The sequence below is a fragment of the Callithrix jacchus genome, chromosome X (assembly GCF_049354715.1).
Source record: "Callithrix jacchus isolate 240 chromosome X, calJac240_pri, whole genome shotgun sequence".
Classification (NCBI taxonomy): domain Eukaryota; kingdom Metazoa; phylum Chordata; class Mammalia; order Primates; family Cebidae; genus Callithrix; species Callithrix jacchus.
Genome location: NC_133524.1, coordinates 126996038 through 127140216, shown reverse-complemented (window position 1 = coordinate 127140216; position 144179 = coordinate 126996038). Strand labels below are relative to the sequence as shown.

Below are 144179 nucleotides of genomic sequence, written 5' to 3'. Positions count from 1 at the left end.
CATCCCTTTATTTTGAGCCTTTGTGTATCCTTGCATGTGAGATGGGTTTCCTGGATACAGCACACCAATGGGTTTTGGCTTTTTATCCAATTTGCCAGTCTGTGTCTTTTGATTGGTGCATTTAGCCCATTTACATTTAGGGTTAATATTGTTATGTGTGAATTTGATACTGCCATTTTGATGCTAGCTGGCTGTTTTGCCCATTAGTTGATGCAGATTCTTCATTTTGTTGATGCTTTTTAGCATTTGGTATGTTTTTGGAATGGCTGGTACTGGTTGTTCCTTTCTATGTGTAGTGCCTCTTTCAGGAGCTCTTGTAAAGCAGGCCTGGTGGTGACAAAAATCTCTGAGTACTTGCTTGTTCACAAAGGATTTTATTTTTCCTTCACTTATGAAGCCTAGTTTGGCTGGATATGAAATTCTGGGTTGAAAGTTCTTTTCTTTAAGGATGTTGAATATTGGCCACCACTCTCTTCTGGCTTGTAGGGTTTTTGCCGAAAGATCTACTGTGAGTCTGATGGGCTTCCCTTTGTGGGTGACCCGACCTTTCTCTCTGGCTGCCCTTAGTATTTTCTCCTTTATTTCAACCCTGGTGAATCTGACAATTATGTGACTTGGGGTTGCTCTTCTTGAGGAATATCTTTGTGATGTTCTCTGTATTTCCTGGACTTGAATATTGGCTTGCCTTGCTAGGTTGGGGAAATTTTCCTGGATAATATCCTGAAGAGTATTTTCCAGCTTGAATTCATTCTCTTCGTCACATTCAGGTACACCTATCAAACGTAGATTAGGTCTCTTCACATAGTCCCACATTTCTTGGAGACTTTGTTCATTCCTTTTTGCACTTTTTTCTCTAATCTTGGCTTCTCGTTTTATTTCATTGTGTTGATCTTCGACTTCTGATATCCTTTCTTCTGCTTGGTCAATTCGGCTGTTGAACTTGTGCATGCCTTGCAATGTTCTCGTGTTGTGTTTTTTAGCTCCTTCAATTCACTCATATTCCTCTCTAAGTTGTCCATTCTTGTTATCATTTCCTCAAATCTTTTTTCAACGTTCTTAGTTTCTTTGCATTGAGCTAGAACATGTTCTTTTAGCTCATGGAAGTTTCTCATTACCCACCTTCTGAAGTCTGATTCTGTCATTTCATCACACTCATTCTCCATCCAGCTTTGTTCCCTTGCTGGTGAGGAGTTGTGGTCCCTTGTAGGAGGCGAGGTGTTCTGGTTTCAGCTGTTTTCCTCCTTTCTTTGCTGGTTTCTTCCCATCTTTGTGGATTTATACACCTGTCACCTGAGTAGTTGCTGATTTTCCGATTGGGTCTGAGTGGACATCCAGATTGTTGATGATGAAGTATTTCTGTTTCTTAGTTTTCCTTCTAACAGTCTGGCCACTCTGATGTAGGACTACTGAGGTCCACTCCAGGCCCTGCTTGCCTTGGGTACACCTGCAGCAGCTGTGGAACCATGAGGGTTGTTACCCGTTTCTTCTTCTGCTATCTTTGTCCCTGAATGATGCCTGCCAAATATCAGTCTGATTAGTCCTTTGTGAGGTGACTCTTTGGATATATGGGGATCAGGGAGCTGCTTGAATAGACTGTCTGTAAGGAAAACTTGAGGAGACAGTCTGTACTTTATAGGAGTTCAAGTGATGAGCTGTGAGCTCCGTTGTTCATTCAAGGCTGCTAGGCAAGTACGTTTAAGTCTGCTGCAGCAGAACTCATAAAGGCCCCTTTTTTTTCCTCAGTTGCTCTGTCCCTGGGAATTGGGGCTTTATTTATGAGAATCTGTTGCACTGTCCTGCCCAGCAAGGAGGCAGTCTAATCACTGCCTGCCTGTAGTGGCTATGCTAAGCTGCCGTGGGCTCTGCCCTGTTGCCATGGACTCTGCCTTGCTGCTATGGGCTCCGCCCTGCTGTCCTGGGCTCCGCCCTGCTGCTGTGTGTAATTCCCTGTAGTCCTGTTTATATGGGTGTGGATAGAGCTGCCATGGTGATGATGGCCCACCTCTGTAGTGGCAGACTCTCTCTGTTATGGCGGGTTGCCTCAGCAACGGCAGGCTACCCGCCATAACAGAGAGAGTCTGCCACTCATATGCTGTACAGTGTCAGCAATGGCAGTGTACCTCCATAGGGGTTGAGTGCCTCAGTAATGGCAGACGCCCCTCCCCCTCTGAGCTGCACTGTCCTGGGTTCAGCTGTGCTTGCCGTGAAACTCTCAACTCCAAGTGTTTCCAATTGCTGTTTTGTTTGTTTTTGTGGGGGTGGGACCTGCCGAGTCTGATCAACTGGCTCCCTGCCTCAGAGTCCCCCTTTTTTTTTAAGTTTCATGGTTGACTCTCTCCTAGGTGTTCCATTCGCCTGCTGAAAGGGTGCCGGGTTCTGTGTGATTTCCCCTGAAGCAACACACTGTGCCAGCTGGAATCACGTTACTGCCCAGGAATCTCCTGGCCTGGCTTTCTGTTTAAGTCCTGTTTAATCAGATGAATGTGCTAATCTGCCTTCTGAAATCTGCAATTGCTGGTTTAACAGGGCAACCAAACCAGTGTATTTTGTACAGAGTGTCACTGCGCTGCGGCCCCAGCCCAAACAGCCGCGCCGGCCCAAACAGCCACCCCGGCTGTGCTGGTGGCCCGTGCGGCTCCTACACCTGGGAATCTCCTGGTCTGTGGGCAATAAAGATCCATCTGGAAATGCAGCGTCCACTCACCCTCTGCGGTTTCACTGGGAGCTGCAATCCTGAATGGGCCCTACAGTGCCATCTCGAACTCATCCTTTTTTATGACTGTGTAGTATTCTGTGGTGTATATGGGCTACATTTTCTTTAACTATGTTCTTTTGTATGTGGCTATCTAGTTTTCCCACCATCATTTTTTGAGAAGATTTTTCTTTCCTCATTGAATGGTGTTGGCACCCTTGAAAAATCAGTTGACCATAAATAAATGGATTTATTTTGGGGCTTTTATTCTATTCCAGTTATATATAATGCCTATCTTTGTGTCAGTGATACACTATCTTAATTACTGTTGCTTTATAGTGAGTATTTTTTAAATTGTACTTTAGGTTCTGGGGTACATGTGCAGATTGTGCAGAATTGTTGCATAGGTACACACATGGCAATATGGTTTGCTGCCTCAATACCCACGTCACCTACATGTGGCATTTCTCCCCATATTATATCTCCCTGACCTCCCCACTCCCTACTGTTCCTCCCTTGGCCCCACTGAACAGACCCCAGTACGTGATGTTTCCCTCCCTGTGTACATGTGTTCTCATTGTTCAACACCCGCCTATGAATGAGAACATGCGGTGTTTGATTTTGTGTTCTTGTGTCAGTTTGCTGAGAATGATGGTTTCCAGATTCATCCATGTCTGTAAAAAGGACACGAACTCATCATGTTTTATGACTGCATAGTATTCCATGGTGTATATGTGCCACATTTTCCTTGTCCAGTCTATAGTCAATAGACATTTTCGTTGGTTCCAGGTCTTTGTTATTGTAAACAGTGCTGCTATGAACATACATATGCATGTGTGGTGCTTATCATCACTGGTCATTAGAGAAATGCAAATCAAAACCACATTGAGATACCATCTCACACCAGTTAGAATGGTGATCAATAAAAAATCTGGAGACAACAGATGCTGGAGAGGATGTGGAGAAATAGGAACACTTTTACACTGCTGGTGGGAGTGTAAATTAGTTCAACCATTGTGGAAGACAGTGTGGCGCTTCCTCAAGGATCTAGAAATAGAAATTTCATTTGACCCAGCAATCCCATAACTGGGTATATACCCAAAGGATTATAGATCATTCTATAGTGAGTGTTATCAGCAAACATGAATTCTCCTACTTTGTTCTTTCCAGAATTGTTTTATATATTCTGGGTCCCTTGAAATTCCATATACATTTTAGGATCAGCTCATCAATTTTTATACAAAAGAAAGTTGGGAGTTGTTCTGATAGGAGTTGTGTTGGACATGTAGATTAGTTTGAGGAATATTGCCATTTTAACAATGTTAAGTTTTCTGATTCGTGAACATGGAGTGTTTTGCAACCTTTTTTTTTTTAGATCACTTTAACTTGTTTCAACAGTATTTTCTCATTTTCAGAGTATAAATTCAACATTTTTTTTTTTTTTGAGACGGAGTTTCGCTCTTGTTACCCAGGCTGGAGTGCAATGGTGCAATCTGGGCTCCCCGCAACCTCCGCCCCCTGGGTTCAGGCAATTCTCCTGCCTCAGCCTCCTGAGTAGCTGGGATTACAGGCATGCGCCACCGTGCCCAGCTAATTTTTTTGTATTTTGAGTAGAGACGGGGTTTCACCATGTTGACCAGGATGGTCTCGATTTTTGTTTGAATTTTATTCCTAAGTACCTTATTCTTTTTGATACTATTGTCAATAGAATAGTGTTCTTAATTTCATTTTCATGTTGCTTGGGTCAAATGAATTTTGTATATTGATCTTGTATCCTGCCACCTTGTTAAACTCATTTGTTTGTTTCAATAGTTTTTCTCTCTTTTTCAGTGAATTCCTTAGAATTTTGTATAAATAAGATTGTCATCTGAAAGTAGAGAAAATTTTACCTGTTTCATTACAATCTGGTTGCCTTTTATTTATTTATTTATTTATTTTGAGTAGGAGTTTCGCTGTTGTTACCCAGACTGGAGTGCAATGGCATGATCTTGGCTCACCACAACCTCCGCCTTCTGAGTTCAAGCAATTCTCCTGCCTCAGCCTCCTGAGTAGCTGGGACTACAGGCATGTACCACCATGCCCAGATAATTTATGTATTTTTAGTAGAGATGGGGTTTCACCTTGTTGACCAGGATGGTCTTGATCTCTTGACCTCGTGATCCACCCACCTCGGCCTCCCAAAGTGCTGGGATTATAGGCGTGAGCCACCGCGCCCGACCACCTTTTATTTTTTTATTGCCTAATTGCCCTATCTAGAACCTCCAGTACAATGTTGAATAGAATTGGCAAGGCTTGACATTCCTGTTTTGTTCCTAAATTAGGAGGAAAGCATCTACTTGTTCATGATCAAGTATGATGCTATCTGTGGTTTTTTCACGGACTCCCTTTATCAGATTGAAGAAGTACCATTCCATTTCTAGTTTGTTGATAATTTTGTCATGAAAGGGAAGTCTAAGCTTTTAATAAGGGATTATTAAGGACTTTGAATGAAATTTCTATTATTGTCCTTTGTGCATACACTGGATGAGCACATTTTAAGATTTTTTTTTTTTTTTTACCATATGGGACATTAAGTAACACAATTTTAAAATCTTCTTATAATAAACTTTAGGGACTGTGCCAAAATCCTAATTTTTAAAGAATATTGTGTCAAATACTGCTGAAATCATTTGGGCCTTTGTTGGACATTGGCAAACATTTTGATGTGTAAAGTTTTTCACTGCAATATTTTCTCCAGTGACTTTGGACCAGGCTACATCAGAGCAAAATAAATTCTATCATTATCAAACATTTGTGTGAATATTGTCATCAATTCATCATTATCCATGCTTAACTGGGTGATGGCAGTAAGGACAAATTGGGTTATGAATAGAATACCTTAAATTGATTAAATCTCTCTGTTCCTAGGATTTTGAAGACCTTTTCTTACAGTTTTCTTGACAGCATCACTGAAAAAAAAAGTGAGGAGTCAATATGATCATTCTCAAGGTGCAGATAGAGATGGGCCAAGGAACTTAGTCACCCTGTTTATCATTTTATCACTGAGTACTAATTACTCTGGTTGGAAAAAGAGGAGGCTCTTAAGGTAAATCTTCCAAAAAATTGTTTGAGCTGAAAGTTTTAAAAGGCAAGATATCAGTAATTAATACATTATTTCACTAGAAAAATGTTAGGTTGTATCCAATCTGTGAGAAGAGTTGGGGCAAAGGGATTCTAATTATTCTTAGGTTACTTTTATTCCACTATTGACATCTAAGTAAAAGAATACCAGCAACAAGGACAACATATATTTTCATAACCTTGCTACAATTTACAGAGCACTTTAATATTTATTTTAATGCCTTCCATATCAATGCCATGAAACATCCATTTCAGAATATAATAATAGTATAGGTATGGTTCATAGCAAATCATGAAAGTTACTATACTAAAGGCTGAGATAAATTATTTTTATTTTTTGTAGCATCCTTAGATATTCATAGTAGCCCTGAAGGATTTTGTAAATAGAAAATATACTTAATGTCCAGACACATGTCATTGTTGTTTTAATATCTATATAAATTCTTTACCAACTTGCAGTGAAACAATCAATCTCCATATCATTTAAGGAAGGCATACGTATTAATATCAGTTTTTCTCACGCTTCTATAAAAAAATACCGGAAACTGGGTAATTTACCAAGGAAAAAGGCTTAATTGGCTCCTGATTCTGCAGTTTATATAGGAAGCGTGGCTGGGGAGGCCCCAGGAAACTTGCAATCATGGTGGAAGGCGAAGGGGAAGCCAGCATGCCTTTACATGGCCAGAGCAGGATGAAGAGAGTGAAGGGGAAGGTGTTACGCACTTTTAAACAATCAGATCTCATGAGAACTCACTCGCTCAACTTGCCCCCTTGCTGTTCTCATGAGAACAAGGGGAAAATCCACTCCCATCATCCAGTCACCTCATGCCAGTCTCCTCCTCCAACATTGGGGTTACAATTTGACAGGAAATTTGGGTGAGGAGAGAAATCCAAACCATATCATTATAGACTTGCCTTTTGTCTCAGGACGTAGATCTTTACTTCTATCAAGTTTCTTGGTAAAAGGACTTATCCTTCTTCCTATTGTGTGTCCCTCTGAAGTCCCTCTAGGGTTTATGGGTTTTAATGGACTGGGAGCAAGTCTAATGCAACTGAAACTTCCTTGAAGTGCTGCAACACTGGATGAAAGCCAGCAGGAACACGTTTCTCATTTGAACCAAAAAGATTCGAAGGCTCAGACAGAAGACATAACACAGTTATCAGTTTTTATTTCTTTTTCCTATAATGTACTTTGTCTGAAAGAAAAACCTACTTTTATAAATGTGAATCTACTGGAAGAGAAAATAGATTATATGCACTCTCTGAGGCCAGAAATTAGTATTTCCAAATTGAGATGAAATAATTCCCTCAGGAAAAATACTTTTTTGATCATTTACAGATTTAGACTCTGGCATTTGTACGCTTTTCATTCATGCCCTTACACATTCATTCACTTCACTCACTCATTCATAGTAGCATTTATCGAGTGCCTGCTGATTTCTCAGCCTATCTCTCCCATTATTTCTTTGAACGGCAACCTAATTAGAAGGCTGTTAAAAAGATTGGCAAGTTGATTGATATTTTTAAGTGCAATCTGAGTTCGGGAAATCTGAAGGTGGTTGGAAAGGCCTTTGGAAATAGGCTTATCATTCCTGCTATTTCCTCTGCTGAGAATTTTCAGGGAGCCTTCTGAAAACTAAGGGCCAGGGGAAATGCCACTTGCAAGGCTCTGTATTTTCTCTTGCAAATTGACAAGGCACGCCTAGGAAGGGACTCACACTGCCCCTGCTTACTGATCCACAGGGAGCTTCTTCTTGTTCTTTACTTTCAGCTTTCTTTTCTTATTATTTTTTTCTCATATGATACTTCTTATGAAAGTCAGCTTAAAACAGAGGTTTGAGAGACCAATGAAAGAGACATTTCCACAGCAGGTATCTTGGCTGCCTTGACGTTCTTTCTTTTGGGCAATAGAGAAACCAATTTCTTGGCTAAAAGTAAATCTATAACTTTCCTGAGAAGTTGTACACAGTAAAGTATTCATGTTATATCAATGTGCCTTCCCTGCCTATTAAATAAGCTCTATCTGTGCCTCCACATATGGGTCAATTAGTTAGGCAATACCATTCAGGACATAGGCATAGGCTAGGACTTCATGACTAAAACACCAAAAGCAGTGGCAGCAAAAGCCAAAATAGACAAATGGCATCTAATCAAACTTAAGAGCTTCTGCACAGCAACAGAAACAATCATTAGAGTGAACCAGCAACCAAAAGAATAGGAAAAACTTTTTTGCAAGTTACTTATCTGACAAAGGGCTAATATCCAGAATCTACAAAGAACTAAAACAAATTTACAAGAAAAAAACAAACGACCCCATCAAAAAGTGGGCAAAGTATGTGAACAGACACTTTTCAGAAGAAGACATTTATGTGCCCAAAAAATGATCATCATCACTGGTCATTAGAGAAATGCAAATCAAAATCACATTGAGATACCATGTCACACAATCATTAAAAAATCTGGAGACAACAGATGCTGGAGAGGATGTGGAGAAATAGGAACACTTTTACACTGTTGGTGGGAGTGTAAATTAGTTCAACTATTGTGGAAGGCAGTGTGGAGATTCCTCAAGGATCTAGAAATAGAAATATTACTTGACCCAGCAATCCCATTACTAGGTATATACCCAAAAGATTGTAAATCATTCTATTATAAAGACACATGCACATGTATGTTCTTTGCAGCACTGTTTATAATAGCAAAGGCTTGGAATGAATGGAAATCTCCAACAATAATAGACTGGACAAAGAAAATGTGGCACATATACACCATGGAATACTATGCGGCCATAAAAAGGATGAGTTCATGTCCTTTACAGGGACATGGATGAACCTGGAAACTGTCATTCTCAGCAAACTGACACAAGAATGGAAAACCAAACACCACATGTTCTCACTCATAAGTGTGAGTGTTGAACAATGAGAACACATGGACACAGGGAGGGGAACATCACACACTGGGGTCTGTTGGGGGGTGGGGAGATAGAGGAGGTATAACAGTAGTAGAAATACCTAATGTAGGTGACAAGGGTGTGGATGCAGCAAACCACCATGGCATGTGTATACCTATGTAACAATCATGCAAGATCTGCACATGTACTCCAGAACTTAAAGTGTATTAAAAAAAAGAAAATGTACAAACCCATTGGACACTCTTTTAATTTAAGATGGAAAATTGAGTCCTTGGTGACACTTCACATATTTTTCAAATACCATCAAAATGTCAGAATAACTGTAAAAGCAAGAATAGTACTACAGTAGTAAAGATGAATAGAGAATAAAGCTTTCAGAAGTGAAAACTATTTGGAGAGCAAACAATTTAAGAATAATTTGGGGAAATAGAAATATCTGGACTGGAGTTGATGTTGAAAGTGAAGACAGGCAAGGATCTTGAAGTCTTAGGAAAAAGATTGGGCACTTGGCAATATAATTATTGCTTTCCTTCACTCTGTGAAACCCTGGAGAAACCTAATGCACAGAATCTAAAGGGTGGCTGGTCACAGTGGCTCATGCCTGTAATCCCAGCACTTTGGGAGGCCAAGGCAGGCAGATGACCTGAGGTCAGGGGTTCAAGACCAGCCTGGCCAACTTGGCAAAACCTCACCTCTAGTAAAAATACAAAAATTTGCCAGGCATGGTGGCAGATGCCTATAATTCTAGTTACTCAGGAGGCTGACACAAGAGAAGTGCATGAACTTGGGAGGTGGAGGTTGCAGTGAGCTGAGATCATGCCAGTACTCTCAGACTAGGTGACAGAGGGCGACGCTGTCTCAAAAAAAAAAAAAAAAATCTAAAGGGGTTTGGATTCAGAAACGACCACAGAGCAGTAGATGAATGCGGTGTACATTTTTAATTTTTTTTAAATTTACTTTGTAATTTTTCATCTTGAGCCAACGAAAGAGAAGTGAATATGAAATCAATGTATGTAGAATATATGGCATATGGACATTTATTGCGTCTTCAGAACAGATACATATCCCCAGTATAGAATGTTAGAAAGTTTTCTTAAAACGAAAATCAAGTTTCCAGTTGTCTAAGCTTATTATCCTAGCACCTTTCCTTAGGGCATGTTCTTACCCAAAGATTAATCCTAATTAAAAGATAAGTAACAATAAAAAAATGAACTAGCAGTGGAAATAAGGAAAGAAACATGACAAATGAGAGGCAGTTGAAGCATATACAACAAAAAACATGCCACAAAGCATCAGAATACATTGGACAAAGATCATTCTCTGAAATTAAATAAGAAAAACATAGGATGCCTGAAACAGAACCTCAAAGATATTGTACACAAATTCAAAGAAGAGATAACAAGACAGCAGACATAACAAATGAACTTGCAGAGCTCCAGAAAGTTGTATGTGTTAGTTCGTTTTCATGCTGCTGATAAAGACATATGCAAGACTGGGAAGAAAAAGAGGTTTAATTGGACTTATAGTTCCACATGGCTGAAGAGGCCTCAGAATCATGGTGGGAGGCAAAAGGCACTTCTTATATGGCAGCAGCAAGAGAAAAATGAGGAAGAAACAGAATCGGAAACCCCTGATAAACCCATCAGATCTCATGAGACGTATTTATGATCATGAGAATAGCGTGAGAAAGATTGGCCCCCATGATTCACTTACCTTCCCCTTGGTTCCTTCCACAACAATGTGGGAATTCTTGGAGATACAATTCAAGTTGCGATTTGGGTGGGGACAGAGCCAAACTATATCATTCTGCCCTGGCCCCTCCAAATCTCATGTCCTTACATTTCCAAAACCAATTATGCCTTCCCAACCATCCCTCAAAGTCTTAACTCATTTCAGCATTAACCCAAAAGCTCACAGTCCAAAGTCTCCTTTGAGATAAGTCTCTTCTGCCTATGAGCCTGTAAAATCAAAAGCAAGCTAGTTACTTCCTAGATACAATGGGGGTACAGGTATTGGGTAAACACAACCATTCCAAATGGGAGAAATTAGCCAAAGCAGAGGGATTACAGGACCCATGCAAGTCCAAAATCCAGCAGGTCGGTTAAATCTTAAAGCTCCAAAATGATCTCCTTTGACTCCAGGTCTCATGTCCAGGTCACGCTGATGCAAGAGGTGGGTTCCCATGGTCTTGGGCAGCTCTGCCCCTGTGACTTTGCAGAGTACAGCCTCCCTCCCAGCTGCTTTCACAGGCTGCCATTGAGTGTCTGCAGCTTTTCCAGGCACATGGTGCAAGCTGTTGGTAGATCTACCATTTTGGGGTCTGGAGGATGGTGACCCTTTCTTACAGCTCCACTAGGCAGTATCCCAGTAGGGACTCTTTGTGGGGGCTCCAATCCAACATTTCCCTTCTGCACTACCCTAACTGAGGCTGTCCATGAGGGTCCTGCCCCTGCAGCAAACTTCTACCTGGGCATCCAGGTGCTTCCATACATCTTCTGAAATCTAGGCAGAGGTTCACAACCTCAATTCTTGACTTCTGTGCACTGCAGGCTCAATATTGTGTGGAATCTGCTAAGGCTTGGGGCTTACACCCTCTGAAGCCACAGCCCAAGCCATACATTGGCCCCTTTCAGCAATGCCTGGAGTGGCTGGGACATGGGGCACCAAGTCCCTAGGCTATACCCAGCATGAAGTCCCTAGGTCTGGCCCACAAAACCACTTTTTCCTCCTGGGCCTCTGGGCCTATGATGGGAGGGGCTGCTGTGAAGGTCTCTGTCATGGCCTGGAGACATTTTCCCCATAGTCTTGGGGATTAACATTAGGCTCCTTGCTACTAATTTCTAATTTCTGATTAGAAATTTCTTCCACCAGATACCCTAAATCCTCTCTCTCAAGTTCAAAGTTCCATGAATCTCTAGGGCAGGGGTAAAATGCTGCCGGTCTCTTTGTTAAAACATAACAAGAGTCACCTTTGCTCCACTTCCCAACAAGTTCCTCATCTCCCTCTGAGACCACCTCAACCTGGACCTTATTGTTCACATAATTAACAGCATTTTGTCAAAGCCATTCAACAAATTTCTAGGAGGTTCCAACCCTTCCCACATTTTCTTGTCTCATTTTGAGACCTCCAAACTGTTCCAACCTCTTCCTGTTACTCAGTTACTAGTTGCTTCCACATTTTGGGGTATCTTTTCAGCAACACCCCACTCTACTGTTATGAATTTACTGTATTAGTTAGTTTTCACACTGCTGATAAAGACATACCCGAGATTGGGAAGAAAAAGAGGTTTAATTGGACTTACAGTTCTACATGTCTAGGGAAGTCTCCTAGTCATGGCAGAAGGTAAAAGGCACTTCTTACATGGCAGTGGCAAGAGAAAGATGAGGAAGAAGAAAAAGTAGAGATCCCTGATAAACCTGTCAGATCTCATGAGACTTATTCACTATCATGAGAATAGCATGAGAAAGACTGACCCCATGATTCAATTACCTCCACCTGGGTCCCTCCACAACATGTGGGAATTCTGGGAGATACAATTTGAATTGAGATTTGGGTGGGGGCACAGCCAAACCATGACATTATATAACAGGAAAGAATACTTTGTTTTAGAGAAAAGAAAAGCACAATAAGAATAATAGAAATGAGAGATTAGGTACTGCTCAATATACAATCAGAATCATTGTATGTTCAATGAGGTTAGCTACTGCTGAACATACAATCAAAATTATTGTATACACATCCACATAGGGGCTTGAAAAATGATTAGAGTTGAAATATAAAAGAAAACAGATCTGAAAAACACCTGGGCAAAAATTTAAATATGGAAAATAATAAAGTTGCAACAAATGTACGATTAATATTTCTGAAGAAGGAAACAGAAAATGAAACAAAACAAAAAGTAGTAGTAAAAGATCATAACCTGCATAATTAAAGTCTGTAGCTTGTCTCTGCTGAGAATTTTCAGGAAGTCTCTTAAAAACTAAGGGTCATGGGAAATGCCATCTGCAAACTCTACATTTCCTTTCACAAATTCACAACGTGTGCCTGGGATGGAGTATGCAGTGCCCATACTTGCTTATTCACATAGAGTCTTTTCTTGCCATTTGGTTTAGCCTTTCGTGTCATATTAAAATGTCAATACCATGACATAGTCTGCTAACATTACTCTACTTCTACTTAACATTACTCTACTTCTACTTTTTCTAAATAAAATAATCCTATGGGTGCCCAGACCACCCTTGAACACATCAAATCAATTGTAAGGGCAAAAAAAAAAAAAAATCAGCATGACATCAGACTTCCATACAATGATAGTTAATACTAGAAAACAAACAGTGAATAAGGGCCTGTTAACAAACGTCTTAAGGCGAAGAAAATAAGACCAACCAAAACTTTATACAGTCAAGTTGTCACTAATTATTATGATCACCGACATGTGAAAGAGTTGTAGATGGGACAGTTTTCTATTACTGTTGTCACAAGTTACCACAAATTTCAAGGCTTAAAACAATGTAAGTGTGTTATCTCAGTTTCTGTAGTTCAGAAGTCTGGGTTGCTTTCATAGCTTGGTTGGTTTCCTTGCTTAGAGTCTCACAAGGCTCATGCAATTACACTAGTCCCTCCTTGGAAATCTAGGATAATCTCCTTATCTTAATGTTAGCTGATTAGTAACCTTAATTATATCACCTAAGTTTCTCCTGCAATTTCATATATCATATCATCAGCATTCCAGGACTCCAGGATTAGTGTCTGGACATCTTTAGGGAGTCATTATCTGTCCTATGAGAATAGGTAACAAAATCCCTGAAAAGTGTTCTCTGTGAAAAATTGAACCAATTAAGATACATGTGAAGAAGTTTTAATAGAAGGATTGGTGATAAACATGGAGCACATTTTAAAATAGAATGGGGGATATACGGTTACATACCAGAATAAAAACAATTGTACTATTTAGAAAAATGATTGGTAGTTGCTATAATAAGCAGCGTCAAAATATCAAAGCTTTAACTCACTAAATGGTTATTTTTTGTTCACATCACTGTCTGCTGCTGAAAGTTTAGTGACTTTCTTTAGTAGTTACTCTCCACATGGTGACTTAGGAATCCAAGGCACTTTCCAATGTATGATTCTACTTTCTTGCAGTTCTTTCAATTAAATACACAGGAGAGACGGAAAGAGAAGATTTTCATGTGAAATTCTAGAGGTCAGAACTGGAAGTTGTTTACATCATTTTTGTTGACATTCCTTTAGCAGAATTGGTTACATGAGCCAATCTATCTGCAAAGGAGCCTGGGAAATGTAGACTTTCCATGTTCCTACTAAGAGACCTCTGCCGCACCCGGTGCCGCCGCCACCTCTCGGGAAGAGAGGAAGCGGGAGAGGAGCCCACGTAGCGTGTCATCCAAGACCTCCAGCCGCGTGGTTCCGAGGAGTGTAAGATGTTCGCCTGCGCCAAGCTCGCCTGCACCCCCGCTCTGATCCGAGCTGGATCCAGAGTTGCATACAGACCGATTTCTGCATCAGTGTTATCTCGACCAGAGACTAGGAATGGAGAGGGCTCTACGGTATTTAATGGGGCCCAGAATGGTGTATCTCAGCTAATCCAGAGGGAGTTTCAGACCAGTGCAATCAGCAGAGACATTGATACTGCTGCCAAATTTATTGGTGCAGGTGCTGCAACAGTAGGAGTGGCTGCTATCCTGGGATTTGCCTTGTCTGAAGCTATGGGTCTCTTTTGGTTGATGGTTGCTTTCTTGATTTTGTTTGCCATGTAACAAATTACTGCTTGACATGTTGGCATTCATATTAATTACGGATGTAATTCTGTGTATCTTACTGTGACTCCAAAAACTGTAGTATTGGTGTCATGGAAATGTATATTGTTTCCAAAGTCATTTCATTAAAGATGAAAACTTTAAAAAAAAAAAAAAAAAAAAGAGAACATATTGGTGTATATCCACTTTCTGCCACAATGACCTTTAATGACATGGAAATAATGATGTTACTACTCATTCTGATCTAAATCAGCAATTGTAAACTTGGAGAGAAGTTGGGAGAATATTTACATATATTATTCCTTTACCTTTCATAGTAACTGCTTAAAAAGACAATGAAATAAGATTTTTCATCATCTATGCATGTATATGTGTGTGTGTGTGTGTGTGTGTGTATATATATATATATGCAATTATGAGAAGAGCTAAAAATGTGAACGTAAACAACTGAAATCAGGAGGTGGAGGCAACTTCGGTTTCGGAAGTATTATGTAGTAATTACTGCATCTGTTATAGTGGGTGGTCACTAATGTATTCTCTTCAATTGATAATTAAATAAACCAAAACTTAAATTTATTGTATAAAATTAGAGTTATTGACATAGCATTTGGAGCCAAAAAGTGTATCAACTTCAGAGGACACAATTGAATTAAACAAAGGAAAAGTAGATAATATAGGAAAATACAAAACACAAAAGAACTTATAAATAAAGCATAGCATGAAACAACAAAAGCAAAAAATGGCATATCAATATGTATAAATTAGACAATTTACCCTTTAAGTGAAAGACATTTAGCTAAATATGAATGTATATGTGTGTGTAGAGTTGCAGTAGAAATAAGATGGGGTAGCAGGTTCTACATTTACTCCCCTTTTGGAAATGATCAAATTGGCTGAAGTACATAAAATAATGTTCAAGGCATTGGAACTTAGGCAAGGTCTTAGTGCATTCAGGCTGTTATAACAAAATATTATAAATTGAGTAGCTTATAAACAGCAGAAATTTGTTTCTCACAGCTGTCTGGAGTCTGAAGTTCAAGATCAAGCCACTAGTAGATTTTGTGTTTGGTGAGAGTCTACTTTCTGATTCATAGACAGCTCCTTTTCACTGTGTCCTCACATAGTAGAAGGGACAATGTAGCTCTGTGGAACCTCTTTTATAATGGCACTAATCCCATTCCTGAGGGCTCTGCATTTATAATGTAATCACTTTCCAAAGGCCTAACCTCTTAAGACTATTGGGGATTAGCTTTCAACATGTGAATTTGGGGGAAGGGTACACAAACATTCATACCATGGCAGGCAACAAAGTACAGTGATCTCTAAATGGTGAGAAACAACTGGTTTGAAGTCTTCAGTTGTACCAGTTTACTGACTTGAGGGAAAACTCACTTAGAACCTGGCAGGTGCTTGTGCTGTGGAGATCGAGTTGGCAGTTCTGAGAGACCAAAACAGCTAGAATCAGCAGAACAGAGTATAGAAGAGAGAGCTGCACAGAGAGAACTTCAGGAAACTGCAGAAGATTCTTTTTGAATATTCAGGAGAGAACTGATAAACACCCAGGACTGGGGAAAGAATCATCTGAAAAGGTCAGGGAAAATTATCTCTGGAGTTCACACAGAACTAGGAATAACACTTTTTACCAGTCAAACTGGAAAAGCTCATACTTCAGTAATATTGGGTAGAATACTCCTCAGAATGGACTTGCATCAATCAAGGGGCAAAATTAGTCCTAGAATAAATACTGCTTTTGTCTTTCCCTAACAGAATTCATTAGGAAGACCCCAAAGGGTTAACCTTCTTTCCAAGCAACTTAACTGTGTCAAAGAACAAAGTTAAGAAACTTTAAAGAAATACAAAATTATTTAGCACCCAAACAAAGTAAGATTCATGGCTACTGGTAATGTAAAATTAGATATTAACAACTTTGGGAAAATGTTTGACAGTCTCTTAAAATATATACTTAACATGTGATCCGGCAGTTCACTGCGAACTAATTTCCCAAAAGAAATGAAAATATATGTCTATGCGAATACTCATATACTAATATTCATGGCAGCTTTGTTACTAATGGACAAAACAAACTAAATGTCCGTCAACATTGGAATAGAAACAACAAATGTGGATCAACAAGTGAATAAACAAAATATGCTATGCCTATATAATGGAATACTACTCAGCAATAAAAAGGAATAAAAGGAATGAACTAATGATGCATGCAACAACATGGATAAATCTCAAAATAATTATGCTGAATGAAAGAAGCTAGAAAGCAAAAATTTTCTACTGAATGATTCCATTTATATAAAAATCTAGAGAATGCCACTTAGTCTTTAGTGAAATAAAGCAGAACAGTAATTGCGTGTGACAGGGTGGGAAAGGATTGGACTGGAAGTAGAGATTACCAAGAGGCATGAGAAAATGGTTTCACAGATGTATATGTAATTTAAAATGAGCTAATTATATACTTTAAATATGTTCAGTTTATTTTATGAGTTATATGTCAATAAAACTGATAAAAATGACAAAGAGAAGCTAAAAGGATGGACAAAAACATACTAATAAAATGGGAATGAAAAAGAAGGATATGCTATTAACATCATAGAAGTATGAAATCAAGATAAAAAGCTGTAAACAAGACAATGTGGGTTTAATTCTCATGAATCTTTATGCACAAAATAAACTATCATCAGAATGTATAAAGCAAAAAGTATAGAGAACAAAGGGATGTATAAAGAGGAATGTATAAAATACCAGGAATATTTAATATATATCTATTTAACATATTTCTCTCAGCCTATGATGGATGACAAACAAAAGGTAAGATCATGGGATGGGGGAAGGTAATAAATGGATTCTTCTCAAGATGGCTGATACAAAGCAGCTACTGTACTAGCTCATGGATAGAATAAAAGGTGGTGAGTAAATCCTATCTCCTCAACTGATACATCCAGGTGTACACATTGGGATTCATCAAGGAAACAACTCAACCCACAGAGAATGGAGAGGAGCCACACAGGACAACTGCCCACCCAGGAGGGGCATAGAGCCAGGGGAGACTTCCCCACTACCAGGAAATGGTGAACAAGTTAGAATCCCGTGGGACTCATACTTATACCACAGACCTTTGCAACCCTGGGCTCAGGGTATCCCCTTGTGAGCCCACCCCACAGTCTGTAGCTCTCAGACTGTCATGCAGGGGGTTTCAGGGAGTTTGGGCAAAGCTGCTGCTCAGGCACATATGGAGTCCCAAGAGGCTTGGATCCCTGCACTAGTGGCTGCAGCTCTGGCAATGGGGGATGTCAGGCTCCCTTGCATGCCTCCAGGAAAAGGGCTGAATCTAATTGGCTGAGCAGCTACTGGCTGCAAGCCTCACCTCTACTGCACCTGAGAGGATAAAGCCCACTGGCCTGGGACTATCACTGTGGACTGTGGTGGATACTGAGCTTATAGCAACTCTCCATTTCCCTGGGATGGAACTCCCACAGGCAGAGGTAAGCTGCCATTTTTGCTGTCACACAGGTCTTGTTGCTGTTGCCTTCAGGCTGTGGGGTGTTCACCTCTTAAAAAATCTGAGTGCTACAAAAAGAATAAAATACCTTGGAATACAACTCACAAGGAACGTAAGGGACCTCTTCAAGGAGAACTACAAACCACTGCTCAACGAAATCAGAGAGGACACAAACAGATGGAGAAACATTCCATGTTCATGGTTAGGAAGAATTAATATCGTGAAAATGGCTATACTGCCCAAAGTAATTTACAGAATCAACGCTATCCCCATCAAGCTACCATTGACTTTCTTCACAGAACTGGAAAAAACCACCATGAACTTCATATGGAACCAAAAGAGAGCCCGCATAGCCAAGTCAATTCTAAGCAAAAAGAACACAGCGGGGGGCATCACACTACCGGATTTCAAACTATACTACAAGGCTACAGTAATCAAAACAGCATGGTACTGGTACCAAAACAGAGATATAGACCAATGGAACAAAACAGAGGCACCGGAGGCAACACAACATACATACAACTATACAATCTTTGATAAACCTGACAAAAACAAGCAATGGGGCAAGGATTCCATGTTTAACAAATGGTGTTGGGAAAACTGGCTAGCCATGTGCAGAAAGCAGAAGCTGGACCCCTTCCTGACACCTTACACTAAAATTAACTCCAGATGGATTAAAGACTTAAACATAAGACCTGGCACCATAAAAACCCTAGAAGGAAATCTAGGCAAAACTATCCAGGACATAGGAGTAGGCAAGGACTTCATGAACAAAACACCAAGAGCATTGGCAACAAAAGCCAAAATAGACAAATGGGACCTAATGAAACTCCACAGCTTCTGCACGGCAAAAGAAACAGTCACTAGAGTGGATCGGCAACCAACAGAATGGGAAAAAATTTTCGCAGTCTACCCATCTGACAAAGGGCTGATATCCAGAATTTACAAACAACTCAAGCAGATTTACAGGAAAAAAACAAACAAGCCCATTCAAAAGTGGGCAAAGGATATGAACAGATACTTTACGAAAGAAGACATATATGAGGCCAACAATCATATGAAAAAATGCTCATCGTCACTGGTCATCAGAGAGATGCAAATCAAAACCACATTGAGATACCATCTCACGCCAGTTAGAATGGCGATCATTAAAAAATCTGGAGACAACAGATGCTGGAGAGGATGTGGAGAAAAAGGAACACTTTTACACTGTTGGTGGGAGTGTAAATTAGTTCAACCATTGTGGAAGACAGTGTGGCGATTCCTCAAGGCCTTAGAAATAGAAATTCCATTTGACCCAGCAATCCCATTACTGGGTATATATCCAAAAGACTATAAATCGTTCTACTATAAGGACACATGTACACGAATGTTCATTGCAGCACTGTTTACAATAGCAAAGACCTGGAATCAACCCAAATGCCCATTGATAATAGACTGGATTGGAAAAATGTGGCACATATACACCATGGAATATTATGCAGCAATCAGAAATGATGAGTTTGTGTCGTTTGTAGGGACATGGATGAATCTGGAGAACGTCATCCTCAGCAAACTGACACAAGAACAGAAAATGAAACACCGCATATTCTCACTCATAGGTGGGTGATGAAAAATGAGAACACATGGACACAGAAAGGGGAGTACTAAACACTGGGGTCTATTGGGGGGAAAAGGGGAGGGCCAGTGGGAGGGGGAGGTGGGGAGGGATAGCCTGGGGAGAAATGCCAAATGTGGGTGAAGGGGAGAAGCAAAGCAAAGCACACTGCCATGTGTGTACCTACGCAACTGTCTTGCATGCTCTGCTCATGTACCCCAAAACCTATAATCCAATAAAAAATTAAAAAAAAAAAAATCTGAGTGCTTGTACGAAGGTATCATTTTAAGAAGAGTAACTGCATTGTTATTTACACTGTCCCAAAGCATATTACATTGTTTTTCAAAAAAAGTCTGCTCCTAAATTATCTGATTCAAGAGTACCTGTGGTGCTCAAATTTTCTTTTATAACCCAGAATTGTCAAATTATAGCCTGTGAATGTGAGGTCTGGGAATGTGCATTTTTATGAAGCTTTCCAAGTCTTTCTTATGCACCTGAAAGTTTGAGAACCACTGACACAGATGGAAAAGGAAAGTTTTCAATGTCTTACAAAGCCAAAATGTCACCAATACCAAAACCTGACAAATGTATTATTTTTTTAAAAGCCCACATATCGGTTTTACTCATGAATATTGATGCAAATATCCTAAATAAAATTTTAGCAAATAGAATAAAGCAGCACAGATAGAGCTCATTCCCAGAAAGCAATGATGCAGAATAAAGTCCGAATTCCTCATTATTACTGACAAGATTTTCCAGGAGTTGTTTCTGCACACACCACTTTTACTGCTCGGTGTGTCGCACTTTGAAGTCCAGTGATAATGAATGGCATATCACCCCATATGAAACATACCATATGGTTTCTCACTGTAATGTGTTCTCTCATGCTGTTTCTCCTTCGAACAACCAACACACTAAACTAAGTTTCAGTTTAGACACCACGAACTCAAACATGGCTTCCCTGGTTGCTTTTTCTTTCTGAGCGGGTTAGGTATCCTTTTTGCCCTATTTATTAAAATATACCATGCATATCTCTAGCATTATATATATTGCATATTATGTTGTAATGATGTGGTCATGTGAGTATCTCCTCAATGAAACTGAATTTACCAGCGTATTCAAAGCACAATCTCTGGAATAGAGTCTATTCCTTAAATATATTTAAATATTGAATAAATGAATGTCAATGGGAGGCAAATTTGTTCCACATGGGGTCACATACATGCTCGGGATGAATTTTTCATTTTCCACCTGGTGGTTATGGTACAGTGTTCATTTAACTTGTATGCCTGTTGAGAACTGAACCATTTAAGCACATAAATAAGTGGGAGAAAAATGGGAAAATCACATTTGCACAACAGAAAGGCAACCTGGTTGATCAGAATTTTTAAAATAATGATGTGGGGGTTTGGCGACATTTATCAATTCAGTTCAATGGACATGAACACTTTTATTTTAAATATCTAGTTAAATAGAAAGGTTGGTTGATTATTATTTTTATTATTTTTAATTATTTTTATTATCATTTCAGGAGTCACTGAAATGTGTCTGGTTGTATCTATCTGACCACTCTTAGTAAGCTGTTTGATAATTCTTGACATAAAAGAATCAAGTTTCTTAAAATATAAATTTTATTTTAGTATAAACATAAAAAATGCTCCAATTGTAACTGTGCAGTTTGATGAATGCCACAAAGTGAATACACCCATGTAACCAATGGACTGTTTTATTTTTACCTTGCATTAAGGTTTTTGGTGTCATAGCAATGTAGGTTCTGTCTCTCACTTAAGGAGGAATGGAAACATGACATTTTTAGTGCATTTCATCAAGAATAATAGCATCAACACATCTTTCCTTATAATTATGTGTTCAGGTGCCTGAGGTTATGGTACTTCCAGGTAAAGCAGGCAGTCAAATAACTTTACTGTCTGAGAAAGTAAAAGATTTTGCCCCTGGTAGTTTGGAAAGTTCAGATTGTGTAATTATCATCTCTCTTGCTTTTTGAAATTTATTGATCTGGGCTCACTGCAACAACCTCCACCTCCTGGATTGAAATTTAGTTTTATCACATGTATATGTATATCTAAATAATATATTATTTACTTTTACTCTTTTCTAAGCTTTCTATGATATCACACTGTATACAGTTTTCTGGGAATTTATTTTCTCACTTAACATTGTGTTCTTAAGATTTATCTATATTATTCAACGTTCATTCTCATTTTTGGTGTTGTAATAGTAACTTGTCACATGATTATACAATGTATTTATCCATTTTCTGCTAATAGATGTTGCAATGGTTAATACTGAGTGTCAACTTGATTGGATTGAGGGATGCAAAGGATTGTTCCTGGGTGTGTCTGTGAAGGTATTGCCAAAGGAGATTAACGTTTAAATCAGTGGACTTGGAAAGGCTGACCCACCCTCAATCTATGTGAGCACAATCTAATCAGCTGCCACCATGGCCAGAATAAAAGCAGGCAGAAGAATGTGGAAAGATCAGAATGGCTTAGTCTTCCAGCCTACACCTTCCTTTTGTGCTGGATGCTTTCTGCCCTGGAACATCAGACTCCTGCTTCTTCAGCTTTGGAACTCTTGGATCTCCGACCACAGACTGAAGGCTGCACTATCAGCTTCTCTCCTTTTGAGGTTTTGGGACTCTGACTGGCTTCATTGCTCATCAGCTTGCAGAAAGCCTATTGTGGGACCTCATCTTGTGATCGTGTGAGTCAATACTCCTTAATAAACTCTGCTTTATATACACATACATCCTATTAGTTCTTGTCCCTCTAGAGAACTCTGACTAATGCAGATGTCTGAGTTGCAGACTTTTGATATTATAAACAGTGCCTGTACGTGTTTCCTGGTGCAGATATGCAAGAGTTTCTCTGTGATACACATCTAGATGTGCAATCGCCAAGCTTTAGGGAGAGAAGGACATTTAACTTTAGATTGTAATGCTGAATTCTTTTCCAAAGAGTTTGTACAAATTTATATTCATATTTTACCAACACTTGGTATTCTCAGATTTCTAAAGTTTTGGTTTTAAAGCAATGTCATTATGATCACAATTTTCATTCCCCTAATCACTTTATATATCTAAAATTCGAGCATAATTTTATATTTTTTTGGCAATTTAGTTTTCTTTTTTGTGAAAAATCTCTTAAAATTCTTTATCCATTTATGACAGGTTGAGTATCCCTTATCCACAATTCTTGGGACTAAAAACGTTTGAATTTTGGATTTTTTTGGATTTGGAAATATTTGCGTATACAGAATGTTCTCCTCACAGTGAGTTAGTTCTCATGAGATCTGATGGTTTTATAAGGGCTTTCCCCTTTGCGAGGCACTCATTTTCTCTCCTGTCGCCCTGTGAAGAGGTGCCTTCTGCCATGATTCCTGAGGCCTCCCCAGCCCTGCAGAACCAGGAGTCAATTATTCCTCTTTCCTTTATGAATTACTCAGTCTTGGGCAGTTCTTCATAGCAGCATGAGAACAGACTCATACAATTACTAAGACTGTATATTCTCATATGTTTTGGTAATTTACATGTGACTAGAAATTTGTGCGTCTAGATTTTAATTTTTGAAATAAAGTTCATAGTAGTGTCTTACACTTTAATCTGTGCTGTATCTGTAATGATGATCCACTTTTCATTGCTCGAATTACAGTTTTTGGGCATCCGTCTTGTTTTTAGTAAGTTTTACCAAAGATTTGTCAATTCTATTAATCTTCCCAAAAAAGCAATCTTTGGTTTTGTATATTCTCTCCTTTTGTCTCTTTGTTTTCTGTTTCTCTGATTGTTGTTCTTATCCTTATCTACTGCCTTTTTAAAAAACAACTTTATTGAGGTATGATTGACATATGAAAAGCCGCATCTTCTTCCTTTTGTATATTTTTGGTTGTTCTATATCCAAGTTTCTTAAATTGGATACTTAGCATATTAATATTGAGGCAAATAATATTCTAATAAATATTAGAAGGCAGTAACCTTCCTTCTAAGTACTAATTTATCTACATCTAAGGATTGTAATATAAAACATTAAAAATAATTTATTTATAAGTATTTTAAAAGTTTTATTGTTATTTCTATTTTAATCCATGAGTTACAGTTTTGCTTCTACATTTCCAAATGTATGGGAACTTAAAATTTGACCTTTTCATTATTCACCTCTAACCTAATTATGTTTTAATCAGATTCTGATTCTCTGAAAACTTGACTTCTTTTGTCATTTATTATAATCAATGTTTGTAAATGTTCCATGTATGTATGAGGATGATCAGTGTTTTCTAATTGTTGGGTGCAGAATTCAATTTATATACATTAGAGCTTACTAATTACAGTTTACAAATCATTAATGATTAATTCTTCTCTAAATGACCTGTCAATATTCAAGAAAAGTTGTGTTGAAATCTCACCAGTAAAATATCAGGATTATTAATGTCTTCTGTAAATCTATACATTTTGCTTTATACATTTTGAAGCTAATTTGTTTTGGAAAAGCTCAGCATTGTTTATTGCTCTGGTAGACTGAATGTTTTATTATGTAGCAACCTTTTATTTCTCTAGTGATGATTTTCATTTGTCTTAAACTTTAGTTTTCAAATAGTAATATATTTGCTTAGTATTTGCCTGGTCTATCTTTTCTTACCATTTTACCTTCAACCTCATGCCCTCATGCTTTAGGTTGTGATTTGCAACTACATATATTTGGGTTTTATTGATCTTTGTATCCAATGTGAAAATCTCTATTTATTAGGTGATAATTTGGGTACATGTAAAGTTTTTTTGTAATTATTAATATATTTGGACTTGCTTATATAATCTCACTTTTTAAATTCAATTTGTTTTACTTTTCATATTTTCTTGTTTCTTACTGTTACGTGTGTCTTTATTGAATGTTTCTCTATGTCTTAGTCCATTTGTGTTGCTATAAAAAGAATACCTGAGGATGGGTGATTTATAATGAAAAGAGGTTTATTTGGCTTACAGCTCTGCAGGCTGTGCAAGAAGCACAGCACCAGCATCTGCTTCTGGTGAGGGCTTTAATCTGCTTCCACTCACGCCAGAAGGTGAAGAAGAGCCAGTGTGTGTAGGGATGACATGGTGAGGCAGGAAGCAAGAGAGAGGGGGAGGGAGAGTCCAGGCTCTTTCTGAATGACCATCTCTCCAGGGAAATAATAGAACGAGAACTTATTGCTCCCACCTCTAAGGAAGGCAGTGATCTACTGATGAGACATCCACCCTCATGATTTTAATAAGTCTGTCTTGGCTCTACCTCTAACATGGAGGATCAAATTTCAACATGAGATTCAGAAGGGTCAAACATCTGAAATATCGCACTATGTATTAATGTCTTCCCTTATTCCATTTATATTATTTCCATTTGTTTGGAAGTTATAAGTCTATTCTCATTAACTTACTGTTACTTTGAAATTTTCCCATGCTTATTTACCTTAACAAAATCTTACGTTAAAAATCTTAATTTTTCTCCTAAACAATAAACTAACTCTGCTTACCTATTCTACAACGTATTCACTGTTATTGACCATTACTTTATTTCTGATATTTTTGTAATCGCATGAAATATTAGTACTTATTATCATTTGTAACAATAATGCTTGCTCGTATTTGTACATGCAGCTAACATGTTATTTGCTCACCATTACTTCTTGCATCCCAGACATTCTTTTTAAAATAATTGTTCTTCCTGTAACATATCATTTAGAAGTTCATTTGGGTCTTCTCAGTGGTAAACTCTTATAGTTTTTGTTTATCTATAAATATTCTTATTTTACTTTTGTATTCTTTTAAATAACTGTTGATTATATAATTTGAGATTGGCAATTGTGTTGTCACAACATTTGACATCCTCTGGCTTTCATTACATCTGTTGTAAAGTCTTCTGTTGGTCTGTTTTCAACAGTAGCAAATGTTGGACAATACTTGTAATATCTTCAATCCTTGTGCATTTAAATCCAATGTTTGATGCTTTTACTTATTCTTACTTATTGTGTCCTTTTCTTATACTTAGTGATATTCTATTATAAATTTATCATCTTATTTTGTGAGATTTTTGTGCTCCAAATATTTATTTTCTTATTTGTTTCTGCTACCATCGGTAGCTAGTGAATACCACAGTCCAAGGGTCATGTTAGCCCCACTGTGAGGTTCTCAGTTTAATGATTTAGCTTTAGGCTTATATTTCCTATCACACTACTAGTTCAAAGCTGAGAATTCAAATAACATTAGTGTTAACGTAATCTTTTCACAAAGCCTTCTGCCCTTCTAGGCTGCCCACAGCTTAGGTCACAGTCCATAGTTGCTCCTTGGGGAGGAATTGGTCCTTGGGAACCTACCTTTAAAATTTTGAGACTGATCATGCCTCAAAGTGTTATCAAAAGTATAATTTATATGTACCTGTAGAATGACCCTTTTAGAGCACCTAGGCAGCCATAATAAGGGAAACAGAAGTCATTCCTTAACTGTTAACTTCTGCTTTAATTTTTCGGCTTGCCCAAGATGTGGCGGAGTCTATGGCACATAACACAACCAAAAAGGAAAGAAAACATGTGTCAGCATATGTATAAAAAACAATATCCATGACATACAAAAATGATATCTTAAAAATATAAATTAGGATACATTGTGGTATGCTTATATTATAATAGTGTATTTCCATTGCACTGATGAAGCAATACTAAAGTAAAATCATAGTTAGAAGGTGTGTGAGGCGGTGGCAGGGGGGCTCTTCTTACTCATTTGTTCTGGAGCTCCCTCTTGGGTTGGCAATATGATAGCTCATGATGCCAGATGGTGTCAATGAGTCATCTTCAGAATGTTGACTGAATTTCTGAGGAGGAGATTGTACTGAGACAGGGATATGATGTCACTGGATTCCTCGTAGGAACAGAACAAGAGGACCTGGCTCAGGGGCTGAGACTGTGACTAGCCCAATGATCAGAACAACGTCAGGTGGACCATGTAGGGAGGCAACCTGTCACCTCGAGCAACTTTGCTTGGCAGCCAAACTGGTTGAGAGCTCTACTCAAAGCCAACGAGCTCAGTTTCAGTGCAGGTAGAGTTACAGGTGTCTTTCCTTCCCTGTGGCAGCAGGCAAGTGGAGAAAGACACATAGTTAAGCAGACTCAAGCTGTGAGGTTTCACAAGGGGCAGGAAGACACCAGACTTCCAGGAATAGAGCAGCCAAAAAAGTCTGCAGCAATCTGGCAAAGTGAGCTGTGGCCATTAGCAAAATGGGTGGGCTCTAAACTGAACTGCTCACTTTCTTTCTTGAAAAGTGTCCTCTTCCTGCAACTAGCATGTAAGTGGCAGTGTCACAGCACTCTCTAATTAATTACCTCTGCCCTTGGTGACTCTGAATCCCAAGGGGTGAGGAATCAGAAGCCACTCTCTCACCCCTAGGTCAGAGAAGAGCATTCAGTGGCATCTTTCAAAAGATGAGTCCATTTTAGTAGGGTGCTTCTATCTCTAGGTGAGTGTGGAAACACTGTGTAGGAAGGAAAATAATTGCATTTTCTCCCAAAGCTGCCGGAAATAATTTCTACTTCAATGGTGAAAACAGGACTCCTTGTATTTCTGGATGTTTTACATTGCAGGCTGTAATGAGCGAGAAAATGTCTTTCTTTTAATAGCTAATAATCCTCTGATGCTTCGTGTCTGGGAAGGTAAGTTGATGTGGCAAATTATCATGGTTGAAGAGAGATTGAGCCAGGAGCAGCCCCCTTGCTTTGTCCACTGCGTCACTTAGCTCTTGTGAGCGTAGCAAGAAAATTGGCACTTGTTCTCAACAGCACATTTTTTTTCAGAGATAGACCATCACCAGGCACGGCCCCACTCACATCTAGGAAGAAAGGGGCAGCATCCTGCCCCAACCTCATGTGAACTTCACTAAGAGGCACGCCATCTTCCTGCCCTTCTCCCCTGCTTAGTCCCAGCCACTCCCAGGAGTCCCATGGAGTTGGATGAGTCTTTGTACTGTGGCGAGCATGATCTAGAGGTTTTCCCTTGAAACCAGGATTTCACTAGGGACAGAGCAGGAGCGTGAGAGGGTAGGGAGAGATGTCAGAGGGAAGTGGGCATGGAACTGCAAATAGACAATCCTCAGACCACCTGTCCAGAGTCCTAAATTTCCCTGGGACCAGTGCCGCACACTTGCATCCTCTTGCTTTGGCCCCTTCTTCCAATTCCTTTTCCTTAAGGGCTTTATTTTCTCTTCACGGATACATGTGTTTTTCCACTGTGTGAAGGTAAAGTTGTGTTCTTTAAGCTTAAATGCTCAACTTGTTCTTTTTTCTTATATGAATGGAAGCTGCTATTAACCTTTTTGGTTCACATTTCATACATGTGGGGATGTGTCTACGTTTATCATGAACCATCTGTGATATTTTTTGTTCCTCTTTACTCAGGAAGTTTTATCTCACAACCAGTGTTTCTTTATGCCCTGCATTTCAGGTATTTATCACATTAACAAGTTTAGATCTGCCTTATTTTCAATAGTTTTCAATGGAGTGAAATAATTTTTTCCAGTAATTGCTTTTTATGGTGTTAGTTGCAATGTACTGTCCTCAGTTGTTAACATGAATCATTTTTCAAGAAAGTCATATTAGACCACATTATTATTTTCAGTTTTCTTTCCGAAGTTAGGAATGAAAGCTAATTTTTAAGCACTATTTTATTTTTCATCTTAAAATAGTCTATCAAGATCATTAAAAATAACTATAAAAGAAGACTCCAAGGTCATCTTATAAAACTCCTTATTTTATTTTGAAGAAATTAAAGCTGATTATTTATGGAATTCTACATATTACAGTATAATTTATTGAAAGAGCAAACCCATTGCTCAGTGAAGAAGAATATTGGTATGAAGAATCTAAAAAAATTGAATAAATAGAAACAAAGAATAGAATGATGGTTATCAGGACCAGGGAAGGAGAAGAAATAGGAAGATATACACCAAAGGGCTCAAATTTCAACTTAGATAGGATGGATAAGTCTAGAGATCAAACATACAGCATGAGATGTATACTTAATAACATTATATTGTATTGTATGCTGGACATTTGCTAAGATAATAGATTTTTGGTATTATTTTTCTTCATTTTTAAAAATTTTCATAAGTTTTTGGAGAACAGGTGGTATTTAGTTACATAAGTTTTTTAGCCATAATTTGTGAGATTTTGGTGCACCTACGACCTGCACTGTATACAATGAACTTAGTTGGTAGTCTTTTATCTCTCACTTACCTTCCACTCTTTCCCTCAAGTCCCCAAAGTCCATTGTATCATTCTTATGCCTTTGCATCCTCATAGCTTATCTCCCACTTATGAGTGAGAAGATATGATGTTTTGTTTTCCATTCTTGAGTTATTTCACCTAAAATATTATTCTCCAGTTCTATCTAGGTTGCTGTGAATGCCATTAATTTGTTCCTTTTTATGGCCAAGTAGTATTCATACATATATGTATATGTATGAATTCATATATATATATATGCATACACACACACCACAATTTCTTCATCCACTTGTTGATTGGTGGCCATTTGGGCTGGTTCCATGATTTTGCAATTGCAAATTGTGCTGCTATAAACATGCATGTGCAAGTATCTTTTTGTGTAATGATTCTTTCCCTCTGGGTAGATACCCAATAGTGGAATTGCTGGATCAAATGGTAGTTCTACTTTTAGTTCTTTAAGGAGTCTCCACATTTTTTCCATAGTGGTTGTACTAGTTTACATTCCCACCTGCAGTGTAAAAGTGTTGCCTGTTCACCACATCCACATCAACATCTATTTTTTGATTTTTTGATTATGGCCATTCTTGCAGGACTAAGGTGCTATCGCATTGTGGTTTTGATTTCCATTTCCCTGATCATTAATGATGTTGAGCATTTTTTCATGTTTGTTGGCCATTTGTGTATCTTCTTTTCAGAATTGTCTATTCATGTACTTAGCCCACTTTTCAATGGGATTGTTTCATTTTTCTTGCTAATGTGTTGAAGTTTCTTGTAGATTCTGGATATTAGGTCTTCGTCAGATGTATAGATTGTGAAAATGTTCTCCTACTCTGTGGGTTGTCTGTTTACTTTACTGACTGTTCCTTTTGCCGTGCAGAAGTTCTTTAGTTTATTTAACTACCATCTATCTATCTTTGTTTTTGTTGCATTTGCTTTTGGGTTCTTGATCATGATGTCTTTGCCTAAGCCAGTGTCTAGAAGGGCTTTTTCTGATGTTATCTTCTAGAAGTTTTATAGTTGTAGGGCTTAGATTGAGGTCCTTGATGCACCTTGAGTTGATTTTTGTGTAAGATGGGAGATAAGGATCCAGTTTCATTTTCCTACATGTGGCTTCCCAATTATCCCAGCACCATTTGTTGAATAGGATGTCAATTCCCTACTTTGCGTTTTTGTTTGCTTTGTCAAAGAGCAGTTTTCTGTAGGTATTTGGGTTTATTTCTGGGTACTGTATTCTGCTCTGTTGTTCTTTGTGCCTATATTTATACCAGTACCATGCTGTTTTGGTGACTATGGCCTTATAGTGTAGTTTGAAGTCAGGTAATGTGATGCCTCCAGATTTGTTTTTTTTTTTTTTGCTTTGTCTTACTTTGTCTACGTGGGCTCCTTTTTTTGTATTAATTTTAGGATTTTTTTTCTAGTTCTGTGCAGAATGATGGTGGTATTTTGATGGACATTACATTGAATTTGTAGATTGCTTTTGGCAGGGTGGTCATTTTCACAATATTGGTTCTGCCCATCCATTAGCTTGGGATGTTTTTCCATTTGTTTGTGTCATCTATAATTTCTTTCAGCAGTGTTTTGTAGAGGTCTTTCACCTCCTTTGTTAGGTATATTCCAAAGTATTTTTTTTTGGCAGCTGTTGTAAAAGGGGTTGAGTTTTGGGTTTGATTCTCAGCTTGATTGCTGTTGATGTATAGCAAAGCTACTGATTTGTGTACATTAATTTTGTGTCCTAAAACTTTGCTGAATTCATTGATCAGTTCTAGGAGCGTTTTGGAGGATTCCTTAGGGTTTTCTAGATCTATGATCATATCATCAGCAAACAGCAAAAGTTTGACTTCCTCTTTATCAGTTTCAATGACCTTTATTTCTTTCTCTTGTCTGATTGTTCTGGCTAGGACTCCCACTATTATGTTGAATAGAAGTGGTGAGAGTGGGCATCCTTGTCTTATTCCAGTTCTCAGAGGGAATTTTATCAACTTTTCCCCATTCAGTATTATGTTGGCTGTGGATTTGTCATAGATGGCTTTCATTACATTGAGGTATGTCCCTTGGATGCTGATTTTGCTGGGGTTTTAATCATTTTGTATTTTAAATTTTGTATTTCTGTGCTGTCAGTTTCAATATCTCCCATTTCATTTCTAATTGAGCTTATTTTGATCTGTTTCTTATCTTGACTGTTTCATAAACTTACTGAGGGCTGCTGGATTTCTTTCTTTTTTATTATTCTTTAAGTTCTGGGTTACATGTGCAGATTGTGCAGGTTTGTTACATAGGTATACACATGCCATGGTGGTGGTTTGCTGCATCTATTGCCCCATCGTGCTATCCATCCTGAATCCCCCAACCCACTGCTATTCCTCCCCTAGCCCTCCACCCTCCAGTCCCTGGTGTGTGATGTTCCCTTCCCTGTGTCCATGTGTTTTCATTGTTCGACACCCACTTATGAGTGAGAACATGTGGTGTTTGGTTTTCTGTTCTTTTGTCAGTTTGCTGAGAATGATCCTTTCTAGATTCATCCATATCCTGCAAAGGACATAAAATAATCCTTTTTCATGGCTGCATAGTATTCCATGGTATATATGTGCAGTCTATCATTGATGGGCATTTGGGTTGGTTCCAAGTCTTTGGTATTGAGAACAGTGCCACAATGAACATATGTGTGCATGTGTCTTTATAATAGAATGATATATAATCCTTTGGGTATATTCCCAGTAATGGGATTGCTGAACCAAGTGGTATTTCTATTTCTATATACTTGAGGAATTGCCATGGCTTTTTCTGCATCTATTCAGATGATCATGTGATTTTTAAAAATTCTGTTTTTGTGTGTGTATCACATTTATTGACTTGTGTATGTTAAACCATCCCTGAATCCCTGGTATAAAACTCACTTGATTATGGTGGATTATCTTTTTGATATGCTGTTGGTTTTGGTTAGCTAGTATTTTGTTAAGGATTTTTACATCTATGTTCATCAGAAATTCGTCTGTGGTTTTCTTTTTTTGTTATGTTCTCTCCTGGTTTTTGTATTAGGGTGATACTGGCTTCACAGAATGATTTAGGGAGGATTTCCTCTTTCTATAGCTTGTGGAATAGTGTCAATAGGATTGGCTCCAATTCTTCTTTGAGTATCTGATAGAACTCAACTGTGAATCCATCAGGTCCTGGATTTTTTTGGTTGTTGTTGGTAATTTTTTAATTACCATTTCAATCTCACTGCTCATTATTCACCTATTCAGGGTTTCTAATTTTAACTGATTTAAGCTAGGAGGGTCGTATATTTCCAGGAATTTATCCAGCTCCTCTAGGTTTTCTAGTTTGTGTGCATAAAGGTGTTCATAGCAACCTTGAATGAAATTTTGTATTTCTGTAGTGTCAGTTGGAATATCTTACATTTCATTTCTAATTGAGCTTATATTGATGTGCTCTCTTTTCTTGGTTAATCTTGCTAATGGTCTAACAGTTTTATTTATCTTTTTATAAAACCAGCAGTTCGTTTCATTTATTTTTTGTATCATTTTATTCAATTCCTTTTAATTCTCCTTCGATCTTGGTTATTTCTTTTATTCTGCTGGGTTTCGGTTTGGTTTGTTCTTCTTTCTCTAGTTCCTTGAGGTGTGATTCTAGATGTTTATTTGTGCTCTTTCAGACTTTTTGATGTAGGCATTTAATGCTATGAACTTTCCTCTTTGCACCACCGCAGCTATATCCGAAAGGTTTTCATAGGTTGTATCACTATTATCATTCAGTTCAAATAATTTTTATATTTTCATTTTGATGTCATTGTTGACCCAGTGATCATTCAGGAGCAGGTTATTTAATTTCCATCTATTTGCATGGTTTTAAAGGTTCCTTTTGGAGTTGATTTCCAATTTTATTCCACTATTGGTCTGAGAAAGTACTTGGTCACTGATCATTAGATAGATGCAAATCAAAACCACATTGAGATACCATCTCACGCCAGTTAGAATAGCGATCATTAAAAAATCTGGAGACAACAGATGCCGGAGAGGATGTGGAGAAATAGGAAGGCTTTTACAGTGTTGGTGGGAGTGTAAATTAGTTCAACCATTGTGGAAGACAGTGTGGGGATTCCTTAAGGATCTAGAAATAGAAATAGCATTTGACCCAGTAATCCCATTATTGGGTATATACCCAAAGGATTATAAATCGTTCTATTATAAAGACACATGCACACGTATGTTCATTGTGGCACTGTTTGCAATAGCAAAGACTTGGAACCAACCCAAATGCCCATCAATCATAGACTGCATAACAAAAATGCGGCACATATACACCATGGAATACTATGCAGCCATGAAAAAGGACGAGTTCATGTCTTTTGTAGGAATATGGATGAATCTGCAAGCCACCATTCTCAGCAAACTCATACAAGAACAGAAAACAAAACACTGCATGTTCTCACTCATAAGTGGGTGATGAACAATGAGAACATGTGGGCACAGGAAGGGGAACATCACATACTGGGGTCTGTTGGTGGTTGGGAGACTAGGGGAGAGGCAGTGGGGAGTGGAGAGGTTGGGGAGGTATAACACTGGGAGAAATACCTGATGTAGGTGATGGGGGGATGGAGGCAGCAAACCACTATGACGTTTATGTACATATGAAATAATCCTGCAAGATCAGCACATGTACTCCAGAACTTAAAGTACAATAAAAATAAAAAATAAATAAATTGCACTTCAAAAAAAATTTCAGTTTTCTTAAACTTATTGATACTTGTTTTGTGCCCTAGTGTATGGTCTGTCTTGGAGAAAATTCCATGTGCTGATGAATAGAATGTGTATTCTGTGGTTGTTGGGTAGAATGTTCTGTAAATATCTTTTGTTAACTCCATTTCTTCTGGGGTATATTTTAAATACATTGTTATTTTGTTGACTTTCTGTCTTGATGACCTGTCTAGTGCTGTCAGTGGAGTACTGAAGTCCCCCACTATTATTCTGCTGCTGTCTATCTCAATTCTTAGGTTTATTCGTAATTGTTTTATAAATTTGGACGCTCCAGTGTCAGATGCATATATATATTTAGAATTGTGGTATTTTCCTATTGGACAAGGCCCTTTATAATTATATAATGTCCTTTTTTGTCTTTTTAAACTGCTGTTGCTTTAAAGTTTGTTTTGTCTGTTATAAGAGTAGCTATTCTTGCTCGGTTTTGGTGTTTATTTGCACGGAATGTCTTTTTCTATCACTTTACCTTAAGTTTATGTGAGTCCTTATGAGTTAGGTGAGGCTCTTGAAGGCAGAAGATAGTTGGCTGGTGAATTCTTATCCATACTGTAGTTCTGTATCTTTTAAGTGGAGCATTTAGGCCATTTACATTCAACGTTAGTATTGAGATGTGAGGTACTATTCCATTCATTGTGCTATTTGTTGCCTGAATACCTTGGTTTTTATTTATTTCTCGTATTTTTGTTTTATAGGTTGTATTAGTACATTTTCACACTGCTGATAAAGACATACCTGAGACTGGGCAAGTTACAAAAGAAAGAGGCTTAGTGGACTTATAGTTCCACATGGCTGGGGAGGCCTCCCAATCATGGTGGAAGGTGAAAGGCGAATCTCACCTGGCAGCCAACAGGAGAAGAGAATAGGGCTTGTGCAGGGAAACTCCCAGTTTGTTTGTTTGTGTTTGATGGAATTTCTCTCTTTTTGCCCAGGCTGGAGTGCAGTGGCACGATCTCAGCTCACTGTAACCTCTGCCTCCTGGGTTCAAGTGTTTCTCCTGCCTCAGCCTCTCAAGTAGCTGGGATTACAGGTGTGCACCACCATGCCAGCTATTTTTTTTTTTTTGTATTTTTATTACAGACTGGGTTTCACCTTGTTGTTCAGGCTGATCTCAAGCTCCTGACCTCAGGTGATCCACCTGCCTCAGCCTCTGTAAGTGCTGGGATTACAGGCCTCTGTAAGTGCTGGGCCACCGTGCCTGGCCTGAACTTCCATTTTTAAGGCCATCAGACCTCATGAGACTTATTTGTTATCATGAGAACATCACAGGAAAGAACTGCTCCCATAATTCAATTACCTCCCACCAGGTCCCTCCGAGAACATGTGGGAATTTAAGAGGAGATTTGGGTGGGGATATAGCCAAACTGAATCATTCTGCCCCTGCCCCCATCCCAAATCTCATGTCCTCACATTTCAAACCAATCATACTTTCCCAACAGTCTCCCAAACTCTTAGCTCATTTCAGCATTAACTCAAAAGTCCACAGTTGCATCACACCTATGAACCTGTAATATAAAAAGCCAGTTAGTTACTTCCTAGATACAATGGAGGAACAGGCATTGGGTAAATATAGCTATTCCAAATCAGAGCAATTGGCCAAAACAAAGGGACTACAGGCCCTACACAAGTCCAAAATCCAGCCAGGCAGTCAAATATTAAAGCTACAAAATGATCTCCTTGACTCCATATCTCATAGGCAGGTCATGCTAATGCAAGAGGTGGGCTCCCATGGCCTTGAGCAGCTCTGCCCCTGTGGCTTTGCAAGATATAGCCCACCTCCTGGCTGCTTCCATGGGCTGGTGTTGAGTGTCTGTGGCTTTCTGAGGCCCATGGTGCAAGCTGTCAGTGGATCTACCATTCTGAGGTCTGGAGGATAGTGGCCCTCTTCTCACAGCTCCACTAGCTGGTGCCCCAGTAGGGACTCTGCATGGGGGCTCCAACCCCACATTTCCCTTCCAACCTGGCATAGCAGGGGTTCTCCATGAAGGCTCTGCTCCTGCAGCAAACTTATTCCTGGACATCCAGGCATTTCCATATATCCTCTGAAATCTATACTGCGGTTCCAAACCCCAATTCTTGACTTCTGTGCACATCTATGCTCAAAACAACTTGGAGGCTGCCAAGGCTTGGGGCTTGCACCCTCTGAAACCACAGCCTGAGCTTTACATTGGCCCCCTTCAGCCATGGCTACAGCAACTGGGATTCAGGGCCTCAAGACCCTAGACTGCACACAGCAGAGGGACCCTAAGTATGGCCCATGAAACCATCATTTTCCACCTAAACCTTCAGGCCTGTGATGGGAGGGGCTGTTGCAAAGGTCTCTGACATATCCTGGAGACATCATTTTCTCCTTTGTCTTGGTGATTAACATTCAGCTCCTCGTTATTTTTGAAATTTATGCAGTCAGCTTGAATTTCTCCTTACAAAATGGGATTTTCTTTTCTATTACATTGTCATGCTGCAAATTTTTCAAACTTTTATGCTCTGTTTCCCTTTTGAAGTTGAATGCCTTTAACACCACCCAAGCCACCTCTTGAATGCTTTGCTGCTTAGAAATTTCTTCCCCCAGATACCCTAAATTATCTTTCTCAAGTTCACAGTTCCACAAATTTCTAGGGCAGGGGCAAAATGACACCAGTCTTTTTGCTAAAACATAGCAAGAGTCACCTTTTCTCTAGTTCCCCGCAAGTTCCTCATATCCATCTGAGACCACCTCAGCCTGGATTTTATTATCCATATCAGTATAAGCATTTTTGTCAAAGCCATTTGACAAGTCTCTAGGGAGTTCCAAACTTTCCCACATTTTCCTGTCTTCTTCTGAGCCCTCCAAACTTTTTCAACCTCTGATTGTTACCCAGTTCCAAAGTTACTTTCATATTATCAGGTATCTTTTCAGCAGCACTCCACTCTACTGGTACCGATTGACTGTATTAGTACGTTTTCACACTGTGATAAAAAAATACCTGAGACTGGGGAATTTATAAAAGAAAGGGGCTTAATGGATTTACAATTCCACAAGGCTGGGGAGGCCTCACAATTATGGTGGAAGGTGAAAGGCACATTTCAGATGGAGGTGGACAAGAGAAGAGAGGAGAGCTTGTGCAGGAAAACACCAATTTTTAAAACCATCAGATCTCATGAGACTTATTTGCTATCATGAGAACACCATAGGAAAGACTTGCTCCCATGATTCAATTACCGCTTACCAGGTCTCTCCCACAACACATGGGTATCAAGATGAGATTTGTTTGGGAATACAACCATACCATATCATAGGTCCTGTGAGAATTGTGCTTTAAAAAGGTTCTGTATTGATGTGTTCCCAGGATTTGTTTCAGGATTTAGAGGTCCCTTTAGCAGTTCCAGTAGTGCTGGCCTGTTAGTGGTGAATTCTTTCAGCATTTGTTTGTATGAAAAAGCATGTATCTTCATTGATGAAGCTTAGTTTCACTGGATACAAAATTCTTGGTTGGTAATTGTTTTTATTTAAGGAGGCTGAAGCTAGGGCCCTAATCACTTCTAGCTTGTAGGGTTTCTGCCAAGAAATCTGCTGTTAACCTGATAGGTTTTCCTTTATAGGTTACCTCGTGTTTTCCCCCTACAAAGCTCTTAAGATTTTTTCCTTTCTCTTGACTTTAGATAGCCAATGGCTATGTGCCTAGGTGATGATCCTTTGGTGATGAATTTCCCAAGTGTTCCTTGGGTTTGTATTTGAATATCTAGATCTCTAGCAAGGCTAGGGAAGTTTTCCTTTATTATTCCCCCAAATATGTTTTTCAAACTTTTTGATTTCTATTCTTCCTCAGAGGTTCCAATTATTCTTAGGTTTGGTGTTTTAACATAATCCCAAACTGCTTGGAGACTTTCATTTTTAAAATTCTTTTTTCTTTAAAGACAAAGAAAAACAAAGACGTTGGATTGAGTAATCTTGAAAACCTTGTCTTCAAGCTCTGAAGTTCTTTCTTCTGCTTGTTTGATTCTGTTGCTGAGGCTTTTCAGTACATTTTGCATTTCTCTAAGTGTGTCCTTTATTTCCTGAAGTGGTGATTATTTTTAATTTATGCTCTCTATTTCACTGAAGATTTCTCCTCTCATATCGTGAATCATTTTTTTGTTTTTCCTTAAGTTGGACTTCATCTTTCTCTGGTGCTTCCTTGAGTAGTTAAATAATTGACTTTATGAGTTATTTTTCTGGCAATTCAGAAATTTATTCTTGGTTTGGATTTGTTCCTGGCAAGCTAGTGTAATTTGGCGGAGTGGGGCGGTGTTAAAGAACTTTTTTTTCATATTGCTAGAATTGTTTCTTTGGTTCCTTCTCATTTGGGTAGGCTATGTCAGAAGGAAGATCTGGAACTCAAGGCTGCTGTTCAGATTGTTTTGTCTTATGGGGTGCTCCCTTGATGTTTTACTCTCCCCCCACCTTTTCCTACAGATGTTGCTTGCTGAGAGACTTACTGTAGTGATTGTTATTTCTTTTCTGAATCTAGACACTCAGCAGAGCTACTAGGCTCCAGGTGGGTACTGCGGGGTGTCTGCACAGAGTCCTGTGATATGAACTGTCTTCAGGTCTCTCAGCCATGGATTCCAGCACCTGCTCTGGTGGAGGTGGTAAGGGAGTTAAATGGACTCTGTGAGTGTCCTTAGTTGTATTATTGTTGTTCATTGAACTAGTTTTATGCTGGATGGCCTCTGCCAGGAATTGGTGCTTTCAAGAGAGCATGAGGTGTGGTAATATAGGGAGAATCAGGCAATGGGTGGGACCCTAGAACTCCCAAGAAAATATGACCTTTGTCTTTAGCTACCAGGTTGGGTAGGGAAGAACCATCAGGTGGTGGCAGCATTAGGCATGGCTGAACTCAGACTTTTTGGGTTGGGCTTGCTGCAGTATAGACCTCACCCAGGTCCCATGCAGCTTCAAAAGCTGGTTTTGGCAAGACACGGTGACTCATACCTGTAATCCTCGCACTCTGGGAGGCCAAGGCAGGTGGATCACTTTAGGTCAGGAGTTTGAGACCAGCCTCGCCTACTTGGTGAAACCCCATCTCTACTAAAGATACAAAAAGTAGCTGAGTGTGGTTGCACATACCTGTGATTACAGCTACTTGGAAGGCTGAGGCAGGATAATCACTTGAACCCAGGAGGCAGAGGTTGCCGTGAGCAGATATTGTGCCACTGGACTCCTGCCTGGGCAACAGGAGTGAAACTCCATCTAAAAAAGAAAAAAGCTGGTCTCACTCCCACTGTACATCCCTCTAATAGCATTGAGTTTGTTTGCAGGCAGTGGGCAAGCAGGGATGAGAACTTGTCCCAGGCTACCAGCCTCCAAGCTGAGAGAGCAAGAAGGGCTTTTGTACCTCCCTGTTGAGTCTGCACAACATATTCATGCCCTCTCCCGAGTTCTGGCCAGGAATCTTTGTGTTCACTTGGAATTGTTACACAATTCAGCTGGAGGTTTCTTTCCCCATTTGGTCTTTCCCCAGTTCCTCTGGCAGCCTTTCCCAGGGACCCCTGAGAGATAAATCAGAAATGGCTTCCTTGGGGATCAAGAGCATCTACAGGTCTTTTCCTTCTTTTTCCTTTACCCCTGTATTTCACTCAACTCTTTAAATTATCTCAGCTCCAGGTAAGGTCAAATCCTTCTGTGATCTGGACCTTCAGTGAAGATGTGTGTTTGTGGGTGGATGAACCCCTTTCCCACTTGCACAGTTTGGGCATTCACAGCATTTGGGCTGTCCCCCAGGTTCTGCAAGACCAATCTGCCTCCTTCAAAGGGTCTGTGGATTCTCTTGGCTTTCCTGGTATATTGCTGCAGTAGTTCTTGGAGCAAAAGTTCACAATGTGAGTCTCCATAGGCTGCTCTGTCTGTCCAAGTGGGAGCTGCAATTTAGTCCTGCCTCCTATCTGCCATTTTTTGGATTTTAGGTATTCTTAGCATATTAGTCCATTTTCATACTGCTGATAGTCTGTATACCCAAGACTTGGCAAATAACAAAAGAAAGAGGTTTAATGGCCTCAAGGCTCCAATGGCTGGACAGGCCTCACAATCATGCCTGAAGGCACGTCTCACTTGGTGGCAGACAAGAGAATAGAGATTGTGCAGGGAATCACCCCTTTATCAAACCATCAGATCTCATGAGACTTATTAATGATCATGAGAATAGCATGAGAAAGACCAACCCCCATGATTCAATTACCTCCTCCCACTGGGTCCCTCCCACAATACATGGGAATTGTGGGAACTACAATTCAAGATGAGATTTGGGTGGGGATACAATAGCCAAACCATATCACTAACCACAAAAAAGGGGTAACTGTGAAAGGAGATATATATGAAAATATTTTTGATGGTAGTAATTATTTTACTATAAGTATATATTCAAAAGTCATGTTTTACCCTTTAAATATGGATAATAAAATATAAAGTTCCCTTTAAAAGTTAAAAAAGAAAACAAATTGACTTTGTGTAAATCATACTGACTATGGGAAATGGGTTTGGATAGCAGCAGAGGAGGACTTATTATTCTTCCTATTGTGGTCCCTCGGAAGGCCTCCCAGGGTTTATGGGTTTTAATGGGCTGAGAGCAAGTCTAATGCAACTGAAACTTCCTTGAAGTGCTGCAACACTGGATGAAAGCCAGCAGGAACAGGTTTCTCATTTGAACCAAAGAGATTGGAAGGCTCAGACAGAGGAAATAACATTGCTATCAGTTTTTTTTTCTTTTCCTTGTAATGTGCTTTTTCTGAAAAAAAAAAAAAAAAAAAAAAAAAAACTCTTACTTTTATAAATGCGAGTCAACTGGAAGGGAAAATAGATTATATGCACTCTCTGAGGCCAGAAATTAGTATTTGATGGAATAATTGAGATGAAATAATTCCCTTAGGAAAAATGCTTTTCTGATCATTTACAGATTTAGACTCTGGCATTTGTAGGCTTTTCATTCATGCCCTTACACATTCATTCACTTCACTCACTCATTCATAGTAGCATTTATCAAGTGCCTGCTGTTTTCTCAGCCTGCCTCTCTCATTATTTCTTTGAAGGGAAACCTATTTAGAAGGCTGCTAAAAAGATTGGCAAATTGATTGATATTTTTAAGTGCAGTCTGAAAGCGGGAAATCTGAAGGTGGTTGGAAAGGGCTTTGGAAATAGGGTCATCATTCCTGCTATTTCCTCTGCTGAGAATTTGCAGGGAGCCTTCTGAAAACTAAGGGCCAGGGGAAATGCCACCTGCAAGGCTCTGTATTTCCTTTTGCAAATTCACAAGGCACGTCTAGGATGGACTCATGCTGCCCCGGCTTGCTGATCCACATGGAGCCTCTTCTTGATGGTTTCAGCTTTTTTTTTTTGCCACGTAGGTCATTGGCAGTTAACATCACAGCTTCCCAGGTGACCAAGTAAGGAAAATTAGATACTTCTTATGGAAGTCAGCACAAAATAAAGATTTCAGAGACCAGCGAAAGAGACAATTCCAGAGCAGGTATCTTGGCTGTTTTGATGTTCTTTCTTTTGGACAATAGAGAAACCAGCTTCTTGGTTAAAAGAAAATCCGTAACTACCCTGAGAAGTTACACACAGTCATGTATTCATGTTATATCAATGTACCTTCCCTGCCTATTAAATAAGATCTATCTGTGTCTCCACATATGAATCAGGTTAGCCAAATTCTTTATAGAAGATAGAAATTTAATGAAATACTTAATTTGTATTACATCATGCTAAATATTATATCTGACCAAAATGTTCACTTACTAACTACTTATGAGGCACCATATAGAGGCAATTCACATTTCTGAGAATTAAAAAGATGAAAAAATGATTTGTCCATATGATTAAATGTATTCTGAAATTGTGGGGGATGAAGGAGAAAGAGCAACTTAGAGTCAATTTTGTGTGTCCTTGATGTAAAAATGATATGATAAAAAGAGCATTAATTTCTTAGTTCTCCATCTTAATTTGTCAATGCAGAATTGGCTGCTTATTAGGAGTTTCTATGTGAAATAAAATTATGCAATGAGTAAAAAAAAGTATGTGTTTGTTGTATGTGTAAAGCTGAGGAATGTATATGCATACATACATATGGGTAGTTTGAATAAGTAGCAAAAAGTTAAAAGTCCTTTAAAAATAAATGCATTAATTAAAAAATGTATTTGGCCCAAAGCATGTTTTTTTCCTTTTATATAGATTTTTAAATTCATATTTTGTTCAAACATATTTCTTGGTACTTCTACTGGGCAGGCCTGCCTTATTCTACCAAAATTCTCCCTGACTACTGAGCCTGGCATCCTCTGCAGCCTTGCTGCTTTAAAGTGTGATCTGAGGCCCAGTGATATTGACTTGTCTTGCAAGCTTGTTATAAATGTTGAATCTCAAACCCTGCTCCTCACCTAGTGAATCAATCTTCATTTTAGCAATATCCTCGTGTAATTCTCATGTACCTTAAAGTTTGAGAAGTGCTCCTCTCCACAGCTGTTTTTAAAAATCATCAACACCTTCATACCTTTTCTTCTTCTTGTGTTCCTTGTCTCCATTAATGACCTTGCAATCTTTCCAGTCAGCCAGGCTGAATATGTCAGTCATATTTGTCACTTCCATCTCTCATGTTCTTTACATCCCATACATTGCCAAAGCCTAGCAATTACATCTCTTGACTTTGTCAACATCTCTTGACTGTCATCTACATTCTCTTCCTACTTCTAATCTCCTTGTTCACAGTTTAGTAAGCTTTCATCAGACTGTCGAAATCACAAAATTTGTGTTTTGTTTTTTGTTTTTTTACCTTCAGACTTTCTGGCTCCCGATCCATTCTCTTATTAGTATGTTAGCTTTCCTAAAGCATGTGTCTGGCTGTACTATTTTCTGCTCAGAAATCTTCTCTGGCTACTTGTTGCCTACAAAAACATTTTTAAATCCTTTGTCATGACATTCAGGACCCTCTGGGATGTTTTTAAAAGCAACCTTTGACATGCTACTCAGAGTCTCTTCCCACCTGCCCTTTCAGCTTTATGAGATTATTTTCTTATTTTCCAAACATTTCCTATAATTCACAGCTGCAGTGTTTTTGTTCATATCTAAAGCGCTCCTTTCAAATATTCACAAATGCAAACACTAATTCCCTTCAAGGCTTTCTAAATCTCTTCTTCTTCATTCACCATGTGCTTCGGCAGCATTATTAGAACATCTGCGTTCTCTACTCTGACCTAGTAAGCTGTGCATTCATGTCGTACCTCCCCTTACTAATTCTCAAGTTGTTAAAGGCAGGGTCAATGTCTTTTTCTTCCCATAACCTGCCACAGTGCCTAGCCAAGTGGTTTACAAAAATAAATATTCAATGAATGCATTATAAATGCAAATGAATAGCAACAGGAAAGAGGACTTGCTATATTTCTGCAAAGAGACACCTTCGATATTAACAAACATTTATCAAATTTTTCCTTAAAATCATCTAGTGATATTAACAGCTAGTGGTATGGAGTAACACAGTGGAAGAGTTAACTAGTAGGAGGAGGTATTTGTTATAAGTTCTACAATCTACTATTCCCTCATTGTCTCCTAGTTTCTGTATGCCAGTTATCTATGTCATCCATTGCACTTTGCTGCAGTACACCAAAAGGTGTATGTTTTTTGCCTCTCACTATGACAGTTATTTTTTTTTTAACTTTAGGTTCTGGGGTACATGTGCAGGTCATGCAGGGTTGTTGCATAGGTGCATACTATATCCAGCATTTCTCCTCATGTTATCCCTCCCCACCCCCTGCTGTCCCTCCTCTATCCCCCTCTAACTGCCCCCAGTGTGTGACGCTCCTTTCCCTGAGTCCATGTGTTCTCATTGTTCAACACCTGCCTATGAGTGAGAACATGCGGTCAACATGCAGTGTTTGGCTTTCTGTTCTTGTGTCAGTTTGCTAAGAATGATGGTTTCCAGATTCATCCAAGTCCCTACAGAGGACACGAACTCATCGTTTTTTATGGCTGCATAGTATTCCATGGTGTGTATGAGCCACATTTTCTTTGTCCAGTCTATCTTTGATGGGCATTTGGGTTGGTTCCAGGTCTTTGCTATTGTAAACAGGGCTGCACTGAACATACATGTGCATGTGTCTTTATAGTAGAACGATTTATAGTTCTTTGGGTATATACTCAGTAATGGGATTGCTGGGTCAAATGGAATTTCTATTTCTAGATCCTTAAGAAATCACCACACTGTCACCAAGACAGTTCTATTAGGGCATAAAGATCTAATAATACAAGGTAGTTAACTCCACCTGGAAGCACAGGATAAAGGCATTGCAAAACTCCCTGTGCTGGTAGCCTAGTTTCTTTGAAAAACTGCGTTTGATGGTAATTTCTGATGTCAATCTTCAAAAGGTTCTGTGCATCAATGTGAGAGTGTCTTAACCTAGAACTCTTTGAGGGCAAAAGAGTTCACACCCCTTTTACATGGTCCATTTTTGCTCATTGAGTGCTTCTGTGCCTTTTTTTTTTTTAAGAAAACCATGTTAATAAAATGATGCTGATGAAATTATTTTTCACAGAAACTCACTGGGAACCTACTTTGTTATTAGTATGTTAGCTTTCCAACATACTAACGTGCCAGTCAATATTCAAAGAACATTGCATATATTATCTCATTTAATTTTTACCATAACCTGTCAACCTCATTCTGCAGATGAGATAACTATGGCTTAGAGATAATTTTTAACTTAGTTGCAGACCACACTTAGAAGGTCAAGAAAGCAGAATGTAAATATTCACCTAGCTGATTTAAGTCCCTGCATTCTCATATTATTATTGCTTCTGTCTGACAGAGCATCTTGATATGATAGGACGGACTAACAGAAATTTGGTACTTTCAGGAATTTCTGACACATCCAAGATGTAGAAACTCCTGCTTGTCTCTTCCTGCATGTATTATTCCTCAAGAATTTTCCTAAGGACGACAGTGGACATTCTGTTTCTGCTCAAGGTTACCTCATTGCTTTGTGATGGGTCAAACCTCAGTTTTTTCATTTTCATTGTTACTGCAGAAGTTTAGCTTTTGGCCTCCAAGATCTGCCATTGCTATGTTATTATGTGTAACTCATTCTCTACCCAATTCTCACATCAACTAAACTTTTAACTTCATTTCTGACTGCTCATTGCAATGACAGAGTATGTATTTCAATGACAACATCAAAACTATGTCTTAGCTCTTCTTCTGTAGGTGCATTATGGCGAACAACTTTTCTGATCTTCTCTTGCTCTTAGATTTATCCTGCACATTTGTGAGTATCTGATCTCCATCTCAGCTTCCTGAGAACAGTCCTGGTCGCCATAATTTTATCATTGTGGTCAACCTAAAGATTTAATTAGCTGAAGGGAAGCAAAAAGACTTCTCTACTTGTCCATTATAATTTGCAACTGTCAGCAATTTTTTAATGGCACACTTACATATTTAAGACTCAGTTCTACATATGGCTTATCTCAGGCAAGATGGAATCTGCTATTTACAATGTGAACATCCTCATCATGAGTCCTATTATCCATAGCTCAAGAAATCAGGTGTAATGGTTACTGGACAGGGTCCTATGAACCTGTAATTAATTTTCATCACCTCAAGAATAACTAAATATAGCTGGTTGTTGGTTCATCTAATTTTAGTTCTGTTCTTTCAATCAGTGAGGAGAAAGCCTCTATACAGCATATTTAATTTGCTCTGGTGTATGGCCACAGACTTTCCCTTGATTTTAGATTGTTCAGTTCTCTTAATTTACACTGTATCGGTAGTACTCTTTCATGTGGTACAAAGGATTTTATGGTTCCAATTAAAAAAAGCACCTAAAAAATTTTCTAACTCAAAACTATTTAAATATTATTCTGAATAATGGTCTAAAATACTTGCAATTTGTTGACCCTTATAATTGTACTACTAAAGTCTCATTTTGGAACTCAGAATATAGACTATTAAATTATTTGAAATGGGCAACTTCATTACTCCCCTGAAATGATAGGCCTTATTAACTATCCATCATTAATGTATGCCAGTCTCCTTGATAAAAATGTAAATCTTGGATTCTCAAGCAAATGTTTACAAGATGAGCAGGTAGGATCTCGGAATGGCACTACGCTAATGAAAAAATTTATATTTCTATCACCTTGCTGCATTATCTACTCGGAAAATCATAAGATCATTTGTATCTCTTATTGACCATTATTTGGCATTTGATGTATGGAAATAATTGTAAAAGTTAAAGTACATGAATACGGTATATAATGCTGGTTAGTGATTCTTGTATAGAACGTTTACTGTAGTTACCACCAAGAGTCATTAGTTACACAGTTTTTAAACAGATACATAACAATTTTGAATAAAGTGGTATGTGTTTGGGCCACTCTTTCTTTTAAAATTGTGTTTTGATGACTGAAGACCACTTTGGACGATATGGATTCACGAATTCTGTCATCAAAAAGAAAGATAAACATCCTTCTATATGTAGATAATTTTTTTTTTACTGCAGAAAAGTAAGATTAATTTCAATAGACACTGTCTCTGCTGTCTAAATGCTGTCAGTGGTAATGGCTTCAGATCAGCTCTCCCAATATCCAAACCATTATTTGTAGTAGAAGTCTTCCAGTATTTAAGTGGCTTATGAAAACAGCTTTATACAGCATGACTATGTGTTTGGTTATGATTATATGTTAGTTACATTGGAACCATTGGCATGTATATTTTCTCTCTCTGTAAATTCACCAAAAAATTACATTGTTTTGCTTTTGCTTTAAATGGAATGTTCTATAATTGCTTTGGTGAGTTTTTTTTTTTAAATTACTATAGTGGGTAATTAGTAATACTTGCTTTGGAAATTTTCAACACTAAAATATTTGCTGATATGCTGTAAGAATGCAGTTTTCAAATTATATGTTGTTAAATTAATAGACTACTTTTAAGAACAGTTTTAGGTCTACAGAAACAATCGAACAGAAAGCACAGAGTTCCCATATATTCCCTAGCCCCCGACACAATTTCCCCTGTTAACATTTTGCATTAGTATGGTACCTCTGTTGTAATTGATAAACAAATATGGATGCATTGTTAACTGGAGGTCATAGTTAGCATTAGAGTTACTCTTAGTGTTGTACGTTCTACGGATAATGACAAATGTATACTGATATGTATTCACAATTACAGTAAACACAGAATAGTTTAGTTGCCGTAAAAATCCTTTTTACTCCATCTATTTATCCCTCCATCCCATTTCCTCCAAATCCTGGCAACCAGTGATGTTTTTACTGTTTCCATCCTTTTACCTTTCCAACAATGCTGTATAGTTGAAATCATAATGTATTGCTTTTTCAGATTGACTTCTTTCACTTAACAATATGCACTTAATATTTGTTTACATTCTTTAGTAGCTTGGCAGCTTGTTACTTTTTATTGCTGAATAATATTACATGGTATGCATGTACCACAGTTTTGTTTATTCACTCAACTATTGATATTGGAAGGCATCTTGGTTGCTTTCAAGTTTTGGCAATTATGAATAAACATGCTGTAAAGATTTGTGTGCAGGTTTTTGTGCGAGCAGGTTTCTTCTTTTTTTAAAATTGTATAAATGTAAGGGGAACAAGTTCAACAGCCAATTTTGGTAAATATTCAGGGATACAATTTCTGGATCATATAGTTAAGACTACATTTAGTTTTGTAATAAACTGCCAAGCTGTTTTCCAAAGTGACTATACCATTTTGTATTCCCAATCAGATTTACTGTTGTTCCACATCCTCATCGACATTCAGTGTTATACATTTTAGCTATTTTAATATCTGTATAGTGGTATCTTGTTTTAATTTGCAATCCCCTGATGATATATTATGTTGAGCAACTTTCATATGCTTATGTTATTCATGTATCTTTTTTACTTTCATTTTTTTAATTTTAATTTTTAAATATTTATTTGAAAAACAAAAATTGTATATATTATATACTTGTGGATTACTATGTGATGTTTTCATGTATATTACATCATGGAATGATTAAATCAAGATATTAGTTGACATATTCATCACCTTACATACTTCTCATTTTTTTCATAGTGGAAACATTTACAATTTACTTTTAGTAATTTAAAAATATACAAATGCATTATCATTTATCATTCTGTATGATAGATCACTAAAGCTTATCCCTCCTGACTAACTGCAATTCTGTACCCTTTCATCAACACATATCCTTTCTTCACCTATCTCAAAAGTTATCACCAAATCCAAGGTCACCTAGAATTTCTCCTATGTTATCCTCTGGAAGTTGTTTGGTTTTGAATTTTACATTTATCTCTATAATCTATTTTGAGTTGTTTTTTGAAGTGTCTAGGTTCGTTTTGGGGAGAGGGAAGGTGTTTATCCAGTTGTTCCATCACCATTTCTTGCAAAGGCTGCAGTTTCTCTACTGAATTGGTATTGTTCCTTTATCACAAATTACTTGATTATATTTATGTGAGTCTACTTCATGGCTCTCTATTATGTTTCATTAATAAATTGTTCATTCCTTTGCCAATACCACACTGTCTTAATTACTGTGGCTTTATATTAAGTTTCCAAGTTGGGTAATGTGAGTCCTCTTACTGTTTTTCTCCTTTAATATTGTGTTGACTATTCTGAGTCCTTTGTCTTTCCATATAAACTTTAGAATCATTTTGTTGATATCTACAAAATAACTTTCTAAGATTTTGATTGGTATGGCATTGAATCTCTAGATCAAGGTAGGAAGAACGGAAATCTTGACAATATTGAATTTTCCTATTCATATGCCTGGAATGTCTCCATTTATTTAGATTTCCTTTGATTTGCTTAATCAGTTTTGTAGTTTTCCAAAGACAGATCTAGTATATATTTTGGTAGAATTATACCTAAGTATTTCATTATTTTGTTCTCATGTAAATGGTAATGTGTTTTCAATTTCAAATTCTAATTTGTTATTGTTGGAATATAAGGAAGCAGTTGACTTTTGCATTTTCACCATGTATCCTGCAACCTTGCTATAATACTTCATTATTGCTAAGATTTTTTTTTGGTTGATTCTTTGGGATTTTCTATACAGACAAACATGTCATCTATAAACAAAGACAATTTTATTTCTTCATTCCCAGTCTGTATACCTTTTATTTCCCTTTCTTGTCTTATTACACCAGGTTGGACTTCCAGTAAGATGTTGAATAGTAGTGGTAAGAGGGATGAATCCTTACCTGTTCCTGATAATAGGAAGAATGCAGCTGATTTGTCACCATTAAGTCTGGTGTTAGATGTAGGTTTATTCAAGTTGAAGAAATTCTCTCTATTCCTACTTTTCTGAGAGTTTTTATAATTAATCCATGATGGATTTTGTCAAATGCTTTTTCTACATCTATTAATATGACCATATGATTTTTCTTCTTTTTTTTGCCACAAATGCATGGTATTTATGTTCAGTTACCCCCACAAAGGTAAAAGAAAAGGTAACGAAACCTTATATATACCTTTAGGAAATGATCCTTATACAAAATCAGGTCCTATTTATATCTAACAGATTTATATCTAACAGACAATGAATATCCTCTTGAATGACATACACAAAAACACTTCATATAGAGCAAATAGAACATATGATTCATTGTTCTTCCTAAATGCATCATTTCTCTTTTCTTTATCATATAATCATACTACTTATTTTCAGCTATAATGTTAGGGATATTTCTGTAGTTCCTCTCCATTAATGTAAATAAGTTCCTGACTATTCTTCCTTTTAAATGTCTCTAAAATCCATCCTCTTCTCCCCAACCTTCTTTTCACTGTCCACGATCTCCTGCCAGGACCTATGCAGTAGTCTTTTACTATGTCCCTGCCTCTGATCTTATACTACCTCTAGAAGGATTTTTCCATTGACGGATTATTCTTCTGCTACATGAGACTAATTTCGGCTCTTTTAATGGGTATTGCTATGTCACAAATTTCAGCCTTTATACATCTGAATCCTTCTGCCTGGAATGCTATTTTATTATTTTTTATTGCATTTTAGTTTTTGGAGTACATGTGAAGAACATGCAAGATTGTTGCATAGGTACACACATGGCAGTGTGATTTGCTGCCTTCCTCCCCATCACCTATATCTGGCATTTCTACTCATGCTAGTTCCTCTTTGTGTGTCTGGTAGAATTCAGCTGTGAACCCATCTGGACCCGGGTTTTTTTTGTGTGGTAGGCTCTTATTTGCTGCCTCAACTTCAGACCTTGTTATTGGTCTATTCTGGGTTTCGACTTCTTCCTGGTTTAGGCTTGGGAGGATGCAAATATCCAGGAATCTATCCATTTTTTCCAGGTTTACTAGTTTATGTGCAAAGAGTTGTTTGTAATAATCTCTGATGATGGTTCGTATTTCTTTGGAATCTGTGGTGATATCCCCTTTATTGTATTTTATTGCCTCTATTTGATTCTTCTCTTTTCTTTTTTATTAAGCTGGCTAGTGGTCTGTCTATTTTGTTGATCTTTTCAAAAAACCAGCTCCTGGATTTATTGATTTTTTGAAGGGTTTTTTTGTGTCTCTATCTCCTTCAGTTCTGCTCTGATCTTAGTTATTTCCTGTCTTCTGCTAGATTTTGAGTTTTATTTTTTTTATCTTGCTCCTCTAGCTCTTTCAATTTTGACGATAGGGTGTTGATTTTAGATCTCTCCTTGCTTCTCATGTTGGCATTTATTGCTATATATTTTCCTCTAGAGACTGCTTTAAATGTGTCCCAGAGATTCTGGTATGTTGTGTCTTCATTCTCATTGGTTTTGAAGAACATCTTTATTTCTGCCTTCATTTCATTTTTTATCCAGTCAACATTCAAGAGTCAGTTGTTCAGTTTCCATGAAGCTGTGCGGTTCTGAGTTAGTTTCTGGATTCTGAGTTCTAACTTGCTTGCACTGTGGTCTGAGAGACTGTGTGTTATTCCATTCTTTTGCATTTGCTGAGGAGTGATTTACTTCCAATTATGTGGTCAATTTTAGAGTAGGTGTGAAATGGTGCTGAATAGAATGTATATTCTGTGGATTTGGGGTGGAGAGTTCTGTAAATGTCTATTAGGTTTGCTTGGTCCAGGTCTGAGTTCAAGTCCTGGATATCGTTGTTAATTTTCTGTCTGGTTGATCTGTATAATATTGACAATGGGATGTTAAAGTCTCCCATTATTATTGTGTAAGAGTCTAAGTCTCTTTCTAAGTCATTAAGAACTTGCCTTATCTATCTGGGTGCTCCTGTATTGGGTCCGTATATATTTAGGATCATTAGCTCTTCTTGTTGTATCAATCCTTTTACCATTATGTAATGTCCTTCTTTGTCTCTTTTGATCTTTGTTGCTTTAAAGTCTATTTTATCAGAGATGAGAATTGCAACTCCTGCTTTTTTTCCTCTCAATTTGCTTGGTAAATCTTCCTCCATCACTTTATTTTGAGCCTTTGTGTATCCTTGCATGTGAGATGGGTTTCCTGGATACAGCACACTGATGGGTTTTGGCTTTTTATCCAATTTGCCAGTCCGTGTCTTTTGATTGGGGCATTTAGTACATTTACATTTAGAGTTAATATTGTTATGTGTGAATTTGATCCTGCCATTTTGATGCTAGCTGGCTGTTTTGCCCATTAGTTGATGCATTTTTTTCATTGTATCGATGGTCTTTACCATTTGGTATGTTTTTGGGGTAGCTGGTACTGGTTGTTCCTTTTTATGTTTAGTGCCTCTTTCAGGAGCTCTTATAAAGCAAGCCTGGTGGTGATGAAATCTCTGAGTACTTGCTTGTTCTCAAAAGATTTTATTTTTCCTTCACTTATGAAGCTTAGTTTGGCTGGATATGAAATTCTGGGTTGAAAGTTCTTTTCTTTAAGAATGTTGAATATTGGCCCTCGCTCTCTTCTCGCTTTTAGGGTTTCTGCCAAGAGATCTGCTGTGAGTCTGATGGGCTTCCCTTTGTGGGTAACCTGGCCCTTCTCTCTGGCTGCCCTTAGCATTTTTTCCATCATTTCAACCCTGGTGAATCTGACGATTATATGCCTTGGGGTTGCTGTTCTTGAGGAATATCTTTGTGGTGTTCTTTATATTTCCTGGACTTGAATATTGTCCTGCCTTGCTTGGTTGGGGAAGTTTTCCTGGATAATATCCTGAAAAATGTTTTCCAGCTTGGATTCATTCTCTCCATCACATTCAGGTACACCTATCAAGCGTAGATTAGGTCTTTTCACATAGTCCCATATTTCTTGGAGACTTTGTTCATTCCTTTTTACCCTTTTTTCTCTAATCTTGCCTTCTTGTTCTGTTTCATTGAGTTGATCTTCGATGTCTGATATCTTTTCTTCTGCTTGGTCAGTTCGAGTGTTGAAACTTGTGTATGCTTCCTGAAGTTCTCATGTTGTTTTTCAGCTCCATCAATTCACTTACATTCCTCTCTAAGTTGTTTCTTCCCATTAGCATGTCGTCAAATCTTTTTTCAAGGTTTTTAGTTTCTTTGCATTGGGTTAGAACATGTTCTTTTAGCTCACAGAAGTTTCTTATTACCCACCTTCTGAAGCCTGATTCTGTCAATTCATCACATTCATTCTCCATCCATCCTTGTTCCCTTGCTGGTGAGGAGTTGTGATCCCTTGTAGGAGGAGAGGCATTCTGATTTCGGGTGTTTTCATCCTTTTTGCACTGGTTTCTTCCCATCTTTGTGGATTTATCCACCTGTCATCTTTGTAGTTGTTGATTTGCAGATTGGGTCTCTGAATGGACGTCCAGTTTGTTGGTGATGAAGTTATTTCTTTCTGTTTCTTAGTTTTCCTTCTAACAGTCTGGCCCCTCTGCTATAGGACTGCTGAGGTCTACTCCAGGCCCTGCTTGCCTGGGGATGACCTGCAGTGTGTGCAGAATAGTAAGGGTTGCTTCCAGTTTCTTCTGCTGCTACCTTTGTCCCAGAGGAATACCCACCAGATGTCAGTGTGAGCTCTCCTTTATGAGGTGACTCTTTGGATATACGGGGGTCAGAGACCTGCTTAAGGAGACAGTCTGTCCTTTTTAGGAGCTCAAGTGCTGAGCTGTGAGCTCCTTTGTTCATTCAGAGCTGCTGGGCAGGTACGTTTAAGTCTGCTGCAGCAGAACTCATAAACCATCCCTCTTTTTTTTTTCCCCAGGTGCTCTGTCCCAGGGAGTTAGGGCTTTATTTATGAGTTTCTATTGTGTTGCTACCTTTTTTTCAGGGCTGCCCTGCCCAGCAAGGAGGCAGCCTAGTCACTGTGTGCCTGCAGAGGCTTTGGTGAGCTGCCATGGGCTCTGCCCAGCTGCCGTGTGAACTTCCCTGCAGTCCTGTTTATATGGGTATAGTTAGAACTGCCTCGTCAATGGTGGCCCACCTCTATAATGGCAGACTCTCTCTGTAATGGCAGGCTGTCTCGGTAATGGTGGGCTGCCTCAGCAATGGCAAACCACCTCCGTAGTGGTGGACTGCCTCGGTAATGGCAGACGTCCCTCCCCCACAGAGCTGTAGCATCTTGGTTTCTGCTGTGCTTGCTGTGAAACTCTCAATGCAGAGCATTTCTGATTGCTGTTTTTTTGGGGGGGTTGGGACCAGCTGAGCCTGATCACCTGGCTTCCTGCCTCAGAGCCTTTTTTTTTAGTTGAACGGTTGACTGTCTCCCAGGTATTCCAGTCGCCTGTTGAAAAGGCACCGAGATCTGTGTAATTTCCCATGCAGCAACCCACTGCGCTGGCTGAAGCAGTGGCACTGAGATTCGTGGCACTTTTTTTGCCTGGGAATCTCCTGGCCTGACTCTCTGTTTTAATCCTCTTTTTAATAAGATGAATGGGTGACTCTACCTTCCCGGAGCTCCAATCGTCAGCTAAAATGGCACCCGGACCCGTGTATTTTGTATGGAGAACCATCACACTGGGGTGCCAGTGAAATAGCCGTGGCAGCCAAAACAGCCACGCCAGCCAAACCAGCCACGCTGGTGACCCATGGGGCTCCTTCGCCTGGGAATCTCCTGGTCTGTGGGCAATAAAATTCTGTCTGGAAATATTGCATCCACTCACCCTCCACGCTTTAAATGGGAGGTGCAATCCTGAGCTGCTCCTAATCAGCCATCTTGGATCTCTACCATGATTTTTCTTCTTTAGCCTATTGATATGATCAATTACATTGATTTTTCAGTCTTGAATCAGGCTTGTATATCTGGAATAAATCTCACTTGGTTATGTTGTATAATTGTTTTTATCATTGTTAGGTTCAATTTGCTAGTGATTTTTGAGTATTTTTGCATCTATGTTCATCAGAGATATTGGTCTTTAGTTTTCCTCTTTCTGAAATGTCTTTTTCTGGCTTTGATATTAGGGTAATGCTGGCTTCATACAATGGGTTTGGAAGCATTTCCTCTGCCTCTATATTCTGTTAGATATCATAGAGAAATAGTATAATTTCCTTCTTAAATACTCAGTAGAATTTACTGCTGAACCTATAAGGGCCTATTGCTTTCTGTTCTGAAAGGTTGCTAGTTATTGATTCAGTGTCTTTAGTGGGTTAGGCCTCTTTAGATTATTTTTTTCTCTTCAAATGAGTTTTGGTAGTTTATATCTTTAGGAATTGGTGCATTTCATCAAGGTTATCAACTTTGTGAATATGAGTTGCTCATAATATTTCTGTATTATCCTGGGAATCAGTAGTTGTGGAGTCAGTAGTGATGACTCCTATTTCATTTCTCTCTCTCTCTCTCTCTCTCTGTGTGTGTGTGTGTGTGTGTGTGTGTGTGTGTGTGTGTGTGTTTTGAGACAGACCCTCACTCTGTCACCCAGGCTGGAGTGCAGTGTCACAATCTTGGCTCACTGGATTCAAGTGATTCTGGTGCCTCAGCCTTCTGAGTAGCTGGGATTACAGGCACGTGCCACCATGCCTGGCTAATTTTTGTACTTTTAGTAGAGATGGGGTTTTGCCATGTTGGCCAGGCAGGTCTCACACTCCTAATATCAACCTATCTGCCTGCCTTGGCCTCCCAGAGTGCTGGGATTACAGGCATGAGCCACCACACCCCCGCCATTTTGTTTCTGATATTGGTAATTTTTGTCTCCTTTCTTTTTCCTTAGTTAAGCTGGATGAAGTTTTATCAATATTACTTATCAAATGTGTCGTTCATCAAATTTACCAAATTAATTAATCCTTTTAATAACTGGCTTTTGAGTTCCTTAATTTTCTTAATTGATTCCCTATTTTTAATTTCATTGATTTCTGCTCTAATTTTTATTTTCTTTTGTTCGCTTCTGTTTCTAGTCTCCCAAGATGGCAGCCTAGATTATTGATTTTTAGATGTTTCTTCTTTTCTAATATGTGGATGGATTAAATAGTATAAATTTCCTTCTAAACATTGCTTGTGCTGCATCTCATACCTTTAAATAAGTTGTATGTTCATTTAGTTCTAAATATTTTAAATTTTTTCTTGTAAATTCTTCTTTTCATCCCTGTGTTATTTAGAAATATGCTATGTGATCTCCATGTTTTTCAGGGTTTTCCAAATATCTTTCTGCTATTGATTTGAAGTTTAATCCCATTGTGGTTGAGAAGATCCGTTGTATAACTTCTACTTTTTTAAATTTGGTAAGCTGTATTTTCTGTCTCAGACTGTCATTTAACTTGGTGAATATTCTTTATGAGCTAAAGAAGAACTGTTCGTTGGGTGACGTTTTCTTTAGTTTGCAATTAGATCCAGCTGACTGATTTTGCCATTCAGCTAAACTATGTTCTGATTGAATTTCTCTCTGCTGGATTTGTCAATTACTGATAGAGTTGTGTTGAACTATAATAATAGATTCATCTATTTCTCCTTGTATTTCTATATACTTTCTTTTAACCTCATATATTTTGACACTCTGTTGTTAGGTACATACACATTAAGGATAGTTATGTCTTCTTGAGAAATTGACCCCTTTATCACCATGTAATACCCTTCCTTATCTCTGACATTTTTTTTCTCTGAAGGTAGATTTTTCTGAAACTAATGTAAGTACTTCAGCTTTTCCCGATTAGTGTTTGCATATGTGTGTTAGTCCATTCTTGCATTGCTTTAATGAACAACCCGAGACTGGGTAATTTATAAAGAAGTGAGGTTTAACTGGCTCATGGTTCCACATCCTGTACAGGAAGCATAGTTGAGGAGGCCTCAGGAGACTTACAATCATGTTAGAAGGTAAAGGGGAAGCAGACACATCTTCACATGGCTAAAGGAGGAGGAAAAGTAGGTGAAGCAAGAAGTGCTATACACTTAAAAAAAAAGCCAGATCTCATGAGGACTCATTCACTATCACAAAAATACAAGAACAGCAAGGTGGACATCCACCCCTATGAGTCAATCACTTCTCACCTGGCCCCTCCTCCAACACTGAGGATTGCAATTCTAAATGAGATTTGAGTGGGGACACAGAGCCAAACCACATTAACATGTTTCTTCACTAGTTTACTTTTGTCTGTGCCTTTATGTTTAAAGTGGGTTTCTGTAGACAACATATAGTCAAGTCTTGTTGTTTTTTTTTTTTTTAAATCAACTCTGGTACCTTCTTTTTAAATTGGTATATTTAGACTGTTGACATTTAAAGTAATTATTGATCTAGTTGGATTAGTATCTGTTATATTTGTTACTGTTTTCTGTTGGTCACTCTTGTTCTTTTATCCTTTTTATCTTCCACTGGTTTTCAGTCTTCTCCGGTTTTGTTGAGTTTTTCATATAATTCAATTTTTCTCATCAATTATAATTCTTTGAAAAACTATTTTAGTGATTACCCTTGAATTTGTAATATAAATTTTACAAATGATTTATGTCCTCTTTTAAGTAACCATATACCACTCCACATTAAAAAAAATATTTTCTAACAAAGTAGCTCTGAATTCTTCCTCCCATACCTTATAACATTACCAAATTTCGTTTTGCATTTCATAAGCAACAAACACTGAATACATTATTGCTAGAACTTTTTGAACAAACTGTTATAACTAAAAATAAGAAAAACAACATTATTTTACCTTCATTTATTCCTTTGTAATGTTTTATTTTATTTTTTTATTGCATTTTAGGTTTTGGGGTACATGAGCAGAACATGCAAGATAGTTTCGTTGGTACACACGTGGCAGTGTGATTTCCTGCCTTACTCCCCTTCACGCACATCTGGCATTTCTCCCCATGCTATCCCTCCCCAACTCACCCCCCCCCGCTGTCCCTCCCCTATTCCCCCCAACAGACCCCAGTGTGTAGTGCTCCCCTACCTGTGTCCATGTGTTCTCATTGTTTAATTTCTCTCTATATATGCAAGTTTTTGACTTACATAATTTCTCCTCTTTCTGAAGAATTATTTTAATACTTCTTGCAATGCAGTTCCACTGGCAACAAATTACCTCAATGTTTGTTTGCCTGAGAAAGTCTTTATTTCCCTTAACTTTTGAAGGCAAATTATTCTGGCTACAGAATTTTGGGTTGGTGGTGTTTTTCTCTCAATATGTTAAATATTTTACTGCATTCTCTTCTGGCTGGTATGGTTTCTATGGTTTCTGAAAAGAAGTTCAGTGTAATTTTATCCTTGCTCTTCTGTAGGTGAGGTGGATTATTTTAGCTCTTTCTGGCTTCTTTAAAGATTTTATCTTTGTCATTGATTTTCTTCAGATTAAATGTGATCCATCTAAATGTTTTTGGTATTCATTATGCTTGTTCTCTGAGCTTCCTGAATTTGTGGTTTGGTGTTTACCATTAATTTGGGGGAGATTGTTAGTCAGTATTGTTTCAAATAATTCTTCCGGTTGTTTCTCTCATTTTTCTCAGTCTTGTATTCCTATTATGCATATATTGCACATTTACTAGTTGTCCCAGTGTTTGAATAACGTGTTCTTTTTCTCTTTACCTTTCCATTTTAGAAACTTCTATTATTATTCTTCAAGCACCTCAGTTTTTTCCTTGCCTGGGTCCAACCTAGTGATAAGCCCACCAAAGATGCACTATCAAGAAGAAGTAAAGATTCTTTACTTCTGTTTTAGTGTTTTTGATTTCTAATGTTTTCTTTTGATTCTTTCTTAGAGTTTCTACCTCTCTTTTTACATTACATATTATTGCATTTGTATATTTTCCCTATAAAGCCTTTAGCATGTTAATCATAGTTGTTTTAAATTTGTTGTGTGATTATTGCAATATCTTTGCTATATCTTAGTATTCTCTTCAATCTGTTTTTTGGTCTTGTAATTTTTCATAAATTTTATTTGAAAATATGCCTTGTAATTTTTTGTTGAAAGCTGAATATGATGTGCTTGCTAAAAGGAACTGAGGTAAATTGGCCTTTAGTGTGAGCTTTGATATTTATCTTGATAGGAGTTAGGTTGTATTAACTGTTTTCTAGAGCTGTAAATGTCAGAGGCTCAGATTTCATTTAGTGTCCTTGTTTTTGTGGCTCCTATTATCTTTGGACTTCCCTAGAGACTTCTAAAATAAGGTCTGTTATGTGTAGTTCTTTCTGTTGTAATTCTCTGTTAATATGCAGTAACCCTATTGATGTGGAGATAAAGTGTGAATGGAGGCAAAGTTTGGTATAATCCTGAGGATATTTCTCTCTTAGTCCATTTGGGCTGCAAATACCTTAGTCTGTATAATTTATAAACAACAGAAATGTGTTGCTCACAGTTCTGTAGACTAGGAAGTGCAACATCAACTTGCTAACAGATTCAGTGTATGGTGACGGTGCCCTCATAGAAGGAAACTTCTAGTTGTGTCTTCACATAGCAGAAGGGACAAACAAGCTCCCTTTAACTTTTAAAAATTAAATTATTAATCCCATCCATTAGGCAAGAGCCCTTACGACCTAATCACCTCCCGAAGGCCCTACCTCTTAATACTAGCACCTTGGGGGTTAGGTGTCAACATATGAATCTGGAGGAGACACAAACATTCCAACCATAGTAATCTCAGTGTTTTAGTGAGCAGGTGTCTCTGGAATTTACCCTTCAAAATTAATTTTCAGTTAGTCCCACCTTCTTTAGGTGAAGCAGAGTGTCTAGGTGGGGCTTAAGTTGGATATTTACTTTCCCCCAGTTTGGTTAGTTTCTGGTAAATCTCCAATTGGTTAAACTTTAGAAAAATAGTTTTCTTTGAGGGTTGGCCTTGTTAAAAAGAACAAAATGGTCTGGAAATATTATAAAATGACTTTTCTCCTGTCCCTGGCAGAGGCACAAGTGAATTTCTCTCAGATCTTCACTGTGAGTACCTGGTAGGGCTTGTAGCTATAAAACTTACAAAAGAGTGCCCCCAACCCCTCAACAAGGACTTATCACCGTGGATTTTTCATTCTCAAACTTACCTACACTGATTGCCCAGTAGTTCACCAATTACAGTTTACGATTTTCTGCCCAAGTAGTAGTTCCTATGGAGATTTTTGCTCCAGTAAGCTGGGATTCTCTGTATCTGCTTCCCCAACTCTGTAATTTGGGGATTATTGATTTGCCCTGTGAGATCAATGCTCTGATGGATCTAAGAAGATTACTGCTCATCTGAGGAGTTACCACATGAGGAAAAACAAGAACAAAAGATGGAAGAATATCATTAGGAATAGTAATACTTGTTACATTTAAACTTATTTTGGTCACATTCCCTTTTCTTTAATTTACCAGTAGTCTGGGAAATCAACATTTTCATGATCATGGTAGGTGTAAAAGGCAGCAGCCTAAAAGTATCTGGAGGGCTATAGAAAGGGTTTGGAGTTCTCCAAAAGTTCAGTTCTAGGGGAGATTTCACTATTTGGACTTTCTTGCAGTGCTTTCAAAAGGTCCCCCCACAGGCTTTTTCTTTATTTGACTTGACTCAAAGACACCTCTGTGCGAACAGCACCATACACAAGACAATCGTTGAATTGATCAAAAGTCTTAAAAGGAAAATCTGGGGAGCAAGGCATCCAAAAGCTCCAATATATTCCTAGAATTCTAGAAGATCATATGCATGTGTAGAACCGTGCCCATGCCCAAGGAAGACTGAGAAAGCCCTAAACTTACACCTGAAAGCTCTGCACAAGTAGGAAATCAAAAGATAAATGTTGCAAACTGCCTGCCAGAGCATATCAAGAGTAACCTCCCACACACACATCTTAAATCAAAGACACAAATAAGTTGAAAGTAAAGAGGGGATAAAGACACCCTATGCAAACAATAACAAAACTAGAATGGCTACACTATGAACATGTTTACAGAAAAAGTAGGCTTTAATACAAAGATTGTTACTAAAAATGAAGAAGGACATTTTATAATGATAAAAGGATCACTCCACCAAGAAGACATAGTAATTATAAGTATATGTGCACTTATCAGAGCCCCAAAACAAATGAAGGAAAAACTGACAAAATTGAAGGGAGAAGCAGACAGTTTAAAAATAAAAGTTGGAGACTTCAATATTCTACTTTCAATAATGAATTAAACAACTATACAGAATGTAAAGAAAGAGAAAACTTAAAACATAACGAAACAGCTATTCCTAGCAGACGTCTATGGAACCCTCCACACAACAAGACCAGAAAACAGATTATTTTCAAGTGCATATTGAACAGCATCCAGGATAGATTATATGCTAACCAATAAAAAAAGTTGTACCAAATTAAAAAATACTGCAATAATATGAAGTTTTCTTATCACCATTGAATGAAATTAGAACTCAATAGCAAAAAAGTTTATAAATTAAAAATATGTTGAGATTGAATGAGACCATTTATTTCTAATATGCCAAAGAAAAAAAATCACCAAGGAAATCTGAAAATATTCTGAGATTAATGAAAACAAAAGCACAACCTGCCAAAATTATATGACGAAGTTAAAGTTGTACTTAGAAATTTAAGGTTGTACATCTCCATATTAAAAAAGAAGTACCTCAAATTAATAACCCAAACTTCCACCGTAGAAAAAGTAGAAAAAGAAGAGCAAATTAAACCCATAGCAAGCAGAATAAAGGAAATAATGAAGAACATACAGAAATAAATGAAATACAGAATAGAAAATCAATATTGTGAAACTGGCCATACTGCCTAAAGTAATTTATAGATTCAATGCTATCATCATCAAGCTACCATTGACTTTCTTCACAGAACTGGAGAAAACCACTTTAAACTTCATATGGAACCAAAAAAAAAAAACCCACATAGCCACAACAATCCTAATCAAGAAGAACAAAGCTGGAGGCATCATGTTACCTGACTTCAAACTATACTACAAGGCTACAGTAATCAAAACAGCATGGTACTGGTGCCAAAACAGGGATTATAGATCAATGGAACAGAACAGAGGCCTCAGAAATAACACCCCACATCTACAACCATCTGATCTTTGACAAATGTGACAAAAACAAGATATGGGGAAAGGATTCCCTATTTAATAAATAGTATTAGGAAAATTGGCTAGCCATATGCAGAAAGCTGAAACTGGACCTCTTTCTTACACCTTATACAAATATTAACTCCATATGTATTAAAAATTTAAACATAAGACCTAACAGCATAAAAATCCTAGAAGAAACCTAGGCAATACCATTTAGGACATAGGCATGGGCAAGGACTTCATGACTAAAACACCAAAAGTAATGGTGACAAAAGCCAAAACAGGCAAATGGGATCTAATTAAACTTAAGAGCTTCTGCACAGGAAAAGAAACAAGCATTAGAGTGAATTGGCAACTAACAGATTGGGAAAAAATTTTGCAATCTATCCTTCTAACAAAGGATAGGATCTACAAAGAACTTAACCAAATTTACAAGGAAAAAACAACCCTTTCAAAAAGTGGGCAAAGGATATGAACAGACCCTTTTCAAGAGAAGACATTTATGCAGCCAACAAATATATGAAGAAAAGCTTGTCATCACTGGTCATTAGAGAAATGCTAATCAAAACTACATTGAGATACCATCTCATGCCAGTTAGAATAGCGATCATTAAAAAATCTGGAGACAACAGATGCCGGAGAGGATGTGGAGAAATAGGAAGGCTTTTACAGTGTTGGTGGGAGTGTAAATTAGTTCAACCATTGTGGAAGACAGTGTGGGGATTCCTTAAGGATCTAGAAATAGAAATACCTTTTGACCCAGCAATTCCATTACTGGGTATATACCCAAAGGATTATAAATCATTCTATTATAAAGACACATGCACATGTATTTTCATTGCAGCACTGTTTACAATAGCAAAGGCTTGGAACCAACTCAAATGTCCATCAATGATAGATTGGATAAAGAAAATGTGACACATATACACCATAGAATACTATGCAGCCATAAAAAAGTATGAATTTGAAGATGGCAGAATAGGAACAGCTCTGGATTGCAGTTCCCAGCGAAAATGCAGAGGGTGAGTGATCACCACATTTCCAAACAAGTTTTTACTGCCCACAGACCAGGAGATTCCCTGGTGGAAAAGCACCATGAGTTTCCATCCCTGCTGTTTCAGCTGGCGCAGTGGGTCTCTGCACAAAACAAATCCGGGCCCATTTAAACTGGCAACTGGAATGCCTGGGAGACAGAGTCTCCTGTTCAGCTGAACAAAAGGGGGCTGAAACAGGGAGCCAGGTGATCTGGCTTGGCAGGTCCCACCCCCACAAAGACCAGCAATCTGAAATGCTCTGGATTGAGAATTTCACAGCAAGCACAGCTGGACCCAGGATGGTCCAGCTTGTCGGTGTAAGGGCGTCCACCATTACTGACAGAGTCCACTATTACCAAGGCAGTCTACCATTACTGAAGCAGTCCGCCATTACTGAGGCAATCCACCATTACCAAGGCAGTCCGCCATTACAGAAATGGTCTGCCATTACTGAGGCAGACTGCCATTACAGAAGCAGTTCTAACTACACCTCTATAAACAAAACTGCAAGGAGGTTCACACAGCAGCTGGGCAGAGCCCACGGCAGCTCAGCAATGCCTGTGCTGGCAGACTGTGACTAGGCTACTTCCTCGCTGGGCAAAGCATCTCTGACCAAAGGCAGCAGCTCGTCAGTCCATTTTCACATATTTTGGAGAGTATGCAATTTGTGGCCATCTATTCAGAAATAATTAAGTAATCTGGGTAATTTTCATGACATGATAGCTACTTCAAATCTAGTTAGAAAACAATTAACACTTAAGAGGTGTTCCTTAATTGGCAACCTGGAAAATCTTTAGCTCAATTTATCATCAGAGTACAGTCTTAATTTTTGCTGCTTATATCGTATCTAAGACTGAGGTGTGAGAGGGAAAAGTGATACATATAATATCTTAAATAAAATATATTACATTCATCTCCCCAGATTTATATTTTAGCAATCAAACTGAATCTCAGAAAGATGTATATTTAGACCACATTATTTTGTCTTTTTATAGAATTACTTTAATGAAATTACCCTTTGACATATGCTATCAGACTACATTGAAGTGTATAATTAAAAAGAGTCATAGAAACTAGCTACTTATTGTACTTTACTGACAGAAAGCTTTTGAGGATTTTCTCTGTGATACATTTTCCAATTTTCTAAAGACCCACTACAGACATTTCTCACTGCATTTTATACCAGGAAAACTGTTTCCCATGAACATTTTGTTTCATACTACTTTTGTGAACACGGGGGCTCTTGCCCCTTTGCTTTTGCTACTGTGTAGATCCAAGCTAAATTTGTGGGTCATTTCTTACCATTGTGCAGAGACTGTTATATAAACTTTGCATATTAACCTCACTCATGGTTTCATGTGTATCTTGCATTATGTTTAGTTATGTAATCTGCTTCAAACAACTTCTTCCAGTGATATATAATAATAGATAAATAGACTGATTTCGGAGTAGGAAAGATTGTTGGACAAATCGATCCTGGCCTTAGCATCAGAGCGATTCATTATGCCAACCACAAACTTACTCTTACTCCACAAAAGCTATTTCACGAATTTATGTGGTTGCCCAAAAGAGATGAAAAGAGACTATGATTGACTCCGTACCAAAAAATCTACGTGACAGGAGTTACAACTCACACACGTGTCCTTCAGTCATTATTCTTATACCCTGTTTATCAGTGATAGGAAGCTGTATTCTTATGGGCTGAAAGTCAATCTATGTTATTGTAGGCATGATTTCCATTAGTATTATGAGCTTGAAATATGAAAGCAACTTAAATTGCCCAGAGGTGTCAGGTGATATGGGGATTTCAGAACATGTATCAACTCATTTCAGCAAAATTAACATTTTTGTTTGAACTATCCAGTTAAATGAAAAAGTTGAAGGATAATTGCTTCAGTGATTTGTAACATCTTATGGAAAGTTGATGAAAATGTTCTGGTTGTCCTTTCAAGATATTAAAAAAGGCATATTATTCTGCATATATTGTCTGTTCCTCCTGGAAATGAAAGGATTGACTGATCAATGGATTGATTGAAATTTCTACTTTTTATTAAATTGTTTGGTGTCATGGCAACCTAGGCTTTGTCTCTCTCTTAAGACAGAAGCAGATCATGACATTTTTATTACATGTCTTCAAGAATGACAGCCATGACACATCCTCCCTAGACAGGGAAAAGTGTAATAATGTTCCCACATGCCTAAGGTTCTGGCACTTGCATCACCAGTGAAACAGGTGGTCAAATAATTCTGATCTTTTGCTATATATGAGAGTACCAGGAAGGGACTCTCATACAACATCACCCCACCAAGTAGTCTTTAGAATAACCACGCAATTATTCACTTTTTTTGGTGAGCTCAAGATGTGGTCAACAGGATATGAAATGTCTGGATCAAAAAAGAGAGTCTCAATTGAAAATTTCTGTTCCAGGAGCTGTGGCTCAGGCCTATAATCTCAGCACTTTGGGGTACCAAGGCATGAGAAAGCTTGAGGCCAGGAATTTGAGACCAGCCTGGCCAACATGGCGAAAAACAATCTCTACTAAAAATACGAAAAGTCCAGGGTGTGGTGGTTTGTGCCTGTAATCCCAGGTACTCAGAAGACTGAGGCATGAGAATCACTTGAACCCAGGAGGCAGAAGTTGAAGGGAGCCAAGATTGCACCACTGTACTCCAGCCTGGGCAACAGAGCAAGACCCTGTCAGAAAGAAAGAGAGAAAGAGAGGAAGAGAGGAAGGAAGGAAAGAGAGAAGGAAGGAAGGGAGGGAGGGAGGAAGGAAGGAAGGGAGGGAAGAAGGAAGGAAGGAAGGAAGGAAGGAAGGAAGGTAGGTAGGTAGCAAGGAAAGAAGGAAAGTAGGGATGAAAGGAAGGAAAGAAGGGAGAAAATTTCTGGATGGTAGGTCCAATTTTGCATCAAGTTATTTGTGTTTTTTAAAGCCTTTTATTTTAACTTCAGGGGTACATGTGTGAACTTGTATGAAGAAGGGTTTGTTGTACATATTAATTCATCATGCAGGTATTAAGCCTAGTACCCATTAGTTATTTTCCCTTATCCTCTCCTTCCTTCTACCCTCCACCCTTCCGTAGGCCCCAGTGTCAGTTGTTCCCCTCTATGTGTTTATGTGTTCTCATCATTTAGCTCTCAGTTATAAAAATGAGAACATGAGGTATCTAGTTTTCTGTTCCTGTGTCAGTCTGCAAGGATGATGACCTCCATGTATTTTTCTTCTTGCAGAACTTCCCTGAATATATTTCACAGAGTATTACCGTTGGTGACAAATTATCTTTGTATGTACAAAAATGTCACTATTTTGCCTTTAAAAATATAGTTTTTTAAATGTTCACAAAAAGATATTTGTCATTGTATAAGTATTGCCAGTATGGTGACTGATTGCCTTCACAGTCTATGCTGGATCCACATAAAAATGAGAATACAGAACTACCCTTTGTGAACACTGAGTTGTGCTTGGCTGGACTTAACAAGATAAGGATGATCTGGTAGATTTGATTTCTGAGAGTGGAGGGGAGTGGCCAGAAAGTGATTTGCTCATGAAACTTCCAGATTTAACCCCAAACTCTTTTCTCAAGTTTAGTCTTCCTTATCTCAGTCAAGGAAACTCTCATGAAATAAGTTATTAAAGCAAGAAATTTGGGAGTCATCTTTTTACCGTCCTTTGCCTTTACTTCTTATTTGAAATTCATGACTAAACATTGTGTATTAACACATAAAATTTCTCTTGTATGTCTCACTATGTTCTTCTCTTATTACCTTTCTCACACTATTACATATACCCCAAACACTGATGTGCTAATTTTCCCTTCCCTTACATTTGAATCTATTTTCCACTCCAAAAACAAGAACAATCTTTAAATAACTATAAATCCGAATTAATCAGTGGTATGCTTATATTATAACAGTGTATTTCCATTGCACTGATGAAGCAATACTAAAGTAAAATCATAGTTAGAAGGTGTGTGAGGCGGTGGCAGGGGGGCTCTTCTTACTCATTTGTTCTGGAGCTCCCTCTTGGGTTGGCAATATGATAGCTCATGATGCCAGATGGTGTCAATGAGTCATCTTCAGAATGTTGACTGAATTTCTGAGGAGGAGATTGTACTGAGACAGGGATATGATGTCACTGGATTCCTCGTAGGAACAGAGAACAAGAGGACCTGGCTCGGGCTGAGATTGTGACTAGCCCAGTGATCAGAACAACGTTAGGTGGACCATGTAGGGAGGCAACCTGTCACCTCGAGCAACTTTGCTTGGCAGCATAACTGGTTGAGAGCTCTACTCAAAGCCAACGAGCTCAGTTTCAGTGCAGGTAGAGTTACAGGTGTCTTTCCTTCCCTGTGGCAGCAGGCAAGTGGAGAAAGACACATGGTTAAGCAGACTCAGGCTGTGATGTTTCACAAGGGGCAGGGAGACACCAGACTTCCAGGAATAGAGCAGCCAAAAAAGTCTGCAGCAATCTGGCAAAGTGAGCTGTGGCCATTAGCAAAATGGGTGGGCTCTAATCTGAACTGCTCACTTTCTTTCTTGAAAAGTTTCCTCTTCCTGCAACTAGCATGTAAGTGGCAGTGTCACAGCAGTCTCTAATTACCTCTGCCCTTGGTGACTCTGAATCTGAAGGGGTGAGGACTCAGGGGCCACTCTCTCACCCCCAGGTCAGAGAAGAGCATTCACTGGCATCTTTCAAAAGATGAGTCCATTTTAGTAGGGTGCTCTTATCTCTAGGTGAGTGTGGAAACACTGTGTAGGAAGGAAAATAATTGCATTTTCTCCCAAAGCTGCCGGAAATAATTTCTACTTCAATGGTGAAAACAGGACTCCTTGTATTTCTGGACGTTTTACATTGCAGGCTGTAATGAGCGAGAAAATGTCTTTCTTTTAATAGCTAATCCTCTGATGCTTCGTGTCTGGGAAGGTAAGTTGATGTGGCAAATTATCATCGTCAAAGAGAGATTGAGCCAGGAGCAGCATCCTTGCTTTGTCCACTGCGTCACTTAGCTCTTGTGAGCGTAGCAAGAAAATTGGCACTTGTTCTCAACAGCACATTTTTTTTCAGAGATAGACCATCACCAGGCACGGCCCCACTCACATCTAGGAAGAGAGGGGAGGCATCCTGCAGCAACTTCTTCCAGGGTCACCAAACTACTTTATCCGAACTTACTGGTGTAATCGCCATTAAGAAGCACCCCATCCTTTTTTCCTTCTCCTCTGCTAGTCCCAGCTACTCCCAGTAGTCTCGTGGCACTGGATGAGTCGTTGTACGTGGTGAGCATGATCTAGAGGTTTTCTCCCAAGAGAAGGGTTTCACTAGGGAGAGGGCAGGAGCCTGAGTAGGCAGGGAGAGGTGTCAGAGGTAAATGGATATGGAGCTGCAAATGGGCAATCCTCAGAACACTTGCCAGAGTCCTAACTTTCCCTGGGACCAGTGCCGCACACTTGCATCCTCTTGCCTTGGCCCCTTCTTCCAATTCCTTTTCCTTAGGGGCCTTATTTTCCCTTCATAGATATATTTGTTTTTCAGTTGTGTCAAGATAGAGTTGGGGTGTTATTTAGTCTTAAATGCTTGACTTGTTCTTTTTTCTTATATGAGGGGAAGCGGCCTTTAATCTTTTGGTTCACATTCCATACATGTGGGGGTGTGTCCATGTTTATAATTAACCTTCTGTGATACTTTTGATGTCGTTTTCCTTGGGAAGTCTTATTTCACAACACGTGTTTTTGAATGCCCTGCATTTCAGGTATTTAACATCTTAACAAGTGAGATTTATACCTGTTTACCATATTTCCAACAGTTTTCAGTGGAACACTGTATTTTACTGTTTTTCCACAATGCATTTTTGAGATGTATTCCACGAATTTTTTATTTTGATAGAGTTGTGAGATTTTCTCATCAGTATCAATAAAGTTAAATGTTGTAATACCACTATCATTGAAATGTATTTCTTGCACTGTGACTTAAGCATACACAGGATTTTTTCTTCTGAAGCTGGCCAAATTCTCTAGATGAGACCCTTCTTTTATTCTGAACACCTCTCTCTGAGATGGTTGCCTAATATAGGCATGGTTTTTTGGGTTATATAGACTTTTTTTTTACAAGTGAATTTTGTGACCCAGTGAATTAGTGAATGCTTTAAGAATACCTGTATTAAATTAATCTGGATTTAGGTATAAAGCATTTATTATGTAAGTGGTTCGCTATGCTTCACTGTGGAGAAGAGAGAAAAATGTTCTTGCCTATACATATTCAAAACGTTGAACTAACATTATTTCTGTAGACCTTTCCTTATTTTTTTCATAGTAAGAAGGAAAAGATGTAAAGCCAAGGCAACTGCCTGATGGTACAATTTCTTTAAATAAAGTTGAAGATATGGACATGATGTCACTGGGTTCTTCTTCCAAACAGAGAACAAGAGGACCTGGGTCAGGGACTTTCTTGTTTGGCTTTCTGCCTGACTCCCAAATCAACCCAAATGCCCATTGATAATAGACTGGATTGGAAAAATGTGGCACATATACACCATGGAATATTATGCAGCAATCAGAAATGATGAGTTCGTGTCGTTTGTAGGGACATGGATGAATCTGGAGAACATCATCCTCAGCAAACTGACACAAGAACAGAAAATGAAACACCGCATATTCTCACTCATAGGTGGGTGATGAAAAATGAGAACACATGGACACAGAAAGGGGAGTACTAAACACTGGGGTCTATTGGGGGGAAAAGGGGAGGGCCAGTGGGAGGGGGAGGTGGGGAGGGATAGCCTGGGGAGAAATGCCAAATGTGGGTGAAGGGGAGAAGAAAAGCAAAGCACACTGCCATGTGTGTACCTACGCAACTGTCTCGCATGCTCTGCTCATGTACCCCAAAACCTAAAATCCAATAAAAAATTAAAAAAAAATAAATTAAAAAAAAAAGAATATGAAAAATAATACACTACATAATGTTTAAACACATTTAGCTCTATAAGAAAGAGCACATTTTAAGGTCTGGTCATCCTGGAATATAACCTTCATATGCAAACTCTTCCTATGAGATTTTTGTTACTCTTACAAACATTGTGGACTAATATTAAGCATTGGTGTTAAGTAATATTTTCATCGGCAAATTCACTAAAATAGAACCCGAGAAGGTTGAGGTCAGAAGCCACCTTTAAAAGCATATGGTTTAAGTTCCTTATTTCACAAGTGGAGAATCTTGAGAACAAAGGCGAAGGCAGTCATGGAAATAGCGGCAAAGTCCAGAGCATTGCTCCATAACAAGGGGTCTTTGGCCTTGTGTACTTACTGATTCAGCTCATGCCAGTAAGTCTTATTATGGTATTCATGGCTGAGTTAATTAAAGTGTTTCCTTAACCCCAGATCTCATTCCTCTTTCACACTGTTTGGTATATGGTTAATTTCACTTTGAGGCAAAATTTAAAAGAGAGGGATTTTGGATTTGACAGTGGATCTGAGAGGCAAGTGTTTCACTTAGCCATGTAGCAATAGACATGTAACAGGATTCCAAACTGTACTTTAATATAAATCTCAATCTTCATCCAAAAAAGTTTCATGGTCCTCAGTTTTGAACTACAGGAATTTTGTAAGCATGATTTAAACACGTGCTCTAGAATTTAAGCCATTTGGCTTATATTCAACTCGTGACAGAATCTTTGATTCTGTCCTTTATGGGAGCCTCTATATCAGTGGCTCCAACATTGACTCCCTCAGAATCATTGTGGATACTTTAAAAGATGAAACGTGCTAGGTAGTATATGAATTAATTTGCTGATATGAAATTTTAGGCAAACTAATCTATAGTGGCAGACAACAAATCAGTGGCTGTCTAGGACCAAAAATGGGATGAATTGACTTAAATGGGACAGAAGAGAACTTTCTGGGGTGGCGGAATTATTCTGCATTTAGTTGAGGATGGTAGTTACATAGGTGTATATATTTGTCCCTACTCTTTGAGCTTTCACTTAAGTTGGGTGCAATTTTAGCTGATAATTATACTTCAATAAAGCTAATTACCTCTCAAACAAACAAACAAAAAATGTAATAACTGCCTACATGCAGAGTTTCTGGCTAAGTGTATTTTTCATGAGTGTCCACTATCAACATATGAGATTCAAATGAGAAACCATGGTTAAGAACTTCTCTTGTAGATACTAGAGTCTAAGGTGAGCTTTTTCTAATTGACCTGTGAGATTTCAAATGAAGCATTTTTATCTCCCTCATTTAAAATAACATCATAAAATACCATTTTCAAAGGCAGGTTTAAATTAATTGACCTGCCTTGATAGTGTTAGCAAAGACTTCTTTGAAATGACTGTGAAATGTAAAGTGAACATATACATAAGTTTTCTTTGTTTTGTGCTCCCTTCCAGGAATGTAAACAATTTCTCTGTCCTGAATTATTGGTTCGGCTGCATTGCTTCGTGTTCCTATCACTGTCCCTATTACTCAAAACGCACTCAAGTGAGTGCTGCATGCTTGAGGGACACTTTCTTTGGGTCTGCAAAAACTGCCTAATCTTAAGCAAATATGCATTTTTGGAAAGTGTAAGATGTCAGCCTAAGTAAGTCAGATACTGTGTAGGAAAGCACTGTGAGACAAAATCTTAGAGGGCATTGGGAATTTCAATTCTATGGTATTATTGAATTAGCAGTATCATCCTTTGTCTCAGAATGGTACCTTCCAAAGCACTGAGAATGTCAGTTTGCGATCTTGAGGCGTCTTAAGTCACTGAGTCCCAAGCCCCATCCAGAAACTGTAGATGTAGTCAGTGTATATCTGGACTCAGTACTCAGTTCCCTACACGTACTTCTCACCCTGTATTGAGACTATCTTCACCTCTAACCTGTGGCCTCCTTCAGGGCAGGAATCATATATTTCATACCTGTGTTACCAGTTTACAAAATATTGTGTGGCGTAGGCAAGGTCCTAGGTCATGGAATGAGTTAATGAAATTCAGAAACCAAGCACTTGTAACTACATATTGAAATATACAAAATACAAGTGAATGAGAAAATGCAGTGACCTTCATAATTAACACGTTTGTTCTAAACACTGTTTCCACCTTTTGGGTTATTTTCCTCAATGTTTGATTGCATAACTAAAGAGTATGAAAATGTCTCAAAGCATCTGCTGCATACAAAATATTATGCTGTGTTTTATGTCGGAATAGTGAGAGGCAATGGAGTTAATGTATTGGGACAATGAAATGATCTGGCTGACATCATATAGCAGGTTAATCACTGTTTTCCTGGATGAGAGCTAAAGGAAGGTCTGTGCTCCAGGCTTCTAAAAATGAAGATCTGCATTCTTGTATTTAACAACACTCCATATTCCAAGGTAATATCTCCATATCTCTATTGACTACTGTGTGTGTACAGAAATTCTAACTGTTGTTATTTTTACCAATGAAATATTCTTCTGTTGAGCTAATAAGATGCAGCAGTTGTGGTCAGGGATGCACTAAAGATTGCTTATAAAATTTGATGACAAAATTTGTTTCATCAGGAATTACATACGATCCCCAAATTCAAGTGATCCCCTTTGGGTGCTTGTCTTGGCATATGCAGTTCTTTTTTTGTGGGAGAATCCCTTGAGCTCAAGAGTTCGAGAAAAATTTGGACAACATGGTGTGACTGCATCTCTATTAAAAAAAATCTAAAATATAGCTGGGCATGGTGGTGTGCACCTGTAGTCTCAGATACTCAGGTGGCTGAGGAGAAAGTATCACTTGAGCCCAGGAAGCCAAGGCTGCAGTGAGCTATGATATTTCCACTGTTCTTCAGCCTGGATGACAGAGTGAGACCCTGTCTCAAAAAGAAAAAAGGATAACAATTTTTCATGCCTAGAAACATCAAAATTTACTACTACAGAAATTCAGAACATTTCTGGGTTCTTTAGATATACTCTCTAATGAGTTGTCTTCTTCAATCATTTATTGCCAAAATTTTAATAATTACCCCTCCTGTATAACTGTGCACTAAGGTGACTTTTTCTTTTTAAAAAAACATTTATTGTGCTTGCTTCGGCAGCACATATACTAAAATTGGAATGATACAGAGAAGAATAGCATGGCCAAAATTTAAAAAAATAATTTATTTTAAGTTCTCGGATACATGTGCTGGACATGCATGTTTGTTACATAGGAAAATGTGTGCCTTGGTGGTTTGCTGTCCCTATTAATCCATTGCCTAGGTATTAAGCCCCACATACATTAGCTATTTATCCTGATGATCTCCATCCCACACCTCTGCCCAGATCCCAGTGTACGTTGTTCCGCTCCCGGTGTCCATGTGTTCTCATTGTTTAGCTCCCACTTACAAGTGAGAACATGTGGTGTTTGGTTTTCTCTTCCTGTGTTAGTTTGCTGAGAATAATGGCTTCCAGCTCCATCCTGTCCCTGCAAAGGACATGATACCATTCCTTTTTATGGCTGCATAGTATTCCATGGTGTTTATGTACCACATTTTCTTTATCCAGTCTATCATTGATGGGTATTTGGGTTGATTATATCTCTTTGCTCTTATGAATAGTTATGCAGTCCTTTTTGTACGAAACTGGCTTCCTGATCTTTATCAGCATCAGTCCCATTTCCATACCACCATGTACTTCTTCCTCTAAAGTTTATCCTTCATAGATTTATTTTTTAGTTTTTTGTAATTATATTATGTATCAAAATATATTTTCTATTATGGATTCAAGGAGCTAAGCAATGAGTTCACATGGACATATAAATGGAAATAATACACATTGGTGACTCCAAAATGAGGGAGGCTGTTGAGGGGGTGAGGGCTGAAAAATTATCTTCAGAGATTTCTGTCTGTTCCCAGTCACAGTCTCCAAGGCACTCCTGAAATTTTTGACAGAAACAATTCCCTTCTTCTATTGTGTGATACAAATGCTGGTATTTTTGTTCTTTGTGACTACTGAATGCAAACTTCTATCCTCCCTGGGCAAGGACATTTATATGCCAATCAGACAACCCATGCTCTATTCTGTCACTATGTCCCACATTTTTTTTGTATCCGACTAGTGACTTCATGTTACAGACATGGAGTTATTCATACTATGTTTTTAGGAGGTTCAGTCTTTATATTTGACTTGTGTAAGTCCACATCAGCAGCAGTGTTTTTGGTGACAATTTCCCACTCTTGGTCCTCTCCTGCTCAGACATCTTCACAATGAATTCTTTGTTCTTTTTCATTGCGTGCTTCATCTAGATGCGCTCTCCACTGGTCCCCCTTGTCTCCCACATGTTTGTCATTGTCACTTTCTTGAGGATCCTCTCAGTTGTAGTCAAATCCAAAGACTTTCCTGCTTCTTCTTCACATTTCACTGCTATCATTCTCTTCTATGGAGACATTATATTTATATATGTGACATTCTTCCAACTATTTTCTGGACCAAGGCTAGGCTATATCCATTTTCTACATGGTAAGAATTCTTTTGTTAAGCATCATTATCTATTGTTTAATATAAATAAAATCTATTTATTTTCCTGAAAGTGCTCCTTTATAAAGTTCAAAGCCAGTCTGGGTAAGAACTGCACAAGAAGATGCTTAAGAAATTTCTTATTTTAAAAAATGTTTAATACGTAAGTATATTACTTTGAACTGAAATTTTCATTTGATTCCTCATACTCTTTTAGTTTTTTCCACATCTGTATTTATTTTCAAGTTATTTTCTTTCCTTCTTTTGGACAGCGTTTTCAATCCCTGTCCCTCTTGAGGTAAACTTCCAGATGACTTGCAGTATAGGTAATGTTCTTTTGGACCTTCAGACTCTAAACATGTGAAGAATAAGGAAGGAAGAAAGAGAGCGAAATTCACATGTAATAAGAATATAAGATGTGCCAGGCACTTTATACCCAATATTTTACTTAGTGTATAAAACAAATCATTGATATAATTATTATTAACCTAACTTTTCACATGTAGAAATTGAGGACCAAATAAATGAAATGACTTGCTCACAGTCATACAGCTAAGAACTGGATTGAGAATTATATAATTAAGAATTAAAACCAGCTCTGTTGGATACTATGTCTATGAATTTACCTTACAAAAACTCCTTCACCTTAATTTCCAGTAGCCATTCCATTCTGTTCTCAATCAAAATGCAAAAAAACCGTTCATTTTTCAATGTGTTTTTTTTCCTTTGGTTGCTAAATGGTCTATACAAGACTGTATTAGACTGTAAGGTCCTAGGGACAGGAGCTATCTTCCTTATCTGGTATTGGGAGCATTATGAGCAGATATGTATGTAGCAAAGGCATTGAGTTCCCTCATTTCTTCATACACAATCACATAAGTATGTCACATTGTAAAAATATTTTTGAAGCATCTCACTGTTGACTCAATCTACAAATGAATTTGTTCTGGCCACGAAATATGCGATCAGATCTACTGAGGATCCAAATATTTTGGGATCAAGTGATCGATTTATCTAAAATTCCAGACTCAGGCATAATTCTGCCCAAGATCTTGGACTTATGGCAAATTTTTATTCATTCATTTCATAAGTAGTTTTAGCCCTTACTCTGTGAAAGGGTCCAGGGTGGAGGGTAGGGCCTCAGAAATGAAGAAGACATAGTCTCTGTCTTCTTCAAGCCACATTTTCGGAAATGCTCCCTTCCCTCCAAAATGGCAAAACCAACAGCATAGAGGCAGGGCTTTTTCTTTGGTAGTTACATTTGCAATACAGATACTATGGAAAAAGATTTTGTGTCATCTCACCAATATCTTAGGCTAAACGCAATCTGCTCGGGCCTCTTCTGGCCTTGTGATAGCTCCTGGGAACTGCAATCTTATTTTGTTGGCATGACAACAGTCCATCTCTTTACTTCCTTTTTTGTATATCTTTGCTTTTGCTTGTCTCTCATCAACTTGGTGAGTGTGTTAAGAAACTGCATGTTTTTGTCCTACAACAAGAATCTTGAGTAGTTTAGAAGGGTCTAGGGAAGCGAGGAGACATTCCTCAGGGCATGAACTGTAGTCAGTCACTAGTATAAATTCTTGCATCCTATTAGAGACCAAATTTCTATATATGCCCAAGTTAAGGTGAGGAGTAGACTGAAAGGGCAGGCCCCAGGTCCCTTGCCTCAGCTTTAAACACAACAGCTCTGCTTCTATCTTTTTAATATGCACTAACTTTCCTATTAACTGATCTTTATATAAACACTCTAGATTAAATACACTATCCATTCTCTGTGCAAAACTGTCTGGCCACTGGTAATGCCTCAGTGAATAATTGTAACTAGTTGGCTAGTCTCTCTCTCTCTCTCTTTCTTTCTCTCTCTCTCTTTTCTGAGACAGGGTCTTGCTATGTTGCCCAGGCTAGGGTGCAGTGGCATGATTACAGCTCACTGCGGTCCTGACTTCCTGGGCTCAGGCAATCCTCTCATCTCAGCCTCCCAAGTAGCTGGGAACATGCCTGGCTATTTCTTTAAAATTATTTTATGTAGCTATGGGGTCTCTCCATGTGGCCCAGGCTGGTTTTGAACCTTTGCTTCAAGCAATCATCCCACTTCAGCCTCCCAAACTTCTGGGATTACAGGCATGAACACTGTGCCAGCCAGTTGGCTATTCTCTGATATGCCCACATCATTATGATCCTATGCCACTGATCCTGTCTTACCTTACAAAGTGGCAATTGTGTTTTTCCAAGAACCTGTCTGTGTTACTTGCACTTGTTTATCATAATTGTATTTTTAAAATTTTATTTAATTTTTTTATTATTACACTTTAAGTTCTGAGATACCTGTGCAGAACGTGCAGGTTTGTTACATAGGTATACAAGTGCCATGGTGGTTTGCTACACCCATCAATTTTTCATCTACATTAGGTATTTCTCCTAATACTATCCCTCCCCTAGGCCTCCACCCCCTGACAGACCGTGGAGTGTGATGTTTCCCTCCCTGTGTCCATGTGTTCTCATTGTTCAACTCCCAATTATGAGTGGGAACATGCAGTGTTTGCTTTTCTGTTTTTATGTTAGTTTGCTGAGAATGATGGTTTCCAGCTTCATCCATGTCCCTGCAAAGGACATGAATGCTTTCTTTTTCATGGCTGCATAGTATTCTGTGGTGTATATATGCCACATTTTCTTTATCCAGTCTATCATTGATGGCCATTTGGGTTGGTTCCAAGTTGTTGCTATTGTGAACAGTGCTGCAGTAAATGTATGTGTTAATGTGTCTTTATAGTAGAATGATTTACAATTTAAATTGCCTAACTTAAGTTTAATTAAAATTATATGAACCAATGCAATATGAAGATAAAAGAAAATAGTTTCTATAAAAACTAAGTTGCATGCATTGAAAAGACTCAAAAAAGGCAGGTCACTAAAGATGCTGTATTAAATTAGATGTGAAAGATTGCAGACAAAATTCAAAACTACCTAAGAAGTATTAAACATGTAGCTTGCTTTGTGTTTGTCTTTAAGTTTTTGCTTTCCTTAAAAAAACTGAAACTGGAAGCCAATGCTGATGCATCATGAATGACATATTTTGGGGAGGGGGATTTATGTAGAAATGGTTACACAGAACTCAATCAGTTGACCCATAGTCAAAGAAAATATCCTGGCCCTACATGCAAAGATTAGCTAAGGAATATATTTTTACATGGAGTAAGTCAATATAGCGTATTCTGAAAAAAAAGTATTAAGGGTATGTAAGGAGGTTTAATGACTCCTTGCTTTAATTGACTTTTAAAATTAACTAACCAATATAAAATCCAGATTGAATTGGGTAAAAACTTCTTCATAATACAGACTCCTGCTTAAAATTTTATCTTGAAAAAGACAAAGGAGAAGGATGAGAAGGAGGAATGAAGAAGAGGAGAAGGAAGAGGAGGAGAAGGAGGAAGAGGAGAATAAATAGAAGAATCATCCAGTGCTTCTCTAATTGTATGGGATGAGTAGTTTTTTTTTTTTTTAATTTCCAAGTTGTCCTAGACGAATGCTTTTATAAAAGAAAAATTTCAGGGAATGTGAAATTTCTCCATGTTTCTAAATACTTGGTCTCAGTTTCTAAACTTATCTCATACCTAATATCTGTACTGGCCAGTAAGAAACAGTTGTGTGATTGGAGTAGGTCTGTACACTACACTTTGAGTAGCACTGAGTAGATCCCATGTGGTGCCAGTGTAAACAGAAAGCCATGAATCCAGCCCTGAAAGGTGTCACAAACAAAGAGCCAGGTTCATTCAACCTGGGCAGTTTAACTCAGTGGGGCACATCTCAGTGGTACCAGGTGCATGAATAGTCTAAACTTTCCTTCACGACCAAATGTTAGGATATTATAAAGATATGGCATAAACGAGCCCTGATCTCATCCCTAAACTTCCATTTTGTATGACTTCCATACACATGCAGAAATCCTTATTTACCTCAAGTCCTTCTATTATTGTATGTTTTATAACTAATTTTCTTTGTCTCTCTTGATTCTTTTGGACTCGTAGTACCCACCCAGTATGGCACTTTCTTAGCCTCCTGTCTAAGAAAGTTTTAACCCCAGAGTGTCCTATGTATGTGGCCAATGGGGGGAGCTGGGAGGCAGATGTTAGTATAACTGAGTCATGGATTAGATCAGTGGGAGTGAAGCTCAGAGACATTAATTACTCATCTAGAATAACCTAAGAGGTAAGCACAAGATAAATTAATATTTTCATTCTGAAAAACTGTACCTTTTTAATTCAATTTATCTTATTGGGCACCCACTCTGTTCTCAGCATTGTACTCAGACTAGAACTACAGAGATGAATAAAACACAGCTCTGCATCATTTCCTTAAAGAGCTCAGGGCATGTTGGATAACACCACACACTTCCTGATAATTATAATTCATTTGCTAAGTGATATAATAACACGTGCTGTAGAGGAAAAACGTAGGTAATTTTACGTGTGAGAATTACGGAAGAATTCACAAAGGATGTAACACTTGAGATGGAGCCTTAAATAAAATGTTGAATGTCTGTAGGAAGAGAGAGTAGAACAGGGACTGGACATAATATGTAGACTAAAAATTCATAGCAAATTCATAGACTGCTCAAAGAATGACAGAATGTCCAGTGCAGCTAGAATGTAGGATGTGCCAAGGACTGTGGGAGTTAGTGAGCGATGGTTCATACTCCTGGAATTATAGGTGGGTCCAAGTGATAGAGAATCTTCAATGCTGAAGCACTTTGACTTTGGTGGGGAGCCTTGATAGGGCTCAGAGAAAGAGAAGTGACATGACTGTTCTTGCCTTATTTTTTTCTTCTCTTGGTACATCATTTTTTCTTGCCTAGCATGTGGGAACACTATAATATATAGTATTTACGTTAAGGTGTTATTGTGAGAATCAAGTTATAGTTTGGAAGTTGTGAACTTTAACATGGTATTATCTGAAAGGTATTTTGAGATATCGTCATCAGTTCCTCCCTTCCTTTTTTCTCCCCTTCATTGTTTCTTTATCTATAATCTAGCATGTAAGGTTTGATAGAGGGAGGAACATTTTGTTTGGTTGTGTTTTTTAAATGGGAAGATGAGTCTGATCTAGAGTCTTGGGTCTGGATTAAGGGCAGGAACTGGATGGGAATGAAACTGCCAAGGAAGCACAGTAGCCTGAGATTCTGGATCCTCTATGTGCTCATCAAATCTAAAAAGTCAACACAGGAATCTCTATGGCAGGGTGCACCATTTCCAGAAAAACTTTGTCTGCTGAGTGGTCTACTCAGGGCTCCTTTCATGTACTTGTTCCTTAGACTACAGATAAAGGAGTTGATCAAGCAGTTACAGTTGTATACATGACAGCAGCTACCTTATTATTCCTTCCTGCTGAGTAGGCAAAAGAGGAGAGAAGGTAGACTCTAATGATGAACCCACAGAAGACCTGGAATACAACTGAGAGATGGGAACCACATGTAGGGAATATTTTCTACTTCCCCTTGGCTGATGGAAACTCCAAGCATATTGCTGCCAATATGGGCATAGAAGACAAGAAATGAAGGTGAAGGGGATGAAGATAGTTACTTCCACAATGACAATAATGATCAAGTTGTTGATGTGGGTGTCTGAGCAAGGAAGCCCTAAAATCAGTTCCAGGTCACGGAAGAAATGCGAAATCACAGAAAGTTAAGTGACTCAGCAGATTGAGACGCAGTATTGAGACAAGGTTGGGGATCACCCATTGAGTCACAACCAACAGGGCACAGATCTTAGGACTCAGTAATACCACATATAGTGTAATGGGTGACAGACAGCAATGTATCAGTCTTATGCCATGTTTGTCAACAGAAAATTATCCAGATCCACCAGGAACATTTAAAACCACATTTGTCAGGGGTATCCTTAAAGGATATGGTTGGATTCTGGCTTTGAATATCTGCCAAAACTTTGGGGACTGTAGTGGTTGTGAAGCAGGTGTTAGTGAAAGATAGATTGTCAAGGAAGAAGTATATGGGGCCATGGAGGTGAGCATCACTGATAATGGCCAGGATGACAAGTAAATTTCTTACCATAGTCACCAGATACGTGCATAGAAACAGCGTGAAGATAAACTGCTGCTCTTTAGACCTCACCATGAGTCCCAGGAGAAAGAATTCACACATAGTAGTTCAATTTCCTTGGTGCATTGTCCTGCTGTGTCTAAAAGGGGAAAAATTTTAACTTCATTGTAAAATGGCAACATGACACAAAAGCCCACCAGTGTATTATACTACATTATAGAACAAAATGAGACCTTGGAACCAGAAACTCTTGGGTCATATTCTCCCCCTACTAAAATATAAGTTTAATAAGGGCATGGATTTTATCTTTTATGTTCAGTGCTGTACATCAGTACTAAAGACAGTGCCTGTCACATAGTAGGTGATTAACACATATTGATTGAATTTATGCAAGAATAAGTGAATAAATGAAAAGAAGAATATTCTGAAATTATAGCTCACTATCTTCATGACATTGTTATCTGTGCTTTTCTAAAGCTATTTAATCAATTTTGAAATGTGGAGAATATCCACTTTACAGGAGTTTTGTGAGGATTGCAAGGACACCTGTGAAATGCCCAGACCTGCATTTTAGCTATTACTGCACAAATAGCAGCGGCTATCATTCATTAATTTAGGAGAATCACAGACTCTAAAGGCAAAAATAAATCTCCAGAGGTGATCTGAGCCAGTCCCTGCCTTTGGGCATGCAAGTGCCCAAATACACCGCTGATCACTTTTTCATGCTCCAGAGACAGAGACTCCACAATCCCCTTAGAGCATCTGATTCAAAATTTTATCCTGTATGAAATTGACTACTTCCTGAAATCTTTCTTGTTTTCCACATTTCAACAAGGAAAAAGTAGTTATCTATATTAAATGGTGCAGAAAAATAATGTAAAAGTATCCACTGAATTAAGAAATATACAGGTAGTGTTTAGTGTGTTTAACAAGATCATTTGTAGTGGAGTTGACTGGGCATAAACCAAAATGAAGAAGCAGGGTTAACACTTTAAGAGTCAGTGTTTATTGAGGTTAACTATGTTGTACGCCTTCTTCTGAATGCTTTACACGGCTTATCTTATCAAATTTTCACCACAACCTTATGAGTTAAGTAGGACGACTAAGATGTTCAATTTACAGATAAGGAAATCAAGGACTAAAGAGGTTGAATAAGTTCATTAAATTGATATATAGTCAGTATAGTGGAGTCAGGATTCTGAGCTCAGTCAGTCCAATTTCAGAGCCCTCTTGCTGAACTACTTTGCTATATTGCTACTGTACTACTACGTCTTCATGTATGTGAAGGAGGGGGTCAAAAAATAATATTTGTTGAGAATCACTTATGTTCTAGGACCTAAGATCATTCTCAGCCAAAGTCACAAAGCTAGTAAGTGCTGGAGCTAGGCTTTGAATCTTAGCTTGAAAATATTTTTACCATATCTGTACAAATCCAAACAGAGGAAATGGGCTTACAAATGGAAAGATTTGTCTTTGCTTATTCCACTTTGTAGCTCATATAAATTGTTCTATATGCTACCGTGAGATCCATTATGCAATGGCTACTTACACAGAGGCCTGCCATGTCTTCATACCACCTTCCCCGTCTAACGCTAAACAGCCATTGTGTAAATTCACATACTTTTGCAGGTTTGCTGTTTTACTTCGTACCTGCTATGAAAAAAGAGGTTGGTAGCACTAATGAATAGTTGAAGCAAGACTGCAGGAAGAATGTTGCACTTATTTAATAGCGCATTTTTTCTAAGTACTATAGCAGTACTCATTTGCATACTAACAAACAAATGTGCTAATTATAAATCAGGCAGGATCAGGTGTGGTGGGACCTCTGCTTGGCAACACTTAGCCATTTTGTTTGTACAGGGTGTACTGAAAACAATAAAGGGGCATATTATTATGTACATGTAATCTAGGCTTTTCATTAATGTAGATTGTATTAGCAAAGTTTAGCAGCCCTCATTCCTGATCCCATCTTCAAGGCACCATATCAGCTAGTTTTGTTTGATTGTTCTCGTCTACTCTGCCCAAGCTGACACCGTCTTTTACAATTAAGTGTATGTCTATCTTCGGTCTTTCAACCTTTATACTCAGGTCACTAATTTGGTACAATACTTCTCCAATGAACTTGGGGAGCAAATGTTCGTATTTTGGGTTTGAGATTCCCTTCCTATGGAACTTTCCAGATGTTTTATAGCTAATAGCTATTTGTACTAATATTTGTAGCTAATAGCTATGAAACAGTTCCACTTCCTCCACTTAAAAAATTGTTACTGATTTTCCCAGCCATGGATGTAAAGCTTTCCTCCTTCTAATGCAGAAAAAGACATAGAAGAGGTCTGGAACAATATTGAAAATCTCACCTGCTTATGTTGTCTCTGCACCTGAATTTAGAAAAAGAATCACCCTAGGACTCAGGTCACAATCCTCAAGGCTCCTTCTTAGAAACAACTCCCAACTCCATCATCTATGGACCAAGTCCTTTCTACTGAGATATATTGGTATTCACTGATATACTGAGATGTAATATATATATAACTAAGAATAAAATTAAACCTTATATCTCTGTTACATTTATACTCTAGTTAGAAAACGAAAACATCAACATTTGAAGAAAAAATTCACCCTCCTTTATACCTAATAGTTGCCTTTAGCATCTCCGTATAATCCAATAATGAATTGACTCAGGTAATATTTAGAGAGCATGAAGAATGAAAGCAACTGGGTGTGGTAGCTCACGACTGTAATCCCAGCACTTTGGGAGGCCGAGGTGGGCGGATCACCTGAGGTCAGGAGTTCGAGGCCAGACTGGCCAACATGGTGAAACCCCATCTCTACTAAAAATACAAAAACTAGTTGGGTGTGGTGCCAGGCACCTGTTCCCAGCTACTTGGGAGGCTGCGGCAGGAGAAGCTCTTAAATCCGGGAGACAGATTGCAGTGAGCTGAGACCATTGCATTCCAGCCGGTGCAACAATAGCAAAATTCCACCTCAAAATAAATAAATAAATAAATAAATACAACAAAAAAGAATGAAAGTGACACTGGAGTTCTTATTATTTGTCAGGCACTGTTCTAAGCCCTTCATGTATAATAATTCATTTATTTTCATAATAAAATTATGAGGTAGGTAAAATTATGATCCTTTTTGCACAATGAAGACACTGAGGATAGAAAAATGTTATGTGACTTATCCAAGCAAGGGCTTCTATGTTCTTAATCACTGTATTACACTATCTCTAAATAATCATAAGGGAGGTCCAGAAAAAAAATCCCACCCAGAGAGCTTCACCAAAAATTATCTTCTCAAAATTCCATCTTATCATTCTCACTCCCTCAAGTCTCAGCAAATGTCTTTACCACCTACTCAACTCTACCTCCAAACTTCCACCACTAAATCTAGAGACAATTCTACCTCCAAATTTAGATGTAGACATTTCAACTCTTCTCTTTTTCCTTCATGTTACCATGTAGGTATATACTTCCTTCGATTAAAAGAAAATCCCTCCACTTATATTCTGGATCCCATCCCCTTTGCCTTCCCAAAAGCCTTAAGGTATCAGTTAACTGCTTGCTTGTCTATGTCTTCAACCAATAATTCTCTACTGGGTTCTTGCTTAAGCTTTTAGACATGTTCTAATATTTCCAATAAATAGACAAATAAAACACTCTGGATTCTTTAGCCCTCTCAGTTACTCAGCAATCACACTGCTACCATTAAACACAAATTTCTTGAATTGTCTACATTTCTGTTTCCATTTTTTCGCTTCAACCCACTCCAATCTGTTTCTTGCCCCACACAACTTAACTAAAATAGCTCTTGATAAGGTCACAATGACACCCACATTGTTAAATTCACCCTTCTCGGCAACCCAACAGCATTCACCTCAGATGATTAGTCTCCTTTTTAATATATTCTCTTTCCTTTCATTTTGCAAATGTTACTCCCCTGGGTTTCCTTCTATCTCTTCTACCATTCTATCTCCACCTCTTTTCATGGCTCTTCTATATGACTCTTACATGTTTGTTTTGATTTCACAGAGATTTTCTTACTCACTCTACTCTCCTTAGAATAACATTTTCCACTTTCATGACTTCAATTACCATATTCATGATGATGACTCTCAGTTTCTTATCTCTGGTTCAGCTCTCTCTTCTGAGCTTCAAAGCCATACACCTAACTTACTATTTGCTATTATCTTCACTTGTATATCTCATGAGTACCTCAAATTCAGTATTTTCCAAACCAAACTTATTGTCTACTCATCCCACTGCCTGAAATCAATCTTGGCCCTCCTCAATTTTTCCTTACCTCGGAGAATTATTGCACTATCAATTTTTGTCATTTTTGACACCTCTTATTTCTCTTTCTTCAGATGCAATTATTTAAGCCCTGTAGATCCCCCATCTTTAATATCCCTCAAATGTATCCGCTTTTCTCTATCACTCCATTCCAAGCCACCGATGATGCTTCTGCTTGTACTTTTCTTCCTTCCAAACAGTCTCTATGCTAATGCTTTTTAGTGACTTCCTGTTCCTTGTAGTTTAAGGTCCTTAATTACTTTTCTTCAACTTTTACTCTAAGTTCAGGAATACATGTGCCAGATGTTCAGGTTTGTTACAGAGGTAAACATGTGTCATGGTGGTTTGCTGCACAGATCATCCCATCTCTGAGGTATTAAGCCCAGCATCCATTAGCTATTCTTCCTGGTGCTGTCCCTCCCCTCACTCCTCCCACAGGCCCGTGTGTGTTGCTCCCCTCCCTGTGTCCATGCATTCTCATTGTTCATCTCCCACTCAGAACTGAGAACATGTGGCGTTTGATTTTCTGTTCCTGCATTAGTTTACTGAAGAAAATGGCTTCCAACTTCATCCATGTCCCTGCAAAGGACATGATCTTATTCCTTTTTATGGCTGCATAGTATTCCATGGTGTATATGCACCACATTTTCTTTATCCAGTCTACCATTGAAGGGCATGTAGGTTGATTCCATGTCTTTGCTACTGTGAACAATGCTGCATTGAACATACATGCACATGTACCTTTATAATAGAATGATTTATATTCCTTTGGGCATACCCAGTAATGGGATTGCTGGGTCAAATGGTATTTCTGCCTCCAGGGCTTTGAGAAATTGCTACACTATCTTCCACAATAATTGAACTTATTTACACTCCCACCAGCAGTTTAAAAGTGTTCCTTTTTCTGCACAACCTCCCCAGCAACTATTGTTTTTGAGTTTTTAATAATTGAAAGGTCTTGAATTATTAAGGAGGCCTGTAAAGCTTGGTCTTCTTCTGAATCCTTATGTTGTGCTACTTTCTCCTTCTTTTGGTTTCCTCGGGAGCCTCATGTCTCTTTTTTCCTCACTGTTTTTTCCTATGCCTTTATTCTCCCTCTGGAAGGCAATAACTCCTCATCAGCTAAATCATGTTCTGACTTTAGTTCTTAATTTAAATATTCTGTCTTTAAGTATACGTTCCCTGACCTCTCAAGACTGGGTCAGATCCTTTGCAGTGACCTCCCATAGCCACCTATACATCTCTTAGAAAAAAGATTTATGTCAACTACTTATCTTTTCTACCATTTTGTAAATTGTATGAGGATAGGCACCATGTCTTTCTTCTGCTGTATCCCCAACACTTACCACAGTGCCTGAAAAATAGTTGGTACTCAATAATTTATAAATAATTTAATTAATAGGAGAATAGAAATTATATACAGAAGAATTAATCTGGGGTGGCAATGGGGAATCATGGAAGACTTTAAGGAGGAAAGGACTTTTGAACTGAGTCTTTAAGAATGATAAGGGGGTTGGCATTCTAAAATTCAAATAATTGTTTGTAAAGATACAGTGGTAGAAATTTTGAGGTCTTGAAGTACAAGATGTATGCAGGAACGTAGAGTTGTCCAGTATGGCCATAGCACAGAAGAGAGTGGTGGGAGGTAAGACTAGCAAGATGTATTCATGATGTGAAAGTCTGTGTTAACCATCTGATTAATAATGTCTGGTAGCATCTGAGAAAAACAGCAAGTATTATTCTGTGTTTTGGAAAATTCAGAATTCAGAGCAGACTGAGAAGTACCAGAAAAGGACTAACATCAGAGATACAAAGCAAAATGGCTATAAATAATTGTTTTTTTCCTTTGTGTTTTCACTTCTCTCTTCAGAGGCTCCCTAGCGACCTGACTCCCTGTGTCTCGTGATCAGAGAGCATGTCTGGGACCTGCTTAACATTCTAAGACACTAGAGAGATGGCTGAGTAGAAAGACAGAGGAATGAGGCATCATGTCTGACTCTTGCAGACCCGTCAGCACAATTCCCCAGGCCAGTAGAAAAATTGTGTCTATTCATGCCCCTTTTGTGTTCCTTTTTCAGCTTGGTAAATCACATTACAACTTTCATTGGATTTGCCATTTCTTTAGGAGCCCTGGACTTTCTAGAGGAGACTTGTGAATCTTTAGGCAGTTGGTATTCAGTATTGCTATGCCTGATTTTTTAAAAAGAGCCATATTTGGAAACAGAGGACACTGACACTGACCTTTGAGTGGCAGCCTTTGAATACATCATAGCAAATGCATTTAGGAATTGCTCATTTGTGGGGGCTGTTCAGAGGCAGGGGAAGGGAAGTGTCCCGGGAATTGACAACAAGCAACAAAACAGTGCAGAAAGGAAAAGGGACATTCAAACATGAAGAATGACGTCATTGTTGCTTTGAAAATATTGGTACTTTCTCATTTGGAAGTTCTCGAGTTCTTGGTTGAATACACATTTGTTTGTTTTGACACAGAAAATCATAAACATGCCCATGGTTTTAGTTTCACTTCTGTTATGAGCTACCTGAGTGACCTTTGTAAAGTCCTCTCTCTGTTTATTCGCCTTGTCCTCTGTAAAATGAGAGGGTTAGACTAATTATCTCTACATTCCCTTCCCACTCTGATATTTGACAATTCCATTATTTCCAACTGGGTACATTTATGCATGCTGTGGCAGAAACATGATTGCATACGACTTGAAGGTAGTTAGAAATAGTACAATTTATTTTTAATGAACGCAGTGCGTTTTATATATGTATTTTGATATATAATTCATGAATTTTCCTAATTTCCAGCTAAGAGATCATGACAATAAAATTACATTCTGCCAAATCAGTTCACCTATGCCATATGTCTGGGTAAGGGGCTTATTACAGAAGAGTGTTTAGCTAAGAGAGGTCACCTGGAGATGGTGGTGGAAGTGCACTCTTGTTTGAGCTGAAGAAATGGGAAAATAGGGAGAAAAAGGATAAAATAGCTTTAAGTAATCTGTCTAATAAAAGTTTGTGAAAAACATTAGAAACATTTAACAGTTCGTCAACTAAATTGAAGCCAATCCTTATGGTTTCATTGGCAACGTCTCTGAGGTGGGCCACAGGCTATCCACTTATTCGTTGCTTCATTAATGGGAGAGACAGACAATATTGCGGTTCTTCTTCAGGATTAGGGAAAAAGAAATGAAGTGAGAGAAGAAACCTTTAGGTCTCCTCTCTTCTCCAATTCTCACCCAGTTGGCAGAGGGAAGCCAAAGGGTCCAATGATGCCCCTTCTTACTTTTTTCTCTTCTTCTCCCACCAACATCCTTAACAGAAATGATAGGAAATGCTGGGAGGAGGGGAAGAGCAAAGGTCATTTTACTTACAGCATCCCTGTTCCATCCAATCTCAGGTACCAAGTTCATTGCTTACCATCTCCTATAAGAGTTCTTATATGTAGATGTTCTTGAGAAGAATTACATTTTCCTTCACTCTGAGGTCACACTTTAATGATCCCTTTGTTAAGGTCTTGTTGGCAGCAACATAAGGGAGAAACTGGGATATGGGGTAATATTAAAGGGTACTTAGAAGCAAGATATTCGGGCATCAAAGTTAAACCATTTAACTCTCAGTGTTGCAGAATCATCACATTTTACTATTCAGCATTTGATATTTGATGAATGAGCTACATTTTGTCAACCCTTAGTTCTTACGCTTCCCCACAACTTCTGATTATTATATCAGTGTAAAGAGATGTATGAAAATGGAATTTAGAACGCATAAAGCACAGACAGTCAAGACTATATTCAGAAGCAGCTATATAGAACACACAAGTTAGTTGGAAAGAGCATACACATGCACTTTTCAAAGGCAACACCTGAACAAGGGCAAACAATAGAAATCAAAGTGGAGTGATTGAGTAGTCAGTGTTGGGTGGGTTTTTATTCCTAAAAGCCTTCCTGGGGGACTTGAGTTTTAGGAAGGTGACAGCTTCCACATCCATAATTGCTTCATAATCAGGAAATCATTGGGGCTCTTTTCTGATCATTGTTTCAATCTCAGTAGTAATCTTGATATTTTCAAATGTGATATGGAATTATTGATCTATATTAAGTAATATTTATGGTGATGTGGGACTTAGGGAGCATGCTGTCCTTAAAGACAGCTGGCAGGGGAACAAAGAGCTTGCAAACTTTTAATTGGCTTGAGAAAGGATAAAATTTTGCCATCTGAGGTGCCAAGGGAACAAGTACACAGTGTGCTTCTTCCCTAATGATGTTTGGAGGTTGGTGGATGGAGGTGGAGGGTTCTAATTTTCAGTTACTGGGATAGAGTATCCAGAAAGATGGAAATAACAGTGAAGTACAGAGTATGAGTTACAGTGACCCCGCATTTTAGCAGCCTATAAATCTCTGTTGAATTATCTCATAACCAACCTGAGGCCTGGGTCTATTCAGAAAATATCCAACTACTCAGAAGGAAAAGCTTTCTGCTGCAAGATAAGAACTACTATGTGTCTCAAATCTGGCTTGAAAATCAAGGATTATTATATTCTAAAGTGTTCCATAGTGAGACTATGAGCATATTACTTCCCTACGATGGGTATTAGATTCCTTATCTGTTAAACATAAAAAATTCCTTCCCTGTTTATGGAACTTAATCCCATTGGAACACTTTAGAATATGATAATCCTTGATTTATCACAGAGTAGTTTGGAAGGGTAGTAGGATGGAGAAGGGAGTGCTAGGAGTTGAAAAACTGGAAACATAAGAGTTTCTTCAGTGAGCTCCACAGATATACAAATATAGAGGAAAATGAGATTAGGACCTCTATTCAGTCAATTGCATCCCCTAATAATCCTGCCTGCCGTGTTGCCACTTTCCTCTCTCAGTTTCCTTACTGCTGTCGGCTGAATTGTGTTTCCTCAGATTCAAATGTTGAAGCCCTAACCTCACAAATGATTGCATTTGGAGATTGGAATCTTTGTTTAGGCTTAGATGAGGTCATGAGGGTGAGGCACTCATGATGGAATTAGTGCTCTTATAAGAAGAGAAACTAGAGAGCTCTCTCCTCTCCCGCCTACCCCACAACCAGGTGAGGACATGATGAGAAGGCAGATGATAATCTGCAAGCCAGTAAGAGAACCCTCACCAGAAACTAATCATGCTAGCAACTTGATCTTGGATTTCCACCCTCCTAAGCTCTGCAAAACTAGATTTATCACCATCTATGGTATTTTTGTTATGTCAGCCCAACTAAGTAGACTAAGACAAGTACTACCTCCCTAACAAGACCTGTCATATGACCTGTAAGGAAAGGAAACTCATTATCACCAATCTGAATGTTCTTGAGAATCCAAGAGAGTCTGTATCTCCAGGGGTCTCTTGCAGGGGCAATCCAAGTTATTAATTCCATATAGTGACTATTCATTACATGCATAGAATGTGTAATGATCAAGGCAGGTTATTTGGGTTATCTATCACCATAGTGTTTATCATTTCTATGTATTGGGAACAATCAAGCCCTCTTGTCCAGCTACTTTGAAAAATACGATACATTGATGCTAACTATAGTCACCCTACTCACCTATCAAGAATTAGAACTTATTTGTTTTATCTAATTAGTTGCATGTTTGTAAACATTGACCAAATCTCCATCCGCTCCAATGCACACAGTTTCGAGCCTCGGATATCTCTGATTCTATTGTTTATCTACATGAGATAAGCTTTTTAATCCCCATGGAAGCAATATTTGTCTTTTTCTGTATGGCTTACTTCACTTAAAATAATGATCTTCAGTTTCATCCATGTTGCTACAAATGACATGATTTCATGCTTTTGAATGGCCTAATAGTGTGACATTTTGTGTATATGTCATGTTTTCTTTCTTTCTTTCTTTTTTTTTTTTTTTTTTTGAGACGGAGTTTCGCTCTTGTTACCCAGGCTGGAGTGCAATGGCGCAATCTCGGCTCACCGCAACCTCCGCCCCCTGGGTTCAGGCAATTCTCCTGCCTCAGCCTCCCGAGTAACTGGGACTACAGGCACACGCCACCGTGCCCAGCTAATTTTTTGTAATTTTTAGTAGAGACGGGGTTTCACCATGTTGACCAGGATGGTCTCGATCTGTTGACCTCGTGATCCACCCGCCTCGGCCTCCCAAAGTGCTGGGATTACGGGCTTGAGCCACCGCGCCCGGCCCTTGTCATGTTTTCTTTATTCATTCACCCATGCATTGACAGACACTTAGGTTGACTCTGTGACATTGATTTTAATTTTTTAATTTTAGGTTCAGCGGTACATATGCAGTTTTGTTATATAGGTAAACTTGCATCACGAGTGTTTGTTGTACAGATTATTTCAGCATTCTAGTGATAAGCCTAGTATCCAATAGTTCCTTTTTCTGCTTCTCTCCCTCCTCCCACCCTCCACCATCAAGTAATTCCCAGTGTCTGTTATTCCCTTCTTTGTGCCCATGGGTTCTCAACATTTAGCTTCCACTTATAAGGGAGAACATGTGATACTTGGTTTTCTGTTCCTGCATAGTTTGCTAAGGATAATGGCCTCCAGCTCCATTCATGTTCCCACAAAAGACATGATCTCGTTCTTTGTTATGGATACATAGAATTCCATGGTGTATACATACCACATTTTCTTTATCTAATCTGTCATTGATGGGCATTTACATTGATTCCATGGTATATATGTATCACATTTTCTCATTCAGTCTACTATTGATGGGCATTTAGGTTAATTCCATGTCTTTGCTATTGTGAATAGTGCTTCAATAAACATACACATGCATGTGTCTTTATGGTAGAATGGTTTATATTCCTTTGGGTATATACCCAGTTATAGGATTGCTGGGTTGAACGGTAGTTCTGCTTTAAGTTCTTCGAGAAATCTCCAAACTGCTCTCTATGATAGCTGAACCAATTTACACTCCCAACAGCAGTGTTGTAAGTGCTCCTGTGACCTCCCTCCCTCTTTCTCCTTCTCTTTCTCTCCTTCCCTCCTTCCCTCCTTCCCTCCTTCCCTCCTTCCCTCCTTCCCTCCTTCCCTCCTTCCCTCCTTCCCTCCTTCCCTCCTTCCCTCCTTCCCTCCTTCCCTCCTTCCCTCCTTCCCTCCTTCCCTCCTTCCCTCCTTCCCTCCTTCCCTCCTTCCCTCCTTCCTTCCTTCCTTCCTTCCTTCCTTCCTTCCTTCCTTCCTTCCTTCCTTCCTTCCTTCCTTCATCCAGGGTAGAGTGCAGTGGTGTGATCTCAGCTCACTTTAACCTCCTCCTCCTGGGTTCAAGCGATTCTCCTGCCCCAGTCTCTAGTAGCTGGGATTACAGGCGCCCACCACAATGCCCAGCTAAATTTTTGTATTTTTAATAGAGATGGGGTTTTGCCATGTTGGCTGGTCTAGAGCTCCAACCTCTAGTGATCCACTTGCCTCAGCCTCCCAAAGTACTGGGATTACAGGCGTGAGTCACTGTGCCCAGCTATTGTTCCATTTTCTCTGCAACCTTGCCAGCATCTGTTATTTTTTGACTTTTTAACAATAGCCATTCTGACTGATCTGAGATGGTATTTCCTTGTGGTTTTGATTTACATTTCTCTGATGATGAGTGATGTTGAGCTTTTTGTCATATGCTTGTTGGCTGCATGTATATCTTTTTTTGAACAGTGTCTGAGGGCAGCAGGGGCAGTACCACTGCAGAGGTAATGGCAGACAGGTTTTTGTGTCCCCTAGGAGCTCCATCTCTAAGAAACATGGAGCCACAGTTACTGGGAGTGTTCAGGGAGTGGGGTTGGGTAGCTGCACTGCTGGCCTAGCTTACTGGGGAGTAGGGTGTTGAAGGCTTACAAGGAGGAGAGATTGGTCTCCTCTTCATATGGTGACTGCGGTGTGCTAGATGCTCAGGTGTAGCCCCCAGGATCTTTGTTTCTTTCCCAGACTAAGTGCAGCACGGAAGGAAATGCTGCTGTGGCAGTGGCAGAGGGGCTGTTGGATGCCTCCAAAAACCTCTCCCTAGGAAAACTCCAGGCTACTACCAGTCAGTATGCTCAGCTATGGTTGGGACGACAGTTCTGTGGTCATGAGCCGGGGGGCCCTGACTGGTGGAGTGGGAGGTGGGGGTTCCCAATGAAAAGGGACTGGACTTCTCTCCATATGGTGGCAACAAAATGCTGGAGGTGCCAACTTATTGACTAGGCCTCTTGTTCCTTCCCCAAGCCGAGTGTTGTTAGGGTGGTACCAGTGCAATTGCAGTAGTGGACTCTGTGTCTTTGCTATTAGCTGCAATAAACATGCAAGTGTAGGTATCCCTTTGATATACTAATTTCTTTTCCTTTGGATAAATACTCAGTAGTGGGATTGCTGCATTGTATGCTGATTCTATTTTGAGTTTTTTGAGAAACTGTACTGTCTTCCATAATGGTTATACTAGTTTACATTCCCACCAAGGTTGTATAAGTTCCATTTCCTCACCAGCATCTGCTATTTTTTCTTTTAAATAATAGCCATTCTAGGGTCAGGCTTAGTGGCTCACCCCCATAATGCCAGCACTTTGGGAGGCCTAGGCAAGTGGATCACAAGATTAGGAGTTTAAGACCAGCCTGGCCAAGATGGTGAAACCCTGTCTTTACTAAACATGCAAAAAATGACCAACCCAAATGCCCGTCAATGACAGACTGGATAAAGTAAATGTGGCACATATATACCAAGGAATACTATGCAGCCATAAAAAAGGGTGAGTTCATGTCCTTTGTAGGAACATGGATGAATCTGGAAACCATCATTCTCAGCAAACTGACACGAGAACAGAAAACCGAACACCACATGTTCTCACTCACAGGCGAGTGTTGAACAATGAAAGCACATGGACACAGGGAGGGGACCATTACACTGGGGTTGTTGGGGGGTGGGGGGCTAAGGGAGGGAAAGTGGGTGGTGGGGAGGTTGGGGAGGGATAACACTAGGAGAAATATCTGATGTAGGTGATGGGAGGATGGAGGCAGCAAACCACCATGACGTGTGTACCTATGCAACAATCCTGCAAGGTCTGCACATGTGCCCCAGAACTTAAAGTACAATTAAAAATAATAGGAACTCCATCACTTAAAAAAAAATTTTAACCAGGAGTGGTGGTGAGCGCCTGTAATCCCAGCTACTTGGGAGGCTGAGACAGAGAACTGTTTGAACCTGGGAGGTAGAGGTTGCAATGAGTCCAACTCATGCCACTGCACTCCAGCCTGGTGACAGAGTGAGACTCTTGTCTCAATAATAATAATTGTAATAGCCATGCTAACTGATGTATCATGATATCTCATTGTGGTTTTGATTTGCATTTTCCTGATGATTAGTGATGTTGAACATTATTATATACCTGTCATCCATTTATATGTATTCTTTTGAGAAATTATTTTTGTCATTTGCCCATTTTTAGTGGGGTTATTTGTTTTAATATTGTTGAGTTGTTTGAGGTTCTAGTATATTCTAGATATTAGTTGCTTGTCAGATGGATAGTTTGCAAATATTTTCTCATTCAACAGATTGTCTCTTCACCCTGTCGATTGTTTCCTTTGTGGTGCAGAAGCTTTTGATTTTACTATAGTTCCATTTGTCTATTTTTGGTTTTGTTTTTTGTGCTTTTTAAGGTCTTAGGCATAAACTGTTTGCCTGGACCAATGTCCTGAAGTGTGTGTGTGTGTGTGTGTGTGTGTGTGTGTGTGTGTGTGTGTTTCTTTTTAAGTTAAGGCAAGTTTATTAAGAAAGGAAAGGAATAAAAGAATTGCTACTCCATAGGCAGAGCAGTGGCATGGGCTCCTCAACGGAATGTATTTATAGTTATTTGGTGACTATATGCCAAAGAAGGAGTGGATTATTCACAGGTTTTCAGGGAAAGGGTTGGGCAGCTCCCGGAACTGAAATTTCCTCCCCTTTTTATCCCATATAGGGTAACTTTCTGAAGTGTTTTCCCTATGTTTTCATCTCATAGTTTTATAGTTTCAAGTCTTACATTTAAGTCTTGATATAGTGGAGATGTTTGTCTCCTCCAGATCTCATGTTGAAATGTGATCCCCAGTGTTAGAGGTGGGGCCAAATAGAAGGTGTTTGAATCATGGAGATGATCCATGTGACCTGCCTGCTTCCCGCATCACCTTCTGCTATGGGTAAACGTTTCCTGAGGCCCTACTAGAAGCTGAGAAGTTGCTGGTGCCGTGCTTGTACAGTCTGCAGAACTGGGAGCCAAATAAATCTTTCTTGTACATTATCTAGTCTCAAGTATTCCCTTATAGCAACACAAGATGGACTAATAAAAGTCTTTAATTCATCTCAAGTTGATTTTTATATAAGGTGAAAGATAGAGGTCCAGTTTTATTCTTCTGCATATGGCAATACAATTTTCACAGCACCAATTATTAAAGAGACTGCACTCTGAAAATGGTTCCTTGCTGTAGCTGCTTAGGACCTGGGGTGACTGTGGGACCCACAACAAGCTCATTCCCTAAAACAATGCCATCACGTTGTCTCCAGGCAACTCCCTATGTTAATTTCAGGCGTGAAAGTCTAGGGGTTTTTCTGTGGCTAGGATTTCAGGAGTTCACAGTGGGAATGTAATCTGCTTGGGGTCCCTCCTTACTCTTTCCACACAATGGGGATTATCTCTAGGCTTTCAGCCAACCTCAGTTGAGCAGGCTGCCTTGCCTTCCTCTCTATCCTTGCTTTAGGTGTTTCTCGTCAATTTTCTCTTGAATTTCAGCATTCTCTCTTGGATGATCTACTTGAAAATGAGAGAACTTACTCATTATTTTGCTTCTTCTTAGTGGAGGAGGTGAGCATGAGATACCTCTAGTTAGCTTTTTTGAAACCCCTGCAAGAACTCTCAGGGAATACTTTAGATAAGCTGATTAGGAAATTTTTCTCTGAGAAAGTGACAAATGAGCTGAGACCTAGGTGATGAGAAGGAGATAGCCATGAAAAGATCTTAAGGAAAAGAGTTACAGGTGCAAAAGCCCTAAGTTGTAAATGTGCTGGGCATGCACATAGAACATGAAGAAGATCAGTGTGGCTAAAAGTAGTGGAAAAGACTAATGATGAGGTCAAAAGACAATGAAGGGTCATATTATGGACAGTCCAGAGGCAGTGTGAAGAATTTAGATTTAATTTTGGATGAAATGAAAAGCCATTGGGAGATTAAGAAGAAGAGAGAAAGGGTCTGATTGACACTGCAATTTACACTTATGGCTGCTGTCTGGGGAATGTGCTACAGGGAACCAGAGTGGAGATAGAGAGCCCAGTAACGGGCCCTTGTAATAATCCAAAAGAAAGATAATTAACAGTGGATTGGACTAAGATGGAACAGTGCAAATAGAGATAAGGCTTTGAATACTGAACGTCCTTTTGGAGTAAAGCAGGCAAACTTTGATGGGTTAGATATACTAGTGGTACACATTCCCAATGCAATTATGGTCATCTCTGGCCCTTACTTACCTTTGCCTTTCTGCCCAGTTTCCATCATTCGCTTAGTGTGTCCAGTGTTCTGAACTTTAAATATGGTGTGTTAGTGTGGGTCAACTTTAATCTATTTTGCTAGGAACTCAATTTCCCTTTTAATCTAGAAACCATTTCTTCAGTTCTGAGATTTTTCTGTTTGATTTATTTCATGATTTTGCCCCCTGCATTTGCTCTCTTCTCTTTCATGAAAACCTACAGTTTTTATGTTGGACCTCCTGGTTTGATCCTCCAATTCTAAAATTATTTTATTTCTTATTTTTAATGTTTTTGTCTCTTTTGTCTGGTTTTTCCAAAAAAATTCAACTTCATTTTCCACTATTCTAGTGAAATTTCATTTCTGCTATCACTTAAAATAAGAGTTCTTTTATTTAATGTTCATTTTTAATAGTATACTGTTCTTTTTAATGACTACAATATCTTCTTTTATATTTCTGGTAATCTTAATGATTTTTAAGTGATGATTTCACTGCAATCTCTTTCCTTAAATTGTTTTCTTTCCTTGTCTTCTTCTCATCATAGTATTTTTAAAAATCACATTTCGGAATCCTTAGATGTTTGGTTATGTTTGAATGGGACACAAAAAGGCTTTTGTCATGGTAAGTGTCACAATAGGATGGTTTGGCTGGATCTCTTCCTTTGGTGATCGTCTAATTATTTTTACATAATTTACTATAAGGTTGCTCAGATTGTCCCAGTAAATAATCTTCCACTTTTCCTTGTGGGAAATATAGACCTTGGTTCTAGGTTTTTGGGAGCCATTTTTGAAAAGATGGTTGGTGATCTCAATATGTAGTATATAGCTAGATGTTCACTTAATCTCGCAGCCAGCTTTGTTTGAGACACCCAATCCTAACACTCTCTATTTTATTTATCAGAGACTAAATCTCTACTCTTCTGTAAGAGAGAAGTGTGTAGGGAAATGACCAGCTGTGAATAATGAAGAGGGGAATTGGAGGCCTATTGGTTCTTAAACCATCTTTCAACCAATGCCTCTGTTTTCAGCTCTACTTTCACCCTTACTTACAGAGGTTCCTGATGCTTCCTTGGTGGAAATTGTTCTTAATTTCCTCAATGCTGGTTTAAAATTCCAGTTTATTACATCTGCTAGTCAGCTGATATTTGCTCTTTTGCCTTTCTATTGCGGTCTCACACTCTTTCCGGTTTTCCTTTTTCCTCATGGCTTTATGACACTAAGATAATTATTTTATGTCATTTATAGATTAGCATGAGTGCCTGGTTCATTCTCTTTAACTATAAAGCCTTATTTATTTTTTATCATGGTATTTAACATTTTTATTATAGCATTGCCCTTGTGTTACATATTTATATGTTTGCTAATTATCTGTCTCTGTCCACTAGTATACATGTTTATGAGAACAGGGATATTATCGGTCTTGTTGACTATACATCCCTAGCATCTAGGACATGATAGATATCCGGTAAGTATTTTTGAATAAATTAGTCTTGCATATTTTATTATTTTGAAAAAAATATATTTGTAGTCATAACATCTGATAGCTTTTGTTGAAAAAAAGGAGAAATATACATGTAGCAAATTAGTAAAATAAAAATGAGATAATTAGCGACTCAAAGAAAAAAGGTGTACAAGACAAGTTACACAAATATGCTACATAAAATTTCAAGTTTCAGTACATATTCTTGTTTTCATCGAAAAAGGTCAACTAGCTATACATAATTGATTTTCAGGTATAACAACAGCCAAATGGAGATGAGCTAACAGATTCTTGTAGTCATCCAGGTGAGAAAAGATTATGACCTGTTAAAGTGGGGTACAAAGAATGACCAGAATCAAGAGGAATTTAGAAGATAGAATTAGAAGGATTTGGTTAAATTAAGGTAAGAGAAGAGGTGAAGTAGAAGGAGATATAACAGTATTAACGATTACTTGCAGGATTCTGGCCAGACAGTGCTACCCTTCATTCAGATGATCAGATTAACTTGAAGGGAGACAAAGGTAGATGGTGAGACAAACAGTAATATTCATTTGTCTTGCTGTTCCCTCAATTAGTCAAATGTTTTTTGTTTAGTTATTTTGTCCTGAAATTTAGAAAAAGTGTTTTAGCCTGAGTTACTCAGATTTCCAGTATTCTGTTTTTCTCTTCTTGATACACTTAGCTAAGTAATACAGTATATAAAAATCATTATTATTTTAGTCTGTTAATAGCAGACTGTGCTATTAACCACAACTGTTAATAGCAATATGGCCTACTGGAAAGAGTGTCAGTTGGGTGTGTAAAATATACCATCCTGGGGATTTGATGACCTAGGTTCTAGACAGCTCTGTTGTTAACCCCCTGTATAACTTTGGACTAGTCATAAATTTCATTTTCCTTATAGGTAATATCAACTTGTTAATATAGTAATTACACTCTTGATAATCCATTCTCTAACTGAAAACGTGGAGAAGATCCATTTTATTTTTAGATATAGAAAGATTATATATCGATAAGAAATGTACAAATATGTTCTGGAGAGAATGTTCCAGTGTGTTGTCCTATGAAGCAGTTAAGTGTGGCTACCATTTATTGACAATTCATCACATGCCATTTGCTTCACCTTTGTTTTCTTACTTAATTATCACAATAAGCATATAAGGGATTTCTATTTCCATTTTATAGAGGAAAGGTGAGGATTAGTCGGCCAAAGTAGCACTACTAGTTAGTGGTAAATCCAAGATTCAGGCCCAAGTATTTTTGCTACGAAGCCAATGTATTTTCTACTTTGTAATGCTACCTTTTGTGCATAGCTGGTTGCCTCTGAAATAAGTCTCCAAACTTTGACTCATTGAATCTTAGAAGTGGAAAAATACCTCTGCAAATTGTCTCTCCAATTTCTTGCCTTACAAAAGAGGAAACTGAGTACCAGAAAGGGGGTGTTATTAGCTAATGGTCAGACAGCTAGTTAGTGCCACGGCCAGGTGCCATCTCTTCAGACAATCTAACCACTGCTCCTTCTAATTTGGCAACCTGAACACAGTGCCTGATTTGAATCAATGCAGATCTGTTTGTTCCATCACTGATTTACTGATTTCACAGGGATGTTAGGACAATAAAATTATTATAATAGGGTTGAGTGGCATTTAGATAAAAATTAATTGATGGGAGGATTTTTTTAAACATTTGCACAAACACAAGATATGATTAAGAAAAGGGAGCCTATTATACAGTAACCTTTCAATTAGCCTCAGATTCCCTCAGGGAGGAAGATTCTTTATTACATGATGTATATTGTTTGTCTTGAACACCACACAATTGGCCCATGAGTGGCCATTTATACTGAGACAAGTCCAAGAAGCTAAATGCCTCAGTCTTTCCAGGAGAAATAATCAGGGGAGATAGGTGAAATCCTGAAGTCTCCTTAAAAAAATGACAAGAAATTGTGGATGAATATAGTAGCCTTGTGCAATTTGTTGAAGTCCCACAAAGAGTGGAGGGGGCATCAACAATGGGATGAGCCTTTTTGCTGAGAGCCACTGATTTTGTGGCTCTCAGTGAAAAACTGGTCTATTTTGACATGTCTGCCTGGGACCTATAACTTAAAAAACTTCAGGCAGAGAGACAAGTTTTTCTTTGAGTAACTCTAAATTGCTTTTCACATTTCTATTTTATGTTTGCAGAGGGAACACACAATAAATTTGGGTAAGAATGTAGCAGGCAGAAATCAGACCTGATGAATTCCAAGCTTACATAAACTAAGGTTCCCAATCCTGGGTGCTGTTCTTTTTCCCCGTCAGTAGACTTAGTAAAACACGACAGATATTCTGAGCCCTCCTAACTCCTGTATCATTACTCAGGGATTTGAGAAACTAGGCATTGTGATTGTTTTGTTGAAATAGAAGAGGATTTATTGGGCTACGGTGTGAGGGGGAGAGAGGCTGAAGGTGTGGTGGGAGTGGGGGAAGACAGTGACACATCAAGCAGATAACTTGTGTTCCTATGAGATATAAGAGTGGAGGAAGCACAGAATACAGCCCCCTGCAGTAGCCACAACTACCACTCTACTTTCTGAAGACATTGCAGTAACCCAGTGCTCACAGCCCTCCTAACCCTGAGAGTTTAATCCCAGAGAAAGATCAGAGCAAATGCCTGTAAGTTTGACTTAGCACTCACCTTTATATAGTGTTGTTGACTTTTTAAAATTGTGGAACTTGAGCAACCTTACCGAATCAAGCGTTGTGGATATCCAGCATGCTGAGTGACTGCCTAACCTTTTTAATGTACAGACATGGTTTTATGTGCCTCGAAGTTAGTTCACAAATATATTTCTTTTGGTTGTTTCTGGTGATTACATAGAAATTTTGCCTGTTAATATCCACAAATGTGTTTATCCATCCCCCATTTATTGGGTATTTGGAATTTTTCATAGAATGCCCTTTTCTCTTTTAACCACTCTCATCCTTTATCAAACTCTACTCACTTTTCAAGGCTGATGTTTTTTAGTGCTAGCTCCTCCATGAAACCTTTCTTCTCCCCACGCCTACTCTGATCCGCTCTCCAGGAATAAAAGCAGTCCCTGTTCTTTGTTCCTGTAGTACTTTGCCTTTATTTCCATGAAAGAAAAAGCTAAACATACAATTGCCTTCCCTGTTATATTATAGGTTCCACGAGGACAGTGATTGCAGTGCCTTATACATAATTGAATCCCCTACACATACAACATAATGATTTACAGATATATGTATACAGTAGAAGAATATTTAAATAGCAACATAATGAACATTTTTGCACAATTTGTTTTCATTTATTGTATATCTTTGGAAGCATATTTCTGAATGAAATTACCTGAGCAAATTGTTATAGTATGTTCTGGAAATGAACATTGCCAGTAACAATTTACACGGTGACCTGTTTCCTAACAAGCAGTTGTCTTTATTATATACATGACTACCAAGTTGGGGAAAGCTTTGTGTTTTAATTTGTATTTGGCTGAAGTCGTATGTTTTGTTATGTAATTATATACTCAGTGTGTTTTCTACTGTGCATGTTATTCATTCTCTTTGACCATGAGAACTTAACAAGTAAGCTTCACACATTGATCTTATACATTTTATTATTTATTTGTTTTGACTAGTGTGTTTTATTAGGCTGGTGCAAAACTAATTGCAGTTTTTGCCATCACTTTTATGGCAAGAACTGCAATTATTTTTGCACCAGCATAATAAAAGTTCTGCTCACTGCATATTTTCCCTTTTGATTATTTCTTTTTTTTTGATCTTCATTTTACTATAGTACAGCTTGCAAAAGACTTTTATTCATGTATTTGAACCCACCATCCTAGTTCTGACCACATCATTCTGGCTTCGATGACACCTCATTTTTTCAATGGCCACAATAGCTAGAGAGACAATTATACACGCTACATATCCAGCTTCACCTTTCCTACTAATTTTCCCAATAACATTTATTTGTTTTTGCTCTCTTTATGTGTGTGTTTTAGTCTACTAGAAAAGTTTTTTTTTATAAGAGTTTGGCTATTTTTCTCTAAAATATACTATTTCCTTGATCAATCTTTGTTTTTGACCCAATGCCAAACAGTCTTAGTATATGTGTGGCTTTGTAATAAAGTTTAAAATCTGAGAGGCTATCTACCATCATTACATAAAATAATATACTTTGGCATCTTTGTCTTTTTATTCTTCCAGGTGAATTTCACTATAAATTTGTCAAGATCTGTAAGGTATCCTGTAGAATTTTTAGATTGCATTAAGTCTGTACATTAACTAAATAGTATTGTCTTTCTCACAGTTTTAGCTTTGCCCAGCTGGAGTACTGTGTGTCCATTTATTCATATCTTTCTTTATTTCTCCAATTATGATTTTAGCATCTGAATACATTTCTTTTGTCACTGTAAAATTTTTCAAAGTACTCTTAAATTGATAATCTCATTCAGTGCTTGCCAGATCTCTGCTGTAAGTCAGTAGAAAGATTAGATGTATCCAAGGATGACTGATCTGTAATGAAGCTTTGTTCCCCCAATGTTCATCGTGACTCTTTTTTAGTAACAGCTGTATGGAGATACAATTTAAATACCATACAATTCACACATCCAAAGTATGCAGTTCAGGCCAGGCATGGTGGTTCAACCCTGTAATCCTAGCACTTTGGTAGGCCGAGGTGGGTGTATCACTTGAGATCAGGTGTTTGAGATCAGCCTGGTCAACTTGGTGAAACTCCATCTCTACTAAAAAAAAAATACAAAAATTGTTGGCATAGTGGTGGGCACCTGTAATCCCAGCTACTTAGGAGGCTGAGGCAGGAGAATCATTTGAACCCAAGAGGCAGAGGTTGCAGTGAGCTGAGAACACGCCACTGCACTCTAGCCTGGCAACAGAGTGAGACTCCATCTCAAAAAAACAATAGTATGTAATTCAATAGTTTTTGGTATATTCAGTGGTGTGTAACCATCATAATCAATTTTAGAACATTTTCATCACCTGAAAAAGATATTCCATGCCACCCATTCCTGTACCACTCTTCAAGACCCTGGTAACCACTAATCTGCTTTCCCTTTCTATATATTTGTCTATTTCTGAATATTTTATCTAAGTTGAATCATACAATAAAAATGGACTTTTAAGGAGCAACAAAGGCAACATTTATTAAGCACCTAGGTATCTGTTAAGCACTTTATGTATATTTTCTTATTTTATCATCAAAATAATCATTTAAATTAGGCAACATTATTTCCATTTTAGATAAGCAAACTGATGGCAAAAAGACTGAGCAATTTGCCCACTCATACTATTAGGATGTGCCTGGATGCTTTGACCAGATCTTTGACCATGTTCTTTCTGCCTTAAGGTAGTTAGGAAATTCGAAAAACATCCCTCCCATGCTCTTCCCTCAGTGGTCTTTAGTGCCTTAAACAGAGACCAAAAGTAAATATGACATTTCTGAGGCAGTGAGGGCTGAAAGAGCAGAGACAGGTGGAGTGGTTTGTGTAGCATAGACTCACGAAACCACAGAAATTTGCTTTCCCAGCTTCTCTCCATTAGGTATTGAGAATAACCGGTGATCTGTGTACAGTATGACTCACAGAGCCATGGGAAATTAGAGCTCATGGTTGGAAAGAGCCTCAGAGACCACCTAGTCTAGCTGCTCTATTTTATTGATGAAGAAACTAGGACCCAATTTGCTCAAGATCATATACCTCTAACACAGTGACAGAGAATGACCTTTTATCTGATATTGGAAGAATAAATATACCAAAGGTGAGAGTTCTCTCCAGAATAACTTCAGAAAACAAGTTAAGAAAGAAACGAGATAGTGCTACGTCACTGAATTAGGTCAGGAGATTTGGGTTCCAACACCAGCACTGTCACTAATTCACTGTGAGATCTTCAACAAGTCCCTTGACCTCTCTGGAATAGATGCTATTTTGGAAGCCTGACACTTATTAACCACTCAAGAAATTTTATCGAATAGGTAAATAAGTGAACCATTACTTAAATTTTAAATGTTAGCCTATTTTTGGAAGATTCACAATGAACTACACAACTAAAGAACTGATAAAGGGGTAATCAATATTTTTTAAGAACCAGTACTGAAAATGTAAATGTTTCCAGGGACAAATACATGAATGCACTTTTTTAAAACATGAAGGGTCCCTTCCTCAACAAATAGGAGTGCTTGATTATTTCCAACAGGTAAACATCCAAGATACATTAGCCAAAATCATAACAAAACTGTTCTGGATGCTATCACGACACTAGTGAATGCAGTGGCACGTGTGAATGTGAGTATCAAATCATTTCCTTCATAAATTCATAAATTCATAATTTTGTTCTTTATTTCCTTTGGGAAGAACAAGAATTCTATCTTATTTTGAATAAAAAAGATTTCATCATGTTTTAGGGGCGAATAGAGTCACTTAGTCATTCAAATATATTTGTTAAATACCTACAGAGCATGGGAACATCAAGAAATAGATTTATCCTAAAATGGGAAATTTTTAAAATGATACAAGAACATGAAACTGACATTAAAAACTATTTTTTATGAGACAATAAGTGAACAGTTTAGAGCTGTTTGTTTCAAGCCTCCCAGGTTGAAACTTTCACAGAAGAGAGGCAGAGCAGATGATGTGTGTGTAGGGGGTGAGTGGGAAGGCAAAGAGCACAGCTCTGTAAGCAGGAACTGGAGGAGGCAACAGAAAATGATCATCTTGCCATCTTTCTCCTCCCTCTCCCACCTTCCATGATGGAATAATAATAGGGATCCATTCCATGTGTATTGTATCACCCTTCCGAGTTTACTGAGTACTTTCACATTCATTATCTTATCATGCCAACCCTAAAAGAGAACCATAGTAGGTATTGTTTTTTACTATTTTCTAGATGAGAAAATATGGGACTCAAAGAGGTTAAGTGGCGTTTCTGTAGCCGAATGACAATACAAATTTGTACCAGGACTAGAACTCAAGTCTTTGTCTCTGAAAACAGTTCTCTGTCTATCATCTCCATTCAGCCCTGAATTTTCTCCCCGAGTAGCTCCATTTAATGTTTACGTTGCTGAATGTTCCCCTGGGTGGGGTGTTGTTTTCAGTAGCAGCAGCAGCAGCTGCAGCGGCAGCAGAAGTTAACTCTTACAGTTTGGGTAGAGCAAAAACAAGTGAATTACCATCACAAGTGAAAGACCCTTCTTTTCATCTGTTCTGACCAAACTTCGTGTGTGCATGTGCGCTTCTGTGTGTTTGTGCTTGTGTGTGTGTGTCTGTGCGTGTTTGTGTGTGTGTGTGTGTGTGTGTGTGTGTGTGTGTAATAGGGAGTGGAGCATGGAAATTATACTTCAGCATACTTCAGCAAGTCTGTCAAAGGTTTACTTGTGTTCATATAAAGTAATAATAATGTAGACACATAATTCCTCTGTTTCTATTTGGTAAAATAGGGAGGAAAAAAAGTAGTAAATGGGAGTGGTCATGAAAAAATGGAGAAAGTAGAAATCAGTGAGCATCTAATATGTACCAAGTGCTTTATCTATAACACTTCATTCAATCTGTACAATTGCCCAGTGACATGGGTTCTACTAGTGCCCCTACCTTACAGATTAGTAAATCAAAGTTTAAATAAGTTAAGTCCTAGGTTACAGAGCTGGTGATCTCCTGATCCAAGATTCAAAGAGATTCCGATAGCTCCAGAATTGGTTATTTTAACTACTGCCAAGTAAAGAACTTGTGTCTTAGGGTGAATGGAAATAGCAAAGACTTTCTTTTTTTTCTTTTTTAAAATTATTTTATAAGAGAGTACATATAGACGGTTTATATATTTTCGAACAGAGTAAAAAAGGACATTGTATATTTTTCATAATTCAAATTCTATTTGAACTCGGTTATAAAAAATATGCATTCCCTGTTTGTACCCTACTGTACAAAATATAAAAACTCTCAATATACTCTGTTATGGAAAATATACAAAAAAAAGAAAAATTATTTTAGATTCGGGGGGTACATATACAGATTGGGCTTCAGTTGAATTCATCACCTAGTTAGTGAACCTAGTATGCAATAGGTAGTTTTTCAACCTTTGCTCCAATCCTTTCCTTTTCACATTTAGAGTCCCCAGTGTCTATTGTTTCCAAGACTTTCCTTTTAATCGATGGTCAGAGACTCAAAGGTCCCCTTATCTACCTTTAGCCAAATACAGCAATCCCTTCTAGACATCACTTACCAACGTCCATCCAGTGAGCCACAGGGGCTCTAGGTTAGTTTAGATTTTATAAATGGTGGTGGACTCATCCATTCTCTTGTCTGACACTTCGCTCAGGGCATTTACATGAGGCAGCAAGGCAGGATCAGAGACAATCTATCACTATGGGAGAGAAGAACAGAGAGCATGTACTTAGCCCCAGTGGCACCTGACTCCAACCATTGTGCATTCTGGTCCTTTGCTCAGACATGTCTGCTCATTATGTCCTTGTGGAATTCACAGTCAGTTTTGCAGCTGCATTATTTTTGCCCCAAACATGGTTAGAGGAATCAGCAGGTGATGACCGGCTAGGAACTACATGATTTCTGAGAGGTTTGGTCATTCTTTGGTTTCTCTTTCACAGGATACAAGTGATGCCTTCAAACTTGAGTTCAGTTTCTTAACGGTCATTTAGGAGCATGCTGGTTTTTGCAGTAATCTATCAGTGAAATGATTTTCAAGGTATTGGAAAACGCTCTACTGATCAAGAAGAATGGTGAGTATTGGTGACTTCTGCTGTTTCAGAAATAATGTCACAAATATTGAAGGGGGAACTGTCTGTGAGGATAGAATAAGTTAATATTTTTGACCTATTGTTACCTCATTTTCAATAATTTCTTGGACATGATTTGGAAAAGGGAGAGTGAGATGTAATTATATAGCATGAATTTTGTTCTAAGAGTTTGTAGTCCTGTTTCAGTAAAGAACACCTCTTGACCACACCCATTTTCTTTCTCCCTCACTTATTCATTCCATCAATAAATATTATCAAGCACCTTTTGCAGACTAGGCTTTTACTTTCTTCCTTGTGTCCCCTTTATTTTCTGATTTTTTTTACCTCCTTTCCCCACCATCCCCCTTGCTTTCAGCATTTACATCTTCAATGTTATGCCTGGAAAATGGTGGTAATATCTGAGAAGTTACTTAAAGTAAGAATGTAGAGGAGAGGCAGGGTTGAAGAGTTTTGTGGATTTATGTGTTTTGTGTGGTATTATTTTATCCATATCATCCAGTTTTCTCTTATTTTCTTGCTTATAGCATGTCTAAAGAACTTTTAACCACTCAAGAATAATGCTCAGCTTGTGCCATTGCAAAATTCACCCATGATGACTGACTTCATCCTTCTCGGGATGACAGATAACTCTCAGTGTGAAGTCCTGCTATTTGGAGTCTTTCTTACTGTTTACATCATCACTGTTTTGGAGAATCTCGGCCTGGCGATTCTGATCAGAGTCAGCCCCCACCTCTACACCCCATGTACTTTTTCCTTTCTAATCAGTCCTTCCTTGTCTGTTTCTCTTCCATCACAATCCCAAAGACTTTAGCAAATTTGTTTTCTAAGCTGCAGTGTTTCTTTCCTTTTCCTGTAAACCCAAATGAGCTTGTTCATAATCTTTGCCTCTGATGAATGCAATTTTTTAGCTTCCATGGCCTATGACTGCTATACTGTCATCTGTTCTACTGCATTACTATGTCAAGAGGCCACTGTCTTTTCTTGGTAGTAGAATGCTACCTTAGTGAGTTAGTTAAGATGGTCACTGTGACAGCTTCCATTGCACAACTATTGTTCTGTCAACCAGGTGTCCTTCCTGCCTTCTTCTGTGACATTCCCTAATTGTTGGCACTAGTTTGCTCAGGTTCCTGGATCACCCAGTTCTTGGTGGTTGGCTGTGGGGGATTCACCCTGGTCATCTCCATTCTGGTGATCCTTGTCTTCTACGTGTCTATTCTCATGACTATCCTGGGAATTCTCTCAGTTTCTGGAAAACAGAAAACCCTCTCTACCTGTACCTCCCACTTGACTGCTGTTAGCCTATACTATGGAACAACTATGTACACTTACTTCCTGCCCCCTCGACATAGATCCAGGGCAGGAAATCAAATGGTCTCAGTGTTTTATACAATGGTGATCCCATGTTAAATCCTCTCATCTATGGTTCAAGAAATGAGGAAGTGAAAGTTGCTCTATGGAAAACACTAAGACACAGTCGTTAATCTTCCATTGTGTGTCTCAAAAATGCAAAATATTCTGTGGCTACTTGCTCATGCTTTTATTCACAGTGCTGTTCTTGCCTGCAAATGAAGTCTTGTTAAGAACAATGGAATTACTCTAGCTAATTGTTTAAAAGTAGTTGTCTAGATAAACAGCAACACAGTAGGCAGGAATTATATGAACAAAATAATATGTATTTTCTGGAACAATTGCAGACAATTGTAAGAAATATTTAGGAGGGAAATGTGTATGTGGGTATAAATATGTCAATTTGAATGGTAAACCTGTGTGATAACCCTAGTCATGAGTTAAAATAATTTCAGGATGACAAGGTTAGGACTTATATAATATAATTTGACATAAGTTATAGACGAGAACATGGATGGCAGCTGGGATGCAAATAACTTTGCTGCACCATGTATGTCCTTATATTGAGGATTTACTTAGTGCTCCAAAGACTGAATTAAGATCAGTGCATATCTGTCATAAAGATTCAGGACACTTCTGAATGTTTCTATTCCAAATGCTCTACCAGCACTGCACTGTGAGGCTGTAAAATGTAAGCATATACATGACTTCTCATGTGCAATTATTGAGATTTATAGGGGTAAATCTTAAATAGGGTGATAGCTAAATAATAGATTGGGCTCACTAATTAGAGTTTGGAAATCCTTTGTCAAGAACAATGAATCATTGGTTAGTAGGAACTCCAGGCCTGAATTGCAGCTATGATTTTTCTATATGCAAATTCTGAGTGGACCAGGGCCAGGTCCATTGCTATTCTTGAATACACTTCTAACAGACAATGCAAGTGTAAATCAAACCCCAATTAATTCATTAGTCCATGGCTAGCTCATCCTCAGAATTTGTAATATTGCATGAAATTCCTGGATATTGCTATTTTGTGTAAATATATTGAACATTAAGATATTCTTGAAACCATACAATCCCAGTTATGAATAATACAAAACCTTAAGCTCTTTTGTAAATGAGAAAACTAATGACTAAAGAAGAGAAGGTGGGCCGGGCGCGGTGGCTCAAGCCTGTAATCCCAGCACTTTGGGAGGCTTAGGCGGGTGGATCACAAGGTCAAGAGATCGAGACCATCCTGGTCAACAAGGTGAAACCCCGTCTCTACTAAAAAAAAAATACAAAAAATTAGCTGGGCATAGTGGCGTGTGCCCGTAATCCCAGCTACTCGGGAGGCTGAGGGAGGAGAATTGCCTGAACCCAGGAGGCGGAGGTTGCGGTGAGCCGAGATTGCGCCATTGCACTCCAGCCTGGACAACAAGAGCAAAACTCCATCTCAAAAAAAAAAAAAAAAAAAAAAGAAGAGAAGGTGACCAAAACCAAACAACTAGTTGGAGAGAAAGAATCAAATTGGTCAAGCTGCAAGGAAAATCAGAAAGTCGCATTTATCTATGTCTAGGTTAGTGCCTAAATCTATAACTAGGGATCTTTGAGTTCTAAGAATAGTTTGTCCACCACACGTGGTGGCTCATGCCTGTAATACCAGCACTTTGGGAGGCAGAGGTGGGCAGATAATGAGGTCAAGAGGTCAAGACCATCCTGGCCAACATGGTGAAACCTCGTCTCTACTAAACATACAAAAATAAGGCGGGTGTGGCCCCTGTAACCCCAGCTACTTGGGAGGCTGAGGCAGGAGAATCACTTGAACCTGGGAGGTGGAGGTTGCAGTGAGCCGAGACCGTGCCATTGCACTCTAACCTGGGCAACAAGAACAAAACTCTGTCTCAAAAAAAAAAAAAAATAGTTTTTCTTCTGCCTCTACTCCCAGAAGCTCTGTAGCCTTAGTAGCCATCTCCCAAGAAACCTTAAACCCTAGTTTTGAGGGAGGTGGTGAGGTTTACTTGGTAGCCATGTGAAACCCAGTTCTCTTAGAGTGTCATATCCTTATATGCAACTACCAATCGGAACCTGCAATTGGTTGTTTCTCAGGCACTTCATATTTAGTCTCTCAAAAATTTAACCTTCTAGACCTGGTGCTCTTCTTCCCTTGCCCCTACCTAAGCGAGTAGCAACATCCAGGTTTTTAAGCCCCAAACCCGAGTCAATCCTTTGCACTTCCTCTCCGTCCACTTGCTACAGCCAGTCATTCACCAAATCCTGTCAATTCTCCCTCGAAAATACCTCCACTGTCACTGGCACATTCTTTTCTTGCCGGGATTAGCTAAATGGTCCTTTATCACTTCTTCCTGAATCCACCCTGGATTTTGTGAAATCTACTTTCACACAACAACCACAGAGGTTTAAATGTAAATCCGACCACATCAGCCTTCTTCTACCCTCCAAACTGCTTAAAATTTCCACCTCTCTCTTTGCCTATAAGATAAATTCCAAACTTGTAAATATGACATGTAAATCTCTCCATGCCCTGTTTGTCTCCGTTCTATTCATTTTTTAAATCCAAACTTAAATCCTATCTTTTTTCTAGGTAGCTTTTCCTGACATTTCAGAAGAAAAGTGAGTGTGCATATTCTGTTTTCTCATTGCACTTTGCATGCCTTTTATAGCATTATAACACTTGCCCTTCTAATGAAACTCTGTGCAATTTTCTGATAATCTGTTCTGTCCACCTAGATTGAAACCCTTTAAATGGATAGAGCCATGTTTGTTTGTTTTTGTCTCCTACCTAGTCCCATACAAGTCCTGATTATCTGGTAAAGGTTTAAAAAACATTAGCAGAGTTGAAATTCACTCACAGCTAACTTTCTCCATTTTCTCCACCGGGCATGGTTATACTTTGTTGTGTAATGGAGGAAAGGTAGAAAATCTTACCTCCTGGGACACCAGCTTCTAGCTGGTCCTCCTGGTTTGGCAGATGTTTCCTGTTGACACTGTCACTCCTGAGTAAGGAATCTGAACTTCTTTTTGTTCATTGTTTTTACCTTCCAGCTCAGTACTACCCAGGTCAATCCCTTGTTCTCCCTGGATTTCTGCTCTTCTGTGGTCACTGGCTCAGAGACGTGCCAGACTTTTTTTGTGGGGGGGGGGGTTGGGTGATGGAGTCTCACTCTGTTGCCTAGGCAGGAGTACAGTGGCACAATCTTCGCTCACTGCAACCTCCACCTCCCAGGTTCAAGCAATTCTTTTGCCTCAGCCTCCTGAGTAGATGGGATTACAGGCGTGTGCCAACACGCCCAACCCAGCTAATTTTTTGTATTTTTAGTAGAGACAGGGTTTCACTATGTTGGCCAGGCTGGTCTCAAACTCCTGACCTCGTGATCACCCGCCTCGGCCTCCCAAAGTGCTGGGATTACAGGCATGAGCCACCGTGCCCAGCCAGACATGGAATAAAAATTCATTTTTCCTGGAATAAAAATGCATTTTTTTTGCCTTTGTGAGTTTCATGGTTAGAAATTTTCAGAATCAGAAGTCAGAGGTGAAAGGGCCCATAGAGAGAATTTAGAATGATGGATTTTAATTTTTTAAGCATTGGAATGATTTTTTCAAAACAATTTTAAATACAGAACAAAAATTTAAACATGAAAGTGGAAGAGGTTTGGTTGAAGAAAGGATGGGGCACCCATAGCCTAGTTCTCACTTCTCCATCCCTGAGGCACCCCTACAGAAACTCAAGGACAATTTGAAAACACTAGAGGAATCAAATCTGCTTTTTTTCACAAATGAGGAAACAGCATCCCCAAAGAAAGGCATCATTCTGGAGATCACTCAGCTAGTCAGTGGCAGAGGCAGAATTAGCATTCAGGTTTCCTGATTCCTGACCTCAGAATACTGTCTACTATAGCACTTTCGTGTTGTGTGATGTTTAACACAGCTGGGAGGTAAACAAAATGGGCCTTATCTGACTGAACTACAGACACTGACTTAGTGTCTATCTTTGGCTGGTAAAAGTGTCCGCCACTCTCCAAACAGCCCTAGAAATACCAGAGACAGCTACAACCTTATCAGCCTTCCTCATTTCTATATGGGAGGTGGTAGATTTTAGAGGATACCAAAATTCTTTAACAATAGAGAGTCCTTATAGTCAGGACTAGCTACATAGTTTGCAGGACCAGTGCAAAATGTAAACGTGAAGCTCCATGTTCAAAAAACAGGAAAAAGTGCTATTACAGGTTCTCCAATAGAAAGCTTTTTTTCTTTCTTCTGCAGTCTCTCTCTCAACCTGTCATGCTGTTTTTAATTCGTTATTTAAACACCTGCACAGGCACAGGGCTATTTGTGGAGCAAGTGCAGAACTTCCTAAGTGGTCAGTGACTTTGCCCAGGGACTAGCTGCCCATGTGCATGACTCACTCACTACTGGGTTCTTCCTTACATCAGCTTCTGCACAGATAGATGCATCATGCTCTGTTCAGCTTGGAGGAAGTGAAACCAGACATTCCCATTCCCATGGGCAGGCTGCCCCAACCCATGTGGTCAGGCAACCATCAAGAGTATTACAACTTCTGCAAAGTGTGTACTAGGTGTCTGGATTGGAGTGGGCAATAGGCCCTGCTGAGTAACCTGCCAAATGCACCATGGCACTGCTCACTTGGGGCCGGATTGCTGTTACCATGTCCAACTGTAAGATTTTTCAGGGTATATATGTATGCTCCCAATTCTCCTTGTGCCCTGGCTCAGTTCTCTTGTGTGGAGGGTTTGTAGCTATTACTGGGCAGGATAGAGAAGGGGAGGCTGGATGGGGTCCTGGGTACTAAGGGAGAAGCGAATGACAGCTAAAACCTACCCCTGGGAAGTGGAGAGGTGGTAAAAAGTGGGACTATGTGTTCTCAGAGATTCCAGACTCCCAGTGCATACTCTATTGTCCCATTGGATTTTGCATTTCACTTACAATAATATTCAAATTATTAAAAATTTCAAGGCAGTGACATTAAACCCTAAGTGCAGAGCACTCCTGAGCTCAAGGTCCTGTACAATTGCCCTCATCACATGCTCGTAAAGCCAGCCCTGCTCACAGAGAGGGGTTTCTTTTATCTTTATCAGGTGGTAGAGTGTAGTGGTTAGGAGCGCAAGCTCTACAATCAGACTGCCAGACTTCGGAATCCATTTCCCTTACTTCCCAACTCTGTGATGTTAGACAAGTTACTTAACCTTTTTCTCTCAGTTTTCTCATTTGTAAAATAGGAATAATAAGATTACTCACCTCTTAAATTTGCTGTGAGGTTTAAATATGATGATGTATTTACATTGGTTAGAACAGTGCCCAGACATGGCACACATTCAGTAACTGTTTCGTGTTATCATTTATAGCTTGCCGGATTCAACATTTTTTAGATCTCCAATATAGGTATCAGGTTTTATTTGCTCTGGATAAGCTGCAGACCTGTATTCCAAATGTTATTTACCTAGCTCCTAGAGCATATAACCAGACTTGGTCTCCAGTGGCCTCTCAGGCTTAAGGGGAACTCCACTAGATCTGCACAAACAAAGTGAACCCAGTGAGGTTTCTCTGGTAGAGTGTTTTCCTTCATAGGCTCAGCCCCCATCCAAGTCAGTCTTTGGCCTCACTGTGCCAGGTCTCGAGACCACCAAATTCAGCCTCAGGGACAACACATCCACTACTGCTGCTTGTCCAACACCAACAAGTTCTTAGGAAAGAAATATCCTATTGTCTCATAAATCGTGGTCCCTGGTCATTTGGTTACCGGAAACAGTTATGTAAGTGAATCTCTGGGGTCTCGACCTCAGTCCTGCTGCAACAGTGACAGCCCTTAAAGGCATGGACATTCTAGGGGACTTGGAGACAGAACAAGATTTTTAACCAGTGAGCCTAATCCAGGCCTTTAGGGGGTAACAAGACCTCTTGAAGTGAGAGGATGAGGTGGAGGGCAAGGACTTTATGAGATATGTCAGCAAATCTGTCTTTTTGGGTGTCACAAGAAGATAAATACTGACTTCTCTCTGCATCTGCTGGTGACAGTAGCAGGAGAAGCTGAGCCTTGCATTCCAGGGAGCTCTCAGCACATCTGCATGCCCTCCTCTGCCCCCAGCACACACTCAGGGTGGGCTCGGTCAGCTCTCCTGGTGGAGGAGGGGCTGCTCCAGCTATTCTGGGCTGGGTATCCCTCCCTGGCATTGTTCTGGGTAGTGGTGCTCAGAGCAGCATCTAGTCCTGGGCTTTCTGATGGAAGGACCCTGCCAAGACAGCCCCCAGGCTGGATCTGGGAACCTGAGCAAATGAGCAGGTATTGGGGAAAGGATAGATTGGGGGGCCTAGTGGCAAGATGCTATAGCCTCAAAGGCAGGACAGCAGAGTCAACTAGCTGTGCGGTTCCCAGCTTCAGTCCAAGGCAAGGACATCCCAGAGAGTCCTTTGGCCCAGAGCTGACACTTCGCCTGTCAGCCCGCTGGGCTTCTTGGAGGAATCCAGTCAGCGGCATTGGATTCAGGGAGGAATGTTCCAGATCGGCCTCCTGGGTAGTGAATGGCCTGCTTGCCAAACCCCCATGGGTCAGGAAAACTGGCTGGTGTAAACTTGGCATTCATTGCCAGGGCCCCAAAGCTTGGAACTGGCTGAGGCCTATCTCACACTGCACGAGTGACAATCTAAGAGTAGAGTTCTGGGACCCAGGACATTAGGAAGGGGCAGTAGGGAGAGATACTAGGCTTCTGAGGAGTAAGCAGCCATCTTGCGCAATTCTTCAAACATGACTAGGATGAGATTTAGTAGAACACAGAAATAACCAAGTCCATCAACAAACATTTTCTGTGTGCACATCATGTGCCCTGACTTATTCTTGGCTGTGTACCAGTACAGGAAAGAGAGTGGGGAGGGCGTGGGAGATGCCAAAGGAAATAGGAGACATGGCCCTTTCTCTTGGGGAACATTAAATATGGGACTCAGAAGAGAAAATGTTGCAGCGCTTGAAGAAAATGTCAAATAGAAATTGGTTTTACTTGCAAAGTAATATGTAAAATGATTCTTTCAAATTCAGTAAGTTTCCACTTCCATTTTAATTTTGGCGATATGTTCCTACTTTAAAAAGTAACCTCAATTCATAACAATGAAGGTGTTAATTTCTCTTCAGTAAGACTTGTCACCTTTTCCACACATGCTGGTTGACCTTGATAACTAATTGAATTATCTAAAATTACTTTTACCTAAGTATAAAAGAATTATGCACTCATTATTGAAAAACTGGAAAATATGGAGAAGTAAGGGGAACATATAAATTGATCAATCTCAGTACCTACAGACAACCACTGTTAGTACTTTGGTGTTCTTTTAGTCTTCCTTTTAAAATATATTCATAGGTGTGTGTGTGTGTGTGTGTGTGTGTGTGTGTGTGTGTAAATGTGTTTGTAATAGAATAATAACATAATACTGTTTTTTACCCTGCCCTTTTTACTTAAAATATATTGGGAAAAATATACACATCAATAAGCATTCTTTCCTTTGAGTTTAATGATTGCATACAACAACAATGTATGGATAAACCCTGTTGACTAATAGTTAACAAAGAACTTTGAAAAGACTGATAGGAAGAACGTATAGCTGACAACGGCTTCTATCAATGTGCTCAAAGCAGGAGTGAAATACACTATATGGAATTTGACTGCATTTTATTAAATACAAAAACAGAAGCATAGGCTGAAGGATGTTCCTGGAAAGAATTCCCTTCTATGATCAAATTTCATGTAAACCCAAAGCCTTTAAATGAAACTTTAGGTTGAACACGTGGAAAAGATAAATGACCGGAATCCTGGAAGATTTTACCAGACATTTGTCCTCAGATTATGCAGTGGAACATGCAGATTACCTTGGCATAGGTGCTGAAACCAGCCTATCTCACCCCAGTAAATGTCCAACCCTGAGTCTATGGCACAGGCTGACAGCAGTCAGGTGGGAGGTGACGGGTAGAAGGACATGTGCACGATCTAGAGCAGAGGGCCAACTATGTTAAGAATAATGGGTCCTTATGGATATGGTACAGTGGGAACTGAAGGCTTCCAAGTCACGGAGAAGCAGGGAAGCAGACCAACTTGACCAAAGGAGGAACATGACACAGAAAGTGATCAGTAGTGGGAGTTGCAGAATAGATCAATCAAGACACTGGAACTGATAACCCTTTTGATACTTGGAAAAGAGGTTAGACAGGACCCTGGCCTTGGGGACTGAAAGTGAGAGAAATCTAAGCAGGACAGAGAGGTAAATGGGGAGTAAATCTAATAAGCATGACCATCCAGTTGCCCTACTATAGTGATAGCATAGAGGAGAAGGAGCAACCCAAAGAGAGATAAAAAGAAGGGAAATCCAAGGAGGATTATTCATCTCTAGAATGAACTTTACCATCACGCTGGAATTCCCTCCCATAGTTACCAAATGACAACTAGGACAAAACTCCTAAGACATAAACTCAGGGACCTAACAGACATTCTGGCTCAGTCCCCTCTTTCAAGCTGTTGAAGATTTAAGTTCTGATACTCTTGGTTGTCACAAAATCAGGATAGGCAATTTGCAGTTATCCCAAGGGGCAAAACGAATTCACATCATTTAAAATTCATTTAAAACCATGTTTAATTAACATAACATTTAATTCTACTTTAATTACTTTTAAGAACCCATATAATGCCTTGGGGAATTAGTAAAATTAGACAAAATTAGCGTGTTGTAACATGAAGCATGTTGGGAATCATTAGTCTGAACCATCTGGATAGATGACTGTCTCCTTTATAGTTGATTATTGTCCGCATTGAAAACCCTATTTCTACCCACCCTCTCTTCCACCTACCTCCAGTAGGCATTCTCTTGAGAGCTGGGAGTTCTTCTGTTTGTCCAACAACATTGTTCACTTATCTGTAAATTCAGCCTCAGATCAATCCAAAGGCAAGACAGTCTCAGTTTCCTCATATATAACCTAAAGTTAATCACAGTTTCTTTCTCTCTAGGTTATTGTGGAGACTCAATAAGATTATATATATATAATTGGTATTAATGAAAAAATTGCCATTACTAGTAGAACTTATGCCTGGGGGAGATGCTGGGCAGTATGTTTTCATTTAAATAATGGAAAAAGCAGAATGCAATAAAGATAACGACCACTAACAGGAGACAGCTTTGGGAGGCTTTGCAACTCTGTTCTATGAAAAAGACCTAGTGGATAGTAGAATTACTATTATTCTTAACTGAAGGCTATGATCTCCACATCCATACACACAAGACACAAACATCACTTGTAATTCCTCACAACATCTGTTGAGTGTGTGGTGTCTTGGTCTCAGGCTCCAGAAAAGCCCACAAGACATCTTCAGAACCATAGAGCCCATGTGAGTGGGAAAGCCTAAACAGGAGAATGCAGAACTTTCAGAATGAGATATCGCTACTTCTTTGAATGTGATTGGAAGTAATAAATGGCAAGGTGGTGGCAGATGAACATAGATTCAATTCATGGTAAAGGAAGAGCCATCCTCTTCAAGGATCAGATATAACTTCCAATGTCCAGTGCCCGAAGTTGGGACTTTGTTATTTCTGCTTCAACAGAGATAGGATAATTCTGGTAGCTTCAATCTCATTAAGTGCTTTCTTTTCCTCTTCCTCTAACTCAATTTTCCCTCATTCCAATTTTTAAAATTTATCATAGAGAAATATAATACAGTGGGAAGAGCAGGAGCTCTGAATCTAGGCAGGCTTAATATCTAAGCTACTTGAAGTTTTTGTTGCTATGAATCCATGAGCTTTCCTATCCTTTTTGTCTGTTTCCTTGTCTCTGACCGGATCCCCTAACTACTTCTCTTTTTCATGACCCTCTTTGGTTTCTAGGTCCCTGTAATTTCCATTAAGAATCAGTTTATTGGTAAGAATGTGGAGAAACTGGAAAGTTCAGTTTCCAGTTGTGGGAATGCAAAATGGCATAACCACTGTATAAAATGGACAGTCCCGCTAAAGTTTAAACAGGGTTAACATATGACCTAGCATTTCCCTTCTAGTATATATAGCCAAGAAAAGTGGAAATATATGTCCACACAAAACTTTGTACAATAATTTTCACACGAACATTATTTACAATAGCCAAAAGTTGAAAAGAACCCAACATGTTTATCCATGTCCATCAGTGGATGAATGGATAAACACACTGTGGTACATCTATACAATGAAATATTATTCAATCGTAAGAAGGAATGATGTACTGATACCTGCTGCATGTATAAGTCCATTCTTGGCATTGCTATAAAGAACTACCTGAGACTGGGTAATTTATAAAGAAAAGAGGTTTAATGGGGCTGGGCGCGGTGGCTCAAGCCTGTAATCCCCACACTTTGGGAGGCCGAGGAGGGTGGATCACGAGGTCAAGAGATCAAGACCGTCCTGGTCAAAATGGTGAAACCCCGTCTCTACTAAAAATACAAAAAATTAGCTGGGCATGGTGGCACGTGCCTATAATCCCAGCTACTCAGGAGGCTGAGGCAGGAAAATTGACTGAACCCAGGAGGCGGAGGTTGCGGTGAGCTGAGATCGCGCCATTGTACTCCAGCCTGGGTAACAAGAGCAAAACTCCGTCTCAAAAAAAAAAAAAAAAAAGAAAAGAAAAGAAAAGAGGTTTAATTGACTCACAGTTCTTCAGGTTGTACAGGAAGCATGACTGGGGAAGCCTTAGGATACTTATGATCATGATGGAAGGTGAAGGGGAAGCAGGCACATTCTACACGGCAGAAGCAGGAGGAAGAGAGAGCCAAGGGGGAGGTGCTACACACCTTTAAACAATCAGATCTCATGAGCAGTCACTATCACAAGAACAGCAAGGAGGAAGTCCACCCTCATAATCCAGTTACATCCCACCAGGCCCCTCCTCCAATATTGGAGATCATAATTCAACATGTGATTTGGGTGAGGACACAATCCAAACCATATCCAGGAATGAAGTACTGATACGTCCGGCAACATAGAAGAACCCTGAAAACACAATACCAAATGAAAGAAGCCATATAGAAAAGGCTGCATATTGTATAATTCTATACTTATGTGAAATGTTCAGAATAGGTAAATCTATACAGAAAGTAGATTAGTGCCTGCCAGGGGGTAGGGCAGGGAGAGAATTGGAAGTGACCGATTATGGATACAGGGCTTCCCTTTGGGATGATGAAAATGTTCTAAAACTAAATTGTGGTGATGATTGCATAGGCCTATAAATACGTTAAAAATCTATGAGCTGTATATGATAAATGGGTGAATTTTAAGGCATGTGAATTATATCCCAATAACCTATTAAAAGCAAAAGAAATGTCACATCATCACTGCTGGCAATCAAGGCAATGTGGATTGAATCACTATAACTAGATTAAAATTTAAGGTTTCCCCTAAGACTGTGGTTGGACAAATATCCCAGAAGGATGGCATCTAAACAAAATTACTTTCGTGAATTTAAGCAGGAAAGAGTCTCTTAAGTTTGTTAACCAGTTTGGGCATTCCGATACATATGAATTCAGAGGCTGCTCTCCTAAACCCTTATGCTCTCACTTCTAACTTTTATATGCACAATTATTAAATAAATAGATTTCCTTAAAAAGCAATCTATATAATTTGCTACAAAACAGAAAAAGAAAAAAACAACTCACAGACTGGGAGAAAAAATATGAATATAATATGTCTGATAAGGCTCTTATAAATATCCAAAATATATAAAGGTATATGAGATATATCACTTCATATTCACAAGGATGGTTATAATCAGACATATAATAACAAGTGTTGGCAAGGATCTGGAGAAACCAGAACTCTCATACATTGCTGGTGAGGATGTAAAATGGTTCAATCACTTCGGAAAATAGTCTGACAGTGCCTCAAACGGTTCAACAGAATTTCTATGTGGACCAGCAATTCTACTCCTTGGTATATATCCAAAATAATTCATTATATAGAGATACACATAAGCTTGTATATAAGTGCCCATAGCAGCATTATTCATAGTAACCAAAAGCCAAAAATGACTCAAATGTCTATTAACTGGTGAATGGATAAACAAAATGTGTCATATTCATGCAATGTAATATTATTTGGCGATAAAAAATGAAGTGCTGCTATATGCTACAACATGGATGAACCTTGAAATTATGCTAAGTAAAAGAAGCCAGACACAAAAGACCACATATTGTAGGAATTCACTCATATGAAATGTTCGGAATAGGTAAATCCATAGAGACAGAAGGTGTATTAGTGGTTGCCGTGGGCTGGGGATGAAGAGAATTAGGAGTGACTGCTGAAGGATATGAAATTTGGGGAAGGATGATGAAATATATTAAAATTGACTGTGGTAATGGTTGCACAGCTCTGCTAATATACTAAAAATCATTAAATTGTACAAAGCAAATAGCCAGGTTTGATCTGAATATGTGAACTTTCTCAAAAAGGCTGTTATTTAAGAAAAAGTCAGTCTATTTAGCTATGACTAGGTGTTACTATAAATAGTGTCATTTTAGGAGCCATGAAATGATTCTCTGGGACTGATACTTCTAACCAGAAGGAAATAATGGAATATTTGCTTCATAGAAGCAAGTTCTGCCCTAAACAAATTCTCTCTGCTTCTTAAGTGATAGAAGGTAAAATTCTAAATTGTTTTTAAATACCACATTCATGTAAGAAAACATTTTAAAATGGTAGTAAACAGTCAGACTCCACTCTTGATTGGAGTGGCAAGGATTTGCGAACATGTTTTCAATCCACCACATCAAATATTTTTTGTTTAATGACTGCATGATATTTAATAGTATAAATGCACAATAATTGAATCAGTCTACTATTGATGGACATTTAGGTTGTAGTCCATCTTTTGCTACTGCAACGATGTGCAATACATATTCTTGTGTATAAGTCTTTTAAAATATGTGTAGGTATATCTGTACTGTAAATTAATCAAACTGGAGTTGCTGGACCAAATACAGTGTGATTTCAGAGAATGCACACCTCCGTCAACAATATATGAGTATATTTTCTCATATATTTATTATATTATCATAAATTAATATATTAGATTATCAAACCTCTTAATCTTAACATTTGGAGTATTTAAAGACATGTTCAGTGTTCTGTGAACTATTGCTCATTTTCTTTTGCCCATTGTTTGAATAGGTAGTTGGTCATTTTTCTTATTGACTGCTAGGGACTTTCCATACGGTAAGGAACTTAGTCTTTGTAATAGGTGTTGCAGATATTTCCCACCCTCCTTGCCAAGCTTTATATTTTAAACACTGATTATAGTAGAGCTTCTTTTTCTATAAAGAATTCTTCAAAGTTTTCAAGAAGAAATTTTTGTTTATTGATTTTCTGTATTGTTTTCCTGTAGTCAACCCTACTGACTTCTGCTCTTACCTTTATTATTTCCATCCTTATGCTTGCTTTGGGTTTATTTTGCTCTTCTTTTGTTTCTTGAGGTGGGAGTTTAAATTATTGATTGGAGACTATTTCCTCTTGGCTAAAATGAAAAAATACTGCTGTAAATTTCCTGCTTATCACTGTATTAGCTGCATCCCCAAATTTTGGTATGTTGCGTTTTCATTTCATTTACTTCAATGCATTTATTTACTTCCCTTGAGGCTTTCTTTTTGGCTGATGAATTACTTAGAAAGATGTAACTTAGTTTCCAATCTGTTTCAAAAATTCGCTGTTATTTTTTCTGCATTTATTCCATTGTGGTAAGAGAGCATATACTGTATGATTTCAATTTTTTAAAATTTGTTGATATTTGTTTTATGTTCCAGGAGATGGTCTATCTTGGTGAATGTTCCATGAGTGCTTGAAAATAGTATGTATTCAGCTGTTGTTAGGTGGAATACTCTATAAATGTCAATTAGATAAAATTGATAGTACTGTTCAGATTATCTATATTTTTACTGATTTTCTGCCTGCTTGCTCTATCAATTACTGGCAGAAGAGGTGTTGAAATCTCCAGATATAATTGTAGACTTGACTATTTCTCCTTTCTATTCTATAGTTTTTGCTGCACATATTTTGCATCTCTGTTCTTTGTTGTATGTAGGTGTAAGATGGTTACGTTTTTCTTGTGAATTGACCCTTTTATCATTATGTAAGGTCCCTCTCTGTCACTGGTAATTTTCTTTGCTATGAGGATATATTAACATAGCTTCTCTTGATTTCTTTTGATTAATCTTTATATGGCTTAACATTTTCTATTTACTTTCAACCTACCTAACTACTACAAGAAACGTAAGTGTCTTTTAAACAGCATGTAATTGAGGATTTAAAAAATCCACTAGCCCTTTGGGAGGCCAAGGTGGGTGGATAACTCAAAGCTAGGAGTTCAAGGCCAATCTGGTCAACACAGTGAAACCTCGCCTCTACTAAAAATACAAAAACAAAAACAAAAACAAAAAACCAGGTGTGGTGGCCCATGCTTGTAATCCCAGCTGCTTGGGAGGCAGAGGCAGGAACCTCTGAACCCAGGAGGTAGAGGTTGCAGTGAGCTGAGATCAGGCCACCACACTCCAGCCTGGGTGACAGAGTGAGACTCCATCACCAAATAAATAGATAAATAAATAAATAAATAAATATCCACTAGCGAATCTCTTTTAATTGGTGTATTTATGCCATTTATGTTGAATGTAATTATTGTTATGTTAGGACTTAATTATGCTATTTTACTGTTGGTTTTCTGTTTATTCTCTTTGTGTTTTCTCTAATTTCTTTTTCCTGACTTCCTTTGTGTTTCTTTAACTTCTTTTCCCTCTTGTTTTTAGAATTCACTTTTATTTATCTGTAGTATTTTTATCCCTTCTTGGTCTTTTGGCTAAGATCAAGTGTAGTATCTATAATGCTTCTGAGTGTATCTCTTTGTATAATTTCCTCACTAGTTGCATTAGTTATTTCATTTTATATGCATAACTTATGTAATTATACTTGTGCCAGTATTTTACCTGTTCAAGTGATATATAGAAAATTTACCTCACTTCCCATCTTTTTATCCTTCTCTATATAACATATGATTGTATTAAATGTTTTCTTCACCACAACTACATTAGAGAGTGTTCAATTCAATTTATCCATATATTCTTTCTTTTTGTTCTTTCTTCCTGCCTGATATTCCAAGATTTTAAAAAATCACTTCTCTTCTCTTTGGAGAACTTCTTTAGCCATTCTTTAGGGTAGGTCTGGTTAAAAAAAAATCTCTTAGATTATCTTCATTTGAGAAGGTATTGATTTTTTTTTTCTTTCTTGAAGGATGTTTTTTACTATATATAGATTATTGAGTTGACAGTTCTTTTCTTTCCTCAGTTGAAAAATATTGTGCCACTTTCTTGCACCTTCTGTAGTTTCTAATGAGGAATTCCCTTTAGTTCTAATTGGTATTCCCCTACAAATAATATGTCATTTTTCTCTAGTGGCTTTTAAATTTTTTTCTTTGACTTTAGTTTTCTGAAGTTTAACTATGATGTGTCTTTGCACAAACACCTTTGAATTTATCTTGTTTAGGGTTTGCTCCGCTTCTTGAATCTGTTGGTTTGTGTCTGCTGCCACATTTGGGAAATTCTTTTAAAATTTTTATTTCATTTTATAATTTACAGAAAGGAATGGGTTCTTGCTATTTTGACCAGGTTCATCTCAAACTCCAGGCCTCAATCGATCCTCCTACCTTGGTTTCCCAATGTGTTGAAATTGCAGGTATAAGCCACTACACCTGGCCTAAATTTGGGAAATTCTTGGCCATTACATATTCAAACTTTTCACTTTTTACCTAAAACTTTAAACTTTTAAGTTTTCCCCACTCTTCTGAGATTCCAATGACCAGAATGCTAGTTATATTTTTTTTTATAGTGCCCTATGTCCCTAGACTCTTTTCATTTTTTCCCTGTTATTCGAAGTGAGTAATTTCTATTGTTCTATATTCAAGTTTAATGATTTCTTCCTCATTCCTGTCCATTCTGCTGCTGAGCCCATTAATTCATTATTTTCTAAATCAGCTATTGTATTGTTCGGTGCTAATATTTCCATTAGTTGTTTCTTATATCTTTAATTTTTGCTGAGAGCTTCTGTTCCTTTGATGAAACTTTCTATTTTTTTATTTGTTTCAACCATGTTTGAAATTTTCTGTTGAAAATTATTATTATGCATGATGGTAAGTCCCTATAAGATAATCATATATCTGTTGACATTGGGTTGATATCTATTGACTGGTCTTACTTTTTCCAAGTTGAGATTTTTCTAGTTCTTGGTATAACTTTTTGTTGAAATCTGGATATTTCAGTGGTAATGATACTCTCAATTTTATTTAAATTTGATGTTTTAACTGACTTCTTCTGACATCTGCTAGGTTGGGGTGGAAGTTCAGGTTTTTATTTGTCCTCTATTGACACAGGGTGGTATGTAGAAGAGATCCTCAGTATGTTCCCTACGTGGCCAATATTAACATTATCTCTCATTAATGCCAATAGTGGTGGAAATTTCTACTTCCCACTAGCCTTCTGTGACATCACCCTGACAAGGATGTCAGGCACCTTGTCTTAGCGTGAGGAAGGTGCAAGTCTAAATTATTCATTTGGTGTTTGTCGACAGGAGTAGGAATGGGTCAAACATTTTCTGTGGTATGTGGCCAGAGTGCTTATTGTCTAAAAGTTTTCTGTTTTAGCTAGAGCGAACAGGCTTTTCTTATCACTTCTTTTTTTGGCAGTGCCCTCTGATGATTTTATATTTACAGTGTCTTTATTACCCAGATTGAAAGTAAGAAGCAAAAAGAATACCCAAGGAACTCACCACAATGCCATTCCTTGGTCCTGAGGTCCCTATCCTGTCTGCCTTTTTCTTTTCACCTTTTTGTCTTCTTATGGTTGTTTCGTATATAATTTCCAGAGATTTTATCTGTAGTTTGCAGGAAAAATAGGGAAGAATACATATATTCCATTTCTCAAGAAGAAGTTCATAAATATTTGAATAATTAATTTATCTGTTTTTTTTTTTTTTTTTTTTTTTGGCTTCTGGGCTTGTGTCATACTTAGAAATTTCTCCACTCTGGAATTAAGATAAGATCCCCCATGTTTGCTTCTAGTACTTTGTTTTCATTTTTAACTCACATCTTTGATCCACTTCAAATTTACTTTTCAGTATGGAGTGAGATTGGGAGCCAACTTTATTATTTCTACTGGAAAATCCATTTGTCTCAGCAATATTTGTTGATAAAACCATCTATTACTTTTCTTACTTAAGTGCCAGCTTTTGCATATACCAAATTCCAACATGACTTGTGTCTCTTTTTGGTTGTCTGTTGTGTCTCATTGATCTCATGAACCAGTGTCATTGAGATTTGTTTTACCTTTACTTTGTTATACATGAAATGCTATATTTCATTATCATTTTATTATTAGTTTTTTTGTAGAAAGACCTTGGTTGTGTTCTTCAGGAAGTTTCCAGAGAAATTTTTAAGTAAGCTTGATTAATTTTAAAAAATTACCTGTTTTAATAGGATTGTATTAATATTATAAATAATTTTTAATTGTCTTTCCGTTTACTTAAATATAGTTCTATGACACATCTTGATGTTTTAAATATTTTTGATGTGGGCCCTGCATATTTCTCAGTATCTTTATTCCTGGAGTTCATTTTTTTCTTTTTTTGGTGTTTGCTGTCACAGTTGCAAACATAAATGTAATGCCTTTTTTTCATGACATCTAAAAGATGTATTTGTGGAGGAACACTTGTATTTTTAAATTTTTATCTTTATGTCATCTATCTTACTAATTTCTGCTATTTTTTAAAGAACTAAATACACCAGCCTGGGCAACAAAACAAGACCCTATCTCTACAAAAATTTTTTAAAAATTAGCCAATTGGGGTGCCAAGTGCTTGTGGTCCCAGTTACTCAGGAGGCTGGGGTGGGAGAATCGCTTCAGCATGGGAGGTCAAGGCTGCAATGAGCTGTGATTGCACCACTGCACTCCAGCTTGTTTGAGACAGTGAGATCCTGTCTCCAAAAAAGAAGGAAGTAAACATATATGTAAATCTATATCTTACATAAATAAACTACACATTTTGATTTTTTTTTTTTTTTTGAGACGGAGTTTTGCTCTTGTTTACCCAGGCTGGAGTACAATGGTGCGATCTCGGCTCACCACAACCTCCGCCTCCTGGGTTCAGGCAATTCTCCTGCCTCAGCCTCCTGAGCAGCTGGGATTACAGGCACGCGCCACCATGCCCAGCTAATTTTTTGTATTTTTAGTAGAGACGGGGTTTCACCACGTTGACCAGGATGGTCTCGATCTCTTGACCTCGTGAGCCACCCGCCTCGGCCTCCCAAAGTGCTGGGATTACAGGCTTGAGCCACCGCGCCCGGCCCCCACATTTTGATTTTTTAGAATTATTTTTTGCTCTTTACAGACAAGGTTTCATTCTGTCACCCTGGCTGGAGTGCGGCTTCATGGTCATGTCCCACTGCAGCCTTGAATTCCTAAGCTCCACAGATCCTTCTGCCTCAGCCTCCAAAGTAGCCGAGAATACAGGCACCCAATTTTTAATGTTTTTAATTAAACTGTATTGTATTGTATTATAATTAAAATATAATTTTAATACATTTTTAGAGATGGGGTCTTGAGTTTCTGGTGATTAGCCACTGCATTCAGCTTATTTGGATTAATTTTGAATGATGTTAAAATCTTAATATGAAAATGATAATCATGTTTTCTCCTAAGCAAATATTTATAGCAATCATTTTTTCCATCTTACAGTGTATTTATTTTAATGATTTTCTTAGGTCTAAATTACAACATCGTGTGGTGGGGCTTTTTATATAATTTATTTAGAAATATTGAAACCTTAAAAAATTGAAAAAACAAAATAAAAACTCCCATATTATTTTTACTCATATTCCTCAATTGCTAGCATTTTAGCATATTTGCACTTTCTTCCTCTCTCTCTCCACATACACACACACACACACACACACACACACACACACACTACTCCTTTAACATGAGTACTACTACTCATTTTTTTTAAAACACATTACTCCCTTAAAACATACTACTCTTTTGGTGATGAACAATGAGAACACATGGACACAGGGAGGGGAGCATCACACACTGGGGTCTGTTGAGTGGGGGCCAAGGGAGGGACAGCGGGGATGGGGGAGGTTGGGGAGGGATAACATGGGGAGAAATGCCAGGTTTAGGTGATGGGGGATGGAGGCAGCAAACCACATTGCCATGTATGTACCTATGAAACAATCCTGCATGATCTGCACATGTACCCCAGAACCTAAAGTAATATACATATATATATATATATACATATATATATTGAATTCGTTCTTTAAAAGAATATATATATACATTCTTTTAAATATATATGTATATATATTCTTTTAAAGAACTAATTGAATTGAGAGCAAGGTTTGGACATCATGCCCAATCACTCCCAAATATGCCAACCCAAAGACTTTATTTAGATTTTGCCAAGTATCCCAACCATTTCTCTTTCTATTTTATGGTCCAGAATCCAATCCAGAGTCACATGTTACATGTCGTCTTCATGTATTTTTAGTCCCCTAAAGTCTAGAACATTTCCTCAGGCTTTCCTTGACTTTCATGATCTTGACAGTTTAAAGAGCACATGTCTGTCATTTTGTAAGATGTCCCTCAATGCTTGTTTGTTTGTTAACTACTCCTGTCTAAACTCAGGTCATGTATTCCTGGCAAGAAGACCATAGAAATAATGGCATACTGTTAGCAGAGCAGTGCATCAAGGGCGTATTATGGCAACTCTGTTCCACCAGTGATTAAGATAATCTTCATTACCTGGGCGTGGTGGTGCCTGCCACATTTCCGCAACAGAGTCACATTTTTCTCCTTGTAATTGTTATGTATTTTCTAAGGAGATCCTCTGAGGCTATTCTACTATTCTGTTACTTAAACACCTACTCACTTGCCTCAGTATTCACTGATGATCGCTACCTAAATCAACAACTACTGTGGTCATTCTTAAGCGGTCATGCTTCTCTTTATATCATTCCTTCTACATTTATTAGTTCACATTCTACTCTAAAGAAGTTTCACATCTTCATTTTCTTTTTCATTCATTCATTTTGAAATTTCAGTATGAACTCATGGATGGATTCCTATATTGTTCAGTTGGTTGTAATCCTTTACTAACATTTATTTTGACACTCAAATTATTCTATATTTGGCTAGTGAGAGACCTTTCAGATCTGCCCCAGTGTTCTTCAGACACATCTCTATCATTCTTTGATCCCCTCCTTACTTTCAAATGCAACAGGATGTTCCAGGATCATGTACTTTCCCTGCTCCAGTTCTAGAATCAATCATTTTACAAGGATCCCTTAGCCCTTTTAGAGGAGGGTGATATTTAGAACTGAAGATCTGTTCGCTCAGTGGCCTCTAACAGACAGACATAAGAAATATGTGTTTGTATATGTGTGTGAGTACACAACATGTTCACACTGCACACATATCTATATTTCTTTCTGTGTGTGTGTGTGTGTGTATGTGTGCAAAGCATGAGTACATATCAATAGCTCCAATTAAAATCCCAAACAGCAGGAATCTTTCTAGCCTTTTCCCTCTTCATGTTTGTAAATCACTTTCTGACAGTGAGAAACCTAGCTCCCATTGCTCTCAATATATTTACTAATATGTTCAATACTCTTGTATATAATCAATCTCCTGACTATATTGGTGACCTCCTCAGCTAATGGCCCTATTGCCATTTCCTCAGCCCATTGCCTCCTCACTTTCCCACCTACCAAATCTATTACACCACCAACTCCAAGAGAAGAGGAAGGAAAAAGAAGAGAATTTTCTTACTGTTTTTAATAATTTACATGTATTTCTTCTGTTGCTTTAAGGCAAACAATTATATCATCTACAAAAAATGAAAATGTTAACTACTTTCCCATGTTGATGTTGTTTTTCAAAATCCTTTTCTATTTGTACTAGGAAGTGCTCCCAAATAATGTAAAATAATAGAGATTATAGTGGATATTCTTGCCTTATTTCAGACTTTAATAGTAATACTTCTAGCATCTTGCCGTTTAGCAGGATGCTAGTATTTTCCTTCCTCACTTTCTGTTTCCTTTTTACCCTGTTTATTTTGTCCTGTTAGTAATAGCTCTATTTACTAATCAAGCATGACCATTTAATTTAATAAAATGAATACTGTTATTTATGGAAATTATTATAAACTTTTTTACATTTAATTGTGTTAATGGATTTCCTGTTATTGAAATTTCTTTGACTTTCTGGTATTAAACGCACTTTCTTGATCTATTTTACTTTTAATTAGTTGATGGCCTCTATTTGCTAACATCTAATTTGGTAGTTTTGCATTAGTGTTAATAATTGAGAATTGAGTATAGTTTTGTCAGTTTTTGCTATCTGTTTGGAAGCTTTTCTCTTTCTCTATGCTCTGAAACAGATTAAATAGCGTTAAAGTACTTTGCTCCTTTAGAATCTAATAGTATTGAAGACTTGTAGTTTTAGCTCCAATATTTAAAGAGCTTGAAAGTCATCACTTCCTAATAGACTTAAAATAAAATTGTCCCCAGTAATAACAGTAACAATGTTTTGGGTGATTTTAGCATATTCTATACACTAGTATTGGATGACTGAAAAAGGAAATTAAGAAAACAATTTCATTTACAATACCATCGAAAAGAATAAAATACTTAGGAATACATTTAACCAAGAAAACACAAGACTTGCCTGCTGAAAACTACATAACACCGCTGAAATAAATTAAAGAAGACCTAAATAAATGGGAGACACCTGGTTCATGAATTGGCCAACTACATCTTGTTAAAATAACAATACTCTAAAAAAACATAGTTTTAATGCCATCTCAAACACAATCCCAATGGCCTGTTATACTGGTTTTTTTTTTTTTTTTGCAGAAATGGAGAAGCTGATTCTAAAATTAATATGGGATTGCAAGGGTAACAAAATAGCCAAAACAATCTTGAGAAAGAAAACAAAAGTTGGAACATTCATGCTTCCTGATTTTACAACTTACTTAAAGTTACAGTAAGCAAAAGAGTGTGATATTGGTCTAAGGATAGAAATATAGACCAATGGAAGAGAACTGAGAGCACAGAAATAAACACTCACATCTATATTCAATTGATATTTGACAAGGGTTCCAAGACCACTGAATGGAAATAGAACAATTGTCTTCAACAAAGAGTGCTGGGAAACTGAAATATCCACATGCAAAGGAATGAGGTTGGACCCTTAACTTTAATCTCATACAAACATTAACTCAAAATGAACCAAAGACCTAAATTTAAGAGCTAAAACTATAAACTTAGAAGCAAATGGGGAAATCTGCATGACCTTGGATTTGTCAATGGTTTCTTTTAGTATTCTCCAGAAAGAGTAGTCAGGATTCCTTGAAGAAATTGCTGATTCTAGGCCCAAGGCAGAAATTACATAAAATGAGACTGAAGCATCTTTCAGTGTCAGAAAACAGAAAAGTACCTGAAAAAAATCCCTACAAAAATGGGTCTATGTCAAGGGTGCATAGGAGCCAACTAAAAGCTCTGAATGGGCAAAGCCGGAATATTTTTTGCTGTTGTTGAATCAATAACCAATATCACATGTTAGTTTGTTAATAAAACATCCCCAAGGGCCTTTCATTGGAAGGAATCTTCCTCCCTTTTTTGGCCTTTATATATTCTTAATTCCACATGTATTACAGATTTATCAATTTCTGCCTTTCACTGTACTTACATAATTTATGTTTCCTTTTAAATTAATTAACTTTTAATTGGCAAATAAAAACTGTATGTATTCGTTATATACAACATTATGTTTTGAAATATGTATAAATTGTGGAATGGCTAAATTGAACTAATTAATGTATATACTACCTCACATACTTATTAGTTTGTGGTGAGAACACTCAAAATCTACTGTTCCAGTGACTTTCAAGAATGTGATACATTGTTATTAATTATAGTTATCAGGCTGTGTAATAGATTACTTAAACTAATTCCTCCTGTCTAACTGGAATTTTGTATCCTTTTGCCAACATTTCTCCAACCCACTCCTTTTCCAAGAAACAATTTGGGCCTAGTGCTTTTAGGGGAGAATTTGATTTCATAATTTTCTCAATTTTTTATCTGGTAATTGGTTTGATTCTATCATCTAGCTATGTGTTCTGGGAGTCAGTTTGGTACTTTTTATTGTCAAAAATAAAATGGAAAATTCCAGGTTTTCAAGCTTGTTTGTATGAAGTACAACAGGATTTTGAACATGCAAGCAGCATCAGTCCCATAAACTCCCAACTTAATACCTGGACCTTTTCCTGCTCCTCCAGCTGGGACAACTAAATCCCACATCTGCAAACTCTGCCTCAGTTTCTCTACTCCTGACTTGCTTTTCTCTATACTCCCCGCATTATAAGTTCGTCTTATGGTATGGGGTTCCCAAGTCCCTATATTAACTTCCTATCAACATCCTCTCCTTGCTTAGCAATACATCAGTACCTAAGACTGAGCTGGGTTTTTCTGTCTTCTGCTGGATTTCTTTGCCTGGACCCTGCGGAACTGGAGCTCCATACAGACACCCACACCCCCAATGCTACCTAATTTTATTATCCAGGGCAAATTTCTGCCCTACCCTGGTTTCAACCTGTTGGCTAGACCTCCTCCTTGCACCTGTTTCATTTGCTACCAGGGAACCATCCTTTGGAGTCTTATCCATGTCCTTCCAATTGTAAGTGGCACCCACCGGAGTTATGAAACATGGCAGTCACCATCCCTTTCCCCTTCCAGGAAGCCTTTCTGGCTCTCAGAAGTTTTCAGTTCAATCCTGATGAATGAATCATTGTTTGATACCAGCCTAAGTCAAAACCCTGCCTGGTGACTTTTGCAAAGTAAAAGGAAGAATTATTCTCATTCTCAAAGTTTTCCCCTTTCCATTTTCTCCTTTGAAATGAATTTTTGGTTCCAGGGGTCCATGCTAGGTAGGAGTTTCTTGGGGTTTACATGCACAAATTTTCCCTTCAACAGAAGGTGCCTTACAGCAACTAGCAACAGAGAAGAGCAATTTAAGAAAATGCTGCGAAAGCACAGAAGCTAAAGCAGATTGATTTCAGCTTCCAAGCTGCCCTCCGCAGCTGACCACCAATATATCTGCCTGTTGGGGGCTGCTTGAAGGGATTTAGCATTTTGTTTGGGCTTTTGTAGCAAGGATTCTGAGATCATTGCCTTAATAGAAGACACACACCCAGGGGAGCAACTACAAGCTCCCTCTATAGTAAAAGAATCTCTACAAACTGTTTTCTGAAAGAGACAGCTTCATTTTCAAAACAAAGTAATTTTACAACAAAAAATCTTGGCAAAGGTTTTAAACAGTTCTTGTTTAAATGTGACCAATTTCCACATGGTTTCTGGTGGCCACATGGGAAGATTTGGTATCAGTGAGATGAAAGAGATTTTTCTGACTACTAGAGTTCTCAAGGGAGGTGATGGGGATTGAAATATTTGTCTGATGGGTGGTGGGTTCTATATTATATGAGGAGTAAGGAGGGCTGGCCAGGCAGGTGTTAGATAAGCATGTACTGAGGTTTTGTGAAGAGGATCCCTGCTCCAGGTAACCATTTGTACTGGTTTGTTTTTGTGAGCCCTTTAAAAGCACACAATTCCTTTTTTTTTTTTTTTTGGTTTTGTATGTTTGGGTTTTTTGTTATTTTGTTTTTGAGATGGAGTCCCACTGACGCCAATGCTGGGCTCGCTGCAACCTCTGCCTCCCGGGTTCAAGCAATTCTCCTGTCTCAGCCTCCCAAGTAGCTGGGATTACAGGCACCCACCACCATGCCCAGCTAATTTTTGTATTTTTAGTAGAGATGGGATTTCACCATGTTGGCCAGGGTGGTCTTGAACCCCTGACCTCAGGTGATCCACATGCCTCAGCCTCCCAAACAATTCTTGATTTTATGTTGCATGAATTCAAAAAAAGTAGAAAATCAATGAGGGCTGACAACACTGGGAAACTTCTTAGAAGAGGTGGAAATAGAAATGCTGGGACAAAACCCAGTCTGAGGTCTTGTCTGCCGATCTGCTGAATCAAAAAAAACTGTAGGGATTTCCTTAAGATACAGATTCCCAAGCCTTACTCCTTTATTCTCTACTCTTTGTAATCTAGGAGGAACCTAAAAGATCCACTTTGAAATCTGTGTAGTCACTAGAAGCTTGGTCCATTGACAGAAAACCTGGGACACAACAAGAGGGCCACAGGTGCTCATTGGCTATCCCAGAGATGAGTTGGAGGTGGCGTCTGGGCATGAGCAGAAAACTGGGGCAAAAGAGAGTGATGTGGAGGTTGGGAATACTGGATGTGTAAACATCTGTGCCTCAAGTGGGGCTGCAGCTGTCCATGATAGAAGAACAAGTTTGTGAATTTTGAAGAGTCTCTTTAGGGTCTTGTTACCCAAATATTGGTGCAACAGGCCAAAATGCAAGCCAGTGAGCTTGGTGAAACCTGCCCACAGGATGCACTATCAAACTTGCTTTTATCTGAATCACAGAAGGCCTGATTCACTAGAACATTTTGGGCTCAGTACTTGCTGCCATATCTCTGGCATTGAGGGGCGTGGTTGCTGTAGTAATTCTTAGTGCAGGGCGCCCTGACAGGGGCTGCCAGACCTGTAGACCTGTACTCTGGCTTACCTGTTGCTTTCATAGCTTTGGATACTCAGAGTGGAAGGTGCTTAAGTAAGAAAACATTTGGATATGTGAGTCTGGAGCCAAGAAGATTTCAGTGTCACTCTGGTGAGGTTGAATAATTACCTTATGGAATTATTTCATGAAACGACAAGGGTACCATGTTGCTGCTGAATTTTATTGTGCTCTCTTGTCCTTCTGGTCAGAACTCCCCTTGGGATTTTCTTCCTCACCCTTTCATGGCCCTCTGTCATGCTGAAGGGAGATTTTGTGTTATTATACAGATTTTTCAGCAGCATGAGTCAGTAGGGAGAGAGTTAATCCTACCTGTCCTGATCTCTAAATACTATTTTATATGCTTCCTGTATGCTCGGTGCTCCTGCCTCCTGCTGTTAATCAGAAGTTTTATTGTCTCACTTAGCCAATCTGCAAAGCACTCACTCCCTCTTCCCCAGACATGCATCAATGTCCCTAGCCCAGGGCTTCTCATGAAGCCGGTGCCCAGCTGTTGAATAATGTCATGACTTCAGTGCTACAATGAACACTTATAAAGGCCATGTTTTCGTTTTCTCAAAAAAAACAAATTGCAATTTAGGTACACTATCACTAGGTGGAACTAGTCTGTTAGAGCAACTTGAGTCCAAGGTTGAGCTCTGGCTATGTTGCAGGTAAGTAAGCACACTGTTCAGACTTTTTCTAGAATCATAAATAAATCCCTTTATTGAAACTGTTGAACTCCAATTTAGACAGCAGAGTAGATAATTCTTTTAAATGCAACGAGCACCCCAGGTAGTGTCTGTTACTTTTCTTTATTGATCTATTCCTTTCCCTTCATCAATTCAACTGGAATCTTAACTTAGAGTCGAGAGGCTCTTCCGTACTTTTCCTTCAGCCTTGGAGCTACTTTGACGTCAAAGCCCCCCAGATGCTTATCCCTCAATGCTAGCGAAACCTGAAGTGTAGTTCTCAGCCACAGGCAGTCTATTCCTTGCCTCGACTGTTTGAACTAATCATAGGGAACAACCTCTTTGCCCACTAAGGAAGAGAAATAGGCTTCACGGAGGTGTGATGGTGCTGAAAGTGTACAAGCTACCCCCTCCCTTAGTCACTTTGCTTCAAATCAGAAAATATACTTTCTTACTTGACACCTTCTAGATTGCCTCCTCCCATCAGCTCTCTGAACTCGCTGGGGGCTGCTGGCTTAATTTCCACAATAGCTGCTCTTAATTAGTATCCCAGGGTAACTGGCTTCCCTTAGCAACAGAAGTAACAATGGCTTCAGCTCACAAATTACCTTAGCTACGGTTTTCTTCCACTGGTAAAACGTATTTAATACTCAAACGGAGGTTTTGAACAGCAAATTAATCTGATGTCTACTCTTCAACAAATATTTATTAAGCTCCTACTGTGTGCAAGTCAGAGAACTAACCACTGAGTATAGAGAGTTGAATTTGCTATGGTCCTTTCTCTTGAGGAACCAAAAAAGGAATTGGAAAAAGAAGATAGGAAATCAAGTAAGTCTACTACTTTGATAGTACTAGATGCATGGTTTGGTTTGAAGACTTGGAAATTGTCTGAGGAGAGTGAAGATCTTGGGGACTGGGTGAGGTGAGTCTTGGACTTGACAGCCCAACTATGGAGTCTGACAGATTTTAATTCAAATCCTAACTTTGACACTAGCTGTGTCATCTTCAGCAAGTTACTTAAACTTTATGAGCTTCAATTTCCTTTCCTGTAAACAGGGAAGACTAAAGTTCATTTCAAAAGGCTTATGTGAGGTTTAAAAATTACATAAAGCAGCTAGGATATTGCTGTGTCAATAATTACTCCTTTCCAAGCTTTTCATTTGACTGATGACACGGCTTTCCTTTCATGGGTCCTAAGTTTTCTCCTAAGATGTCTTTTTTAATTATTAAGTAGAGTTTTATTTTAAAATTAAATGAAAAAGTTAATATTTATCTTCTCCATATTATTCACGGTTTTAAACTTCCATCAAGTGCCCTCTCAACAGAGCTTTAGTGTACATCCAGCTATTGGTATGCAGACAACTAGCAGAGAAAAGGAGAGTTCTGGACTCGGTCTGCGCCATTAAACTGCCTGGATAAAAGTGGGAGAAGAAGAGGTGCTGAAGGAAGAGTTTGCTGTTTTCTCATTTTCCTGAGAAATCCCAGGTTTGGATGCTACCTAAGGCCATCCTCACTCTCCCCTATCTAAACCAAAGGGAATGATTACTTGTCCTTACCATATTATCCTTGCTTTCGCTGTAAATGATGATACATGGTAATCTCTACACTTACATTTGCATATAGCACTGCCTTCTTTTTCAAAGAACATTTAAATCTCTTCTCCCATTTGCTTCTCACACCAGGGTTGGTGAGAGTTCAGGCATTTCCTCCCCCCAAACTTATTTGGACAGATCAGGAAAATGAGGTCCAGCAAACTGAAATGACTTGCCCCAGAACACACAGACAATTAATCATTAGAAACCAGGTCTTCTCACTTCCTCTCAATTATTAGGAGGAGAGCCCATAAAGGAGAAAAGGCCAAGGGATGATCTATGGAACATTCAACCTCCTGTCTCTAGTTGCCTTTCTCTGGATGTTTCCTCGATATCACGCATTCTCATCAGCAGCCTTCTGACTTTTACAGATTATCAACACTTGTCCAAAAATCCTGGGGCCACCTATGGTGCTTGGGCCTTTTTCCCACATCTAACCAGTCCACAGCATATGACAAATCCTTGATAAATTTCCAGTGGAAAAAAATAGCAGAAACCATACACCCTCCATCTGTGAATTGATGTGGCCAAGAACAGGCTTATTTTAAAGGGTACACCATAGAATAGTCATAAGACTCAACTCCTCCAAGTTTAGCTGGTGCTTATCCTACCCATAAGTAGTTAAAAGGACTTTATTAGCATCTTATTCTTTCCAAAAGAAAGGCAAACATTATTATAATTTGGTAAATTTTCGTAAGGAACCCCATTGATACATGTTGTATATTTTGAGTTCTTCTGTTTCATACTGAGCATACTAACATTATATCAGTATTATATTTATCTAGCATTCTCCCACATTTATAGGAATAGAGAACTCATCCGCCTTTGAAGGGAATTCAAATGCACACAAAATTCACCCTCTAGAAAAGCATCAATGAAAATGATTTTGCAAATATATATATACTTTTCAATGTGTAAGTATCTACAGATAAATTGATAATAATTAAATACCTATAAAGTGCCATGCACTTTACCTGTATATCTCATTTAATTCTCACAACAAGCCTATGAAGCAAGGATTACTATGCCCATTTTATAGGTGAAATAACTAGGACTCAAAGACATTGAGCCACTTACCACACATTTACAGCACAGACCTACAAAGATCTGGAACTTAAATCTAGGTTTTGTAACACAAGAGCCAAAGCTTTTCTTAATCTGCCACAGGAGCAAGCACAGGGGCTTGCTCCAAAAGTAAAGTTAATTTTTGGGAAAGAATAGGTAAGCAAATATTAATGAATTAGAGAACGTCTTTAATTTCAGATCCAAATCACGTGGTCACTTAAAAATAAAAGACGATAAATCATAAAGGATTCTACTTGGACTTACTATCTAAAGTGATTAATAAGAATGACATTTCCCCACCAAATCCAGATGAAAAAATCAATTTGGGAACTTTCCCAATGATTTAAACTTGAAACACCAATCTTAACAGAAAATCTATATATCAAAAGTCTTCAAAGTGTGGCACAAATATAACAGAATCTTAATTTCCAATTTCTACTAAACTGATTTTTCTTTTCAACTGGAGCCAGAAAGCCAAAAAAGCCTTCAAATCAATTGAGCCTCTTGCATTTTATTTAAGAGGTTTCATTTTTCAAACCAAAGCTGGGAAGACAAAACAAGCTCATTTAATTCACACCCCAGAATTGTAATTTCTCTGTTCAAGCCAATGTCTAAGTGCCTGCATTAAGGGCTTCCCACCGACCATAATGTGTTAATTCATCATTGCACACAACTTCCTTTTGTACTTTTAAGCTAGTCTTTATTTTCCCCTTTCTTGGGATTGCCTATACAACAAAGGACCCCCAGTAACACATAAATTCCAGATAAACAACAAATAGTCTTTACATAAGCCTGCCCCCTGCAATAATTGAGATATAACCCCAAAATTATTTATCTGAAATTCACATTTAACTGGACATCCTGTATTTTTATTTGCTAAATCTGGCAACCCTGTTCTTCATCCATTGTGGGTATTCCCAGGATTTCACCTGTAAACTATTATATTTTTCCAGTGCATTATTTGTATGTTTTGTGGTGTGTGTGTGGGAGTGTGTGTGCATGCTCCTCTTAAAATGGAGGTTCTGGAGCATCTGTCACTCTTGAGATCACAGCTATCTATCACTTTGGTTATCAGTGTCCTCTATTATACATAATCTATAAATAATTATGTGCAATATATATAATTATGTATTTTATATATATGTTATATATAATTTCGTGCGAGACTAACCAGGATCATCTTGAAAGTGAGAGGTGTGGGAGGTGAAAAGGAGTATGTTGGAAGAAACTTCTCCCACCACATATTAAAAGGTATTGTAAATCTATACTGATTAAAACAGCTTGGTTCTAGTATGTGAGTAGATAAATTAATGCAATAGAACAGAGATTATTAAACTCTTTTTTTTTTTTTTTTGAGACGGAGTTTCGCTTTTGTTACCCAGGCTGGAGTGCAATGGCGCGATCTCGGCTCACCGCAACCTCCGCTTCCTGGGTTCAGGCAATTCTGCTGCCTCAGCCTCCTAAGTAGCTGGGATTGCAGGCATGCGCCACCATGCCCAGCTAAGTTTTTGTATCTTTAGTAGAGACGGGGTTTCACCATGTTGACCAGGGTGGTCTCGATCTCTTGACCTCGTGATCCACCCGCCTCGGCCTCCCAAAGTGCTGGGATTACAGGCTTGAGCCACTGCGCCCGGCCTACTAAACTCTTTATCCCAAATAAGTTCTAGAAATATCAAGGAGTCAAATGGAAAATGCGATTGTAAAGATACCAAGAGAAAGCATGGAATAATTATATGCAGTCCTGAAGTGAAAATAATTTTTCCAAGGAAGATACAAAATCCAGGAAATAAAAAGAAAAAATTTCAAAAATCTAACTACATATAAATTTTTGAACTTTTTAATGTAGAAAATATAAACCCAGTCAAAAAGCAATTTAGGGAAACATCTTCAATTTATCTGACTCAGGGTGAACTAAATTATTTAATATGGAAAAATGTCTTGCAATTCAATAGAAAAAACTAAAATCATGAGCAGAAAAATGAATAAAGGATACAAATGGACATTTCACTGAAAAACAGCTGTACAAGTTAATAAATACACAGAAAAAGATGCTTAACCTCACTGATGATTAAAGCAATGCAAATTAAAGGAATAATGAAACATAATTTCCCTTCATTATATTGAAAAAGATTAAAAGCTGGATAATGCCTAGTATTGATGGGGATAGAGAGATGGGCATTTCATAACTTGTAGGAGGCATTATAAATTGGTGCAACCTCTTTGGAGGGCACAATTTTGCAGTATCTATTAATATCAAAAATGTATTTATCCTTGACTAATTCCCATACTAGAAATGTATATTATGAAAATACTTCTACATTATGCAGATGTATACAAGTATAAGGATGTCTATTTCAGTATTATTTGTGTTAATGAAAAAATGGGACTAAGGCAAATGTCTATTATGAGCGATAGGATAAAAAATTTAGTGTATATTCATATATCGAAATAATATTAAGTCAATTAAAAAATAAAACTGATCTACATGTGTGGAAATGAAATTATTTCCCATTTCAATTTGTTGACATTTTAAAAAGTAAGACTCACAATGATGTGCAAGTGCACTCCCTTTTTTTTAACAAGGAAAGATGTATATATGCACATATGTTTCCATGTCCAGAAGTAGACTGGCTTACATCTTTATGCCTTTTGTACTCTGAAGCATGCACTTCTGTATGAAGTGCATGTATTACTTTTTCAATTAAAAAATCTAATCTATAAAATATACCTATTTGGGGTCTTTTTTAAAAACTTGCTGAACTCATCTCTCTTCTCTTCTCTTGTTCTTATCTCAAGATCTATTTCCCAGTTATCACTATTGTGACAGTGGGGCCCCGCGGGGAGCTGATGATAACTGGTGGCTTGCTCCTTTTCATAACACAGTTCAGCAATCAGCAATTCAATTTCCTTGTACCAGAAAGGCCCTCAGCTGATGTTCGCATCCAAGAATGCAACTTCCTCCAATCTGAAAATCTTAGGGGGAAGAATATATCCCTCCAACAGTGAAGTTTAGGACATTTTGCGCTTCTTCCATCGTAGCAAACTCCTACGCCCAGAGTTCTTGGGTTCCTTTTCTGACTCTCCAGCAGATGCCGCTCTCCTCAGTGCCTTTCTCCGTGTTGTTATCCCTTTCCACAATGCCGTCCCCTGCCTAGTGAGTGCTTCAAATTTTACCCATCTCTTAAGACTCTGGTCGAGTCTCACTTTTCTTCCAAGTTGACTTTCATGATTACTTCAACATTATTCAGAACACTGGTTTTTTCTTCTTTATCTGAGTTTCTGTCTTACTTTCATAATAAGATATTAGGTATTCCAAATAATACTTTCAATGCAACATTTTCCATACATGTAACTAACACAGTACAGGAATTAAACATATGATGTTATACAAATAACACTGGTTTTAGAGTCAAACAGAACAGGGTTACATTTTTTTTCCAACTCTTCCAGACCTTTGGGCAAATTGATTAGATCTTCTGCATCTCAGTTTCTACTTATTGAAACTGAGGATAACAGTTATCTACCATATAGGGCTATTATTGGTATTAAATGTGAAGTGACTTGCACCATACCTGGTACATTATACATAACCAATTACTCTTAACCTAGGAGCACCCCCTTCCCTGATCCTACCCCTTTACTATTATTGAGAAAAGAAAAACACACTTGTAGTTGATAAACCCCAGAATGAAATTTAATGTGCATATGGTAGATTTTTTCCTTATTTTTGCTCACTTTTTTTGTAACTTTCTTATTTCTTCTCCTTTTCTTATCTCAAAATCTATTCATGCTCTGACTCTGCCCCTTATCATCTGTGTGACCTTGGGTTAATTAGTGAAATTTTTAGAGCCTGAGTTTTCCATCCTAAAATTGGGTTGACAATGTTGTCTTTATAACAGATGTTGGGAAGTTTAAATGGGACTATGTATGTGAATGTGTAAAGTATAAAGTAGTAAAGTGCTATAACAATTTGAAGTGTTCTTATTAAATGTTCATGTAGAGTGAGATTTTAAAGTGAACAAAAGCCTTTGGAGTCCCAATGATTTATTTTGCAGCTCAGATTGATGTGTCATTTTTAGTTGGTTCACAGGCCATACTTCCAGCTGTCATCCATCAACACTTTGGCCACAGCCTGTTCTTGGCTGCCTGTCTGTATAGAATTAGTTATTCTTCTTAGCACAGCCTAGTTTTCTCCAGACAAAATCTCTTCTTTTCAAGGATAGATATCTCACCGAGTATTAACTGGCAGACCTTTTCTTTTGAATCTGCCTTATTCTTTCTTGCACATTTTTCTGTCTTAGAGATGATAAAACATTTTTTTTAAATTCATTTATCAATTTAGTCCACAAATATGTATTGGGCACCTACTGTTTGGCAGTTCTGGTGGCTAAGCTTTGGGGACACAGAGGTAAGTAAGGTACATTCCCAGTCCTCAAAGACCTCACAGTTGAATAGAGAGAGATGCATAAACAAATGTTTATGATTTATTTTGTGTGACAAGCACAATAATAAAATTGTTTACAAGCTAAAGAAACAGCAGGTTCAGGAAAACTTCCTGGAGGAGGTGTCACTCAAATTTTAAAGGATGTATAATACTTTGATAGGCAGATAAGGAAGATAAGGATATTCCATACAGAAGATACAGGATATGAAAAGGTACAAAGTTGTGAAGCAGCACTGGGTATTTAGAGAATATATAGCAAGATTATGAAGAGTCATGGAAGGAGCGTTAGGAGATGAAGTCCAGATTATGGAAGTTACTGTAGCCATGGTAAGGGGTGTGGATAAAGCGAATGATAAAAGAGTTTCAAAAAAGAGAGAAGCATAATCAGTCCACAGCAGTGGTTGTCAAACCTCTGCATGCATCAGAACTACCTGGGGATCCTCAGAAATATGGTGTACAGGGCCTACCCATGAGACTCATACATAACCGATCTGTGCTGAAGCAAATATTTTGGCTTTTTTAAATTGCCTTATGGCATTCTTAAGGTGGATCTAGGGTTAAGAAAACGAGGCGTGGTGACTCACACCTGTAATTCCAGCACATTGGGAGGCTGAGGCAGGTGGATCACCTGAGGTCAGGAGTTTGAGACCAGCCTGGCCAACATGGTGAAGCCCCATTTTTACTAAAAATACAAAAATTAGCCGGACATGGTGGTGGATGCCTGTTCTCCCAGCTGCTTAGGAGGTTGAGGTGGGAGGATTGCTTGAACTCAATAGGTGGAGGTTGCAATGAGCCAAGATTGTGGCACTGCACTCCAGTCTGGGCAACAGAGTAAGGCTCCATCTCAAAAAAAAAGAGAAAAGAAAGAAGAAGGAAAGAAAGAAAAGAAAGGAAAGAGAAAGAAAGAGAGAAAGAGAAAAGAGTGCAGAGTTTTTATCTGATAATTTTGATGATACTATGAATGATGCATTGAAGTTCCAGGAAGGTCAAGGCTAGAGGTAAGCAGCCTTGAGAAATGAGCTACCATATTAGTCCAGATGAGATAAAACCTAAAAAGGTGGTGACAGTTAAAAAAAATAAGTTATTCCCTTCCCCAAACACATCATTAGCTTCATAAAGACTGGGACTGTATTTTATCAGTGTTAGGCTTATAACAGTAGTAGGCTTATGACGTATTCAATAAAAATTTTCTACTAGATTGATAACCACTAAACACTAACCACATACCTCTGGTGGTTTTTTTGTTGTTGTTGTTCTGTTTCCCTTGCTCCACTCACTTGGATACTCCTAAGTGTATGTCTCCTCCCTAGAATCCAATGATGTATACAAGAGCCATAGTATATTTTTAAAGGTCACACCTCCAGTAAGTAGAATTCCATATATATATATAATTCCATATGTGTGTGTGTGTGTGTGTGTGTGTGTGTGTGTTATAGAGAGAGAGACATAAGGGGAGAGAAAGCAAGAAAGAAAGCAACATGGTAAAATGTTTGTGAAGAGTGACTCTATGTAGACGGTATATGAGCATTCTTACACTTCTCCATAGGTTTGAAATTTTTCAATATAAACTTTTGATAATGCCACTGAACTGTATAGTTTAAAATGGTAAATTTTAATTTATATGTATTTTCCCAAAATTTGGAAATGCAGATTATGTGGATGACGACAAGGACAAATGATCAATCAAATGTGCCAGTGACCCAAAGCTGGTTATGAAATGAGAAGAACACGTGGATGGGAATGGAAAAGGTTGATAATAGAATTATCAATCCAAAGAATATCAGCATACTGGCATGATGAGTGGAAATGAACAGCTTCTTGGTCTTGTTTAAAGGCTCAGAACCTCAACTGCACTTGTAGAGGTTGGTTTGTCATGCCAGCAATTGGTGTGAAAATTCCCTGGGCTTTTTCACCTACTGAGAGCCTGGTGCAAGGCAAGGGTGTGACACAGTTGCTAAATAAAACTATACAAGTTGAGCTATCAGCAATAGACTCCGAGTGTCCAAAACAATAGAGATTTGAGTCTAACAGTTTGTCATGCAGGTCAAGCCATACCTGGAACATTGTAATCACTGAAAGAGAACACACTGACAAGTGAGTCAACAAGATGGGGAAAAGTTAAGAAATCATCCAATTTTAGACGTGGGAGAGAGCATTGTGTCTAATTACTCGTCTGAATGAGAAGGATTGCTCAGAAAGGGGGAAGCGGGTGCATAGGGAAATAAATTGTGTCTGTTACTTAGAAAACAAGAAGCTGAGTTAAAGGCTGAATAATCCATGGGGTCTTCAAGAACTAGACCCAAAGGGTTAACAGTGCAAAATTCCCAAGAGCCTGGCCAGCAGCTGTGAGGCAGTCCCACTGCAGCTGCTGCTCAGAGCTTGGCCCCATAGCCCTCTTCTCACTGCTTCTGCCACTCTCTGCCAAAGTCAGGGTAGGGCCCTGAGAAGCTTGAGAAGACAAGACAGAAAAGGAACATGAAAATTGCCTTCAAAATCTATAGGGCTAGATGGCAATTATTGCTAGGCCCAGTTTACAGATGAGTAAACTAAGGCTCAGAAAGGGACAAAAGTCACTTTGCTAAGGAATGGCGGAAATGAAATTGAAACTCAATATGTAAATCTATTATGTGTCAATAAAAATATGTAAGAAGATAAAAACTATGAATCCAGGTCATCATTCCTTTATGAGTTTATGTAATATTTATTGAGATCTGCTTATGGCAAGCACTGGGGCTACAGAGATGAATAATACATAGTTTTTGCCCTCAGGATGCTAATAGATGCCTTGAAACAATGCAGTCAGGGTTAAAATAGGGGTCTTCACATTATGTGATATACTTATGTGGTAAAGAACTGTATTTTAACCGAAGCTGAAGTATAGGACACACAGAGAGAATGATGGGAAGTACATCTGGAAAATTGATTTGGGCCCAGATTTTGTTGGCCCGAAAGTGCTATGCCAAATTGGGTGGACTTTGTATTGTATACAGTGAAGAATTATAAACATTTCTAAAGTAGGGGAAAGGCATGGTCAAATCCTCTTAACAAGATAACTCTAGGAGCAGGTGGAGGATAAACTAGGGGGAGCTGGGAAGAAAGATCATTAAAGTGGCAATTGTAGTACCACATATGAGAGAAAACAAAGGCCAGAAGTAAGGCAATAACAATGGAGATATGCAAGCATGGGGATAAACAGACGTGAGAACTTTTTGGAAGGTTGAGTAAGTAAGAGTTTGTAACTGATTAGACAAATAGGGTGAACATAAGGAAGTCAGTGATGATGTCACATTGGTAAAACATTTGACAGTTAATGAAAGTGGAGATCCAGAAAGAAGACCAGATTGAAGGAGGTAGGTGCTATTTGGCTTGGCATACACTGATCTTGAGATGATTCTATAATATTCAAGACAGAACGTCCAGTAAGCAGCTAAAAACAGCACTGAAGTTGAAGAGGAACATTTCGTAAAAGTAAGGGATTTGAGATGATCAGCTCTTGGTAGAAACTGAAAGAGAATACTGAGTCTGTTTTAAGAAACAGAAGAGACAAGGGGAGAACAGAAGAGGGGAGAAAAACGAAGGGGAGAAAATGGGATTGGAAGGAAAAAGCAGGGAAGGGAAGGGAAGGCAGTCATTGACAACATGCACAGATTGTGTCATGACATGTAGTAGGTATACAATAAATGTAATTGTAAATTAAATTAATGTACAAATGAGGGAATAAAATAACCCCAACGATTGAAGACTGAGTAGGAGAGGGGCCAGAAAAAGACTGAGAAAGGGTGATGAAAGAAGTATAACCTCCTACAGGAAATGGAGTTGTGTATGCCAAGGGAGAATAAAATTT

The 144179-nt window shown here is 38.4% G+C and overlaps 1 long non-coding RNA gene and 2 pseudogenes across 3 annotated transcripts; 2 read left to right on the top strand and 1 right to left on the bottom strand.

Moving 5' to 3' along the window:
• The first annotated feature begins 14048 nt into the window (after window positions 1–14048).
• LOC118150437 (ATP synthase F(0) complex subunit C3, mitochondrial pseudogene) lies at window positions 14049–14665 on the top strand (annotated as a pseudogene). Its single transcript, XR_013531738.1, has one exon. The product of XR_013531738.1 is annotated as an ATP synthase F(0) complex subunit C3, mitochondrial pseudogene (transcript).
• Window positions 14666–72001: 57336 nt separating this feature from the next.
• LOC118150778 (U6 spliceosomal RNA) lies at window positions 72002–72088 on the top strand (annotated as a pseudogene).
• LOC118150575 (uncharacterized) lies at window positions 72062–109924 on the bottom strand. 2 transcript variants are annotated; one of them, XR_004738674.3, is made up of 5 exons: window positions 109751–109924; window positions 104941–105081; window positions 81021–81124; window positions 79481–79610; window positions 72062–73768 (listed from the first exon to the last, which is right to left on the bottom strand). It is a non-coding gene; the product is annotated as an uncharacterized LOC118150575 (long non-coding RNA). The 2 variants fall into 2 exon arrangements; XR_004738675.3 differs by lacking the exon at window positions 81021–81124.
• Between the last annotated feature and the right edge of the window lie 34255 nt (window positions 109925–144179).